Source organism: Saimiri boliviensis, chromosome 15 (genome assembly GCF_048565385.1).
Source record: "Saimiri boliviensis isolate mSaiBol1 chromosome 15, mSaiBol1.pri, whole genome shotgun sequence".
NCBI classification, from domain to species: Eukaryota; Metazoa; Chordata; class Mammalia; order Primates; family Cebidae; genus Saimiri; species Saimiri boliviensis.
In genome coordinates this window covers 75733361-75877539 of record NC_133463.1, presented here as the reverse complement: position 1 = coordinate 75877539, position 144179 = coordinate 75733361, and the positions used below count along the sequence as shown (strand labels likewise).

The 144179-nt window shown below is 39.1% G+C and overlaps 1 long non-coding RNA gene across 1 annotated transcript; it reads left to right on the top strand.

Moving 5' to 3' along the window:
* Positions 1 to 63924: 63924 nt before the first annotated feature.
* LOC141581412 (uncharacterized) lies at positions 63925 to 125692 on the top strand. Its single transcript, XR_012513996.1, has 3 exons — positions 63925 to 64012; positions 95696 to 95795; positions 125444 to 125692. It is a non-coding gene; the product is annotated as an uncharacterized LOC141581412 (long non-coding RNA).
* Positions 125693 to 144179: the final 18487 nt, after the last annotated feature.

Genomic DNA, 144179 nt, shown 5'->3' with positions numbered 1-144179 from the left:
GGCTACTTACTGTGCAAAAGATACCAATTTGTGAGAGCATATTCACCTTAAGGAAATTCTCTGATTTCACTGAATCATTTGTAGAGAGAATTACTATTATCCTCCTTGGGAAGGAAAAGCATATATTTCAGGGAAGGAAGATCATATGTTTAGGAGAACTATCTGGGGACAGATTATCCAAAGTGTTAATTATTATAATTATTATTTTTAAGTTGGTTTTAAAGTCCTGTATGACATAATATCATGTTCTCTTTTTGTTTCTCTGGCTGAGCTGATGATCCTTTAAATAAAAAACTACAACCACCTGTCTTGATCTAGAGACTATTCAGTGGCTGATGTTTCCGAATTTGGAGCCAGGCTGTCTGGGTTCAACTACAGGCTTAGTCTCTTAGACCTGCATGACCTTGGGTTTGTTTCTTAACTGCTGTGTCCCTAACCTACCTACCTACCTTCCTTCCTTCCTTCCTTCCTTCCTTCCTTCCTCCCTCCCTCCCTCCATCCCTTCCTCCCTTCTCTCCTTCCCTCCTTCCCTTCTTCCTTCCTTCTTTCTCTCCCCCATCCCTGCCTTCCCTCCCTTCCTTCCCTCTTTCTTTTCCTTCCTTTCCTTTCTTTTCCTACCTTCCTTCTCTTTCTCTTTCTGTCTTCCCCCTCCCTTCCCTTTCTTTCTCTTCCTTTCTTCTCTTTTTCTTTCTTTCCCTCTTTTTCTTCCTTTCCCCTCCCTCTCTTTTCCTTTCTTCCTTCTTTCCTTCCTTTTCTCTTTCTTTCTTTTTCTTTCTCTTTCTCTTTCTTCCCCCTTCCCTTCCCTCCCTCCCTCTCTTTCTTTCTCTTCCTTTCTCTTTCTCTCTCTCTCTCTCTCTCTCTCTCTCTCTCTCTCTCTCTCTCTGTTAAACAGGAATTATAAGTAGTATATGCCTCATAAATGAATTAATTTGGGTAAAGCACTTAGAACAATGCTTACGTTAGCTAGTATGTGTCTACTTACTTTGACTTCCCATTGGATTATAGAAGCTAGAGCACATGGGTTCTATCTTATCTTGCTGATGTTTTCTTCGGTGCTGGGACTAGGGTGAGGTGAGAAAAGCACCTGACTGGCTGCAAAATGCAGTGAGAGCGTGGGGGAAACAAAAAACATAAACACCCAAGATCAATAATATTTTGGTGCAGTGCTTTTAAAAATAAAAATTCATGCAAACATTCCATTGTAAACATAATATTTTAAATAAGACTGGATTTGTATTAATCATTATGTAAGTCCATTTCATATGGTCAAAAGAAGTTGTCAAACAGCAAATTTCCCAAATGAAAATGATAAGCAAGAAGTTGATTTTGAATATGTCAGTGAGTTGTCTCCTCAGCAAGACAGGAAATTAAATTTATGATAAGTTCATTTTAAGTATAAATAACATATTTAATCTTAAAATAATGTATTGAGTTTTAGCACAATGTTTTTTTTTAAAAAATAGAAACATATTAATAAGACACATGAATGGCCAACAAATAGATGAAAAATATTCTATTTCATCATGAGGGAAAAGCAATAATACCACAATGAGATATTACTTCAAACCTGTTAGAAGGGCTGCTATTAAAAAGACAAATGATAAAAAGTGTTGAGGAGGAGGTGGAGAAAGAAACACCTGTACATTGCCAGGGAGAATGTAAATTACCATAGAAATTTTGGAAATTTGGAGTTTCCTAGAAAAAGAAATAACTAAAAAGAAAATTACCATGTAATCCACACTCCCACTTACGGGTATGTATTCAAAAGAACTGAAATCTGTATTCAAAAACACTGAAATCAGTATGTCAAAGAGATATCTGTATTCTCATGTTAATTTCAACATTTTTCACACTAAGTTATGGAAGTAACCTAAGTATCTACCAACACATTAATGGATTTTCTAAAAGTGTAGTATATATACACAATGGAATACTATACAGGCTTTAAAGATAAGGAAGTTCTTATATTTGTAACAGCATGGATGGAACTGGAGGACATTATGTTAAGGGAAACAAGCAAGGCACAGGTACACAAATATTACATGATTTCACTTGCATGTGCAATCTGAAAACATCAGTCTCCTAGAAACAGAGAATAGATAGGTGGTTACCAAAGGCTGAGCAAAAGGGAAAGGATGGGGAAAAGGAATATGTTGATTGAAGGGTACAAAGGTTTATTTATTGGAGAAATAAATTTTATTTCTTGGAGAAAAGATTTTAATGATCTATTGCACTGCATGATTACCACAGGTAATAACAATGTATTGTATAATTCAAAATTGCTAAAAATGATTTTTAACATTCTTGCAACCAAAAATGATAAATTATATATTAGTATATTTGGAGAGCAAAGCATTTTATCTGTCTATGCACCTAATATGGCCACTGGTTCAGGGAAGGTGTTTAATGAGTCATTTAGTCTGTAGGCTTTGATGCAAAGTACACATATTTGAGGATAGGCCACTAAGTCTGAGTCCTAGCTTTGTCACTAACCAGCTGTATAAATTTGGGCAAATGACTAACGGCCATTCTCTTTCTTTTCAGTTCCAATAATAATGATGACAACAACAATAATCATAACGAAAATTTGTTGAAGGGTTACAATGCACCTGCATCATGGGGATAATTGAAACTTGACACAGGTGCTGTGGGGACCAGATGGGGTCAACGTACAAAGCACCTGCCATGTACAAGAAACTTAAACATTGGTGAGGCAATTTTCCCTGTCATGGGTCTTCTAAGCCATAACTTTCTACTGGGAATCAGAAGCGTGTTGCTTGCTCCTTTGGGTATTTGGCATGCATTGAACTTGGAAGAACGCAATGCTTTGAAGAGCACTGTGGGAGTGCACCACAATCTGCATTCTCAAATGCCCATCTTCTAGCCTTCCTCCTGGCCCATTTGCAACTCTTTGGTCTGCTTTTGTGGTAGTCCAGTCCAGCTGGCCTCCATCCACATTCCAGCCTTTCTAAGGACAGTGGCAGCATTGTTGACGTCTGAGACCCACAGGACAAAGGGCTCATGTCCTCAGGCTACCTGTGGCATTTCTGTCCCAGGACATTGTGCTGTTCTCCTCATTGGTCTCACCAACACATGGGACCAGAGAGGAGAGAGGGCTGGGCAAAATGCACTGTGAATATAAACCACAGGGGACAGATGAATTATTTGAATGTCTATTCTTATTGGCTTGTCTATAAAAGAAGAAGCATTTATGCTTGTTTTAAACAAGGTTCTCAACTTTCCCAGCTGCACTAGGGGACTTTGTTTACATTGACTCAATCATGTCACAGTTTTAGCATCTGAGAAATCATTCATTGTTCAGGAAAAAACTTGTAATAATATCAGTTCTACACTTGATCTTAGCCAAAAGGCTGAGAAGCAATAATAATATCAGTTCTAATGCCAATGCTTTCTAAATGTGTCTATCACCCTACAACTGTACGTAATTACCATTCATCAAAAATATACCATGTTTTATTTGCTTGACAAAGGTCATTTCAAATACTTGTAAGAACAAAGTGTAAAGAGAATTAACATGCCTAGTTCAGAAATTTTATAAAGTATATATTTATTAAGTTGGATTTCCTTCACATCATCCAGCTCATATTTATGTTATGAAGTTTGAATCAGAGCTTAAGTGTGTCTGATTCTGGGGCAAAGTTCTATTTTCTTTCTATAGCACCTGTCCACAAACAGGTGATATTGGATTACTAATGTTCTCATTAATAATCATAGTTTACATTACATTTACTGAATGTTTTCTGTGTGTCTGGCTCTGTTGTAAACACTTCACATGTACTGCTGGCATCACTTACTGCCAAGAACTCTATGAGAAAGACATCTCATCCCATTTTTTCAGATGATCACACTGTGATAAAGGTACTCTTAGCAAGATTACGTGCTGCTGTAAGTAGAGGATCTGGATTTGAATCAGGCAGTCTATCATTGACCACTAATCTGTGTTGTTTCATGTCCCTTTTTTTTGGATCTCATACTACCTATGAAAGAGAGCAAACATTATCAGTCCTTTCCAAGTCAGGACACTGAAGGAATTTACTTCCTCCATATTACCGAGCTTCTAAGTGAATGAGGGATCGCATCTGGGTCTCCTGGCTCCTGGTTCAGTGCTTGCTTCATTAGATCAGAATATGTCATTGAAGATGCTTCTTACCTGCCCTGTGCTTGGCACCTGGGTATGCTCAGTAGGTGCATAATAACATCCATGAGCTTTAGGACTTGGATGGGCCATGTAGCTTGGGCTCAGATGGAGGCTTCCTCTCCTGCTGGTGTGCTTTACTGCTTCCTTTCACTCGACTCTTATAGCCTGGCTCCCTGCACTGCCTTGGCCTTCAGCATGTGCCTGGTTCTTCCTTCTGCCTCCTTGCGGTCCATTAAGGGTCCCTGGGGGCTTCCTATGTTCAAGGTATCTTTTCAGTATAACAATAATTTGACATCTGACTTACTTTTGGCTAATTGGAGACCTTGTCTCCAGTAATTGCTGGCCATAGTCTAGTAGGAAAAACCTTGGGAATATCTCAATCAGCATTTTTCAGAATTTCCACTGTCTACTTTCTGCATACAAAGCATGAAAGACACAAGAAAATGTCTGCCTATATCCTCTTATATGTATCTTGCGGTCCTTCCAAAGAGAATAACATATGGCTAGATTCATAATAAATACCAACAGAGGCAAGAAAAGCGGGGAGATAAGCAAACTTCACTGTATGCCACTTGTGTGCCAGGCATTTTCATGTATACTATCTCATTTATTCAGACTACTCCTTGAGCTAGAAACAGTCATGCCTACCCCCATGTTTAAAGAGGAGAAAACTAAAGTTCAGAAATAGAAAGTAAATTCACCTAGAACTGATAGAACAGGGACCCATATCTAAGACTATATCACTTTAAAACTAATGCTTTCATCATAAAATTGCTGTTTCTGGTAGTTCAATATGTTACACGTATTTACCATAAGTGTGTGTATCATAAAAACTCTGAAGTTTTAACTGAAACAATTTTTCTATGCTTTGAGTTTGCATAAAGCTTAGAGTTGTTTTTAATAATTATATTATACCTAGTTGTTCACAGAATGACTGTATTTCTTATTTTGGCAACAGTCTCAATTTCAGATAACTTCATTCAATACATATACCTAAAACCGATGAATTTGTATTGCACTATAGAACATTAATTTAAAGAAACTCATAAACTAACAAAATCCCCTGTTGAATTTTTCAGCTTGGTATTGGATTTGGAAAGAAGTTGCACAAAGCTATATACATGAGCATGCATATACTAAATGCAATGATTCTGTATCATATGTCTACATGTAACTAAGCAATAATTGCAAAGAGAGTCTGTTTTAATTGACATCAAATAGTATTGAGCACACTAATCATTAAGAAGTGACAAGATGTGAAATGTGCCTTGTGTTTCCAAAGTAAGTAAAAGTCTGTTTTCAACTTAATACATGATGCATGCACAGCCTTCTCTTCTAATTTGTTTATAATCAATGGAGAAAATCTAATATGTAAAGCTTTGGCTCCATGCACACTTTTCCTTCCTCATATTCTGTATTTCATCTCAGTTCTGTGCACATTATCTAGTACCTCCCTCTATAAATATTTTCTCAGGTTGTCCTCAGATAACCTCATTGCTGACTCAGACTTTTCGATACGTACATTGTATATTAAGAATGAACCTCTTGTTCCAAGACCTTTAAGCCTTATATTTAAAGGAATGAGTAAATACTAGCTATTTAGAATTAGTCTTTTAAATTACGAAAGGAATTCTCACTGATTTTCTAGTTCTGATCATCTAAACTGAAAGGGACATCTACTATATCATCCAGAATCCTGTGAAAATTCTAACTTCAAGAGTGAACACTCATAAGTATCTATTATATGCCAGGTACCATGTTCTAAGTTGTGCAGTTACATTTTATCTATGGAGGCAACAATGACTATATGCTTTCTATATGTATTGCATCATACTAGATGCTATGGAGTATTAGAAAACTATAGAAAAATATTATTTCATCTGAAAAAAACTTTTCAGTTAATTACTTGGGGGTGAAGAGATTTAACATAGATTAAAAAGTGATTGTCAACTACTGGGAAATTCTTCCAAAAGGGAAATTTAAATTGGCTCTTTGTGGACAGAAGGTTGAAGGGGAAACATAAAGTTAAGTTGAATGTGGCCAGTGTGAAAGCGAATGACCAACTGAAACACAAGGTCACTGAGAACTGTCGAGAGACAGTTTTACATAGATTTTTGTGACACTACGATCTTCTCAAACCAGAATGGGCAAGTGAAAATAGAACAGGCTTTAGAAACAAGCCAGTTTAAGCCTTTGCTCTGCTACTCAATATCTAAAGCAGTATCAGGTAAATTATTTAACCTCTTTAGACCTGAAGTGCCTAATCTGTAAAATGGGCATAATAAGATCATCTATACCAACTTATTATTGTAAGAGATTAAATGACACAATCTGTTACAAATCGGTATGTCAGTTTGTCTGTTGATAATTGTCAGATTATTTTGGCAAACAATGGCTGTGACAATAACAGGAAGGTGGGGTTGTGAATTTGCTCTCCAACAATCTTCCTTGTGGAAGGGAATTTTTGATGAAAGCAAGTCTCAGAAAAAAAAATTCTGCCACTTGTGTAAACATTTATTATTAAATAGGCCCCAAATACTCATGCAGCCTATTCCCATAAACTTGGTGATTTCTTCCTCTGTATCCTTTTAGTTGTTTCAATAAGCACCTTGCATGCAATCCTTACTCTGAGGTGTATACAAGTTCAGCAAATTATCCAGTAAGATTAGATGACAGAGTCCTCCATTAACTGGAGGAGAAAGATGATCAAATAGAATCCTAGACCTAATTATGCCAAAGATGTTAGGCTATTGGGCTTTTCAATGTCATCTGCTTTATTCATGAAAGAGTAGAATTGTCTTATAATATTTCTTGTCAACTACACATCTCGAATATCATTTATTTCACCAATGAATTATTTCTGGCATTCTTATGCTAATCAGCAAACCCTATGATGCAGATATGGATAGTGCTACTAAGCACTTCCACAATTATATCTAGAGTGTGGACTCCTGGATACACCCCTACAAATATGAACCGATCACACTATGCTGTGATTTCCTGATCTTTGTTTCTGCACTAAAATATGAGTTCCAGGAAAGCTTTTAAAATGTGTTTCATATACCACTGCAGTCAAAATACAAAAAGCAATGCCAGCAACATAATTGGTGTTCAACAAATATTAGACTAGTGAATGAACAAATTAATAAATGAAGAAATGTATCACCCTCAGGGTTTAAATGAAGGCTAATGTAATGCATTTATATGCATATATTACCAATATATACTAGAGTAATTTAGAAATAATATAGCATGTGAAGCATTTGACACATTGTATGCATTGCTTTTCCCTCCTAATACAAACTCATTAAGTATCTCATTCTTCTTTGCAACTTCTAAAACACAGACTTGAACAAATTAGATACCAGTTATATTATATTAGGATAAATGCACATTTTTATGCATCCATTTTCCTCACAAGTAAATTGGAGATAACACTTCCCATTTTATCTACCTTATTATTAAACTGTTGTGATATTCAAAACACAATGAATATGACAAAATGTATAAAGTGCTATAACAGACAATATTTGCAAAATATAAACCATAAAATATGTACATCACAACTGTCTGGATTACTTTGAAAATACTGAGTCCTGGGACTCTTCTCAAGATTTTCTAATGCATACCATGGCAAATATACCTGGAAATTTGCCTTTTGATAAAATCGCCAGATGATTCTTTTTCACTTTTTAAGATTTTTTTAAATTTTATTTTTATGTTTCTTTTTTTCAGTCCCTAGGTGCTTCACAAGCATATTTAATTGTTTAAATTACACTAAGAGATAGATACGAAGGGAGATAGTAGCGTTGTTTGCAATGAGGATGATGACAAGGTGAACCACAACAATGACTAGACCAGCAGCTCCATGAGGCAACGGAAGAACAATGACTTTTGGCTTGCTATTGTAACCTTGGCACCTGTCCTATAATTGGTGCTCAATAAATGGCTTTTGAATGAATGATTTGATAGGGATGATGCTGTCTTTTAAACTCTCTTTGTGATACCCAACACAGTAAAGTTGACTTGTTCCTTAAGACAACAGATGCAGGTCAAGCACATGAATTTCTGTCTGTGTCTTGCCAAAAGGAAGAGGATTTCCTTCTTGTGTTTTCTTCCTCTTCCATTTGAACAATGTCCACAAACTTGGAGAAGGTATATAAACACATAGATTGTGTTTGCACACCCAGCTCTGGGTTGATAATGGCCACATTTCCTGCCTTACGAAACTGTCAGAATCTCTGTTGTCAAAGTTCTCTTTGTTCCCCAAGTACAATTCATTAACCTTCCTCAGAGCTGAGAAGGATGCCCAAGGGCCTCGCCTTATATTGTTGGCCTTTGGCTGTCTCCTTCCAATCATTTCCCACAGCAGTTCAGAAAAGTCAAGGAGGAGTTCCTTGGAAATCGTGTATGAAGTTGATGGCTTGAAGAGGTAGTTAATTGCCTAAAGAGAGGCTTGATTATTTTTACCAACACAAAATCAAGTGATGCAGAAAACTCTTATCCTGGTTTATAACATAAGCAGGAAACAGCTACAAACTTGTTGATGATTATAAAAAATGATCCCCCAACCTACCTCAACACACACATATAGGCATATATGTTACTGTGTGTCAACTTCCAGTGTGGAGCAGCTGGGAGGATCCCTGGGCTTGGCTTTAGGTAAATGTTCCAACTCATTACCCAAATGAACTGCCTGTGAAGCCACCTGCTCTCTTGTGTTAAGTCTTTCCCAACAGACAGCACTGGACTAGAGGGCAGAAGGGTGATTGGGAACAAAAGGATAAATTCTGGGCCCAGAAGGGCCAATGGACCTCTTGATTGTTATTATCACCTGCCATCTGCACTGTTTTCCTGTTAGGTCAACTGCTTTCCATATCTCTGTCTAGGCAAACTGGCAAGTCAATATGTTTCAAATGAGAGAAGAAAGCATACAAAACACCACCTAAATTGAAGTCCTCACTATTTGACTGCCTATAATTTTCCAGGCATTCCTGCAATGAGTTGTCAGCAGGACCCTGGCCTTGTCTTCCAGGAAGATAGTAATCTCAGCTCAGTCTCATAATCGATGGAAGTCCAAAGTTCTTCCTTGCTTTTTATTTATTTATTTCTAATAAATAATCTCTCACGATTACCTTCTGGCTGAATCTTCTCTCTGTTTACACTAAGTCAAAGTGGTTGCAAGAATAAGCTTTGATGAAAGTTTCCATAAAAAAAATCCACTCATGTTGAGAACATATAAATTTAGATCCAATTCTGGGAGATCTGAAAGTCCCAGGGAAGTTCACATTACAGAATTTGCTGCACTTTGCCATTCGTCTCATCTTTTCTGTTCTTGCCAATCTCTACTGCCCCTTACCTCACCCCAGGATTGAGACCGGTGGCACCAAACTTCTTTCCCTAGAATATATGAAAGGAACCCAGCTTTCCACAGGCCCTGCCACCATGCAGTCCTGTGAATGTCCAGAGCAGAAAAACCCTAGTGTGAGTACCTCCTTGGAAGGCTGCTTCGGTTATCAATTATAACATGACCTTCATTGTTACAATTCCTTTGCCTTCTAATCTTTACAACAATATTCCAAGTAAGCTGAAGAAACAGAACCAGAGAGGTGGAGCTAGTGGTCCCAGTTTACGTTACTGATAAGTGGTGGTATTGGGATTTCAATTTAAGCTGATGTTCTTTCTATTCTGCCGGATCACATCCAGGCACAGGGTTGAAGAGGAGGCTTGAGAGATGATGAAAAAAGATTTAGTGAAGGTAAAATCAATGGTTCCCATTATTTGCGGGACCAAAAACCATTGATAATATGACTTGCAATGCAAAGGGACCTCTATAAGGAGGAGACATCTGCTTAAGACAGCTCTGTCCCTCTCCCATATGCCTTAGTCTCTTATCGCTGTAGCCAATAACCACAAACTTAGTAGCTTAAAATAATAAAAGTTTATTACCTCACAGTTCAAGAGGCCAGACTCCCAAAATGGATTTCACAGTGATATGTTTCTTAAAAAAATTACATTTAGTCTAACATACATACATATGTGTGTGTGTATATATATAATTATAATCACATATATATTTCCATTCTTGTTATAAAAATTTATTATCTCACAGTTCAGGAGGCCAGACTGCCAAAATGGATTTCACTGGCTTGAAAAATTGGTATGTTTCTTAAAATAAAAAAGAATTACATTTAGTATAATACACATATATATTCATGTTGAGAATAATTTTATTTTTAGTTTAATTATCAATTGCCATTATAGTCCACAAACATTTATTGAACATTGACTACACATTGATCACTGTGTTTAGCACAAGGGTACAAAGATAAGAAGACCTTACCTCTGTCCACAAGAATCTCATAAACTAGCATAAAAATTTTTATAACAAGAATATGAATAAAGTGCTATGAAAACCTTGTAATAGAGCTGTGTGTGAATGCCGGATATATGAGTGTATAACAGTGTGTGTTTGCAATTTTGGCACTGGCTGCCTTTCTCTATTATACTTTCATGTAGCAAATGTTCATTCATTGCCAGCCACTTGTACTGGCTCTGGAGATACAACAGTGAGCAAAATAAACAAGGTCCCTTGCCTTCACGTTGCTTACTTTCAAATCAGAGCATAGTCACAAGCCAGAAAGCACATAAACAAAACAATCCCAGACCAGCACTATGAAGGGCCTCTGAAAGGTGGACAACATTAGACTGAGTGATTAAGGGAAGTTCTTCTTTATTCCAATTAAACAGAAGCCTAAAGGATGACAAAATTTAAGGGGAAAGCTTTTCTAGGGACTTTGCTGAGGGAGGTATTTGGGGTCATAAGAATGAATACAGAGGGTCATAAGAATGAATACAGCCATCCTCTGGGGCCACAACATTCTCTGGGTTGTGCTTCCCTTCTTGGGACAGATAAAAAGCAAAAAAATAATCACATGCTCTTACTGTCTACCCTCTTAGCCTCTGATGAGCCAGGCAAATGATGTACAACTTTGAATCATTAACAGTGCATTCATTTTCTACTGCTGCATAATAATAAATAACCACAAACGTGGTGGTTTAAAGCAATGCCAGTTGGTTATCTCATAGTTCTGTAGGTCAGGAGTCCAGGCAGACCTACGTAGGTTCTCTGCTCAGTGTGACACAAGGATGAAATCAAGGTATCACCAGGCATATGGTCTCCTCTCGAGCTAAGAGTCCCTTGTAGCTCTCATAGCTGTTGGAAGAATTCAGTTCCTTGTGGTTGTAGGAATGAGGCTCCCATTTTGTGGCAGGGACTGTTCTCAGTTTCTGAAGACTACTTCAGTTCCTTGTCATGCAGCTTCCTCTAAGTGCAGTTTCTCACATTTCAAATCTCTCTAATTCCAGGAAGGGCCCAGTCCTTTATAAAGCTCTCTTGGTTATGTCAAGCCCCCCTTGATAATCTCATTTTTGGTTAACACAAAATCAACTGATTAGTAACCTAACCATGAGAGTAATACCGTATCACATGAAATATTCTTCCTGTGTTCATGGGGAAGAGGTCATAAAGGCTCTGAAGAAGAGGGACAGGGATCTTAAGGGCATGTTATTACTCTGCCCACCACAACCAATGAATATCCAGGCTGACCCGGGAGACCAGCCTCACGTTTATCTGGCTGGTGAGATCAGGTTTCTCTGTATTAGTTTTCCTCAAGGTGAAGACATTCATGGCACAAACTGCCTAATTATATCAGTTTCACTAGACTTATATGCTAATAAAGAGTAATGCTGAGAGTTTCCCATATGCCAGAAATCATCTTAAGAGTTTTAAATCCGTCTAATTTTTACAACAGTTCCTTAAAATACTATATATATTTTCATTCTACAGTTGAGAAAACTAAGGAAGTCATCTGAAAAAAGATGAGTAATTTGTTGGAGGTCACATCTATACAGGAGCAGGTTGGAGTTCAACAATTTACCCTCAGCATGCAGTTGTATGATAGTACATTCCTCAGTTTCCCTGTCTGGGCCTAAGAAAAACTGCATGACCTCAAATTTTACTAAAACCCACCCAACCTGGCATTTCTAATAAACCATGACTCTAGTAACTAGTTGATGCTGTTTTCACTGACCTAAAATAGTCCAAACAAAATGAAAAGGTTTGAGTAGCTAAATTGCTCACTCTATATATGAGGAAAAGATAACTTCCTCAGATTCTTATAAATAAATCATTATATTTTGGTATACCAATTCCCAGCCTCTGGAGTGTTTCTTAAATACTTCAGCAACTATGTCACAAATCACAAATGAAGTTTTAAAAACTCTGCTTTACTCAAACCTTAGAGATGAAAGAAAAAATAATATAAAAAGGGCTCATATGGGTCACCAAGAATAATACAAAATAATTATTTTTAAATTATTTATCCTTAACCAACATTTCAGGATTATTTCTTCTTTTAACCAGGATTTATGAATTATTGTTACTGGTGGAGGGTGTCCAGGTGGAGGGTGTCCAGGTTCTTGGGACTTTGAAAAAAGAATTGGACAAAAACGCATAAACAAAGCAAGAAAAGGATGAAGCAATGAAAGCAGAGATTGATGAAAACAAAAACATACTCCATAAAGTGAGAATAGCCCAAGCAAGAGCCTCAAGGGCCCAGTTACAATTTTCTGGAGCTTAAATTACTCTCTAGAGGTGTTCTATTGGTTAATTTGTGTATACCTTATGTAAATAAAATAGTGGCCCATAATCAGTCTGACTGGTTGAAGGAGGGTAACAATCAGAACCTGAAGCAAAGTCACAAAGTTACACCATATGCAAGCATCTGATTGGTTGAGAAGAGTGACCCATCAGAGGCTAAAGTGAAGTTACAAAGTTATAATCCTATACAAAGGAAGAATTGGTCCATGGTCAGCCTGATTGGTTGTGGGAAGGGACCAATCAGAGGTACTTTCAGTTTTTCATCTGACACACAGAAAAGGGGAGGTTGCAAAGGGAGTAGCCTCTGGTCCTTTTGTTATTTGGAAATGGAAAATTGGGGTTTTCCTTTTATTTCTAGGAAGTAAGCTTGAATTAGCATGAGGTTCCCTGCCTCCAGACCTTATTCTCCTGCCTCATTATTACAAGTACTGCTTCCATTTCATCAACCAGAAGGATAAAAACGTTTCTGTATTAAGTTGATTTCCAAGATTTTAATCAGACACGTTTCTATAAAATACTTCTTAAACTTTGGAAAGGGGTTATGTAATGATCTTTAGATAAGAGACAAAAAGAAAATAATGCTCTTTGAAATTTTAGTTTAAAATCTGTTCATTTAACCACAAAATTGTTTCTCTTTTTTATTCAGTGGAAAAAGAATGAAGGCAGTATGGTTTGTGGATTTAGCAGATCTCTAAAGATAATTTTATTTAAGCTAAGAATAAATGATTCATTTGTTGTTTATATGTTCATACAAATTTTCTACTTTCCCGTCTCTTTGACCAGTTATGTACATTGGGTTAGTCTTCTTACCTCCATAGATCATGATGTTTTACAAGTTTACATGGCGAATCGTCTACCATGTGTCCTAAATTTTATAATGTGTCCCAAATTTTGATCTGTCTGTTGAATTTCTTTTACTTTGCCATAAAGATAGACCCTGGAACAGTGATGTCTGTCAAAGAAACTTGAGGTTTCAGAGTAATGCATCATAGTGTAAAGCTGTGTAGAATTGAAATAAGAGGTAAGATAAATGGCATAATGTAAAGCCAGCTCCTCCCTAGGAAAAGTGTATTTTTATTAGAACATACCAGAAATTTCTGTGTCAAGTTTATAAGTATAGCCAAAGTAGCAAAGAGTACCTTAATGAAATTTTTAAGTGTGACCAAATATCTAAAGAGCAATAATTGTTAATACTTTTTAAGACATGGTGAAACATGCTTACACTACATAAGTGGATTCTATTGTAATTACTGATGACTTTTTTCTTGTTATTTTGAATCCTGCATTATTGTGATTTCTCTAGATAAAATAGTTCCAGTTTTTAAGCACTAACTATTTATCCTGTTTAATTTTCTGATATCTGCTTTTTTAGAAAACAAACATGTAACCATGTTTGTATTCCTTTTTATGTATTGCCAATATTTAATATTCTACGTTGAATCATGGTTTTCCCATTTTTAAAATAAAAGAATTAAACTATATGGTAAAGCTCATCTGCACCACATTTTAGAAATTGAAAGTACATTGTGGGTGAGACTCTAATTTTCCTACCCTCACCTTAACTGGTAGAATCTGGTTTTATCTATTTCTTACTATGGGGTTTTAGATTCTTTAAAAATGCTTTCATTTGCAACTAATAGAAAATCCCACTCAAACTGGATGAAGCATAGAAGATAATCTATTTATTTACTTAACTAAGAAGGCTAGAGGCAACTGGCTTGGGAAACAGCTTGATCCAGCAGGTTAACTGTATTTACATTAGAGGCTCATTTCTTTATATTTCTCATGGATCTGCCTCTGTGCTGGCTTTGGCCTAAGGCTAGAACTGCTAATGGTAGCAGCTCCTGGCAGTTCCAGACTTCACATCCTCATCCTCTCAATCAGTGAAGTTTTTCTAGCCCAAGAGTCCCAGGCAATTCTTTAAGAATCAGTCTGATTGAATCAGCAGAGATCACCTGCCTACCCTAACGCAGTCATAGTACCAGAGAAATATAAGATGCATGGCTTACACCAATCACCAACCCAAATTAGGGCTGGGTTGGGGTCAGTCGTATGTAATATATGTGAAAAGGATATTTTCTCAAGTAAAATTTAGGTACCTTGTATCAAAGAGACACAATACCAAGGAATAGGTGCCTACCTATGGTACATTTAAAATACTGTCTGAAAAAAGATTTTCATTACTAAAGAGAAGTTTGGAAGCTCTAGAGAAGACCATCCCTAAGCTTTTCCAACTCTATGTTTCTGATTCCACTTTCCTTTCATTTGACCCTAAAATATTCTAGGCCTACAGATGATCTCATTAAAACTCAGAATGGGTTAATAGCTTGAGGCAGCAAGCATTGCTACAAATAATGTCTCATATGTTCTCGGCAAGAAACTCCCGGTGGTGCATCCCACAATTTGCATTAACACAGAGGCCAACAGGTAGTTATTTAAATGAGATTTTTTTTTTTTTTAAAGAGGAATGAGTCCCTGAGGGTTGACACCCACCCCCTATTGTCATTTGGTCAGTGGAGCTAGTTATAGCCTCCAAACGACAACAATGAAAAAAAATTTTCCAATTGTTATGAAAGATTCCACTAAAGAAAAGTAATATTTTCATTTGTTATGAAAGGATCAGAGAGCACTCTGTATTCCATTCAAGTTTCTCTCATGAAATAAACCCCTTAGGTGCCTGCTGGGAGATTAGCTGATGCCATTCCTATCCCCATGACAATCAAGCGGGCTTTAACAGCTAACCCTGTATTTGGAACTTGGAGGCCCATTTTCAGATGCAAGCTCAGAAAAGTCAAACATTGAATCACAAAGAAAGCACTCAATCAATACACACAGGTATCTTCTCTGTATAAGGGTATAATGAAGAGAGTCTGGCTGGAAAGTCAGCTGAGCCACCTTTAAGAAGTATTGCCAATCCAGCATCTTCTTTCAAGGCCTCTGTCTTTTCTTGATGTTGTTCCCTTAATCTGTAAAGCTTTCTTCTCCTTTATCCTCAAAGCCAAGCTCTGAAGTCATCCCCTGTGATAGACCACCATCCATCAACCAGAATTACAACTTTTTAAAGGTTCCTAATAAAATCCCAAGATCAGCCCTTACCACTGACAGTGTCTTTGGTCTTCTGTTTCCCTATTGGGACAAATACTTAGCTCTCAATTTCTACATTTGTAAAATAGTGATAATAATGCTTCTTTAGAGTGACTGTAAGAATACATGAGTAATAGCACTGGAAATGCTCACACATGCACATTCTATCCCTATAAGAAGATTAAAATGAAAATAAGTTTGTAACATGAGCAAGGATGAGGTCTTGACTCAGCATTTGAACCAGACACATGCATAACTGCTACGGAAGAAACAAATTCCTGAACACTTCAATATACCACAGTTGAGCCATGCCACTGATCACTAACCACCTGGGATTAACAGTGCCTTGCAGATAGATCCCAGCATTCCCTGGGCCTGTTCAGTGCGGGCCACACATCTGCATTGCTCATGTGGAATATTTTCTTTGACATATGGGTTCCCACTGAGAGGAAAAACATCTTCCCTTTATTGGATGTGCAGAAGCAGGATTGGATGGCTATCCCCTAAGGATGTACTAGGAGGAACCTTGTGATGACCACAATGTTATGGCAACATTAGATGTGACTATTATTCCAGGCCCCTAAGTGAGTAGGTTTTTCTTTTTCTTTTCTTATCTTTTAAAAAATACCTTTTATTTTTCCAGGCTTTGGAGAGTTACTTAATTCTAGTTCCTCAGTTTTCCCACCTGTAAAGAGAAAATTCTGGTCTCCATTTTACTTTTCCATTAAGAGATGATAACATATGAAGTAATAATAGAAGATTTGTGTTATGAAATACTTGGAAGTAAAATTGAAAATAAATCTATGATTTTACCTTAGTACATGAATAATTCATATGCCTAAGCAGCACATATATTCCAAATATATTTGAACCTTTCTCCATAAAACACCCAACCCTCACAGGGGCCACATTAAATCATTTCAGGCTTCTTTGACTAGGATCACAATTTGATCCAGTTAAAAATGAAAAATAAAAACAAATGTAAAATGAGAAAAAAAGTGCAAAATGAAAAATGAGAACAAAACACCTTTTTTATTTCCTCTCTGCACTTTTTACAATCAAGGCAGAAGCTGCTGATTTGAAGAATACTTATGTAACGTTTTGAATGCTGCCTCTGATAGTAACCTGCGGTGGGTCCCGTCCAACTACGGAACCTTCAGCACTACTGTTTCCCTGATGATACAAGTTCACACTTGTTGACTGAGAGGGCTTAGTTGGACCTGATTGAGTACAGGTCCAACTCCTACCTTGGTACCCAAGTAGAAACAAAGGAAAATGACGGTGCTTATAGGCAGTTTTACGGATGAGATTTAAAGTTGGTGAACTCTCTCTTTTTCCTGCTTGGTTCAGAATGCCAGGATGCTAAGCTCGCACAAACTTGCATCTTAGGAATGAGACCTGTTCGGATCCTTTCTGCTTAAATAAGGAAGAAAAGTTAGAGCCAAGATGTAAAGAGGGCAGGGCTTAAATTATTGCTCTGTTTCTTTTCTAGCTGTATGACCAAGCATGGCTGTATCTCAGTTTTATCATTTGTGGGAAGGGGATAATCACATAGAACTGCTGGGTGCCTGTGTGACATTCCAATGATATTATTATTTAAAAGTGTTTGTTTATGGTAGGTACTCAATAATCATTGGCTTCTGTTCTTGTTTGCTTCCCTATTCTAGGTTTATTCTGTTGATGGAAGAGGAAATGATCAACCACAGTTAAGTGAATAGGAGCCTGACTCAAATGTAATTTTACAAGTGCAGAGCCAATGCTGGATGAAATTGAGGAGGCACTGACATTGTTTTTGAACTGACCACATCATTCCTGTGTCCTGTGTTACCCTGGTGGTGTCTGTTCTGATTTTTTCTCTGGGGCACCTGGACCTTTTATGTCCTTTTTCTTCCTCTTAACATCCTGCCTCCAGAAAATATGCAAGAAACTAATTCCAAACTAAGATGTGAAAGACCGGTAAGGATGGATGGATAGATAGATAGATAGATAGACAGACAGACAGACAGACAAAAATGTAACTCAAATTAAGGAACTATTTACTGTGGAATATTGAGCTTAACCAAATCAATGTTTGATTTCCCCATTCGCATATCTTATTTATTCAGCAAATATGCACAGAGCTCCTCTCAGTGCCAGGCTGAGTGGGGTGGAGCACGTGAGTGAGGCATGGTCTCCCAGTCTTATGGGGCAGAGCCGTATAAATATAAATACTAGCAAAAATAGAGCACTTAGTATGTGCCAAGCACTATCCTATGTGCTTCACGTACATTAATTCATTTACTGTTTGCCACAGCCCTGTGAGTTGGTTACTATGATCACTTATGGTTTGGAGCAAAGAAACTAAACCAGAAAGGTTAAATGTCCTACTTAAGATTAGACAGATAGTTAATGTGGTTTAGCTCCTGAGTTATTGCTTATTACCTCTATGCCTTACTGCCTCACTACACACAAGATAGTACAGTTACTTCCAGGAGTCTATTGTTAGGAAGTAATCATTGATGCAGACAAAGACTATGAGTAGTACATTTGATAAAGCAAAAGGAAAAGGGAAAATCATAAAAATCAATCAGTAGCAGAATGCCAAAGTTAATTATAATACATTTATATGAGGAAATATTCATAAGCATTAAAAGAAACAAGGCCATTACTCTAAACTTCAGGTGAAAAACAGAAAGTACAAAATACAATTTATATGCATTAGTTTAAATTTTTAAAGTATGTATAATATATAAATATATCTGTATTTTCAAAGTGCTTGTTGGCCAGGCTTGGTGGCTCACACCTGTAATCCCAGCACTTTGGGGGCCAGTGTGAGATCAGATCACAAGGTCAGGATATTGAGACCATCGTGACCAACATGGTGGAAACCCATCTCTACTAAAAATACAAAAATCAGCTGGCTGTGGTGGTGCATGCCTGTAATCCCAGCTACTTGTGATGCTGAGGCAGGAGAATGCCTTGAATCCATGAGTCGGAGGTTGCAGTGAGCCAAGATCATGCCACTGAACTCCAGCCTGCTGACAGAGCAAGAGTCCATCTCAAAATAAAAAAGTGATTGTTGTACAGTAGGCACTTAATTATTGGCCTTTGTCCTTGTCAGATAGTGTGTAAGGCAATTAATATCAACATACATACAATATACTTGAAGCTAGGTATTTTAATAATTAAGCTTCAGGCACATTAGAGGGTTGTTTACAGGGCAGGGGTGCCCAAGGGATTTGAGCTTTGCTGGGAGTGGTGGGGAGAGATCAAGGAAACTTTCACAGAGTAAGACAGCCTTGCTCTTTCCATCTGGCGCTTCTTCTTCAAAGGACAAACTGATATTCTCTGTTTATGTTTGTCTCTCTAAGAAGGAATCAGAGAATGTCAAAGAACATCTGCCTTTCTCCAAACCTCCAGTGACCTTCCAGCAAGTCTGTCTTTGACTACTTCCATTATGCCAGCTGAGAGGTCCAATCTGTTTTAATCCTTTCCCAGTGTCCACAGAGATGTGTCATTTTAATCCAGGAGCTCCTCTAATCTCTGGAATGGAAAGAGAGCTGAAGCTCAAATCCTGGCTGCTGACCTGAAACTTTCTCTATCTGGGATGCTCTCCAGAGTTGCAGCTGGGTGTTTGACCCTCTTAAGAGTGGCTTCCCTTCTCCAAGATACTCTGCCTCTAGTGCTTCCCAATGAGTGAGAAGGAATCAGCACACTCCTGTTGACTGCATGCTGACTGTGCACCAGGCATTACCCCTGCATTTTTCTCCTCTATGTATAATAATTACATGATGTTGGTTTTATTATTTACAGTTTAAAGGTGAAAAGGTCTAACTCAGCACAGGTGATGGTCATGCCAGCTGAGGTCTTATGGACATTTATAACTAGAGTGCCTAATTTCATTCTTGGCATATAGAGGGAACTTTATCCGTAGTTGTATTTTTGATTCTCACAGATTCTAAGTGGCAGATTTGAGACTGGAATCCAGGTGTACACGATCCCCAAAACTTTTCTTTTTCTGCTGTGGCAAGCTGCTTCTCGGCCTGGATTCTCACCTGCCACAGTGTTCTTTTTGTGGGTATTTTTCCTCCCTGGCAGCTCTTACTTTTTAAGAAGAGATAGGTTCATCCACTCTGGCCACCTCTGAAACTATCAGTAATTCGTGATGGTTTCTAGATCAAAGAGCTGGGGAGCGTTTCTGGGTGGAGTGTGGGAACCCTCTGGATGTTTGCTGGAACGCTGTTCCACACTGTGTACCTGGGAGGGTAATCTTTCATCCTTTCTGAGCCTTCTTTAGAAGCCTATCAAACAACTCCAGGCCTTTTCCTTGTCCCTTTTATCACCCTAGGGAACGAAGTTGGGACTTGTGTAACTGCAGGGCTCTTTTCTGTGGGAACAATAATCTCATTTCAATATGTGTGGGTGGGTAGATTATACCTTATGGGCTTGGAGCTCATTTGTAGGACTAGGGAGGGTCTGGGTTAAATAGTTGTATGATTAACAAGCTGCTGTGTTTTTATGGTCTGGAAAGAAAAGGTTTCTTCAAGGATTATCAGTTCAGATTGGGAATGATTCACCCAAAAGTATCCAATAGTTTGGGTGGTAGGTGTGGGGTGTGGCAAAGAATTTGCCACCCCCCTACCACCTCCAGGAAAAGAATAGTATGTAATATACTTGGAAAAGTTTAATCTCTCTTTTTAAAAAAAATTCTTTCCTTATGAAAAAGTCTCTAAAATTATGGAGAGAGTTTGGCATATAATAAATATGGCTTTGTGTTCTATCTTGGCATATTATTAGCAATATATATCAGATGGAGCAGGGATTTGGGGATCAGTTGTCAATATAGGTGATTTTGAGTGGTCAGAACATTGCTTTAGATTGTACTTATCTTGCTGGAAGGGCTGGTTTTAATAGATAATCTTTCAGGTTTTTTACAGGTACATTCCTTCACTGAGTGCTTACTGAGCACATCTTACAACTGAACAAACTGCTGTTGGGCTACAGGGTCTATCAACATGGCTCTTGTTCCTTGCCTGAATTCAGAAACAATTGAGAGAAAGATACTGAAATGAGATAGATGAGGATCAGAATATCACCACCACTATAGATAAACAGTATTGTGAGTTTACAGCTAAAGGAAACAGCAGTAATGGCTTTCTTAACCCCAAATCCCAGAATAAAATAAATTTATTCATCCAATCTCAGGTCATTTTAGGGTTTCCCCATCCTTGTATTGATGGGGGAATTCTTCTCCAGAAAAGCTTGAGGCATGGAGGAGAAGAGCAGAATCTACTCTCTATTGTCAGATACACTTTCAAAGAATGAAAGAAAGGGAGAGGCTATACCAACAAGCTTAGATCCTTCTTCCAAAGGCACCCAGTAGCTAAGTCACTCTCCCTCTCAATGGAAGGTAAACTTCTAATACTTAAGAGTTTTGAGTAAATTCCTCCTGATATGGTTTGAATGGGTCCCCACCCAAATCTCATGTCAAATTGTAATCCCCAGTGCTAGAGGAGGGGCCATGCAGGAGGTGACTGGATCATCAGTGTGAATTTTTCTTTTGCTGTTATCATGATAATGAGTGAGTTATCATGACATCTGGTTATTTAAAAGTGTGTAGCACCTTCCTTTTGCCCTCTTCCTCACGCTCCAGACATGTAGGACACGCTTTGCTTCCCCTTTGTCTGTGGCCATGATTGTAAGTTTCCTGAGGCCTCCCCAGCCATGCTTCCTGTATAGCCTGCAGAACTGTGAACAAATTGAACCTCTTTTCTTTATAAATTACCTGATCTCAGGTAGTTCTTTATAGCAATTCAAGAACTGACTAATATACCTCCTTATGAAAATCAGAAAAGATAGAAATAACAGTTGTCGTATAACCAGTAGACACTCTCCAAAGAGCCACTGCTCACTTATACTTTTCAGCTTCCCTTATTGTTAGATTGAAGCCATGTGACTAAAGCAGGCCAGTGGACTTGAGTGGAAGTAATATGTGTAAGCTAATTAATTACAACCCTACTCTGTCCCTCTTAGCCTCTGCCTTGGTGACCCTGGAGGCCATATGTTCAAGATAGTATGACTATAAGGAAAGGGAGGATGTCCGACCTGAAATGAATTTTAAGTGGCAAATCCATCTGTGGTTTGAAGCAGCTCTTTTCTCTTCAGCAAGAGTATCTTTGTCTGGTTCCAGATCTTAGGACTGTAGCCATTAGCATTCATCTTACCTTTCAATGCAGCTAACATTGCCACTCTCATCAACTTCCTCTTGGCCCCTAAACAATTTGAGTTGGTTTTTTTATGGCTTACAATAACATTTAATTGATATAGAGGCTAAAAATCACATTAAAGAAAAAGAAATATACCAATGGACCAATTGTTGACCATTTTGCTGATCTAAAGCCTCTTCACTGTTTTCTCCAAAAATCTGGGATGCTTATAGTGGGTCTAATAATTGCCTGAGGAAAAAACTCACAGTTAAATCATTTACCGTCCTTAGTAGAAAACATTTATTGAGAATAAAGGAAAACTGCTTCTATTTAATGAAAACGTGTTACTCAAGTTACAAAATGGGAAAAACTTTAACATTGCAAAAAAGGAACATAAAATTCATTTAAAACCAGGTAGTAAAAAACCCCATAATTATATTAACAGGATGAAAGATAAAAAGCATTTGATCATCTCATTAGATGCAGAAAAAACATTGTCAAAATTTTACATCCTTTCATGATAAAAATTCTCACGAAATTAGGTATAGAAGAAATGTATCATAACACAATAAAAGCCACATATTAGAAGCCAACAGCTAACATTATACTCAGTGGTGAAAAATTGAAACCCTTTTCCTTAAGATCTAGAATCAGACAAGGATGCCCACTCTTGCCACTTCTAATTAGTGTAATATGGGAAGGCCTAGCCAGAGTAATTAGGCAAAAATATCTATATAAACAAATAAATAAAAATAAAAGGTATCCAAATAGGAAAGGAAAAGGAAAGACGTCAATGTTTGCTGATTACATAATCTTCTATATATAAAATCCAAAAACTTTACCAAAAAAAAATGTTAGAATGAATAATGAATATAGTAAAGCTGCAGGATACAAAAATCTCACACAAAAATGTATAGCATTTCTATACACTAACAATGAACTATCTGAAAAAGAAATGAACAATGTTATTTAAAATAGCTACAAAAATATAGAAATACTTAGAAATAAATTTATCCAAGGAGGTGAAAGACTTGTATCCCAAAACTAGAAATGTTGATAAAAAAATTAAAGAAGAAAAAATAAATGAAAATACAGCTCATGTTTATGGATTGAAAAAAATATTAAGATGTCCATATTATCCAAATTGGTCTATAGCATCAATGCACTCCTTATCAAAATCCCAACATCTTTTTTCATAGTAATATAACAAACAATTTAAAACTGATATGAAACCTCAAAATACTCTGAATAGCTAAGACACTACTGAGCAAAAACAAAAAAGCTGAATTTACCACACTACCTGACTTCAAATTATACTACATAGCTGTAGTAATTAAAACAGCATGGCATTCACACACAAAAAATAAATAAAATACCAACAACAGAACAGAATAGAGAGCCCATAAATGGACGCATGTGCGTATGGTTAACCAATTTTAAACAAAGTACCAAAAATATGCGATGGAAAGAGACAAATCCCTTTAATAAATGTTGTGAAAAAGTATTGGGAAAACTGGATTTCCACATGCAGAAGTATAAAATTTGATCCTTATCTCACAACCTCTACAAAAATCAACTCATAAGCATTACAGATTTTGATGTAATACCAGAAACTCTAAAACTACTAGAAGAAAAACTGTATGACATTGATCTGGGCAATGATTATTTTATGGACTAGACTTCAAAAATTCAGGCAACAACAGCAAAAATGGACAAATGCAATTACATAAAATTAAAAATCTTCTGCACAAAAACAAACTAAAACAAAAAAGCAATTATCAGTGCGTACAGACAACTTATGGACTGGGAGAAAATATTTGCAAGACATGCATCTGATAATAGATTAATATATCAAAAATATATAAGAAGTTCAAAAAACTCAGTAGCCAGAAAAATAATTTTTAAATGGGTAAGGGATGTGAATAGACATTTCTCAACAAAAGACATACAAATGGTGAACAGACGTATGAGAAAATGCTCAGCATGACTAATTATTAGGGAAATGCAAATTAAAACTACAATGAGATATCATCTGTCAGAAAGGCTTTTATCAAAAAGACAGAAGTTAACAAGTGTTGACAAAGACGTGGATTAAAGGAAACTTGTGCACGCTTTTGATGGGAATGCCAATTAGCAGAGCCGGTATAAAAACCTGTATAGAGGTTTCTCAGAAAACAAAATAATGGAATTACCACATGATCCAGCAATCCTTCTTCTGGGTCTTTACTCAAAAGATTTGAAATGTTTATTATAGAGATGTCTGCACTCTGATGTTCACTGTAGCATTATTCACAATAGACAAGGTGTGGGACCCACCTAAGCATTCATCAACAGGTAAATGGATAAAGAAGATGTGATATAAACATACATTGTTTATAATTCCCTTTAAAAAGAGGGAAATTCTCTTACTTGCAATAACGTAGACGGAATTAGAGAACATTATGGTGAGTAAAATAAGTCAGGCACTGCATGAGAAGAAATACTGCACACTGTTATTTATATGCGGAATTTACAACAATCAAACTCATAGACATAGACAATAGAATGGTTGTTACAGAGGCTAGGGTGAGGGAAATGGGGAGATGCTTGAATGTTATAGAATGACAGGAGGAATATATTCTTTGCATTTTTTGAATTCTACTGCATGTTGTGGTAAACATAGTAATAAAGCATTGTACATTTCAAGATGGCTAAGAGAGTAAATTTCAAATGTTTTCACCATAGAAAATTATTAAAGGTGATGAATACGTTAACTAGCTTGATTGTATTTATACACTATTAACATTACTTCGTACTTTTTTATACATTAATTTATTTTTTGAGACCCTCTCTGTCACCCAGGCTGGAGTGCAGCAGCATAATCTCGACTCACTGCCACCTCCCAGGCTCAAGCGATCCTCCCACCTCAGCCTCTTGAGTAGCTGGGATCACAAGTGTGCACTACCAGGCCCAATATTTTTAGTCAAGACAAGGTTTTGCCACATTGTCCAGTCTGGTCTTGAACTCCTGAGCTCAAGTGATCTGCCCACCTTGGCCTCCTGAAGTGCTGGGATTACAGGCATAAGCCACCTTACCTGGCCAACATCACTTTTTACTTCATAAATTTCTATAAATTATCAATTTAAAATTAAAAAAAAAAAACAGTAACAGAAAATCTAGTTGAAAGTTCTTTACTCAGTAGAAACTTACGTAAATGTTAACTGCTTGACTCAGTAAACTTGGTTTAGTTAACCTGCATAGCTGTTTTCTGTCTCTCCCTGGGCAAGGCATTTTTCTTGGAGTATAGTTCTAATTCTAGCTGTCCCAAAGGAGATGAAACGCTTTAAAATTGGTAAGTAGGTCAAGTTTGCCTTAGGTGGTCCTCAGATTCCTGTCATTACCATTTCCTTCTTTCCTCATTTTGGGAGAAGGGAAGCAGGAAAGGAAGGAAGGAAGAAAAGAAGGAAGGAAGTGAATTATCAAATGCATTGTTAAAATTATGAGGTAAATGTTTTCACTTCAAGTCTATAAATGGAAACTGAGGCTCAGAGAGAGTGATCATTATGACTAATCTTTATTCAGTGTTTCATATATCATAGGTACTTCTCTAAACACCTAATATGAATTAATCCATTTAATTCTCACAACCCCATGAAGTAAGCAACATTATTCTCACTTCATGGAGGAGAGAAAACAGGTACCCCAGGAGACAACTTACTCTAGCTTACACAACTTGTGTCAGAGCCAGGATTCAAACCTAAATGGTCTTGCTCACAACTTTATGCCCATAACTAATAGGCTGGCTTCCCCCTGTAAGCCAAGGGACCTGTGCAGGTTGATTTATTCATGGTTTCAAAGCTTATTAGTAGTTGTTATAGTCGTGTTTCTTTAACGTAGGGAACATAACTCAGTGTAGCTATTTTTAGCAGGTTGAGTTCTATTAGAGGTGGCAGATGGCTATCACAATGATAAAATGGCTTTTGTGATATACAGACTAAAATTTCAGGATGGATTTCCAGAGCCACACCTTGGAACTAACACACTCAGAGAGCAGCTGCCCATGCCATGATTAGGGTGCTGTGAACCAGGAGCTGCCACTCCAACTGGGGACTAGAGAACCAGGATACAGCTGTATTAGTCTGCAACAGCTGAATAAATTCTTTGCATCCTGCCCCTCTTTCCGTGAATATCACTGACCCCTCAAAATGTATCTCCCAGAACTTGTCTGATTAGAAGGGCCTGTGCCATCTGTCAGCCCTAACGTAAAGAAGGGAAAATGGATTCTGTGTTTGAATGGAGAGATTTACATCGTAGAGAACTTCCACAATGTGGAGAGGATATTCACAGAGGCTAGATGGCAGTTGCCCACCACAACTGCAGAGCTTAAATCTGAGCCCGGATCTAGCCAACGCCAGGGTCCCTGCTCTTAACCGTGTTATTCAATGCTGCCTTCTAAGCCCTTTGTCTCAGACGACCCAGGGTTCACCAGGGTTAGGATCTCTGGATACACGGTACCTCACATGCTGTATTCAGGATTTCAAAAGGGATAGCTCCTTCTAGACCCATGCTCATTATCTAGAAGAGCATGACACGCCCAAATGCCAGGGACTGTTTCTTCCTGAAGAACCGACATGGATTATTCTTGAGGTGGAAACTTGAAGGTGACCTTGACACTCACTCTGAAGTACAGAGCAGACCCAAAACTCAGTAACTTGTTTTCTCTGCTCTTGAGCTTCTCATTTGCTTTTAAACTGAGAGCTCCATGAAAGAAAAACTTGTGTTTTCTGTATTTCCAGCTCCTAGGACTGGGCCAGGTACATTTAAGTGCTCAAATAAATTTCTTCTAAGAGGAGGAGCAGAGGGATGTAGGGGTGGTGGAGGGGTTCTCATGATTCTGAGTTGCTTCCCAGGGAGGGACGTGTTTAGTCAGATTTAGGAGATAGTTTATGGAAAGACTGGGAGCAAAAATCAGGCCAGAAATAACTCAGGATACCACGTCGCACTCCAAAATCAGCCATCATCCTCCCACCGCCATATCTACTTAAAACTCCACAGTCAGCCTTAATCCCTCTCGCCACCATGTCACACTTCATCATAAACACAAATCCTCCTTGGATGCAACCAATTCGCTTTCCACATCAAGCAAAAACTGTCCCTCCTTGCAATCTCTGCATATTCTGCAGTAAATCCAGTCATCCAATCATCTGACGCAACAGCCATTTTCCAGTCCACAGCAAACCACAATCTTACCCTTCTCAGACCTTCTCACCTCCGGTGGGAAGCCCTAACCTCATGCCTCACACTAACTCACCTTGCCATGTGAGGCACAACACTTCCCTCCCCTATAACCGCTTCACACCCCATAAGAAAATTCTCACCCTGACAGCCAGTTCACACTTGCTAGCAATTTTCAGTGATCCCTGCCCACACAGCCTCAGGTTCCAAGAAGAACCTGGTCCTCCCTCCAGCAACTGCTTCACATGTCACATGGAACCCAAATCCTCCCTCACCATAAACCTGACCTTCTAGAGTAAATCCAACCCTCCCATCACAGAGCCCCACTCACTGCTCTATGGCAATTTCCAATGCCCCACCCTATAACCACTTCACACTCCACAAAAAGGCCCTCCCACCTCCACCACACTTCACACTCCATGGATGGCACCAGTGCTTCCACCACAACCACCCGCTTCACGCCCATGGAAAGCTTCAGTCATCACTACATGAAACCCGTTTATATTTGGAATCAAGTACTGAACATCCCTCTTAACAACACTTCACACTCCATGATACACCCCAATTCAGGCCTCAAATACCTTAGACTCACAGGACAGCTGCTCTGCTTTTACCTTCACATGAATCACCCACCTTTCTACTCTACAAATGCTGCACCCTCCACAGGAAACCTCCAACCTCCTCCTCCACACTGCTTCACACCTCACAACAGACTGCAGCCCCCCCTACCCTCACATCCCCTTCTGACTCCGCGGCAGCCCCATCCCCCTTCCTCAAGGTCAATTCACACTCCCCAGTAAGTTTCAATCTTTCCTCTCCCAAATGCTTCACACTCCACAGTAAACGCCAATCCTCCCCTCTCTAAGCCCTTTTGCAGTTCACATGAATCCCGAATCCTTCTTCTCTATAAACAATTCACATTCCCAGGTAAACCCCGGTCCACTCATCTTCATTATCCCTTTCTCATTCCAGAGCAAATCCTCATTCTATAAGCTAACATCCACTTTTAACCCCTTTAGTTATTTTCAGTTCTTCCACCCCGACAAACCACTCTACAATAAACTCTTATCCATGCTCCCTAAATGACTACACTCCACAGCAAATCCTAATCCTCTCCTGCCCACGGCCCAATTACATGCCAGAGTAACACCGATCCTCAAATAAGACACATTCTTCACACGCAGTGATAAACTCCAATCCTTCCAGCCAACAGCCACTTCTTACTCCTTAATAATCCCCAGTAATCTCCCCTACAACCACTTGACACAGTCATTCCCGATGCTCCCTCCCCAAAAATGTCTCATTTCACACTAAATCCTTGTTCTCTCTCCACATAATCACTTCACACTCCACAAGAAGCCCCATTCCTCCAATCGCCCTAGATCCTCCAAAGGATTTTGGTAATTGAAAAAATATTTTAGAATCAAATCCTGGAGAGATATTAATACAAATTAAGTCTACCATCCCAAGGGTCTGTACTAAGGATTTACTGTGAAAGAAGTGTCACCTTTTCTGCATAAGGATATACTTTGTCATGCTATTCATACTGCTGAAAACGGGATGAATGTCAGTGTGCACTTAAAAATAACGTCTAAATAATGTCTTAGAGCTATAACAAATGTAGTATGTCAACATAAACTGTTTTCACGCTATATTCAGAGAAGAAAATGATGAATTTAGAAATGGTCGCTCTACACTGATCAAAGCTCAAATGTCATGTGTGTTTGCAGTCTCAGGAAGAAAGAGGACATGGGCAGATGGAAGGAGTATTTTTCGGAGGTGTTGAAATTATGAATGAGTTATACATGTACAGCGCCTTGGCCCTGCTTGCATAATTATGAAATAGACATTTCTAGGCTGGGCGTGGTGGCTCACACCTGTAATCCCAGGACTTTGGGAGGCTAAGGCAGGTGGCGGATTACCTGAGCTCAGGAGTTTGTGACCAGCCTGGGAAACAAGGTGAAACCTGTCTCCACTAAAATAATAAATAAATAAATAAATAAATAAATAAATAAATAAATAAATAAATAACAGATTAATTAGCCAGGCGTGGTGGTGTGTTCCCATAGTTCCAGCTACTCAGGAGGCTGAGGGAGGAGAATTGCTTGAACCCGGGAGGTGGAGGTTGCAGTGAGCCAAAATCATGCCACTGCACTCCAGCCTGAGCAACAGAGTGAGAATCCTTCTCAAAAAGAAAAAGAAAGAAAGAAAGAAAGAAAGAAAGAAAGAAACAGACATTTCTGAGAAAAGCCAGCGGACTCCTTCCGTCCTCCTCTGTTTAGAATCCTTTCCCTCACTGAGCACTTGGGAGTACCAGGTACATTACATAATATGCCTCATCTTCCTGGATCTTCCCAGCAACCTTGGAAGGTAAGTCCCACTAGAGGCTTAGAAATGTTGAGTAAGCTATATGACCAAGGCTAATTTAAGTGGCTTTAAGGGTTTTGTCCCAAATGTATCCCTTTTACTTTGATCAGATTTTGGCGTTTTCATTTGAGATAGATGAAGGAGATGAAAGGCAATCGCCTGCCACTCTCTGTAGCCCTGAGTGGAATCAACCTGCCTTGCTTGGTCTGTGCATTTTCCTATCTGTGAAGCCAATGGTTTTGGCTGTCTGATTCACTACTATAGTCCGAGGGCCTATCATAGAAGGCATCAAGAAATATTTTTTGATAGCTACATCTTTTTGCCTATGGAATGAAATCTCTCTCCTTACGAATACATCTTTCCAAACTCTGTCCTTTCTGCTTTGGCTACACGGTCAACAGTCTATGACATAGCTGAAAGATGTAGAGAGGTGTTTGTAGATAAAGTAAAATATTAGCTGTGTAAGTATTTTGAAGACTCTGAAGTGCTCTTTAAAAATATAAAGTAGGTTGGACATGGTGGCTCACACCTGTAATCCCAGCACTTTGAGAGGCCAAGGCGAGAGGATTGCTTGAGCCCAGGAGTTTAAGACTAGCCTTGGCAATACAGTGAGACTCCCAACTCTACAACAATAACAACAACAAGAACGTTTTAAAGTTAGCCAGGCATGGTGGTGTGTGCCAATAGTCTCAGAACTCAGGAGGACTGCAGTGGGAGAAACACATAAAGCCCAAGAGTTTGAGGCCACAGTGAGCCGTGATTGTACCACTGCACTCCAGTCTGGGCAACAGAACAAGCAAGACCCTATCTCACAAAAAAAAGAAAAGAATAAAATAAGTAAGTCATGATCTTATTTTCTTCAGGCCAAATAAAAGCATGTGTAGAAAATCGAGTTCACGATCTCTCCAGAATGTCTAATTTATTGAGCATCATCTTTGTGTTAGAAGATTTATTGAGCATCAACTTTGTGTTACAAGATTTACTGAGCATCAACTTTGCGTTAGAAGATTGCAGATGCTGTTTTATTTCACCTAATACCTTCAGGTGTAATTTGAACTGCACTGATACCCTGCAAGAAGAGTGTCAGTAACTTTTTCAAGTAGTAAATGACTGAAGCCGATTTCGAACAGGTTTTGGGAAAAAGGGGAATCATAATGGCCAATGAAAGATATGCTGGATTCTAGTATATCAGGCTTTCAGAACCCGTCTCTGTCTCACTTTCTCTTTCACTTGCTCACTTTCTCTCTCTCTCTCTCTCTGTGCAAGAAACAGAGTAAGAGTAAATTTAATAAGGGCCATTGGTAAAGTTAAATAGGTATACATCCTCTGTTTAAGGGTATAACCTATGCTAGAAAGACTTTAAGTGGTAAAATAATTTTAACTTTTAAAATTTCAATTTTAATTTTTAAAATAAATTTCTAAAGAGGAAACATTCTCTGATGATGTTGGTTACATGAGTCATTTGCAGTAGGAGCTTTGCAACATTTTAACACATGTGATATTCAACACTCAGGGCAGTCCTGACTTAGAGACCTCAGTAATTACTGGTAACAGACAGGGTTTATTTTTCTAAATAACCCAATTTTAGTAAACCTTGAAGAACTCTCATAATAGGTTAACATAAAGTAGTATAAAAGCTCAAGTCCATGGAATGGAAAATCATTTGCACGTAAGAAGCAAAAGTACAGCTTGAATATCTGAACAAATGCACAGCCCATCACTCCTCATTCATATCAAACTTTGAGAACTAAAGCAAAGGTACTGTGGAGTTGGGAGAAGCAACATCATGAGCAGTTCTCAATATTTTTAAAAGCCCAAGGAAATTACATATGAATTTGTTAATACTGGTTTTTTTTTTTTTTTTTTTTTTGAGACAGTCTAGCTTTGTCAACTAGGTTGGAGTGCAGTGGTGCGATCCCCACTCCCTGCAGCCTCTGCCTTTGAGGTTCAAGTGATTCTCCTGCCGCAGCCTCCCAAGAAGCTGGCATTACAGGCCTGCTACACCACACTCAGCTAATTTTAATTTTTTTAGTAGAGGCAGGGTTTCACCATGTTGGCCAGGCTGGTCTTGAACTCCCGACCTCAAGTGACCCACCCACCTCGTCCTCCCAAAGTGCTGGGATTACAGGGGTAAGCCACTATGCTTGGCTTCATTTGTTAATACTTTCTAAACTACATAAATGTTAAATAAACTGTGTTTCAAGTTAGAATTACTTTCTGATTCCTGTTGATCAGAAGTTTTTATTAGTGTCTTGTAAATCTTCGATCAATAAAAAACTGAGACAATGAATTAAAGACCCATGAAAACTGCTATCCTTTATTTTTGGATCAGATTCTTTCCAAACGTTGGATCCTTGGGCAAAAGCAACAAAAGACATTCCTTGTACTAAAAAGGCCAGATACTAGCACTTCCGTCGGACTTCCTATTTTAATCGCAAACATGGAGAGCTAGGTTCCTTCTTTAAGCTCACACATGGGTGAGTCCAGTGCCCAACCAGCCCATAAGCACAGCAAGGACAGGCTCCCTGTCTTCTTCATTGCTTATATTCGCTCAGGTCCTCTTTATTGAAGAGTGGTGAATTAACATCTTCTGATTTAGTCTATTGTCCCAAATAGCATCTTATTTCTAGCTGTGCAATTGCTGATGCTTCTGTTTTCTTTTTGCTTTTTCCCTGGCAGCTTAACTAACATTGCCTACTGTGTTAGGATTGGTCATTTGCTAACTGTGCCAGCCTGCAGCCTCATAGGGGAGAGCCCTGTCACCAAGCATGGCTGCCCCAGTGGCTGGAATGGAAATGAAAACAAAGCAAGTGTTATTTTCCTCATCTCGAAGCACGAGAGAACTGCGTCAGGCTTACCAATGTGAACATGGTTAAGAAGGAGTTTTGAAGTCCAGCAAAGACTTTATAGCTAGTGAGGCTGGCTGGAAGCAGGGTAGATCTGGTCTGATGTGTTGCAAGAGATGAACTTATTAAGGCATCACAGAGGCAACTCCCAGTGTGGGTGGAGGAGAGCACCAGGGATAGAAAGGAAGAAGACTATTGTGATAGGATGTTCCAAAGGATGATTGGAAGAGAAGGGTGATGTCTGGAAGTGATAAGCCTCAGGTGTTTGTTTGCACCTTACTGGAAAGCCATGTAAATTAACGGAAACTTCCCGACAAAATAGCTTGACTTGTAGCAACTTCACAATGATAAAAATCCAGAGGTGAGGTTTGCCCACATCCTATTCATTTTCATCATGAAGGCAATTTCCCCTCTGGCCAGGGAGAAGCTCAAGATTGTGAATGAAAACAAGAAAGATGGCATCAGTTAGGCACCATAAAGAGAGTCGTGGTTGGCATAAGTTGCTTCACAGTGCCTTCATGTAGCACTCCAAGATTTCAATTCAAGCCAAGCCATCTCCGTCAGGACATTCACCAGGAGCCCCAGAAGTGTCAAACTGTCATATTTACTAAGACCAAGACAGCAAGCAGTGATGCAGCAAACTGTCATATTTACTAAGACCAAGACAGCAAGCAGTGATGCAGGGTCACCCGTGTGCTCACCATGGTGCTTGGCATTCTTTTTTCTTTTTATTTTTTTGAGATGAACTCTCTCTTTCTCTCTCTCTCTCTCTCTCTCTCTCTCTCTCTCTCTCTCTCTCTCTCTCTCTTTCCCCCTCCCTCTCTCTCTCTGTCTCTGTCTCTAGGCTGGAGTGCAGTGGTGCAATCTTGGCTCACTGCAGCCTCTGCCTCCTGGGTTCAAGCAATTCTCTTGCCTCAGCCTCTCTAGTAGCTGGGATTATAGGCATGTGCCACCACACCAGCCTAATTTTTGTATTCTTAGTACAGACAGGGTTTTACCTTGTTACCAGGCTGGTTTCAAACTCTTGACCTCATGATCTGCCTGCCTCAGCCTCCCAAAGTCCTGGGATTACAGGTGTGAGCCACCACGCCTATATGGCATTCTTATACTAATTCAGGAAGCATTCATTTTATTCAATAAATCCTGAGAGCCAGCAGTGTACAGGGACTATACTGATCCTTGCAGGTAAGATAAAGAGCAAAGCCCCGGGTTCTGTCCTCAATATGCTCCTAGTTTGGGAGAGAGAGAGAGAGACATGTATGTAAAGAGAGTTGCACCACAGCATTATGGTTCCGCTTGTGAGCTCCTCACCTAGCCCCAGAGGATAAAGAGAGAGGAAGACTGCCTTAGGATTAAGCAGCAAGTGGGGAGGAGAAGGGAAGATAGGTGAGCAAAGTACAGTGGACGCTCCTTATCTGTGCATTCCACATTCATGAATTCAAACAACCACGGTCAAAATATTTGAGGGAAAAATCGTGGTTGCATTCATGCTGAATATGCACAGACTTCTTTTTCTTATCATTATTCTCTAAACAATACAGTATAACAAGTATTAACGTAACATTTACATTGCATTAGGTATTATAAATAATCAAGAGATGATCTGAAGTATACAGGAGGATAAGCATAAGTTATATGCAGACATACACCATATTATATGAGGGACGTAAGCATTTTGGTATTCATGGGGGAGTTCTGGCACCAAACCCCGACAGATACCAAGGGACCACTGTACATACCCAGGGGAGAAACCCTACATGCAGGGTTTGTTCGGTGCTGCTGGCAGATAGGAAAGAAGGAAGGAGTCAGGGCCTTTAACCTTTCTATTCTGGTTGAAGGGCTTGGGACTGATGAGGACTGAAAATGTTTAAGAAAGTTGCAGTCTTCATAAGGAGATAAATAAGGTAATGATGATGATGATGATGATGATGTGTGTGTGTGTGTGTGTGTGTGTGTGTGTGTGTGTGAAAGTAGTTAATAACACAAGCTTTGAATCCAGGCAACTCTGGGTATGACTCCACATTTCTTTCCTTCCTGTGTAATCTTGAGCAAGTCACTGACGTCTCTGAGCCACCATTTTTTCACCTGTATAATGGTTATAAAAATATCCACCTTGGGCTGGATGCAGTGGCTCATGCCTGTAATCTCAATGCTTTAAAAAACTGAGGAGGGAGGATTGCTTGAGGGCAAGAGTTCAAGAGTTTAAGACCAGCCACACACACACACACACACACGAGAGAGAAAGAGAGAGAGAGAGAGAGAGAAAGATTAGTCTCAGAGATAGTGAGTGCTTGTCACAGGAGAACTGGAGTTGTGGAGGAATTCCAAGGGTGGGCTTAGTGAAACAGGATAGATTTTAGGGTTTCTTTCAACTCTGATCTACTATAATTCTACTAAAACTCACCGAGCTTCAGGTTTCTCTTCTGTAAATGGAAATTATAGTAGTGCCTTCCACATAGGGCAATGGTGTTTATTGCTACCTTCTACGCCATTTTTTTGGCAAATTTTAAGGGCCATAAATGGTGGCTATTATTATTATTAAATGAGGAATTAGAGGCTTCAAATAGTCATTTATTGTGTGAAAGAGGCACATTAGGCTGGGAAATGACATCATGAGGCTACTTGCTGTACAATACACTAAGGCTCCCAGAGAATTAAACACATCATTGAGATCATGGTATGACTGGTCAGGGTATTTTCATGTGTGAGAAAAAAGTGAGACGAGCCTTAAAGAACACTTAGGCAGAAAGGAATAGATAGGGGTTCCTGGCAGATGCAATACAAAGACACGAATGATAAAAGCTCGAGTGACTGTGCTGCTACTTGCTGCATAAATTATCCATTTAATTCTCACAGTGACTACACAGACTTGATATTCTTGTACCCATTTTATAGATAAATACACAGTGGCTCTGAAAATCAGTGACTTGCTCAAGGTTATGCAGTAAGAAGAAAAAACGATGAGTCATATCTAGAGTTGCCTGGGTCCAAAGCTTATGTTTTTAGCTACTCAGATACCTGTCACCTGCATGAGGGTAGCAGACATAGGTGAGCACAGCACATGTGGGAGACGAGCTGAAAACTCCTCTGCCAGGAACAGCCAGCCTGCCTGGGGCACACAGAAGATGCCAATGGGTGGGGTGAATTGCTTGAGAGCCTGCAGTGTCAGATTGGAGTTCAGCAAGATTCTGATAGAACAGGAAGCGCTGTTGAGGGCAGTGAGCAGAGCTGTGTGAAGTGGTTAGAGGCAGGACCTAAAACAGACTACACAAGTTCAAATCTCAACTTTCCCACTCATCAGATGTGTGATGTTGCAGAGAGAAAGTATGGAGGAGAAAGGTTGAAGCAACCTGCAAAGCCTATGACCCACCTTATGTTTATTTCTCTGTTCCTGAGAAGAAAGGGTCAGTAATCAATGAATCTCAAAGAATTAGTGTTAGGAAGTTAACCTTAGCATATACAAAACTTTACATTTGGACAATCAGAGGGAACAGAGAGCAAAGAACTCTGATGAACTACACTGACAAGCCCTTTACGAAGATTGGAAGCGTGAGGAGAAACACTACCACCGCCTCGATGATGCACGTAGTAGTACACATACGATATGAAACAACCCTGTGTGTTGTCTTAATTTGAAGTGATTTTCAGAGTACCACCCACATATTTCACATCAAAATTCAGGTTCAAACAGCTATAAAGTAGCTGCTGGGTGGCGGATTACACTGGTTCCAGAATAAAAGGGTGGGAATTTGCCACAGGGCTTCTACCATCAGCTGGTAATGATATGTCTCAAGGTACTGTACACCTCTTAGCTAGTTTCCTGGGTAAAACGGAGCCACAGTAACCAACTTATCCCTGGTTCAAAAGTTACATTAGGCCGGGTGCAGGGGTTAATGCTTGTAATCCCAGCACTTTGGGAGGCTGAGGCGGGTGGATCACGAGGTCAAGAGATCAAGATCATCCTGGCCAACATGGTGAAATCCCGTCTCTACTAAAAAGACAAAAATTAGCTGAGCGTGGTGGCAGGTGCCTGTAGTCCCAGATACTGGGAAGCTGAGGCAGGAGAATTGCTTGAACCTCTGAGGCAGAGGTTGAGGTTGCAGTGAGCTGAAATCATGCCACTGCACTCCAGCCCGGGTGACAGAGCAAAACTCCATTTCAAAAACAACCAAACAAAGTTACATTAAATAGAATACGGGAAGATGCCTTGCAACTTGTAATGGGATACAAAGAGTAATTATCAGTATTATGGTAATGACCTCAGCACAACAGTCCTGCATCTTATAGGGTTCTTTCCACATACCTAGTCATCAACCACACACAGGAAACAGAGACAGATGACTGACATAACTATCAACTTTTCTCTAAGTGCAAAGTTGGAGAAATTAGATTTCTGGAAGTCAAAGTGTTGTCTGGGACTAGCAACATCAACACAAACATCATTTGGGAATTTTTAAAAAGTGCAACTTTTGAGGCCACATCCTTGAACGACAAAATCAGAAACCCTGGGCTTAGAATCAACATCTGTTTTAATGATGATGACTCCTTACCTACAGAAACCGATCACCTGGCAAGAGACATGTGACCAAGTGACTCTACAAGTAGATTAAAAACATTCCCAACAAGAAGGAAATGGACTTTTGCTGATGAGCTCAAATTAAATGATTAAAAAAAAAAAAAAAAAAAACACCTGGAACTTACTGGTGCATGATCAACATGGAATGACACATGGTTTTGTTATGGTTTTATCTTTTTATCCTGTAGTAGGGCCTATAGTACCACCGCAAAATTCATGTCCACCCAGAGCCTGGGAATGTGACCCATTCAGAAATACGGTCTTTGCAGGCCAGGTACGGTGGCTCGTGCCTGTAATCCCAGAACTTTGGGAAGCCAAGGTGGGCGGATCTCCTGAAGTCGAGACCAGCCTGGCCAACTTGGTGAAACCCCGTCTCTACTAAAAATACAAAAATTAGCTGGGTGTGGTGGCACACGCCTGCCATCCAGCTATTTAGGAGTCGAAGGCAGGAGAATCGGTTGAACCTGGAAGATGGAGGTTGCAGCGAGCTGAGATTGCACACTGCAGTCCAGCCTGGGTGACAGAGACGCCATCCAAAATATATATATATAATAATAAATATGATCTTTGCAGATGTAATCAGTTTAAGATGAGGTTATACCGGGATAAATTGGGCCCTAAATCCAAACCTGGTGTCCTTATAAGGGGAGGGAGATTTGAAGATGCAGGTTCATAGAGAAGAATGTCGTGTGAAGATAGTGGCAGAGACTGAAGTGACGCATCTATAAGCCAAAGGAATCAAAGGACTGCTGGCAACCACCAGAGGCTAGGAGAGAGACAGGGAACAGGTTCCGCTTGAGAGCTCTCTAAAGAAATGGATGCTGCTGACCCCTTGATTTCAGACTTCAAGCCTCCTGAACTGTGAGAGGATAAATGTGATAAGCTATCACTTTGTGGTCTTTTTTTATGCCATCCCTAGAAAACTAACACACTCCCTTTTCCAAAAGCAAGCACTTCTGAATCTTTAATTTTCTGGAACCACTCCAATTACCCCCAATTTCTCAGACTCCTGAAAGTCCTTCTCTTCTGAGTGCAGACTCTATCCTTAGGTTATATTGTACTTGATTATGGCTCAGGTTTGTATTTCCAGCCCAGATCCCTTCTCTGAGGTCACAGATACTCAGATTTGAATAATTAAGCATCCGCTGAAGAGGTGGTATAGAATGATGAATAAGCCTTGGGCTTTGGGATGAAGTTTTCTCTAATACTCTGAAGGCTACATGAAAGAAGAAACTGACATTTTTCTCACAATTATCTTCTAGTATTCAAGTTTACTAGGCCCTCAAAAGGTATTTGTTTAGTGAATGAAGAAAGCAAAAACATTGGCTAGAATGAGGAGGGGGCTCAGGCTTAATTGTTTATAGTAACACTATTTCTTCCTTGTTTTTCATACTGCCATTGGCAGGAAAGAGAAGAGAGTGCTTTAGAGCTCTGGGTGCTCCAAGAAAGACTCCACACCCTACCTCCCCTGACATTCACAGTCTCACCACTGGTGTCTTGCAGAAGACCCTCCCTTGATCTCCATGTCCATCAAATACTGCAAAGAGCCCAAGACACCCAGCTCATCATTTATCTCCCATATACTTCCCCAATACCACGCTGCATACCACTTCATCTGACCCCATCTTCACCTTTTTCTAATTCCCACACCCTCCCTTGTACAATTCCAGATCAGTCATCAGCAAAATCCCCTTTATCCTGCACTGCTTCTTTATAAACCCCTTTTTGTCTTTTTGCTCTAATGGAAACTCAGATACTCCTGGGATCTCTGTCTGCTCACAAAGTCCTTCTGATTTGTCACTTTTTTTTCCCTGCCTGCTTCTATCACTGGCCTGGAGGTCGGATAGGTGTCATCCTATTTCCTCATGCCAGCCCCCAGATTCTACTCCCTGCCTTCTCTCTGAAAATCCGCTTTGAAGATTATTTCGTCCATCGATACCATGACTTGCTCCTCTTTATTGCAGGCATCTACAAAACCATGATCCATAGAATTCCCTTGTGTTCTTTGAAGTTTTTAACTCATGACCTGTTCTTATAGTCATAATCATACTGTTCATATCATAAACTGGTGACTTCACTGACTTCATTATATCACTAGCAGTCAAGGTAATCTTTCCAGTAACTTGACCTTAACCCTTTTACCTCCTCTCTTCTTTCTAAGGTCTTGGCATTAAAATAACTGCCACTCCATAATCTCAGTTTCAAGTGTTTCACTTTCTTACCACCACACTCTCCAACTCACTCATTCTAGGATCTTGAATCCAAAAAATTTGATTGCACCATAACCTATAGTGTCTGGATCTTGTTTCCTATTTCACTGGGAGAAGAGAAGGGAGAAGGAGGCGATGTTCTCCCAATCCCACAACCACGTCTACCTTGCCTGTATCTGTCCTGCATATTCGCCTCTTTCTCAGTTAGTGTGAATTAACAATCCATGTTTGTGTGAAGGCCAGTCTCTGCATTTTTGCACCAGGACCCATTCCCTCTTACCTACTCAAGGACAGTGCTTCAGGAAGCACCCTTTACCTCCCTACCAGTGTTTTTATTTGCAAATGAAGCATGTGTGTAATTCCTCCTAGCTTCAAAACTTCTCCTTTCCTTGATACCACATTTCCCTGCTCCCCTTCTTAGCAAAACTTCTCCGAAGAGATGCTTTTCCTCATTATCTCTTAAACCTTTCTCCCTTTCTCTCTGCAGCTCACTCTGTTTAGGCTTATATCCTTCCGTCTTCATAAAAATGTCTCTTGCTAATGTTTCCAAAGGACTGCATGTTGCAGATCTCATTCCTATTTTTAATTGACCTACTGGCAACATTGGACCAAGTGACAGCTCCCTCTGCCTGAAAACATTTTCTCATTTCTTCCAGGATACCATCCTCATATTCCCTACAGGCTGCTCCATCTCAATTACTTCTACTCTTGCTTCCCAGCATCCCAACCAATCGACTTTGGTGTATACTAGAATTCAGTTCTTAAACATCACCTTTATCTGTCTGTACTCACTCTCATGTAGTTGTATGGCTTTGATACCATCACAGATGACTCCCAAATTCATTTCCATATCTGTGTTTCCCCTGCGAATGCAACAAAACTACATATGCAGGTACGCATTTGACATCTACGCTTGAATGTCTTAAAAAGTTTACTCAAAACAAAATCCCAGTTTCCTTCCTCCCCAACTTGCAACTTCTGCAGTCTTGAACTCAAAAAATAGCAACTCCATCCTTTAATTAGACCAAAAGTGCCTAACTCCTTCTTTTGCTCACATTTCACATCTGCTTCACTCCCAAATCCTCCTGGTTCCGTGTTCAACATCTGTCCAGGGTCACCCTACCACTCACCATCTAGAATGCCACCCTGGTCCATGCCACCATCATTTCTATTTGTCTGTCTGTCTGTTTCGATAGCCTGATACTTGATCTCTCTGCTTCTGCCTTTGGCTCACTTACAGTTTAGTTCTAACACAGCAGCTAAGTGATGTTATAGTGTACATCCTATAATGCCACACCCAGCTCCAGGCCTTCAGTTCTTTGCCTTTTACCCATGATAAAAGTCTGAATTCTTACAATGGCCAGCTCCCGCTATGTCTCCAATTTTACCTGCAGGTGCTCCTCCCTGTTGGGCTCTATCCACATTGGCCTCCTTTGCTATCCTTGAAACAAGTCCACAAGCCTGGCCTCAGGAGCTTTGCACTTAATGTTTCCTCTGCTGGGAATAGGTGTCCTTCACTTCCTTCAAGCCATGGTTGACATGCAACTGTCTTGAGATGCCTGCCTTCACCTTATTTTAAACAGCATCCTCCTTCAAAGAGGGCCTTCATTCCTTTTTCACCCGCTTTACGTATTCCCATATCAGTTTTCATCACCTCGCATGCTATCTTTTGATCTACTTATTTTGTTTAATGCCTGTGTTCTCCCATTAGGCCAAGGGACATTTGTCTGCTTTGTTCCCAGTTGTATTCTTAATGCTTTGGAAAATGCATGGCAAATACTATTTGCTGAGTGGCTGAATGATTGAATCTACACATTACTTTTTCCCTGTTGTGGACTTGGAAATGTATGAGAAGAGATGGAAGATCTCATTCAAAATAGGTGATGCTTCTCCACTCTCTCTACCACTCACCGTGCACTGGCTCTGTCTTAGATGCTTATATAACCCCCAGTTTCCAATAGAACAATGAGCAGTCTCAGAAATTAAGGGATTCCATGTCACTGTCTCCACATTCTTTTCCATCTGTCATTTACCTTGTCCTTTCTGCTTTTGGGTGGGCATGGGTCTGTGCCACTTTTATCTCAGAACCTTCAGTCATGTTATGACTTAATTTCGGGTTTAGTCTTCCAGACACTGCTCATTGGTCCATTTTGATTTTCTCTTTTCCCTCCCCTCCCCTCTCCTCTTCTTCCCTTTCCTCCTGTTCTGTGCAGGAAATGAGCAAGGGGAGAAGAAAAGACATACATACATAATACGTTAAGAGTAAACAAACTTTAACCCACATAAATGGCAATGTAGATAAAATAAGCAAATTGATATAATAGGCAAATAATATAAACGGTAAATTGCAACGAAAAGGAGAGAAGAGCCTGGGCACAGTGGTTCCCGCCTGTAATCCCAGCACTTTGGGAGACCGAGGTGGGTGGATCACTAGGTTAAGAGTTCGAGACCAGCCTGGCCAACATGGTGAAATCCTGTCTCTACTAAAAATACAAAATACTAGCCGGGCATGGTGGCAGGTGCCTATAATACCAGCTACTCGGGGGGCTGAGGCAAGAGAATTGCTTGAACCCAGGAGGAAGAGGTTGCAGTGAGCTGAGACAGGACTACTATTGCACTCCAGCTTGGGTGACAGAGCAAGACTCCATCTCAAAAAACAAAAACAATAAAAAAGGAGAAGGGAAGAGATATATATATTTACACTCACCAGACTATGGAGGATTCACCACCAGGCTGGGAAGCAACAGCCTGGGCTCCAGAATCGACCACTCATCCGTGCACAGATGAGGAGAGGCCTCATGAGGCTTTAGCGCAGTCTGAGACCCTGGCCCTTTTTGTAACCAGTTGTTTGGCATGAGGCCCAGTCATGAGGGCCCTTTGCGACTAGGCTGAAGGAACACAAAAGGTCAACTTGTTTTTTGCAATTGTCTGTTGTTTTTCAGTAACTAACATACAGGAATGGTTGGAAATAGAGATTTCTCCAAAACAGTGCTGAACGAACACCTCAAGGGGCTCACACAACCTGTTCCTAGACTTGGTGACCATTATTTGTGTCCATGTTCAGCAGACTTCAAATTTTATATTCAACTTTTCCTCCACACCTCCCCCTCTTGCACCTCCTTTCCCTCTCCCCCCGTCTCTTCCCTCTCATGCCCCTCTCTCTTTCCTCTCCTTCCCTCCCCTCCCACTTCCCCCCTCTCCTCTCCTCTCCCTTTCCTGCCTTTCCCTCCTCTCCTTTCTCTTTCTTTTCTTCCCTTCCTTTCTTCTCTTCTTTTCTCTACTGTTTTCTCTTTTTGTGACTGGATTAGAGTTTGGTTGACCATCCTTTTGTTGTTAGAATTTAGATGATACAGAAAATAAGAGAAAGTAAAGAAATCCCATTAAGCCTTTTGAAAATCTTCAGTCAAGTCACATCATTCTCGCCATGCTGCTTCCTGAATTTTTTGTTTGTCCTTTGGCATGCCAAATCTCTTTGTAAGTTTAAAAGAAATTAAGCATTTAAATGTTTTTTTTTTTAATCATGATAAATCAAACTTCTAGATCTATCATTGAGAGAATAGTATCATGAATCCCCACGTAGACGGAATCTCTAGTTCCCAGAGTCCTTGTTCCTTTTTTTCTACCCCCATGTAATTAATGACCTTTTTTTTTCTTTGTTTAAGAGAAAAACAAATCTGAAAACAGGGCCTCTGCTGCTTTGAGTTCTGAAATACTGTTCTAAGAATATAGTAAGACAATGGTATAAAGGTAAATGCTTTTGATGTGCAGATGGCTGGTTTTGTTGACAGAGAAAAAACAAAGCAAACAAAAAATGTCTTGTGACTTTCATTGAGGCAGAACTTGAGGAAACTTACAGAGCGGATTATAGAAATTGTGAAAACTCTGGAACTGATTGATACAGGCAAGTTCTCACAGCAGGAAAATGATGGTTCTGAGAGCCACCAGAGTGCTAGGGAACAGCTTGGGTGTTAAGGATAGAAGCATAACAGGAGTATTCAAGACGTGCAACATGACTGTTCTAGTTCCAGCTCACCCCTTGGTGTAAAATGTCAAGTGGGAGGGCACAGAAACCTAATCTCATTTAAGAGAATGTAAGAAAAACAGAACTTGAATCCTTGGATCCCCAGGAAAAGCCTAGGGAGTCTGCAAGCCCCTCAAGGAAGTTCCATAGGCAGCATGGAGTTATGATGCACTGTAGTGAGAAAGTCACAGGGAAGCAAAGAGCTGGCTCAGGTTACCTCTCACATGTCACTACCCACTGGAGAGAGATCCACAGTGCATTATTGCCACTGGCCCTCACGGAACATGGAAATCCTGAGCTTGGAGGAAGCTGGAAGTCAACACGAGGGCACATTCAGAATGTGGACTTCAAGACTGGAGGCCACAGAAACATCTAATGTCATTGTAGAGGATAACAATAAGTGCATCAACATCCTCAACATCTGGATCTAATGAGAGCATCAACATGCTGAGGAAGTCTGCAGCAGAAAACAGCATGGGAGCCAGACAATTCCCCCTGACACCACAGGGCCACACAGTCTTCTTTCTCAAGTGTCCTCTTGAGATGTTGAAGAAAGGTATAGGAGAAACCCTGAAAAATAGGGAAAATGTGGTACATATACACCATGGAATATTACGCAGCCATCAAAAACGATGAGTTCACGTCCTTTGTAGGGACATGGATGAACCTGGAAACCATCATTCTCAGCAAACTGACACAAGAGCAGAAAATCAAACACCGCATATTCTCACTCATAGGCGGGTGTTGAACAATGAGAACACATGGGCACAGGGAGGGGAGCACTACTCACTGGGGTCCATTGGGGGGAAATGGGGGAGGGACGGGGGGGTGGGAAGATGGGAAGAGATAGCATGGGGAGAAATGACCGATACAGGTGAGGGGATGGAAGGCAGAAAACCACACTGCCATGTGTGTACCTATGCAACAATCTTGCATGTTCTTCACATGTACCCCAAAACCTAAAATGCAATAAAAAAACAAAAAATAAAAAAAAAAAAATAAATAAATAAATAAGCACGCTTCTAAAATAGTGTGCGGTTACCTGAAAGAGACTGCTTTAAACCACAGGCTCACCCAGGAGACTGAAAGCTCTTCAAGGACTAGTGCTGGGTTTACTCAGTTTTGTGTCCCAAGCAGCTATTACAAACCAAGGTACTGAAGAGTATCTCAGTAAAGGACCATTGGGTAATGAATAAACAGTCTATATAAAAGCATCAAGGTTTATAGAAACTGACTAGAAGGAAAAGACTGACCTCACAGAGGAAATGAGAAGGGGAGAAAGCAGATACCTCTCATTTGGTTCAAAAACAAATTGTACAAAAATGGGGCTCTTAGCCCTGTTCCAAATTACTTACTGTGAATGAGACCAAATTCGATTTAATGTAATAAGAATGAGCTGTAATTACAAAAAGAAGAAGAGGTAGAGGAGGGGGAAAAAAAGCAATTTGGGTCTGTTTTACTCAGAGTATGTAGATGTCTCTGGGTACCATATAAAGATAAACATCGACAACTTGTGACATACAGTAAAGTGATTTTGTGTCGATCTCATTAGAGGAGCAGTTGAATAATTAAATCTGGAAAGACCTGAAGAATTGATGAAGAAATTGATAAATGTCTTTGGATATAAAATGGTTGTCATATGGGAGAAGCCACAGATCTGTTCTAGTCTGCTCTTGGGAGCAAGAAAAAGAACAGAGACAAGGAATTGCTAGGAGGAAGATGTCAGTTTATAGAAGGAAGACCATTGGAACAGGATGCCTGAAAATGAAATGGCACAACTATCGAGGTGAGAGCCCTGTTCCAAATCACTTACTGTGAAAGAGAAACAGAAGTCAATGTAACCTAATAAAGTTGAGCTCCCCATCACCGGAAGTAGCTTGGCAGGTGCCGAATGCCTGTTTGTGGAGGTTTGATTGTAGGAGACAAGTACAAGACCAGAAAGTCTCTTTCAAAATTGGCAATTAATGGGTTCTCTCTCTTAGATGTTCATTCAGGCAAAACCAGGGTGAAGAACACCGGCAGGTATGCTTTGCCAGAGAGGTGCGGGGATGCAAGGAAGGACACAGGGATAGAAACATAGGCATCCATGGTGGATCAACTACAATCCTGCATGTCCCCCTATGTGTTTGCAACATTGCTGTTGCTCCTCCCATGAAGAAACAGGATCTTTTTCCCTGCCTTTCCAATTTGGGTTGGCCACACGGCTTACTTCGGCCAATATAATGTCATACAAATGATTCTGTGTCTGTTTGGGGCCTAGACATCAAAAGACCATATGCATCTTTTCTTACACTCTTGGGACCATACCACTGCCATGAAAACAAGCCTAGGCTAGCCACTTGGAGGGTGAGAGACCAGCTAGAGAAAAGCCCACTTATTTCAACTGCAGACATCCTAGATTTGCCAGTTGTCAGTTGACCTCCAAACAGGTGAGTGGGTCCAAATAGCAGCAGCTGCCTACCCAACTGAGGGCTGATTGTAGATTTATAAATAAACCCAGCTAAGACCAGAAAAAACTTCCCAACTGACCAGTAGACTTGTGAGCAATATAAGTGCTTGTCATATTAAGCATTAAATTTTGGAGTGATTTGTTACACAGTAGATACTAGCTCATATATCTTTGGAGACAGAGAGACTTGCACCTCACTGTTGTGTGAACTTCTTTAGCCTCTCAGCTTTGGTTACTTAATCTGTCAAATGTGGACAGCTTAAAAGGGACCCATTACATTTCTCGGGAGGATTAAATGCATAATTTATATTAAGTCATTTTCGTAGTGCCCAATACATAGTTAACATTCAACGAATTTTGTCCATTGTTAGTATTTTTATGAGTGAGCTGGAAAAAATTACCACTGGGGAAGTAAAATCATCACTGGGGAATAAATTTCATATGACATTGCTTTCTTTCACACATCAAAAAGGTGAAATAGCTATATTCTGTATCTTTTTTTGATCGACGTGTTTATTTAGAGAGAAATCACTTCCTTTACACTTCTGTGTCCTAGGCACATGTCCAAACCAACACAAAGACCTTTAGATGATGACACACTGTCACCTCCTTTTGAATGTATGTGGCAGCCATGTACGTTCTTCATTGGAGCTTCTCTTGGGAAGGCTCTTTCTCTGCTTGGATGATGGTGTGTGTCAAAATTTAAAACTAGTCAGAGCCAAGGAAGTGACATGTTCTTGTAATCTTGAGGCCCTCCCAAGCAGAGGAACTACAGAGTACTCAAAAAGATCTTTTTATAAGAACACATTGTAAGAAGGGAGGAAGAAGAAAATTATGGTCCATACACACAGTGGAATACTATGCAGCCTTAAAACATAAGGAAATTCTACAATATAGATAAGATGGATGAACCTTGAGAACATTATGCTAAATGAAATGAGCTAGTCACAGAAAGACAAATACTGCATGATTCCATTTTTATGAGATATCTAAAATAGTTACATTTATAAAATCAAAAACTGGAATGGTAGTTGGTCAGGAGCTAAGGGGAAGGAGGAAATGAGAAGTTATTCATCAATGGGTATAAAGCTACGACTAAGCAAGCTGAATAAACTCTAGATATCTGCTCTATGACATTGTACGTGTAGTCAACAGTGACTATATACTTAAAAATTGCTGAAGGCTGATCTCATGTTGAATGTTCTTATTACAACAAAGTTGAAAAAGTGACAATAAAATAGTGAAGAATAAACACTGAAGGTAACATGACAATATAAACAAAATAAAAATAAAGGTTTTAAATTCTGAAAAACCTGGATTTGAAATATGGCTCAGATGTTTACTAGCTCTGTGGCCTAGAATAAGATATTTAAAACACTGTAAGTCTTATTTTTCTCATCCATAAAATGGAGAGGAGGAGTGCCTGTTCTGCATAGTTCTTGATTTTTGAATGGTAAATGTCCGGTGAATTTGGCGATATCTAAAGAAAAAAAAATAGCAGAATTAAAGATATGAAAAAAATGAATGTTTTATTGAGGTATGATTTGTACACATTTAATGTACACATGTGGTAAGTTTCAATATATGCATACACTCATGAGACCATCGTCACAATCCAAGACCAAGTGCTAAACATACCCATTACCTCTAAAAAGTTCCGTTTGTTATTTTGTCTTTGTTCTGTAGTAACAACACTTAACATAAGATCTGCCTTCCTAAACGTATTTTAAAGTCCATAATACCTATTGTCAACTATAGGTACTACACTGTACAGTAGATCACTAGAACTTACCTATGTTACATAACTAATACTTTATACAGATTGAGCAACAACTCCCCATGCAGGTCTGGCATAGAATAACATAGAGTAACAACCCCATAAAGGGAGCTACAATTCTTATGTCTTCCCTGAAACTTCTCTTCTCTAGAGTGAACCTCTTTGACATTAGTAGATATACATTGTTTATATTTTTCCATATAGTCTCACCATAACTGTGACAATCAGGTATGATATTGGAAACTATGGGTATCAGGACTAATAAGGAATGTGCGATGGCTGAATGGTTATGTGGCATAATTTTTGATTTCTGCTTATATCATTGACTACTCTTATCTGAGTATAGTCCTAATTAAAAATATGTATGTTTAAAATCTTGACTGGCATTGCACAGTAGTGGCTTATTTCACTGAGAAAAGTGGTTTATCTTTTTCTTAAAGTGGAGACTGCCGCTAGATAAACAATTCCAGTAAGAGATGAGTTTGACTTTGTAGAGTGGCTGGTGCCCAAGACCTCTGCCTCTCTAACCATAGGGCACACTTAAAAAACTTGCCTGATGCTGTGGTAGAGTTCCATGCAAAACAGAGGCTTACAAAACTTACATGACCTAGACCAAGTCACAGAGTGAACAGGTGGAGTTCTGAGGCTCGAGGGCTGATCGTTCACTGCAAAGCAGGTCTAATTTCCAATTATATAATCCATGGTACTTTCTTGGCCAGAGAGAGCATTTGGAAGGGCATGCATCCTATCTGAACCATGCATTCTATCCTTAAACCATGACTAAAATGTTGCTTGCATTTTTTCACTCTGATTAGTAATTTGTAGTCGTGGACTTCTCATTGTCATATCTATGGTTGAGTTTTTTTGAGAAACAGAGTCTCAAATGGAGACTTGCATGAAGAAAGTTCACTGGGTAGTATGTTCAGGAACAACACTTATAAGAGAGTGAAGGAAACAGGATTGGCAGAGGGAGAAGTTGAACTGTGAGGCAGATGCAGTTGATGATTAGCCTATTCCACAGGGAACTCTAGACCTCGGGTGGCCCTGCAGAGTTTTCCTGAATTAGGGCAAAGGGCACCTCTACACTAACATTGGATTAGCCTGACCCTGAGAAGGGAGTGTAACTGTGGGCAAACTAGTGGTCTTCAAATGAGGGCAATGCAATTAGCATCCAAGACTCCCAGCAACTGGGGAAATTAGTGTCTTGGCTCTGAAGAGGCTTCTGAATGACACACCAGAGCATTTGCTGGTCTCTGCTCAAAGAAAATTAAAAACGCATTTGACACGCGGCTAATTTAAACAAAGAAAATCTGAAAGCATGAAACCAGTGCTATTCCCTAGAAGTAAGGAAAGGAGCATGATGACATGGAAATGACTTGAGATTAGAAGTTAGACAGACATGGGATTCCATTCGGAATACTCCAGCATTGGAATTGTATTCCAAAATGAATACAATTTATCTTGGTATGGTCATGGAATAATTCTAAATTTCTTAGGTTCTCTGAGCACAAGGTTTTTCACTTATAAAATGATGATGTTAGCAATAATATCAGTTTCACAGCATATTTGCAACGATGTAATGAGAAAAATCACTTGCAGTACCAAGCACAGTGCCTGGCACATTGAAGGCACTTGATAGCTATTAGTTTTCTATCACCTAAACAACATTGAACAGCTTGCATGTATGTCATTCTTTATTCAAAACTCATGGAGTAGAATGCGCCAAATGTTTAAAGAATTCACAACTGGTTGAATGCAGAAAAATACAGGCAAATAATGGGAAGAGAAATGCTGAGATGAAAGAAAAGGTGGTGTGTGATGTGAGTGCAGACGTGAGAACTTGCAGAATAGTTCAAGGAATAAGGGAGAAGAAAGAATCTGACCTGTGTCCTGAACCATAAAGACGGATGAGTGTAGTGACGGAGTCATGAGGGAGAAAATTCAGGGAGGGGCCTCTCAGGCTCAAAAGCATGAAGACAACAGAAAGCATAGCATGTGTGGGCATCTGTAGGTATTCAGTACATTTGCAGCATAATATGGGCAAAGAGTAGGCAGCTAAGGGAAAGCTTCATTTCAATACACTTGGTATTGGCAGCTCCTAAGCCATCACTGTGGCTTGGGATCACTTGCTTTAAACTCACCAAGAAACAGTTAAGAATGGAGGTGGTGGAAAGCGTTCACAACCTGTTTAAATAGAGTCTACCTGGGGCTGAAAACCAGTTGGCGTGGAGCTCACTTGTTCCACCTTGTTAACAGTCCTGGATTTCGGGTTTAATGGCTTTAGCCAGTTTAGTACAGTCTTGGTAAGGAGACCATGTTTCCTTTGGATGATTGGAGGAGTCACCCTTTCACAATGTGCAGTGAAGTAGAATCAAACTCCAGATGGGAATTCTGAGTTCACTGCAAGCCCAGGATGCTCACAGCAGAGTTAGCAGGAGCAGCCTCACAGAGGGGGATGGGTCTATCCTGAAAGACTCATGCCTGAGGCCAGATTCCATCCTTCCCTTACCCAGCTCTGGCTGATTGGCTAGGGAGAAAGGTGCCCCATGGCCTGGCTATGACATGCTTTCCACTGTAAACTTTGTTTTTATTCTCTGTGAAAGAGTACTTTATGCCTTGAACTTCATGAATGTTTAAAAAAAAAAAAAAAAAAAAAAACCAAAACATTCATTTTCCGATGAATTTTTTCAACCTTGGACTTAATCCAAGAGGATTTTAAAGAATTGGCAATTGGAAGTAAAACGTTCCAGGAGGCTTTCAGAAATGCAATGCTAACCAAAAAATGATTAAACTTTCAGAGTGCCTGGTTTGTAGGGTTCAATGAGGGTGGTGGGTTTACTTGTACACATACCTAATTCTGGTCCACTTCCATATTTCCTGAAACAACATAATATTCTAGGCTTATACAGAACTTTATTTTTTCCAGAATTCCTTTTCTTAAGTAGCTTCATTTTTTAACATATTTTCACTGTGAAGTTGAGTGAAGAGACAAAGAAATTGACACACATGCAAGTGAAGTGAATTGGCCAACGTGGCCAATATTTAGTGGGAAAAGTATAATCAGTGGACACAAGACACAGCTGGGGCTCACAGGCACTGCTGCTGTTGATTAGATGAATATCTGTGTCTTGATTACTTATGAATTCTTTGGCTTGACTTGCTCATCTGTAAAATGGGATAGTCATAATACACAGAATGATGTGTGAATCAAATAATCATGATTTAATCACCACTTTAATGGTGGTAGAAATATTTATTTACGAATTACTGTGTCACTTAAATGTTAAATAGTATTTAAATGCAATTAAACATCTAGTTAGGAATGTAAGTGTGAATTCAACCTCTCTTTTGAGTCTTGAAAAGGCATTACTGTTTCAAATGAATCATTAGCTATCATCAGTTTATCAGGGACTTGGTAGGTTCAATACATCTTTCAAGTTCTAGGATGATTATAAGATCCATTCCAGAATTCCCCATGAACTCCTCAGTCACTTTTGCCCCTTGTCGAGTGGGGTGGAACAAGATCCCTGTGGAATGTGTTGTTTTTTCTTACACTAACCCCCTCTGCTTCCTGTGGAATGGCCTCTTAGGTAATTGGAGTGACATTGTTTAACGCTCATGAACTGCACAGCTATTAGTTAGAGAATACAACTACAGAAAGACATCCAAGCCCTCGAGGACTCTGTATTCTCAAAGACATCAAAAGCAAAGCACACCTACTGCTCTAAACATCTGCCAAATCATGTCCACTTTAAAAACTGTAGCAAATATAAAACCCACCAAAAATCAAAACAATGGCTAACCATGCACACACAAAAAATAAAATTCCCAGATGTACCATATCAAGGAACCGAGCACATAAACATAATGAACTTCCTATAAATAGACTGTAGCTCTTTATCATTGTATGTCTCTAATACAAGGATTTTAAAGAGGAAGCAATGAAATTTGTATGTCTGTTTCCTATGTTCTCAAGTAGACTATGGAAACTGGGGATTCTTACTCGTTCCTGTGCCTCCAAAACAGATGGATGAGGGAGCAATGCACTTAGTAAGCCCCTATTCAGTGCCAGGTGCTATACCAGATTCTTTACATTGATTACTTCCATTCATTCTTTGAAATAATCCTTAAATGGTAGATACTACCATCATACTTGTTGACAGATAGGGAAATAGGCTGGAGATGAGAAAAGGAACTCGCTTAAGGCCACATATATAGTAAATGGTAGAACCATAATTCATGTTTGAATCTGTTTCCTATTATACTTCTTTGCCTTTCATATAGTAATAATACAGTATTTAGTACATAATATTTATTTATGCCTGATAAATAGTATGTGCTTACAATATGTTAAATTGTCATATTACTATGCCTAAAACAATGCTTGTATAAGATATAGCATCCTGAATACAAATAGTATTTAAATGCAATTGAACACCTAACAGAATTCTAAAGAATTAATTCTTAATTAGGTACTAAGTCTTAGATATTGATAGTAATAGCCATGTACCACCTACCCATTCTAGAAGGGCCAGATGTAGCATAGTCGTAAATTTAACTATAATAAGGGCTTTACACAAATTGATTTATTTGGCCTTTTGAGATAAACACTACTGTTATTTCTATTACCCTTATTTACAAATTAGGAAAATGGGGCACGGAAAGTTTGTCAAAGCAGAGCTGAGATTCAACCTCAGACTCAGGGAGCTCTAGTTTCTTTATGCGTGTGGCTCTCAAATTTGACTGCACTTTAGAATAACCTGCAAATTTTCCGAACTCTAGAAAGCCTGGACCTGACTCTCAGAGATTCCAATTCAATTGATCGGGGGTAAGGTAATGGCATTCATGTCTTTTGCAAGATGTCCATGTGATTTCACTGTACAGCCAAGGCTGGGGAGCCCTGCACTAGAGTAGACCTGTGAATTCTGAAGCCTTGTTCCCTGTGCAAGCCAGAACTGAGTGTCTATCAATAAGCCCACTCTTCTCATTGACTTATACAAACCAGGCTTTCTGAAGTTTTAATATAAATTGAATTTATAAGACTACTAATAAGAATGATTGAACCCATGATTTGGAATGGAGAATGTATGTGGTTTAGATGCTAGGCACTTTGCTAGGAGCGCCATGTGGCTTATTTCAATTAACCCTCAGAGCAGTTCTATGAGGTAGGTAGCTTAACTATAGATTGGGTATGTCAAATAGGTTCCATCCCTCATCTCCAGTAATCAGCCTCCCAACCTGGTTGAATACTAGAGCTCACAGCCTTGCCCCTCACAGTGTGGTCTGTGGGCATTATCTGGAAGCTTGTTAGAAATGCAAAATCTCAGTTTCCCAGCCAACATTCACCTAATCAAGAGGTCAAATCTGCATTTCAACAAGGTGATTCCAACAAGGTGATTCCAATACACTTTAAAGTGTGAGAAGCACTGGTCTAGAGCCATTTCTTGAGCACATTCTATGCTCCCATTGGAACAGGAATCAACAGGAAAATGTGCTCTGGTGAATGTTCTGTGTCTGCCTGGGCAAAGAATGGACTCGTGCCATGGGAATCAGGCATTTATCAATTCAGCTTCATATACAAACCCAGAGGACATTATAGGGAACATGTAATGTGTTCTCAATTTAGGCACTGGTCCTTCCTTGATAACACTTGCTGATATTCTATACCAGCATGGGTAAGGAGTCCATCTCATTTTGGTCCTGTTATTTATTTTCAGTAGGTCCCGTACTTCTCTTGACTTGCATTGTCCGTATTGGTGAGGTGCTGCTAGCTCTCAAGGCTTGGGTTACCAATTACAAACCTTCTTGTCTTTGCTTGTTACAGAATGGAAGCATGATGCTGCAGCTTAGGTGACCAACTGAACTGGTTTACCTACAATGAAGGGGTTTCTGGAGATGTGGGAGGAGGTCTGGACAGTCTTGGAGAAACCGGAATGGATGGTCATCTTCATTACAGCCCCTGTCTCTTTCATACACATTGGGTCTGTGTTTGCTGTTTCTTGTAGGGCTACTTGCTTCTTTGTTAGATCTATATCCTGCTTTCTGTCAGTAAGCGATTATTCCCAGCCTTTTTTTTTTAAATCAAGAAATATTACTTCCAATGTATAGTCCACATGAAAAATAAACACTCTCTATCCTATAAAAATGAATCTATACATCCTGTAGAGTATCTTTAAACGTCTTCTTTTCTCATCTCACTCACATTACTTTCTAAGTTTCCACCCATTAGTTAAGACACATTTCTAAACTGGGTTTATATCCTCAGTTACAAAGGATTCTAACTGCTAGTGTGTGACAGTGATCACACATACCATCAAGGGATGTGGCAGGCAGTTTTGGAATGTGCTGATCCTAGCATTTTTATAAGCCCATGGCTTTTATAAATTGTTCTTATTTCTATCAATGCTTCAATTTTTGACAAACCTACAACCATAGAAACAAATAATAAATTGGTTTTTTGGGAATTATCCAGGATTCTTGGTTAAGTGGGGAATTCAGGCTTTGATAGCATAAAGGATCACGGATAAGTATTTTTCATGGTGGCTCTAATTATAATGCTGAGCATGTGGTAGGCACAGAAATATTTACTCATTGACTGAATATAGCGCGTCACAATGTTGATTTTTTTCCAACATAATTTTAGAGCTAGGCATATTGTATTCTATTACATTAGACTATATATCATTCTTGAATAGAACCAGCCTTGCTAGGTAACACATGTTGGAGGAGAGGCCCTTTTTCTTAGCCCTCAGTGTTTCCATCTATGGAAAAGAAGTTCCACCATACTAACATTACTATCCTCTCTCCACCCCCTCCCTCACTTCTCCCCAAGGGAGAGGGGTTTAATATGGTTTCTGAGCTTGCAAGGAAAACTCAAGCGTGTGTAACACCGTTCCTTAGGTCCCATGACCCACCATCCACGAATGGCCTGCTCACAGGGTGCATGTCTTCACCATTGTTCCTGGCCATGCAGAACATTGTACGAAACAGTTCTAGCTAAAGCCTCTGAAGCCTGAGATTTTCCTGCATTGCCTAGTCCTGGTGGGTATCTGTCTGCTTCTGGGGTTTAGATTAGCATGTCCACATGCCAGAAGGTATAGCCCTCTTCTACAAAGGGATGTTTCCTAGAATGAATGTAATATTTTTATCTTACATTTGCAGAAAGAGACAGAAAAATGTTATAGGTGAGTGATGGACAATTACCTTAAACAGCTAAGATTCAAATTCCTGCTGCGTTACCTACCAAACTAGAGTTGAAGTGATTAAATGAGCTAATGTACAGAAAGCATTCATAATGTTGCCTGGCACAGGTAAATGCTCTACAAGTGTCTGATATTAATGTCAGCCCATTGTCTCCCTGTTCAGTTGGTTCAGAACATGTGCTGGCTCTGCCTCAGATCTTAATAATTGAGAGTTTTCCCCTTTTTTTTTTTTTGAGACAGAGTCTTGCTCTGTCACCCAGGCTGGAGTGCAATAGCATGATCTCGGCTCACTACAACCTCCACCTCCCAGGTTCAATCAATTCCCCTGCCTCAGCCTCCTGAGTAGCTAGGATTATAGGCATACGCCACCACACCTGGTGAATTTTTGTATTTTTAGTAGAGACAAGGTTTCATCATGTTGGTCAGGCTGGTCTTGAACACCTGACCTTGTGATCTGCCCACCTCAGCCTCCCAAACTGCTGGGATTACAGGGGTGAGCCACCACACTTGGCAACTGAGATTTTTTTAAAGAATAATGTATAAACTCTTTTCAGCTTCAAATCACTCTGTGATTAGGCTTATCTTATACTTTGACAGTTCTTAGCACCAGAATTCTTTTTCCAATTGTAGAACTAACCACGTTCCTCTGAAATTCTTAACGAGTACAGACATCTCAGTGGGGCTTCAAACTCCCACAGTCAGACTTCAGCATATGTTTCCAACCTTGTCTTTTATACACACTGTGCTTTGGCATGAGTCTACCATTGCTTATGGTTCCTGAGTCACATGCAGTCTTCATAGTACACGGCTCTGCTCTTGCTGCTTAGAAGGCTTTCCCCCTTCTCTGCTTGTTAGATAAGAACCCATCCTTCATGGCCCAGCTCACAGGCCTACTCCTTTGTGAAACCTTTCCTTCTTTCTACCCATTCATGGAGGCCTCACTCTATTGTGAAAGCAAAAGAACATTTTATTGCTGTTGTAACCCCTGCTTGCTTGAATTTTATGAAAATTACATGAACTCTGAGCTTCTCAAGGTCTTGGCAAAAAGTCACATTCTCTTTACTTTTGTATACTCATCTCACCCAGCCCCTGACACAGTGACTTGCTCTTCAATGATTATATGTCCATCAAGGAATTCTATCAAAGCCTTTTCCAAAATACCAAACACATCTACCTCTTTCCATCTTCGCTTGATCACCATTATCTCTGATTGGGTCTACTGTGAAGACCTAAATTTTCTCTTTGCCTCTGTGATGGTCCCAACTTGGGTTATTCCCCAGATGGCCACTGGAATAGTGGAGTTAAAATATAAATCCAATTAGGTTACCTCCCTACCTAACAATACTGAAACCTCATTTTTTTTCTTTCTTTTTTTGAGACAGAGTTTTGCTCTTGTTACCCAGACTGGAATGCAATGGTGCAATCTCAGCTCACCACAACCTCTGCTTCCTGGGTTCAAGCAATTCTCCTGCCTCAGCCTCCCGAGTAGCTGGGACTACAGGCATGTGCCACCACGCCCAGTTAATTTTTTGTATTTTTAGTAGAGACAGGTTTTCACCATGTTGACCAGATGGTCTCTATCTCTTGACCTCACGATCCACCTGCCTTGGCCTCCCAAAGTGCTGGGATGAAACCTCAATTTTGACCTTTCTGCACCAGCCCCTCTGTTGTCACACCTCATATTTTGCAATCCTGCATCTGCACCCTCACTCACTGAGTGGCTACCATTGCTCATGAACTCTACTGACACTTATTTCCTTTTTCCCTTTTAGCTTCTCAGACAGGCCAAACTTTTCTCCACCTCAGTCTCTTGCACACTCTGTTCCTTCTCCCCAAAATGCTCAAGCCTTAACTTTTTTTTTTTTTTTTTTTTTTTTAAAGATAGGGTCTTGCTGTGTCTCCCAGGCTGGAGTGGGATGGCATGACCAAGGTTCACTGAAGCCTTGACCTCCTGGGTTCAAGGACTCCTCCTTCCTCAGCCTCCTTGCTAGATAGGAGAGACCTCCCTGCGGTCCCCGTTGCTGGGACCACAGGCATGCACCACCACACTGAGCTAATTTTCATTATTTTTTTAGTAAAGACAGAGGTCTCACCATCTTCCCCAGGCTTGTCTAGAATCCCTCCCAAAGTGCTGGGATCACAGGCCATGAGCCACTGTACCTGGCCTTTTTTTTTTTTTTTTTTTTTTTTTTTTTATGACTAGATTTTATTGTCCTTTGAGTTTCAGCTCACAAACCTCCTCCTAAGAAAAGACACCTTGACCTTCAATCTAAATTGAACACCTATTCTGTGTAATTCATTATACTGTGTAGTTGTACCCCTGAGAGCCTCGTTGTTTTTATCACTGCATTCATAACAATTGGTAACAATCTTTCTTCAATGTGGGTTTTCTGATGGTATTATCTGTTTTCTCCACTAGGCAAAAACTCCATGATGGCAGGAATGAAGCCCGTCTTGTTATCATTGTGTCTTGAGACATGCACATAGGATGCATGAGACAACTGTGCCCAGTAAAAAACAGTTCATAGCTAGACTCTGAGGTCTTAAAAATTCTCCGAGCAGAAACAGGACCCAGAGAGCACCTGGTGAAAGTCCTTCATTTTAAAAAAGGGAAAATCAAGATCCAGAATTTGTAATGAGTTCTCCTAATGCCCCAAGTTAATGTCTGCCCAAAGCTCTCTGGTTTTGGGATATCCTTCATTAACAGGTTCTCTTGCCTTAGGCTTCTTGAAACTGGGCAATAACTACAGATTGTTAACAAAGTAATATAGTAGGAAAATCAAATGCTTCCTACACAATCTTTCACTGAGAAATGAAACCAAAGCCTAAGGAAATGCCATCTGACTAATTTCTAACCAATGCAAATCTTCTCTTAGTCATCCCTAACAAAAATATCAGTGTTCTATAAGCACAGTGAGAACTGCCAAAACCCAAGTCAGCTTTTGAGATCTGCTCTACCTAAGGGTCTAGGATCTACTGCAGAGTGGAGCTGCACCTGTTTCTTGGGCAAATAGGGAAAACCCACCACCTTCACAAACACTCTCTTTCTTCTATGCAGTGGAAGGTTTTCTACCATTATCTGTGGTATATATGTTTATTGGTGGCCTTTATTCATGTTCCTGGTTCTTTTCTTCTCCAAGCATCAATTCTGTCATCTCTAAAATAGAGTAATTGATATTCGTGATCTTTTTAGCCTTGACATTCTTTGAACAGGATCCTCCAAACAGAAACAAGATCTAGAGAGTATACCTGGTCCTGTTTCTGCTGTATAGAGTTAGTTCTCAACTTTAAAGGATAAATATGATTTGCTGAGCATGTTACTCAGGATCTATCATATATAGGAAACTAGATATTCATTTCAGCTCCTAATTGCACCCTCTGTTGTCCTGAGTAAGTATGAGATGCTGGTGAATCCTGGAGCTAACACTTTATGTTTTCTATTCCTTAGGACTTTGTTGTCTGCTAGACCATTTATTCAAAGGGGGAGGAGGATGTTCTCAAAGCCAGTAATAAGGCTCATGGCAATGCAGGGTTTATTTGATGGCATGGAACTCTTTAGGATGACCAGGATTGTCCATCAAATGCCAAGGTACCAAAAGCACTCATTTATTCTAAAAATATACACAAAGCAGCCCTTTCTCATATGCATTGTTCAAGGCTCTGGGAAACAAGAAATTGTTAGAAAAAGATTACTGCCTTCTAGAAGGCATTGTTCTAAATTCTGAGAAATAAGAAATCATTAGAAAACGATTCCTGACTTCTACAAATAAACAGTCTAATGGTGAGATAGGCAGGTAAGCTATTTCAACAAAGTGAGATATGCACACGAGTAAAGCTGTTTTCCCTGAGTGTGCTCAGAGTAAAGGGTATAACTAACTCCATCTGTGGGCTTCAGAAAGGGCTTCTCAGAAGAGGATATTTGAACTAGCTCTTGAAGGATGAGAGAGTTTGCTTCATAGAGAGAAAGGAGAGGATAACAGCAGGTAGTAAAGCAGCAATCCACAAAGGCACTGAGTCTAGGCCTTCTTTGGACATGATGAGAAATAAAAGAGAATTTTGTGGTGACATCAGTAAGGCAAAAGATAAAGGAGGGGAGAGTAGAGATGAGGCTGATGGGCAATTTGGAGGCAGATTGAGGAGGGTCTTAGATACTGTGTTAACAGTCCTGGACTTCATTCTATATGCAAACAGGGAGATCCAGACTTATGACGGGTGCGTGTGTCTTTGTATGTGCATGTGCACAGAGATGACATAATCAGGTATGATTTTTAGATGATCCCTGGTGGCAAGGGAAGGGTGGAGAATGTGAACTAGAGAAGCCTGAGAGAATATGGCTGCTTGGGAACAGTGAGCAATCTGGCAGCTGCCTTGCTGATGAGTTATGCGAAGGCAAGCTTTGAAAGTGTTAAGGGTCGATCAGTAAAAGGCCATACATTCATACTAAAGGGTTTGTATCAATAAATAGAGCTAAAGAATCCTACTCATAGCTTTTCTCCTGTGGTTTACATGACAGTTATTAATGACTCTCCTACTAGAAGCCTGCCATCATGGTGAGCATTAAGAAAGGAATAATCTAAGCTGAAGACACGCTTTTTCTACAGGAGGCCAAGTTCCACATTCTGTGCATGCTTTTGGCTAAAGTCAGGTCATGCCTCCGGAAGTACATGGTTGATTCTCTCAGACTTTATGGCTGTGACCAATCTCTGGCTTCTTGGAGCCTCCATTAGCCACCCAGAGAAAGGTAAGTGGCTTCATGTTTGGCCCCATCGCTGCTGGGGACAAGCTCAACTGCATTCTCAAGCAGTAGATTAAATGCAGCTGTGCTCGTGAATGCAACAAAGGACAAGAGAACCCGACTGGACCAGTGTAAAATCAGGACCTTTGGAGGCAAGAACTCATACATTTATAAAGGAATACACATACTTTTTCTCTCCTCTTCCCATCGGCAGCATATCTGAAGGCCCTGACACAGCAGTAGGGGGTCTTAATGCTTATGCTTGTCCGCCCCTCTCAGCAGTGATTGATTTCATTGTTGGCTTGTTTTCACAACTTGAATGTGGGATCTTCAGAGGCCCTAATTCCTTGCAAGTTCCATTTGAGGGTGGAAGAGCTAGAACAAGCCATAACCAGTAGACAGCTCAGTGACTCAGGAGCTTAAGCATTTAACTAATTAGTAAGAAAAAATATGGTGAAGATTTGTAGTTAATAAGAAGGAAAGAAGAATCACTGGGGCTAGAATTATGCAAGCTTTTCTTTTAGGGACTATAACAGAATTATGGGAGAAGAAAGGCTACCTTTTACCTCTGAGGAATTTTCAAAGCTTTTTTTTTTTTTGCTTTGTTTGTGACTGACAATGGGAACAATTTCAACACCTCAGAAAAATGCCTCATCATTTCCTCTTGTGAAATCTGCATGCTTCTGAATGAATCCATGTTAGGAATGTGGACTTCCATCCATGAAAGTCAATGGGCTGTTACTAAGTTGTAGTACTGGTGAGAAAAATGGCGAGCATCCTGTGACCTCCATGTGTCCTTGCAAGTCAGGGAAATGGTATAATTAAGGACATAGCCTTTCATCAGATGGGCTCAGATCCTAACACAGACTCTTTCTGGTTACAGGTTAGTCCTCTCTGAACTTCAATTTTCACATCTCTAAGATGAGGCTAATTGTACCTACTTCCTAGGGGGGTACCAAGGATAAAGTAACAACACATGAAAGTTTTGTAGCCTTGATTTTCTTATGTAGAAAATTAGGCTAGAAATACCTCTATCCTTGGGATATTTGAAACAAAAGGACAAACATATGATGAGTCTGAGTGACCAATACATTGTGGCTTTTGTAATCACTATTCTGAAACATGGGCGTGGCCTAAATACTTTTCTATCCTCTCCACCTAGCAAAATGACAACCAGACTTACAGATATGCCGACAAGCTAGTGTTTAATAAGGGTGCTTGATGGTAAATGGTATTTTTTCTGACATCTGCATTTTTTTTTAACTTGATGCTTTTAAATGCATCACTGGTTACGTGTTGACTGTTCCCATTCACAAGAAGAGGCTTGGAATCTAAGCATGAAGGACCTGTCCTGATGTTGAGAAGTGTGGCTAAATTTATTTGTAAACTTAGCTTCTTACTCGTCTTATGGTTCCTTTTATTATTATTATTTTTTTTTGAGATGGAGTCTTGCTCTGTTTCCCAGGCTAGAGTGCAGTGGCACAATCTCGGCTTACTGCAAACTCTGCTTCCCAGGTTCAAGCGATTCTCCTGCCTCAGCCTCCCAAGTGGCTATAGGTGGGACTATAGGTGTGTGCCACCATGCCTGGCTAATTTTTTTTTTTTTTTGTATTTTTAGTACAGACGGGTTTTCCCCATATTGGCCAGGCTGGTCTTGAACTCTTGACCTCATGATCCACCTGCCTCAGCTTCCCAAAATGCTGGGATTACAGGTGTGCGCCACTGCACCCGCCTTATGGTTGCTTTTTCTTTTTCTTCCCTTCCTCCCTCACCCCTTTGTTCCTTTTATTCTACCTTGCCTACTCCAAAGAATAAACAATAGACTAGATCTACTCTCAAACAAGATGCATGAGGAAGAAAACCATCATTTATTAAATGGCATCTGTACCCCAGGCTTTATATCAGGCACACCCTCCACTGTTCCCAGTTAGCCCTTACTACACCCCTAGAGGTATGTATTTTCCCAGAAAAGATAAACAAGTCGCCTAAAGTCACACATCACATTACTAGCAAGCAAATGTGGGACTCAAACAAAACACTGCCCACTTCTGAAATCGATATGCCTATTTCTTCATGTTTCCCAAGAAACTGGTGAAGGTGAGGAGTGGGGCGTGTGTGTGTGCCTCTGTGTGTGTGTGTGTGTGTGTATGTGTGTGTTTGCACATGGAAAATTCCAAGTATCACAACTTCTCTATAGACACTAGACTCATTCTTTAGCTATGGCCTCGTCCTTTATCCCAAACTCTATCTTGACCCTCAGTTCTTACATTTGCAAAAGTAAAGAAACTTTAAGGTCCACCAGCTTTTACTAACCTTCCCCTTGCTCTGATAGCAGTGTAATAATTTTTGTATCCTTCCCAGTAGGGTTCCAGTCTTTTCATCTGCTAAGACCATCTGCTAATTCATCACCAAACATGGTGCCTGACAGCATCACTGGTGCCCTGCAAACGTTTACGTGATGAATGAATGAATGAATGAATGAGAAAATAAATGATACTGGCTGCCCCAGGCCAACTATATCTTGGCTTTGGCTTGTCATTCTAGATTTGTGATACTGGCTTCTAGCAAAAGCTCAAATTCCCTTTTTTTGTTCTTTTGTTTCTTTAATTTACTCCCCCTGGCCCTCCACCAAGATGGGGAGAAGGCTTTATCTGAGCATTCAGGTTTGAGGGTGCTAACTGGATAGCAGCCAATTAGAGTTAGAGCCACAAGGATTTAATTAGACTTTCTGTTGTAGATTTGGATATTGCTTTCAAACTGTAAAGGCCCAAAATCCAAGGGAAATATAATAGTTTTACAGCTCTGCCCTGCTTTAATTTGAGGCAAGCTGGCAATACCCTGTCTAGGAAAAAGGAATCTTCCATGTAGTCCTGTCTGTTTTACTGAGTTCTACTTAGGGTTTTAGCAAACAATTCAGATAATATATATTATTTTTATTTGTTCTCAATGATTTAAGGGTAAGATGTCATTATGGACAAGAGCAGGATTCAGATACTTACATGTTCTTGGCCAAATATTATATCTCTCGGCACTGGCATCCCAAGCTCAACAACACCTTTAGCAGAAACTTCTTCTATCAATAGCATTACTCAATGTTCTAACTGATTGCTTGGAATCCATGAGGTAGCCATGTGCTTCATATCTAGATCCCCATCTTATATTTGTTGACGTGGTGTGAAGACTATGTGTGAGGCTTGTGGGGACGGGGAGTAAGGTACTGATCCAATTGACTGGATAATTTGGGTCTCAAATTGAGTAATAAATAAGCGTTACATATTTTGACCACTTCCTAGGAGGAGAACTTCTTAGAATTTGCACCATGTCCACTGCACTTTTTTTGCACAGATATCTAGGTTGGAGAAACATACTACTAAAGAAATCAATTTGTTCTCTTAGTACTTATGATGTGGTTCCTGGGAATTGCTGATGGATCGAATTAATCTTGGCCAGGTACATACCTGGCAGGAATTCAAAAATTCCCCAAGCCTCCTTGAGGTTTAAGATCATCATTCTTAATAAATACACTAAGGGAGAAACCATGGTGAGTTTACACCAAATGCTGTGGATCTGGCCCAGGGTACATGAAGAAGTCCTTCACGAAGTCATGTACATGGCAGATTCTCTATAATCATTTAATTTGCTATAGGTCTATGATTTTTAGTCCCACTTCCCTAAATGATTGAACATATATGATTCCCATTTCAATCATATTAACTGGATGAGCAAAAGTAGCTCTAGGCTGATTAATGCATTCTAGTTGCCAAGAAAAAGGAAAAAAAAGTCAGCAGGATGCTTAAACTATTTCAGGGCAACTTCAAGCCACAGTCATTGAAGTTCTCGCAGACTGAGATATTTTACGTTCTGATAAGGGATAAAAATTCTTGCCTCAAATGGCTCCCATCACACTAAGATCTTGCAACAATAACACTACTGATTCAGACATTAATCTTAAGTATCCAGGGAGCCCTAAAACATTGTATTCCACTAGCAAGGACCATGGTAATTGCCACGTAAATCCCCTCCATAATGTGGCCCTTATTATGACCAGCCAGCCAAGGCTCGCCTTTAAATCATACCAATTGAATTGAGCCTTGTAGAAACCCTATCACCTACACATACCTCTGCTTCTTTTCATTAACCTGTTATCCTCTTTATAAATGGGATTCTTCACCCACTCCCTTCTTATAGATTAGCAATGCCCTGTTAAGTAAACGAACATGAAATTCAAAGGGAAACAGGAGCAATAATCATTACCAGCTGCCGTGTTAAGCATTGCGAAAACGCTCACGATTCACAGAGAAAAATCCATGCTGTTCTTTGAAGGCATTCAAGCCTTAATAGCTAGCTGGATGAATGTTTAACTTCTAGGCCAGGCACTACTCTGTCCCAACAATAAGTCCTGTACGTTGGGAAAGGTGCCGAGACATGCACTTTGGTCTTCTCTGCAATCCATCTGGAACATTCAGTGACAACATCAACTTTGAAGTTGCATTGACCTGGCCGGCCCTGCCACTCACCAGGTTGGGTAAGTTTTTCATTCTTTATTCATTCATTCAATTCATGGGTATTTCGTGTAATACACTTGCTAGAGACAACCTACATATACATTAAAAAATCAGTAAAATAATGGAAACTGAGAGAAAGAGAAATTTAACCAGAATTGGAAGGTCAAGGAGAGCCTCCTGGAGAAAACAGTATCTAAGATAAACATAGAAAATTAGGAATATCAGGCCAGATTTTTTTATCTGTGAAATGGGCCTGATGCTCTCTTGAAAAGTAGTTGTGATGTTCACTCAGATGATTTTCTTAAAATGGACAATGGCTTTGGACTTAGATTTGGCATTTGACAAATATTAAAGTTTTTGTCTGGTTATAAAATTTATGTTTGTGCCCCATAACCTAAAGTACAACAAATAAATTTTTAAAAAAAGAAAAAAATTATGTTTTTTATTTTATACAACTAGAAAAGATTATAAAATATACAGAAGGAAAAAAAGTAAAAAAAAAAAACACTCATATCTCATATCCTAAAAATCTTTACTTTCTGTTAAAACTTTAACTCACATATTTTCAAACATCATGTTTCTTTCTTACATTTTGGGGTTACCCTTTTAATATAGTTGGACCCTTATTTTTTAAAGTTAATTGTGCATCTAAAGTTTCCTCCCACTTCATAGGTAATTGTAAATATTGTTTTCAATGGCTATGTGTTACATCATATAGATTTATTACAATTTAGTTAAACATTCACATATTTCTAGTAATTAAGGCTGTTTTCAATTTGTAGCTATTATACATCCAATTTTTTGCTATTATAAATCATGCTTAAATGAATATCTTTGTGCCTATTTTTTTGATTGTTTCCTTAGGCTAGCTTCCCAAAATTGGAATGACTGGGTCATAGGCTATGAATATTTTTGAGGTTCTGCAGTCATATTGCCAAGTTGTCTTCTGAAGGGGTTATAACAATTTACATTCTGACGGGGAGTGAATGAGTGGGCCTGTCTCTCCATATGCTACCAGCTAAATTGAAGTTACTATTATGGTTATTCTTATTACCATGTGCCATTCAGTCCTCAGGGACATATCAGGTTTTAAAAATTCAACTTAGATTCTTTTTTTCTTTTTCTGAATTTAAAAGCAGGACAGTACATTATAGCTACTTGGAAAACAGAGAATAAAGCAAAACAAAAGCATGAATAATCTCAGTGATCAGAAACAACTGCTCAATATTTTGATATGTTTATGATATAGAGATGTATTCTTTTTATGTTTCATGTTATATGTTTTAAATTTTACATGTCTGCATGTCATTAACATTCTTTTTTAAATGCCACTATAAACAATTGCCTACATAACCATTGTTCTGTTAGATCAATTTCCATTTTTTCTCCCCAGCTACAGGGATGTTAGGAATTAAACATCTGTATCAAACTGTTTAGAATAGGATTTCTCAACCTTGGCATGTTTTGGGTTGGGTAACTCCTTGCAGTGAGGGCGCTGTTCTGTCTGTTGTTGGATATTTAGAAACATATCAGACTTGTAATCATTAGATGCCAAAAGCACCCTCCCACCTACCCACAAAATTGTGACAATCAAACATATTTGCAGACATTATCAAATGTCCCCTGGGAGACAAACTCACCCCCAGTAGACAACCAGTGTCCTAGACCTACCACCTTGTGCTGCTCGAGTTGTCTGTTAACTTGAACTTCAACAACCCTGGCAATGGCACACTGCAACCAGCTGACATAGCACAAGCAAACTTTGGACAGCTCCATTTAAAGAACTCCTCCTTACATGGATCTGAATCTTTTTTGAACTTCTTAGCCACTATTACTACTACTGTCACTTGTATGAACTACTTAGTCATATATTGCATTAAATATATGTACATATCTATATAGAGAGAAATATTTTGTCTTTTATACCTATCTTTTAAAGAGTAAAAGACTGCTAACACCTGCAAGTTAATGAGCCTCTTTATGTTTTCCCCCATTAACCAGATATGCCTTAAAGTCCCCTCCCAGCTTGGTTGTTATCTACTGAATATCTGTGTCTCTTTTTGTCCACTACCCTCTTTTTTTGTTTGGTATGAAGAAATGAATTATTTCTTAAAGTATGAACTAAGTAGAGCAGAACAGAACAAAGTCAGGTTTTTCTGCTTCTATCTCACTCTACAGACTATGACCCTTATGAAATGGCCTTTATTCAACATTTTTTATCTACCAAAATGGAAATTTTATGTTCCTAAAACCTAATATCTTTTAGACACCAAATTTAGTTTTCTGAAGACTGTATCACATCAAGTCATATTCATTTCATACTCTTATTTTCAACTAGACTGTAAGACTTTGTACACATCTCCCCCAATTTTGGCTTGTCTGATTAATCTAAGGAGAGTCATGGGACACATTATTAATGACCTTGTACTCCATGGAAACTAGATAGAAATTTATAGAAATATAGAGTGAATAAGTAGGAGAGAACCTGCAACTTCATTTGTTTTCACATCTTCTTTTCATAGATGGGGAAGTGAGGGGTAAAATACTTGCCCAAGTTTCACAGCTAGTTACTTCTGGTAAGACTCTATCAGAAGTCTGATTTTCAGACTGCTGATGTGTCCAAGGACATTAAGAGGAACAATGGACTGGATTAAGAAAAGAAAATGTGTACCCACCCGTGTATATTCTGTTAATACAGAGAGAGAGCTAGACAGAGCAAGGAAATTCAGATTGGATAACAGTGACATCTGCAAAGGCAGAGAATGAATGAAAACTTCAGACAATTAGCTAACACAGTTATAATGACAGTAGCCAAAGTCAATAAAATATATTTGACTGAGTGAATCTGAATGGCAAAAGGAATGGGTCAACTGCACACTGCTATATCCAAGTGTTTGGGTTTTCCCTTTCAATGCTGCCACTTTAAATGGATCTCATTAATTGACTGTGGTGGAGGGTGGGGGGTTGGAAAGACACTAGTTGTTGCTACTCCAGATCTCTAAGTAAATTAATCCCAGTCACATGAGCCTCATTTATTTTCCCTTCTCTTCTACTTCTCCTTTTATCTTTCTCAAGCCAGTCAAAACTCTATTCTATTAGAAACAGAGAATCATTTCTAAAATATTGAATAAATTGAACCCAAAAGTCACCACCAGCAGCAAATTTAGAAATTAATACTTTTAAAAATTCTTCCTGGTTATTTTTAGTTTCCCAAGCCCCTACTGAACCTGATAAATGAACAATATAAATAAACAGTGTGTATATTTCTCAAGACACTTGTGATTACCCAGGCACACTTATCTCTACTTCCCTGCAGCCTTTTCCCTGTCAACTCATAAACTTCGTATTTGTTTTGTGACTCAGCATACCTGCGACAGTAACTATATGGCTCTTTATAGATATCAACAGGATGTTTGATTTAGGTTAGCCATGAATAAATACTGATACCACTAATCCTAAAAATCACTAGTATGATAAAAATAAATATCTGACCTTGCGGTGAGTGAGTAATTAGACATGAATTACCTTTGTCTTTTTGATAACGATGCAAAGCAGAATGGCAGAGTGAGGGGACATCCTGTATTTATGTGCCTCCACCACAATGGGTAATTAAGTGCAGTTGAATAGTTTAAGGTCAAGCTGTGGTCCCTGCCCTTGATTTGCTGCTTTTGATAGTACAGCTGAAACTGAAAGGGTAAACAGCAATGCCCTCCAATGGTGAAGAGGTTTAGGAGCTTGGTTGGGTTTTAGAGTCAGTGAGAAAAACTGGGATCAAATCTCGGCTCTAACTAGCCCGGTTGGTTGTCTGGAATGAAAATGAGATGAATTGTGAACATGGAATAAACAGTAAGAGATACATACAGTAGAAATTAATATTATTGCTTTTCTATAGTGATATTTCTGATTTCATTTAAAGTAAATGGTTCCTAACTGTTTAAAGGGTTGGGCACCTTTTTAAAAATGTGACAGAGACTGTGGTGCTTTCCAGAGGAGAAAGCACAGACACCCACACACCCCACATATACACACACATACACACATCCCCCCCACCCCCAACATGAACATACCCACATATGAGATTCCAGAATCTTGTTAGAACTTGGGCAAACCTATCTACAGCAGGGCTCCATGAAACCAAGATAAAAAAAAAAACTCTTCCTGAAAGATGTGTTGGAGGTAAAAATGCCCTTTGTATTATCTAACACTGTACCTAGAGGAAAAAGCTTCAGATTCATTTTCTCTTATCAAATGTTTCGGTATTTTCAAGTCCTTTCCCAATTAAAAACTGAGGCTGAGGAAAAGCAAACAACTCGCTCAAGTTCAGGATCCGCTTCACAGCTGTCTTCTCTGTGCGGCTGCACGGGTCTTGCATTTACTTAGAAGGACTTGTGTTTGGTTCAATTTTCTGCAGTCATCAACTCACAATTCTGAACAGTGGGTGCTACATTTTCATTTTGCACTGCGTTTTACAAATCGTGGCGTCGTGGAGGGCATCCTGCCTATGGCCACGCATCTTAGGAATTTCAAAGCAGAACTTCGATCTCCCCCCACAGCATACCCTTGCCTCTTTCCCTTTTCCATTTCCCCCCATCATCCTCATTCTTACTTCATATAATATAAATTCAGTATAAATTGTATACATTTATTGCTTGAATGTCTTCTGTCAGCAGAATGCCAACTTCATGACGGCTAAGATTTGATTTCTGCTGCACCCCACACCTGGGACAGTGTCTAGCACATGATCAGCCCTCTATAAATATGTGTTGAATACATGAATGAATTCAATCCAGGCATACTTAACACTGGCTCGTTAACACTCATAACCACTGTCCTGTAGTTCCTTATCATGACATCATACTGCACAGTAAGATAATTCAGAATTCTCTGGGGGTCAACCAATAGACATGACTCTCCTAAAATAAGAATCTGTGGTTTTGATTGGAGAAAAAATAGGAGACACTTTTATTAAAGAAGAATTTTGATTTTTGCTGTCACACTAGATTATTGGAATAATAATGAAGAGGAAGAAAATCTACAACTTCTTAAATACCTACTCTCTACTAGGAGTAAAACATACCCCTAGTAAAACATACTAGGGCTACTAGGGGTATATTTTAGTACTAGGTACCTAGTACTAGTACCTATAGGGATATGTTTTAGTACTAGGTACCTACCTAGTACTGAAGATACCTAGTACTAAGACATACCCCTAGTATTTAATTAAATTGTTCTTCAACACTCTAGATAGATATGCTTTCATGTCTCTATCTTTGCAAAAGAAAACTGAGATTCCGAGGAGCTCACTCCTCACTCAAGCTTCCTCAGCCAACAAGTGGTGAATATGTGAACCAGCCATCAGCAGTGATGATGATGATTAATTATAGCTAAAACACACCAATCTTGATAACCTGCAAAACTCCTATTTTTATGAAAATAAGAGTATTTCTCATTTATAGTGATATTCCGGTTTAGAAACCAGTTTCCCCACCATCTGCTGGCTGCTTTTTTGCTGGATTTGGTTTTCTTTGGCGATATTGTGGGGAAAGGAGTCAAGAGGTAAACGAAAGCTGGTCACTCATTTCCTCACATACTCATTGACTTGGCACGGGTTCTGTGCTAGCGACTTGTAGGGGATACAGGAGTGAATCAGACACCATCTTGTCCTCAAGGATGTTTCTGCTTCCTGTTGGCAACACAGCTTTTAGTCATTCCATAAACATCCTCATAGCACCTACCCTGTGCCTGGCAGAGGCCTTAGTGATGAATGGAACACCAACCTTGTCCTCAGGGGGCTCCCAGTCCGGCAGTGGGGAGCCCCTGGCTTCCAAGCAATAGAAAGGTCAATCTGCAGAAGCTATTTATAAGTTGCATGAGAATGGTATAATATGTCTTACTCCAGCTGTATTCCCATTACCCAGCACAGGTATTGGCATATACTAGATGCCCAATAATTACTTGTTAGAAGACTGATATGCCCCAGTGGGTGGACGTTTGGAAGAGAGGTACTATCAGAGCAGTGATTTTGAGCCTTTATGGATAAAAACTATAGAAGAGGAATGAGTATTTGAGGGGAAAAGGATCATCATGAGCAAAAGACAAGACAGGCTGAAATGTGTGTTAGAACAGTGCAGTTTTAGTTGCTTATGGGTTACCCATGCAGTCAGGGGGGTCTGGGGTATGGAGGAGGAAGTAGTGTAAGGTTGGGTAGGGCAGGTTGTGAAGGTTTTGTGTGCTTGGCTAGTGAAAGACAAAAGGTAAGAGAAACTAATTATCTAGAGCCAAGAATGCAAATGAAAGAACTTAGAGGCCTGATCTAATCAATAGACTTATCTTTTTTTTTTTTTTTCCCCCGAACATTGTTGAAAATGTTTGCATTTGACTCTGTATACCACACACTTCACTACTCCCTATTGCTTATAGGACCTCTTCATATATTTTTGTGAACTGCCTGCCTTAGTGACAGCAATTGACAAAGAATGACCAAATGGAGACTCTTAAATAGACAAAGATCACTAAAACTCATTTTGAGAAAATACAACAATGTCACTAAAGGGTTTGTGCTGGGTGTGGTGGCTCACACCTGTAATCCCAGCACTTTGGGAGGCTGAAGAGGGAGGATTGCTTGAGTCCAGGAGTTCCAGACAAGCCTGGGTAACATGGTGAGACCCCATCTCTACAAAAAATATAAAAAATTAGCAGGGCTTGGTGATGTAAGCCTTTAGTCCCAGATACTTGGGAGGCTAAGGCAGGAGGACTGCTTGAGCCTGAGAGATCAAGGTTACAGTGAGCTGTGATGACACCACCGCACTCCAGCCTGGGCAACAGAGTGAGACCCTGTCTCAAAAAAAAGAGTTTGGGGTTGAAGTGAGAGAAGCAAAAGCAAAAAAAGGGTTAATTTGAAATTGACATTTGGGACCTATTGTAGGGAGAGAAACAGGAAGTCAGGGGATTTGTATTCCATCCAGATGTGAGGTGGACAGGAAGAGGGAAGGAACGCTCAGAAAGATAATAGGTTCCATTCTCTGCCCTCTGTCTGAGGCCATGGTTGGGGTTGGTGGCTGGAGTGGGGTGGGTCATCTGGCCTGCTGAGTAAAGGATGAGGAGACTTAGTGACCTGAGCATCGTGTTTGCTCAGTTCCTCACTTGCCTGAGACATCCTCATGCTTATCAAATGAGCAATGCTTTGTAAAGTCTAATATTCTGTGTTGGTCTGGTTAGGGATAAATGAGCAACTTCATCCACAGCTCTGGGAGTAGCTTTTGAGACTTCTAAGAGTACTTTCTAAGAGTATTTTTTAAAATTCAACTTCCAAAAATATGCTCTATAAAAATCACCTGAAATGAAGACAAAAATCTAAGCTATACCCATGTTTATCACAATATGCAAAATAGTAAGAAAACTGGAAAATATCTAAATGTCAATGGTCCTGCAAATATTGCTTCATTCATAAAATGAGATAATAAAAACCATTTTGAGCAAAATACTATATAAAGATTATTCAATAATCCAAGAAATTTTTTATGCTATGGGGGAAGTGAAAAGAACATATACACAGTTGCATATCTGATGTGATACACCTAGGAAAAATATTCTCAATTCTATATGCCAGGTGGTGGCAAACTATGGCCCACAGGCCAAACCCATCCTGCCACCTGTTTTTGTAAAAAACTGGAACATGGCCACACTCATTCTTTATGTATTGTTTAGGGTTGTTTTGCATTACAGCAGCAGAATTGAGCACGTGCAATAGATGCCCTAGGTCCTCAAAGTGCAAAATATCTGCCATCTAGCTCTTTAGAGAAAAAGTTTGCTGTCCTGTGCTATGTACCAAAATACTAATGGTAATTTTCGTAATTGCAGAATGATATTTTTAAAAAAGCATTGTCACATTTATCTTTTATTTTCTTAATGGGTGTGTATTATTTTTATACTGCATAAGAAAAGGCTATTTAAAAATATCTGGCTACAAACGAAAACAAAATGCCCAGTATGATTTTGTTCAGTTTCGAGTTCAGGTATGCAAAGTGGGGCCGTTGTGCTTATGTTTCTCTGAGATTTAGGAAGTCCCAAAGCTAAGCCCCAGGGGTGATGATCTGCCACACGTTTATAGTAGGTTCAAAACTGGGTGTGGAAAGAGGGAACCCTGTGTTTTCCATAGCTATAGGCTTGGCTACAATGCAGATTTTATGTCCATGCTGATTAGCTGGGGAGGCATGTGTGATAATAGAAAGAGAATTATCCTCTATTGTCAGAGACCTCAGCCTGGTCCCTGGAGCTGATCTTTGGACCAGAAGAAGATGAACATCTCTGGGCCTTAGTTGCCAGGTTTCCAAATTGACATCAGAACTCATCACCTGCTACTAGGCAGAAGCTGACTCAGATATCCTCTTGACCTTTTTTCCAGCTCCTAACTCTAGAATTCCATGATTCATCAATATCATCTAATCAGATTTCAGCAGTGAGGATCTTGCTCACTGGCCGTTCAGAATTAATGAAATGCAGGGACACAGCCAATAGGAACAAAAGGAAAGCCCCTCTCTCCTTTAGGAAACTCACACAGCACATCACGCTAGCTGGTGATCGGTGAGAACTCTATTCCCATGTGAGACAGCACCTACCATTTCCTCTCTCTCCCCCAACCCTTATTTCCTCCATGGCTTTGTTTTTTTGTGTGGTAAATGGTCTGTGATGTGCACCATTCTATGTGCTGTTAGAAGAAATTTGGTATCTGTGGGAAAGAAACACAACCCTATTTGCTATGCTTCAGTCACCAAGAAAAAGTACTAAAATAGCTAAACTGTCCGTTCACAAGAAAAAATATTCAAATGGATATTTTTCTTTTAGATCATAGTTCTGGTTTCTGTTTTCAATGGGGATTTCATAGGGGAAAATATTTCACCCTGAGAGCTGGACATTTTGAGACATAAAAGGTAAGGACGCCCACATATCTCTTCATTGTCATAATTTCCCAGTTAGGTTCAGAAAGGATCCCTTGCATGCAAAGATGATTTTTTAAAAGTGTCATGTGCAGGTTATTCCTTTCTAAGTACAGGATGTGGTGAATAAGAAAGCTGATTCTAAATAACCTTCTTAGAGAGAAGGAAAAAGAATGCTATCTGAAATAACTCCTCTATTTGACTGTTTAAATTTTCCTTTTCTTACATAAATATGTTTTGATAGGTGATTTTCTTGTCCAGAGCTCTGTATGTCTCAGAGTTTTCTCCTAAAATCCCCTGAAAACTGGGAGAAGACCATAAGAAGACCGTATTTTTAATTCTGTTTCACAAGTCACACAATATTCCAGTCAAATGAAGATGGTTGAGGAAGGTCATCCGTCTTCCCTCCCACCCTCTTACTGCCTTGAGACTTGTATGTTGTTACCTGCAGCTCCATCTGGGGCATTGCAGCTATTGTCAACTGTGACCGCTGTTTCTGAAAAAACACTGGATGGACATCAGAACTATTTGCTTAAGGACGTTCCCAAGCCGCACAGGAAAACTTGCCTTATGATTATGGTTGCACAGATCTGATTTGACTAAACGTGTTAACCAGAGAATCGCCCGATTTATTCCCATTTTCAACTCAAAACATCACATTGTCTCAAATCCAAAGCACACAACAGACCAGCCTGGCCAACATGGTGAAATCCTGCCTCTACTAACAATACAAAAATTAGTCGGTGTGGTGGCGGGCACCTGTAATCCAAGCTACTTAGGAGGCTGAGGCAGGTGAATCCCTTGAGCCTCGGAGGTGGAGGTTACAGTGAGCAGCGATCACGCCGCTGCACTCCAGGCTGGGCCACAAACAAACAAAAAACAAAGCGCACACAGAGACTGGGGTCCTCTTTGGCAGTTGAGAAGATGACTATGCAAGTCCCAACCGGCAAGTGCTAACTCTTTTCATCCTTACTTCTGCCAATGTCCCAATTGCACTGGGGGGCAGGAGGGTGCCTGACAATAACGTTGGCGTCACACTGCCAGGATGTAACAGGAACTGTTACAATTCTGAGATTCTGTATAAGCACTGTTAGAATACCTTCTGCCTAGAATGCCTTCTCCTCTCTTCTTTAACTGCATGCTCCATCAAACACAGATGGTTGAGAACTGCTACCACAGAAGTGCTCTGAGATTGTGGAGTCAGACTACTTGAAATTGAATCCTGGCTCTCCCATCAAAGACTGGACTTATTTTAGGCAAGTAATAGAACCAATTTTGCTCTCAGTTCCTTACCATAAAATGGGTCTAATGAGAGTATCTACCACACAGAATTTTGATGAAAACTAAATGAGATAAAGACCTTTAAGGCAGGTGTCCCTAATTCTGGGGACACAGACAGGTAGCTGTTTGTGCCCTGTTAGAAACTGGGCCACACAGCAGGAGATGAGCAGTGGGTGAGTGAGTGAAGCTTCATCTGTATTCACAGCTGCTCCCCATCACTCACATTACTGCCTGAGCTCTGTCTCCTGTCAGATCAGCAGTGGCATTAGATTTTCATAGGAGCATAAAGCCTATTTTGAACTGCACATGCAAGGGACCTAGGTTGTGGGCTCCTTATGAGAATCTAATGCCTGATGATCTGTCATTGTCTCCCGTCATCCCTAGATGGGAGTGTCTAGTTGCAGGAAAACAGGCTCAAGGCTCCCACTGATTCCACATTATGAGGAGTTGTATAATTATTTCATTATATATTACAATGTAATAATAATAGAAATAAAGTGCATGGTAAATGTACTGTGCTTAAATCATTCCCAAACCATCCCAGTCCATGGAAAAATTGTCTTCCACAAAACTGGTCCCTGGTGCCAAAAAGGTTTGGGACCACTGCTTTAAAGCCTTTACATAGTGCTTAGAATTGAGGGAAAAAACAACGCAGCTAATTGTTACAATCACTGTATTGGTGAGTTTCAAAAGGAAAAGAATTATGTTCCATTTATGCTTGAGCCTTGAGTTGCTAACCAAGCCTGACACAAAATGACTGTTGAAGGGATGTGAGCCCTAATTGAAATGAGGCCACTTAAGGGAATTATGGACCAGCCCCTAAGCAAGAAGAAAGCTGTATCTTAATGATTGCAAGTATTACAGGCAAGGTGTGGATGGCAGTTTGAATTCAAGCAGAATAGGACCTAGGATGAGAAAGAAGGTGTGTACGTGACTTGATTTTTTTAACTTTAGCTCATCATCTGGAAGAAGGCTGAGTATTCTGTGCACTCACATGGTAGCTAATGCCTACGCGCTATCCACCCATGATTCTTTCTGTAGGAAATCTCCCTAGAACACTTTGTGATATTGGATATTACTTTCATATTCTGCTGTGTATCGTAATTCAACCAAATTGTAATAATCTGATATTGATTTCTTTTAATATAAATATAATTATATTCATACTTAGTCTTGGCATGCTTGCTCAGTGTCTCTCTCTCCTTCCTACTCCCCTCTCTCTTTCCCAACAGGCTTGGAGAGCAGGCATCACCATGCCTATTTAACAGTTGGGGGTCCCCTGGCTACCAGGTCCTGGGGTAGGAATCTGATGTGTTTTCCCCACTGTGCTGGGCAGATCACATCAGTGCCAAGTTTATAGGAGGGGCACCCCCTGTTGGTCAATTGAGGAATTGGTGTTTGAGGTAGATCTCAAGACAGGCTGTGTGAGGAACTTAGCCTAGGAGGGGGGCAGAAATAAGCTCTCGCTCCCCAAGTCCCAACAACCTCAGTCCTTCCTGCTGACTCCAGCCTCCAGCTCTCACCCAGACTACTGCATCCTTCTCTCCACCACAGTCCCTTGGAATCTGCACAAAATATAAATTAAAGGAATTCCTCCCTACCTCTCTTTCCACATTATGACCAAATGGTTTTATACTATCATTGAACAGTTCAGCACAAAACATGCCATCTTTTAATCCATTCATATATTTAGCAAATATTTTGGAGTGTTTACCACGTGTCAAGTGCAGTTCTAATAGACATGCTGTGAGGTTATGTTTATCTGATTCTCACAGCAATTGCCTTTGTGGTATGAATTGGTATACTCATTTGACAGATGAGGAAATTGAATTCATTTAGTGAGAAAGGAAAAGCTTGAATTCAAGGTTACTTGCTTCTCCTGCACTAAGCACTGGGTCACACTAGAAGAAAAGGCATGAGGAAGACAAAAGTGAGCAGGTAGGGGAGAAGATATTAAGTATAGGTCTATCAGTTCCTCTTAAAACTATTTATAAAAGAGGCGGATGGGTAGTGGATGCGAAAGACAGATGGATTTATGCCCTTCACTCCAGTTTTCCCCCATCCCCTTCCGTTTGAAATGGCTGCTCTTTTTGGCTACCTTTCAAGCTCTAGGAAACACTCTGGAATTCCAGGCTGGGAGGGGTTTCCTTTGCAGATCTGGCTATTGTAACTTTACAAGAAACTGCTCAAAACTTCCTCTCACCAGTTACAAACCACAATTTTCTGAATGAACTTCATATTCATTAAATAGTTAACCCTTCACCTTTCTGACTCACATTTTTCATATTATTAGTCAGCTTTTAGAGTAAGGTAAAATCTAGAACAGCCTTTATGCACACCCTCCACCACCCACATACATACATAATACAAACAGACGACACATGTCCACATCCTTATGCACAAACACTAAGAAACACATGCATACACAAACATACATGCACACAGAATTAAAAACATAGCTATATACATTCACTATACATGTAAATACCCTTCCTTACACACACATATGCATGCACACATGCACACACACCTATGGAATTGGCTTTTTCTCTTTGTGGCAGGAGGGAAATGAAAAGACCCAAACCATTCAGACACTGGAATGGACACATAAGGACCCTGTCATGGAAATAGGTCTCGGTTTTTTTCTTCTTCTGAGGGAAGCAGGGTGTTTCTGGTTACTTTTGCCATTGCCATTATGCCCTGCTTACCATCCCCACACCACCAGTACTAGGGTTTACAGGTCATCCCTGGATCAAATAAGTAGTATTTTTTTTTTCTTTGACTCAAAGTAAAATTATAATTAATATTGAATAATGTAAAAATGAAGCCCTGCATTCCAGTCCCTTATGTAACACACATGGTTTATGGCAGGCACTCGGGAAATATTAGTTGCATGAATGAAAGCTGTTTATATTTCCATTAGAACAACACCCAGTCCACCCCTTTGCATTTCAATGAAGGTTCAGAGACCCAGAGGGCTATGCCATCAGCCTGGAGTCCACTCTGCTAATTGTTAGCAGAATAAAACTGAAGCCTTAATTTCCAGAATCTAGTGAAGTTGATGAGTCAAGATAACTGCAACTGGAAATCTGTTCTCCTCTGCTGCTGCATCTCCCTCTTAATAATCAAGCCAGAAACCAGGAAAGGATGTGACACAAAGCTAAGTAAGATTCCAGACAATCGCCCATCAAGACTTTGTTGCAGATAGCCTAAGCATGCCATTCAAGTCCCAGCTTGACTTTACCGTCTCCATTTTGGTGGTTAATAGAGACAACCTGAATTCAAATTTGCCCACATGGATTTCCTTTGTTTCTCTGAGGTTTGACTTATCCGCCAAAAGAGAGAAACACCAAGAGATGGGAAAGAGAAGAGAGAGGAAAGAGAGAAGAGACAGAGCCCAAGGAAATGTGACTGTAATAATTGTTTAAGAAATATTTTTTCAATTTTTTAAATTGAGGTATAAAATACATGTAGTAAAGTATCAAATCTTAAGTGATTTTTTTATGTATGTATATACCTGAATAGACTTACATAACCACTACCTAAGTCAAGACAGAGAACATTTTAATCACCTTAAAAGGTTTCCTGTGTCTCTTCCCACCAATACCTCCTGATGTGACCACTATCCTTACTGCTATCAGATTTACCTGTCCTTGAACTTAATAGCAATGTAATTATAGTGTAGACACTCGTTTGTGTCTGACTTCTTTCAACTAACATACTTGTTGTTGTGGATATCAGCAGTTTGTTCTTATCATTAAGTAGCAGTGTTCCATTGTATAAACGAACTACATTTTATCCTTCTTCATGTTAATAAACATTTGAATTGTTTTCATTTTCTTGTTATGAATCAATGTGGTTAATAGTTTGGTTATAAAGAGTTTTACATATATTTTTAGTATATTTTGTTTCTCATATATTTAGTAATGGTATTACTGGTCATACAATATAGACATATGTTCAGTTTTAATTGATACAAACAACTGTTTTTGAAAGAGATTGAAGCAATTCACTCACAATAAATAACTAACAATGTATAACAGCTCCAATTACTCCTAATATTCACAAGTATTTGATTGTATTAGACTTTTAAAAATTTTAGCCATTCTGGTGAGTATATAATGGTAACTCACTGTAGTTCAATTTGCATTTTCTTGATGAGTGATCTGTGTGAAGTGCGTGATCGAAGTTTGTGTGTGTGTGTGTGTGTGTGTGTGTGTGTGTGCGCGCCATAAAGTGGTTAATGTCCTTTTGTTATTAATTTGTAAGAGCTCTTAATGTATTCTGGGTATGAGTTCTTTGTCAGATATAAACATATACATATATCATAATAAAATTATTATTGCAGGCTGTGGTTTGCCTTTTCACTTCTTGTGACTTATTTAAGAAATATCTGCTATCCCAGGGTAAGATACTATCATTTTTTATATATGTTATTTGTTTTACCTTTCACATTGGGTGTACACTATGTTTGTAATTAATTTGTGCACATTATATGACATATAGCCAAGATTTATTTTTTACCGTACAGATACCCAACATTGCCATTTACGAACATTCTCTTCCCACTCAATTGCCTTGGTAATTTGGCATAACTCAGATGATCATGTATGTGTAGTTCAGTTTCTGGACTCCGTCTTCTGTTTCTTTAGTGCCTTTGGCCTATCCGTGTACCAATATGTACTGTGTTAATAATTGTAGCTGTGTAGTAGGTCTCAAAATCTGACAGTGTAATTCTTCCAGTTTCTTTCTTCTGCAAATTTTCTTTAGCTCTTTTAGGTCCTTTGCATTTGTATATCAACTTCAGAATCAGGTTGTCTATTCCAACAACAACAAAAAAGGAAAGTTTCGGAAAGTTTAATTGAAATTGTATTGAATCCACAGACAATTTTGGAGTAAATTGCATCTTAGCAATACTGAGTCCAACCATTACCATGATAAGTCTCTCCATTTACTTAAATTTTAAATTTCTTTTAACAATGGCTTCTGGTCAGGCACGTGGCTTACACCTGTAATCCCAGTACTTTGGGAGGACAAGGCGGGCAGATCACCAGGTCGGGAGTTCATGACCAGCCTGACCAACATGGTAAAACCCTGTCTCTACTAAAAAAAAATACAAAAAATTAGCCAGGTGTGGTGGCACTTTCCTGTAGTCCCAGCTATGCAGGAGGCTGAGGCAGGAGAATCACTTGAACCTGGGAGGCAGAGGTTGCAGTGAGCCAAGGTCATGTCACTGCACTCCAGCCTAGGAGATAGAGTGAGACTCCATCTAAAAATAAAATAAAATAAAATAAAATAAAATAAAGGCTTCTAATTTCCAGTATGGAGGTCTTGGAAACTATAATTTACATGAACTTCTAATGTGACATTTTCTGGTGTCATTATAAACATTGCTGTTTTAAAAGTTGTCTTCAATTTTTTGTTGTCAGTGCATAGAAATACAGTTATTAATAACTTCTATGTATAAACTATATCCAGTGATCTTGCCAGATTCCCTGACAAGTCTGATAATTTGTAGATTCTTTGGGATTTTCTTCATACAAAATCATATCCTTTCTGAATAAGATAGTTTTACTTTTTCATTTTTAATATCTGTGCCTTTTATTTTGCTTGCCTAATTTCACTAGCTAGGACTTCTGTAATATTGGCTGCAAGTAGTGATGGGGAGGAAAAATAAGATAGGTATAGTTTGAATGTGAGAAAAATATGGTATGAAATATAGAAACTGAAGGGACTAAATCCAATATCTCAAGTCCTATATGAGGCTCTAGGAGAAAGAACGCTGTCTCTGGAGCAACTTTGGTGAGGCGGATTTTGTGGTTGTATTAACAAACCTCTGTTACCCAGAACTGAGTTAATGATTCTTGTGGGTTTTGTTCCCTAGTGCCCTACTTGACTCCATGATGCAGCCTGCGAAGGAGTGACCTGTTGATAGGCTATCTCAGAATCACTTTTCCTACAACCCTCTACTGCCCAAGCAATTTTCAGGAACACCTTTCTTTTTGTTGTTGTTCACTCATTAGACAGCTGTTTATTAAATGGCTGTTATGTGCTAAGCACTTTAGTAGGCACTGGGAAATAAATTGACAAAATAGATGCAACTCTATCTTCGCTGAGCTTATCTTCTGATTTTCAGTAGAAACTCATAGAAAACCTTCATTCGTAGATTTGAAGGAAAAGCTATTTAATTTTTTGATATCATTGGAGGTCTGGAGTTTTTATATCACTGGAGGTCTGGAGTTATTTGATGTTAGGATTAGGGCACAAAATGTCATTAAAGACACACAATTTCTATCTGCCCTCTCTACCATCCTCAAGCTGTTGGCTTTGAATGTCTTAAGACTGCTATGGCTACTGTATTTCTAAACATTGTAACTTCCTACCAAAATATTCAAATAAAAAAGAAAGTGAAATGGCAGCTTTGTCTTTTTATATTTGCCTTTGTTCTCTAAATGCAAAATCATTTCTAGAGGTTCTCTTGAAGAACTTCTCTATGTTTCAATGGTAGGAATTTTGCCACACGGCCACCCTTAGCTATGTGAAGGGCAGAAAACATGAGTGTCTGGCATAGAGATGTGGATTTACCATGGTCAACTTAGAATAGCCACAGTGAGTCCACTAGAGGTATTTATATTGTTACCCCAAACCAAACTGGAGTGCTATTAGCAATGAAAAAAAAAAAAAAAAAAAAAAGGAAGGCCAGGCGCAATGGCTTATGCACGTAATCCCAGCACTTTGGGAGGCCGAGGTGGGTGGATCACTTGAGGTCAGAAGTTTGCAACCAGTCTGGCCAACATGGTAAAATCCCGTCTCTACAAAAATGCAAAAATTAGCTGTGCATGATGGCAGTGCCTGTGATCCCAGTTACTTGGGAGTCTGAAGCAGAAGAATCTTTGAATCCGAGAGGTAGAGGTTGCAGTGAGCTGAGATCGTGCCATTGCACTCCAGCCTGGGTGACAGAGTGAGATTCGTCTCAAAAAGTAAAAATTAAAAAAAAAAAAAAAAAAAAAAAAAGGAATGACCAATAGAATAAGCAGTGAGTTCCATAACTGTAGAAATCACCCTTGTTTTGTTCAATGCTCTATGCCCAGGTCATAGCCTAACACCTGGGGCACAACAAGTACTTAAAAAATTATTGAATAGCTGGTTATTGATAAATATATATCTAATATGTAAATGATAAATGTATGACTAATAAATGAATTAAATAGTATAACCTGTTACTCGATGTTCATGATTCAAACTGGGGGATATTCAAAGGTTTAAGAAGCACGTTGAGATTTAAACAAGAGCTTGTATCAATCACTTAAAAAAATTATCCTAGAATAACACAAATACAACAAAACTGCTTTTTTGGATGTGTAAGTTTCTTTCAGATTTTCCACGGTTTATAAATTTACTGGTATCTTCTTTACATCTTACACATTCTAGAAACAATGAATTCCTTATGCTTACAAATATATGTATGTATGTATGTATGTATGTATGTATGTATGTATGTATGATGTCACCCAGGCTGGAGGGTAGTGGTGCGATCTCAACTCACTGCAATGTTCGCCTCGCAGGCTCAAGTGATTCTCATGCCTCAGCCTCCTGACTAGCTGGGATTACAGGAACCCACCACCACACCTGATTAATTTTTGTATTGTTAGTAGAGACAGGGTTTCACCACGTTGGCCAGGCTCGTCTCAAACTCCTGACCTCAAGTGATCCACCTGACTTGGCCTCCCAAAGTGCTGGAATTATAGGTGTGAGCCACCATGCCTGGCCCATTATGCTTATTCAAATGCTTATTTATTCATTCATACATTTATCCATTCATAAAACAAATTATCTAATGTGGCTATTCTGGGCTAGGAAGTATGCTATTGCATGACTTGGTGTCTGAGGACATTCTCCTATCTTGTACACATTTCTCTTCCTAGTTTATGCCACAAATTCCAACGTATATTTTAAGACTCACTCAAGTATCTCTACCTCAATGAAAACTACTTTCGTGAACAGAGAGTGGTTTTTCCTTTCTTCTGTAGTCATAATACACTTTATATAAACCTCCGTAAGAGTTATTGAACTTTTTTTCTAACTTCATTATTCACTCTCATGTTTTTCTCCTTCATTAGACTACGACTCCTTGATGGTAGGAATTTGTAGTCATCACATTTTTGTATTCTGTTTTAGTATCTGGCATCGTTCTTGACATAGACAGCAGTTGCTTATTGACAGCTGGCTTCTTCAGTGAATGAATAAATTAATAAAGGGACATGTGATGTTCAGTGACCCATTTTGCAGGTAAGAAAACTGAGGCAGACAGTGACGTTAGCAAGCCAGAGGCCTTGGGTGACAATTGAGATCATTTGACTCTTACTCTAGATGCCATCTCCAGAACCCACACACTTTTAGTGAGTCCCTTTTCCTATGTTCTGCCACTGTCACTTCTAAGGAAGGTGTATCATCCCAAATGGGGTACTATCTTATTGGTGGAGCCAAATCCGTGGTGTTCGCCACCTCACCTAGATGAGTATCTGTGTGTAGCGATCTGCACATTCATCTTTTCCACTTTCTGGAGGTGTCGTCTTTTTATAGGCAGCACCTACATAACAACGGGGCCATCCTGGGGAGCAGAAGAGGGCGTTTCCACATTCTGAACGTAGATAAGTATCACTAGCTTTTCCCTTCTAGCAGCAACGGCCTCAAAAGTTCCAACGTAAGAGAAAAAGGCAAAACAGTTTGCCAAAGTGAGAGAAAAGTTAGAGCGAACCTTGCTTTTACCAAGACCCTGTGTCTCCCTTCTGGAAATTCACACTTTCACACTTGTAGACAAATAGTCAATGTCTGCCATTCTATTACACACAGTGCCTGGACCATCTAGAAACGCAGCACAATTTAGTCCCTTCTTTCTTCTTCTAACTCCAGGTTCTAAACTAGAAAAAGCCCCACCTGAGTCTGAGATTTGCTTCTTATACTAGTTTATTTCAGATAGTAATCATGCTATCTAGGATTGTGACAGTGTTATGCTATTTAAAGGGCACTTTGACCTGATTCTTTTTGCACAGGAACTGTGTCTTACCCTTTGCCCACTTCACAGAAGTGAGGACAGAGATAGAGGAAGATTAAGTAACCTTTTATTTAACAAATATTTGTTCCACATTCCCAAAACATTTATTAAATACTAATACGTAATGATAGAATAAATTTTACCATAAGGATAAACCAGTATTCTGGACTCAGCCAACTTGGGAGACCCTAGGAGGCCTGTTTGAGAAAGTGACATTTAAACTGAGGCTTGGCTGTGGGTACATATCCAGCAAGTGACTGAATTGGGATTTGAACTCATGCCTGCTTGACTCTGAAGATGATGCTTTTGGCTTGGTACTCTGCTCTCTCTCTCTAGACAAACTCTGGTCCAAAATCATTAAAGCTAATTTCTATCCCTGCCCAACTGCAATTGTCATGTTATGACAAATGGCTCTGTGGTCTCAGATACCCAGCAGACCCATTAGTGGAATTCTATGTGCTAGACCTGGGCGAAATGCCAGAGCCTTACACACCCATCATATTTGGTCTGGCAAAGGTCTTCAACAAAGAGAAGTAGTTATAGCAATGAAAAGCAACAGGTCCAGCAACACCATAAGAACAAAATAATGAATTTCCCTAAAAGAGAATAAACAATTTATAGAGTATGAGCCTACACAATCCATGATTGGATGAAATGGAAGAGATTTTAGTATTCTAGCCTTCTTTATTTGTAGATGTTGAGCCTCAGAGAAGTTACATATCTCATTAGTGTCACCCAGGTAGATAACAACAGAATTAGGATTAGAACTTAGTACTTATGACTCCCAGAGTCATAAGGGAAAAGACATGATGAAGTCCCAAAACATTGCTTGTGAACTCACATCTGACACTGAATTGAGAGTCTATTCACTCCCTGTGTGACCAGAGCCCTTCAGAGCCCACAAGGTTACCAATCACAGACCCTTGACCCACATGAGGCATTTTTACCTCTTGCTCTTTGACTTGGTGCCCCATGTTTATTCAGGAATATTCCAAAGAGGCTACATCTATTCATTTTACATGTTGAGCACAGATCATTATAAGATGAATTAAAATAAAAACATCATCAAGTCTCATTTATTGTTTAACTTACACTGAGCAGTATTTAATAACCAGACTATCAAGAGAGTCCAAAGTGTTTGTCCATCCCCCCAAGACCAATGTCATGGAATTTTATTCTTATTGCCTGCTCAGGGTAGTGGCAATTCAGGATACAGAGGGAAGAAATAAAGAGGTAAGACAGAGGATGCACAGAAATCACAGATGCCAAACACCTACCCTTCTTTGTCACCACACATTTGACTCACATGGTGGACACAGACAATGTAAGCCTTTCCTGTGTTTTTCAACGTCCTATGAGAAAAAGGTATCTTGATTGAAATCCCAGCTTAGCCAACATAGAGTTTGGTAACACTGGGCAAGTCTACCAAGCTCTCTGTACTCCAGTTTCCTCCTTATTAAAATGGGGAAAATGATAGAGCCTACATCGGAGGATTGTTGTGAGAACTAAGCAAAATAATTTACCTGAGCTTTAAAACCCACACTATATTAGTTAAAAATGCATGCTCTTGCTTTTTATTATTTTTCTCTACCTTAGACTAGAAACTCTAAGAGTACAGGCTGGACTGCTTTCTTCATAAACAAGCATTACAGGAACAGTAATTAGAACTAGGAGCTTTTCAATGGCCTGCCTGAAATCTGAAAAAATAGGGTACCTTTTTCTGAAATGTGAAAAAAAAATCAAATAATTAAAAATTAATAGATGTTAATAAAGTATCTGTAATATGTAATATCAAGGTCAACTTAACTCTTAATTGTTTATATATAAATATAGTGAAGTCTAAATTGCAAAATCTTATAGAAAATGTGGTATTAAAACTCAAAAGTATAATTCTTTCATACATATTCTTAAAAGTATATGTTTTTTAGGGGCCCATGTGCAGGTTTGTTACATAGGGACACTCATGTCACAGGGCTTTGTTGTACAGATACTTTCATCACCCAGGTATTAAACCCAGTACCCATTAGTAATTTTTCCTGATCCTCTCCCTCCTCCCACCCTCCACCCTCAGGTAGGCCTCAGTGTCTCTTGTTTCCCTCTGTGTGTTCATGAATTCTCATCGTCTAGCTCCCACTTACAAGTGAGAACACGTGGTATTTGGTTTTCTGTTCCCGCCTTAGTTTGCTAAGGAAAGCAGCGTAATTTCTCAAAGGCCTGAAAACAACTACCATTCAACCCAGCAATCCCATCACTGGTTAAGTACTCAGGTATTTCTAAGGCAAAACAAAGCTCCAACCAGGACACCGAGTTTCCCTGAAACTGCTGCTGATTTGTTGTTTTTTCTTTTACCCCAGTTGTTCAGGCCAAAATCCTGGACCATCCTGGGCACTGCTCTCTCCTGCCCACCCTTTCCCATGTTCAGAGTTTCATCACTTCTCTCTGCTTCCACCATTAACTCCCTGGTCCAAACCACTGTACCTCTTTTCAGGATTATTGTCACAGTACCCTCCCTGGTTCCCTGCCGCGAGTCTTGCTCTGAACTATCCAGTTAAAACCTAAGTCAGATCATCTCATCCTCATCTCAAAGTTTTCTCGTGGCTCCTCTGCTCTCTCAGGAAAAATCTAAATTCTAGATGACCTAAAAAGCCCTTGTCTCAGCCGGGTGCAGTGGCTCACGCCTGTAATCCCAGCACTTTGGGAGGCTGAGGCGGGCAGATCATGAGGTCAGGAGTTCGAGACCAGTCTGACTAACATGGTGAAACCCTGTCTCTACTGAAAATACAAAACTAAGCCAGGCATGGTGACAGGTAACTGTAATCCGAACTACTCAGGAAGCTGAGGCAGGAGAGTCTCTTGAACCTGGGAGGCGGAGGTTGCAGTGAACCAAGATCGTGCCACTGCACTTTAGCATGGGCGACAGAGCAAGACTCCATCTCAAAAAAAAAAAAAAAAAAAAAAAAAAGCCCTCGTCTCTTACTGTTCATCTGACCTAATTTACTACTACCTTTTCCTTTGATCATTCTGTTCCTGCCACACTGGGCTCCTTACCACTCCACAACTCCCTCACCCACCAGGACTTTGAACTGGCTGGTCCCCCTTCCTGGAATGCGGAATGCCTTTCCGCAGATATCAGCTTGGCCAGCTCCCTCCTCTCCTCCGTGTCTGCTCAAACGTGACCTGAGTAGGAGCTATCTTAATAGCCTATTGGTATTGTAATCCCTCTCATGATACTTTCCACCCCTTCCCTGATATGTCTTTCCACGTACCATGCAATATCTGCTGAGATAATACATAATTCATTTATTTTCTTTATTATTACTTCAAAGAAAGCAGTGTGCTTTGTGTTTGTTTTGTTTTGTTTTTTTTGAGATGGAGTCTTGCTCTGTTACCAGGCTGGAGTGCAGGGGCTCAATCTCGGCTTACCATAACCTCCGCCTCCTGGGTTCAAGCAATTCTCCTGCCTCAGCCTCCCGAGTAGCTGGGACTACAGGCACGTGCCACCACACCCAGCTAAGTTTTGTGTTTTTAGTAGAGAAGGGGTTTCACCATGTTGGCCAGGCTGGTCTCAAACTCTTGACCTTGTGATCTACCCACCTCGGCCTCCCAAAGTGCTGCGATTATAGGTGTGAGCCCCTATGCCTGGCCTTGTGTTTTATTTAGTGCCAGAATATTTGATGACTAAGAGAGTGCCTAGCACATAGTAGGTGCTCAATATATTCTTGTTGAATAAATGTGTTAATGTTCGATGTCTATACATTTTATTATGTTTGGCTTGCTGCCAGCGCTTCCTCCAAATACAGCAGTGCTTCATGAAACGTCCACTAAAGGTCGTAAAATATTCCACAAAAATCGTAAAATATTTTGAGTTTTCTTACCTGTATTTTTATAGCAGCACCTGGAATTTAGCCTGCATCAGACCCTTTGTAAGTTGACCCTGTTTATTATCTATTCAGCTTTATCCCCCTCTCTCTACTTTGTATTTTATTCTCTAGTACTTCCAACTGATTGCAATTTGACCAGACTCCAGACTATATTACGCTTCTTTGCTTTTGTTCATCTGTTACTTCTCTCTGTAATTCTCTGCCCCTCCTTAATTTTTCTGGCCAATTCTCACTCTTTAGGACTCAAGGCTTTCTCCCCAGGAGACTTCCATGAGCCGTAGGTTGATTTAGGTGGCCCCAATGCTCTGTTCTTCATAGTCATTCATGCATTTATCTACTTCAGTATTTGCCGTACTACATGGACGTTGCTTCCTTATGTGCCCATCTCTCCCCCTAGACTGCAAACTTCTAGAGAAGGGCCCAACCATGAGTTCTGAGGCTACACGGGGGAGGAAGGCAGAGCAGTGATGGAAGGCTTCCTAAGGAGGTATCTTCCAAGAGGAAACCCCACTCCCTTTCACGGAAGACGCATGCCCTTACACCCAGACTATCTAGGGATACATCTAATGTAGTCATGGGAAGAGCAGGGGACCTGAGTACCAGGCTGACATGAGCTTGAATCCTGGCTCCCTATCGACCAGATGTGTGTCTTGCAAAGCTCTCTGAGCTTCAGTGCCCTCATCTGCATAGTGGGAATGACAACATTGCACTACATATAGAAGGTATCCAATATAGTAAGTGTCCAATATATGCTGATTTATTCACCCTCTTTCATCCCTGGGAAAGAAGGAAAATCATCTACTTTTGGTGCCCATTCATTCCCCCTCAGTTGGAAGCATGAGGTGTACAGCTGCCTGAGCTGGGGGAAGGGCTGCAAGCAGTAGGTGTTGTTAGATGTGGTGGGGCTTGTTGACTTCCTCCAAGGGGCCCAGTTAACAACTGCCTGTTCCTTGATAGTCAAGTTCAACTTTTACTTCTTAGCATCACAGGAAGTTGCCTGAACATTAACTGAAGTCTCTCTCAAACAGGAGACATCTTTGCCAGGTCCCTGTCCTTCCTAGCCTCATTCCTGCTCTCCCCTGTGAGCAGGCTGCCCTCCCTTCTCCCCTCAGCACTACTGATGGGCAAGAGTACTCACAACTACTACGTCATGGGCCGTGTCATGTGCCAGGAGCTGCACCCAGGACTTTAATACAGCAGTTAGTTCCCATGGAATGTTCATAGTCACCCCAGGATAAAGAAGGGATGCTATGATGATTTTCTATTTTGCTGTGATCAGGCTCTGTGAACTAAAGTCACCCCTTCCCAGTCTCCACTAGTAGAAGTCATATATCAGTCCTATTGGTCTGTTACAAGGATTCAGAATTCATAATCATGGCGCTTCACTTATAGCCACAAGGTTTTTTTCACAGTTTTCTAAGTATTTCTTTTAGCAACAGTGGAGAAAATCAAAGAGGGCAAAGGTGAGGAAAGAATATGCCATTTCCTTTTATGTCCTTCACTCTTACAACCTTTGGCTTTAGTTTCCTTACTGTGTCTGTGAAGATGAAACTAGTGATCAGAGTGGTCCAAAATGGATTTGATGAATCTGATTCCAGTGACACAAGATGAATTGGGTATATTTTTCCATAAAGATAGAGAGACAATATAACACAGTCTTTACATTAATGGACTCAGGAGCCAATTTCCTTAGGTTCATTCTCTTTCCTTTCACATGTGTTGATTTTCAATAAACAACTTGCACCCAAATTCCATCTCAGTGTTTTATTTTCAAAAAATTTAATTTGAGAACGTTAGCTGTATAAATTTGTTCTTTTTAAAAAGATTCTTAACTAATTGCAATTATTTCCATCTATGCCATTCCATTGAAGCCATCCTTAATATGGGCTTAATAACTTCATCATATGTTAATGTTTAATTTTCAGTTTTTACCTTCTTTGTTTTCCAGCTGCATTTAATGTGGTTGACCACTCATTCTTTGAAATTCTCTTCCACTGGCTACTACAATATCACACACTTTGTCTCTTTCTTCCATCTCTGTCTTCTCCACAGTCTTCTCTTCCTTCTATACGCCTTTGAAAGTTAATGTTTCCTAGAGGTATTTTCTTAACTCACTTGTCTACTGATTCTATGTATTTTCCTTGTTCCAACTCTTCGAATTTTACCCATCTCAATGATTCTATAATTTGCATTTTCCGTTTTGATCTCTTTTCAATCTCCGAGACCTAAATATCCAAATGCCTGATGCATAGTGCTTTCTTTTTTACTCCAAAGGTCTCAAAGGCAATATGTTCAAGAGGAGTCTCTCATCAGCCTCACTACATGTAAGCTTCCCCTTGTGTTCAAGCTAGAGACTTAAGAGTCTTCTTGATCTCTTCTTCTCCCTATTTTCTCCGTAATCAATCACCAAGTCCTGTGGATTTTGTTTCTAAATATGTTAACTTCTTTCCTCTCTCACTTTATCTCCCTTACCTCTAGGTATCTCAGACCCTCAGCCTCTCTCACATAGACTTTGGCAATAACCTTCTAATACCAGTCAACCTGACCAATAGGCCACCTGTGCTCCATGTAGAATCCGGACAATGTAGAGCACTGAGATGCTCACACTGGTCATGCATGTATGAGTTGGTATGACTTCTAGGGAAATTGAAGATTTATATAGCCTTTGGCCCAGTAATATACACCAGAACACATTAAAGAAACTCTAGCATGTGTACACAATGATATACACACACGAATGTTCACAATGGCACTATTTTTTAGTAGCAAAATTATGGAAACAGCACAAGTGTTTATCCACAACAGAATGGACAAATGAGCCATGGCATATTCATTCAATGAAAATATGATAGTCAAAATGAATGATCTAAAGAGATATTATTGGCAATCTTATAAAAGACTGAGTTTAAAAAAGCAGTTTGTGAAAAAGTTTAATCATTTGATATTATTTAATAAGAAGTTTCAAAACATGCAGTCAATTGTATGTATTATTTATGCATAGATGCAAATTCAGCAATAGTATTAAACCATGCCTGGGAATAAAAAGTATCAAAGTCAGAAAGTGGTGACCCTTGGAAAGAGAGGTATGCATCAGCAGTGGGGCATATAGAATGTTTCCACTATATCTGTAATGTTTCTTTAAAAAATTCGAATCAAGCATGGCAAAGTATGACATTTGATTAAGCAGGATAGTGAGTGCATATATATTACTTATATTGTTCTTTATAATTTTCTCTATGCTAAAGCACTTTGTAATTGAAAAAAATCTGACAGTATTACTCCCATATTTAAAATATGCCAATGACCTCCAGTTGCCCACCAGGGAGCATCCACATTCTTTAACGGAAAGCCCTTCCTCACTCGGAACTTGACAACTTGGATTGGACATTTGTAGTTTTATTTCTAAGAACTATTCCCTGTTGTTAATGGAGCCTGATTTCTACCTGGGTATTTATGTGGTTTAGGAAAACTGACCCCAAAATCCAATTTTAGATTTGGAGCATGTGACTTTGGCTTAATCAATTAGCACATTTCTTTCCCCTCACCTCAGGGGATGATCATATGAACTAAGCCAGTTTCAACAGAGTAAACCTCATGTTTCTAATGAGAAACCCAGAACAAAATGCTGTATTTTTCTTCAGTTTTTTATTAGTCCAGCTCCTGTATCGATTAAAAAAAATTAAACTAAAAAATATGAAAAGGCTGAAACACAAAAGCTCTGCCCATTGCAGTATGTAGCTGCTAAGGTTGCTGTATTTATCGGCATTGAGCAGGTGTTCCAGGAAAGAGCACAGAAGATGTATCTGGGAGCCCTTATGTGTAGGGTTGTAAGTGGTAGATATCACTACTACTCACATGCCATTGTCTAGAACAGAGTTGCATGGATACACCTAATTGTAAAAGGGGCTGGGAAATATAGAGTATTGTGCCCAGGAAGAAGAGAAAATACATTTATGGAAGAGGTAGGTAATCTCTCACAGGCATGAAAAGAGAAGTGTTTAGCTAAATCAAGCTAATAGCAGCCACCTTGTGCCCCTAAGACAGGTTAAACTAATACTGAAATAGAAGGCACAAGGAAGAGGGTGATACTGACACTAACCACATCTTTGAGGACATGTATTCATGGTACACAACATGAATTTATTGAGGACCTACCCTAATACAGGCAGTGTACTAGACACCAAGAGAACTGATACTCTCTTCCTTCTTGCCTGCCTGGAGCCTATACTCTGGGAGGGGATAGAGCTAGCAGACCAGACCAAACTGGAAATCTGCTGTTTCTCTATATATTTTAGTGATGTGAGCCAATATACCCCCTTGATTGCCCAAAGTAGTTTGTTCTATATATTTTGTTGCTTTAAATTGAACACATTCTTATGTACAGTCTGTGTCTCCTCATCTGCAACCAAGCAAAATAGCTTGTTCTCTCTATGCAGGGACATATGACATTTTCCACTTGGCTTTGTGCATATCTTCATCTCAATTTAAAATACCTTCTGATCTCTGCTCAAAGTCACACAGCTTAATAATGGCAGACATAGAATTTGAATTACTGTCATAATAAGTCTTTGTAAAAATGCCTTCGTCTCTTCATTCTTTCCTGCTTAGAGTGGGTATTCTTTCTGGTGTATCATGTAAAGGAATGTAACTACATGCGTGTAATAATGAGAATATTTATGTGTATTTGTGAATATTACAAAAAAGAAAGATTCTAACATTCTAGAGGAGGATTTGTTTTATTTTTTATATGAGAAAAATATAATTTTATTTATGTATGCAAATTTATGGGGTACTTGAGAAAATGTGTTACATGTATTTAATGTGTAGTGATCCAGTCAGGATATTGAGGGTGTCCATCAGCCAAGTATATTACATTTGTGTTAAGTATAATCATCCTACTTCAGGGGAACATTTTAAAAACTGTTCTGTAGAGCTACTACTTGAATTACGTTCTCAATCCTGAAACATCAGATCAGCTAGGAATTTGGCAAAAATGCAAGTTCTCAGATGGTAAATGAGACCTCTTGAATCAGAATTTCTGGAGTGGAGCCCACACATTTGTATTTTAAAACCTTTCCAATGATACCTATGTACATGCTCAAGCTTGACACCCACTTTCCTAGGACAACTAGATTTAGGAGTAACCTTGTTTCATGAAACTGTTTAGGAAACACTGATTTAATGGCAACAACAACAAAAAAAGCCAATATAGACAAATGGGATCTAGTTAAAATTCAGAGCTTCTGTACAGCAAAGGAAACAATCATTAGAGTGAACTGGCAACCAACAGAATGGGAAAAAGTTTTTGCAATCTACCCATCTGACAAAGGGCTAATATCTGGAATCTATAAAGAACTAAAACAGATTTACGAGAAAAAAACAAGCCTATTCAAATTTGAGTGAAGGATATGAACTTTTCAAAAGAAAACATATAGGAGGCCAACAAACATACGAAAAAATGCTCATCATCACTGGTCATTAGAGAAATGCAAATCAAAACCACATTGAGATACCACCTCAAACCAGTTAGAATGGTGATCATTAAAAAATCGAGACAACAGACCCTGGAGAGGATTTGGAGAAATAGAAACACTTTTACACTGTTGGTGGGAGTGCAAATTAGTGCAACCATTGTGGAAGACAGTGTGGCGATTCCTCAAGGACCGAGAAATAGAAATTCCATTTGACCCAGCAATCCCATTACTCGGTATACACCCAAAGAATTATAAATTGTTCTATTATAAAGACACATGCACAAGTATGTTCATTGTGGCACTGTTTACAATAGCAAAGACCTGAAACCAACCCAAATGTCCATCAACAATAGACTGGATAACGAAAATGTGGCACATATACACCATGGAATATTATGCAGCCATCAAAAACAATGAGTTCATGTCCTTCATAGGGATATGGATGAATCTGGAAACCATCATTCTCAACAAACTGACACAAGAACAGAAAATCAAACACCGCATGGTATCACTCATAGGCAGGTGTTAAACAGTGAGAACGCATGGACACAGGGAGGGGAGCATCACACACTGTGGTCAGGTGGTGGGGACTAGGGGAGGGACAGCAGGGGGTGGGGAGGGACAGCAGGGGGTGGGGAGGGTGGGGAGGGATAACGTGGGGAGAAATACCAGATATAGGTGATGGGAGGAGGAAGGCAGCAAACCACCTTGCCATGTATGTACTTACGAAACAATCCTGCATGATCTGTACATGTACCCCAGAACCTAAAGTACAATAATAAAATAAAATAAAAATAAAAACCTAATTAGGTTTTTATTGTTTGCAGGGCTTTCAAAATGCAATAGACTACTGTGCATTGTTAATTTCTAGGAGGAAGATACTTATATCCCCACTGAATATCTTCCCACCATGAAGTACTCTGCTTCCCCTACTTTTTAAAAGTAAAACAATTATTAACACCTGGCAGAAGTAGGAAGACAGCTTACAGCTTAGAAAAAGTTGGCTAAAAATAATGAACAATTTTCATACATTATTCACTTGTCATCATGCTTATCTTTCTCTCTCTAAATTGTATGTTTCATCTCCGTGATCACAGATTGAGCTTCATATTTCATATCTGCCTGTGGCCTAATGTTCATTTATAGAATGAACTCAATGAATATTGTTAAGTGAGTAGGATTTAATTTATTTGATAAATAGATAAACAAGTTTAAAACTGTGGATTTCACATGAGGACATTTACTTAATATTGTTAAACTGTAATTAATTTGTAATACTGTTTGCATACTCATAATAAAGAACAGGATATTTGGAGAAGGAAGGCATTATCATCCCTGGTTCTTAGTCTTACCAACTTATTATCATGAGTAAATGACCTCTCTGTGGCTCAGTACCTTCCTCTGTAAAATGGGAACATAGTGATGTTCACTTCAGACAACTGATTTGTAAAAGGGCTGGATGAGGTTATGAGAATGTTTTGCAAAATGACATACAAAGGTCAATTGCAAACTTCATTTGAATCTTCAATTGTTTGAGATAGGCCATGCTGTGAATCAACTATGAAGTGCAGAAACTGTCAAGATTAAATATTTCTTTCCAAAGATCAGAGAGAAAGGGCTGCTTATTTGTTTCTTTCTAGAAAGATGACAGGATGGGCTCATTTTGGGGTTCCGCTTTCATTTGCTCCTTTTACTTTTCCTTTAGTTTCTCCATTCATTAGGATACAGTACTGCAAAACTTTATGGCATTTTTACTTTGTGGGAGATGAATCTGAATAAAGAATTACAGTTAAATCATTGCTAAGTTTGATGAATGAGCACCAAAGAACTCTTCGAGATGTCATTTTTAAAGTTTTTTAAAAATGATTGGCTTTCAATGGTTGCCTCTAAGGAATTTTAATTCTGAATAATGCACAGACAAATGTACACACACAAATCATTCAGTGTCCACCTCTAAGGGAAATAAAAGTGCCTATGAAGTGAAACTTTACCTTTCTACATCACCAGCTTCCTGGTAGAGCAGAGTTTTTCTTTGTTCAAAGTCTAAGCATTGAATAATTTCTTTTTAGTAGGTAGTTTTAAGACTAGGGAGTATACACTTAAAATGCTGAAACTCAGCTAAGGAATAATCTAATACTGTGTTCAACTGAAACTCAGTTGAGAAATTTCTTTCCAATGATGCATAAAAGAAAACCAACTGCAGTAATGAGGGAGATGATTTTGCTGATAATTATAACAAATATTTACTACCAACCTGCTATGAACCATGAACTGTGCTAAATGTTTTATACATACAACTTTATTTTGTGCTCCAACAACCTATTACATAGAAATTGTTATTATTCCCATTTTCTAGATTAATAAATTGGTTTAGAGGGGGTCATGTAGGTGAAACAACTCACTCAATGTCACAGGCTGTTATGTGGTGAAACTTGCATGATCAGTTCAGGGTCCTGGCCTTCCACTTATTGAGTGCTACTAGTCAAGATCTGTAAGTTCTTCTGGTCTTAGTTCCTCTAGCTGTGAAGTGAGAATGATTAGGACTAGTCATGGAATATCAGAGTACATGTGAAAAAGAAACATTGCCTATTTAAAGAGCATGAAAAGCTTGGGTTTTAAAATTTTCTTGTGTATAATTTATTCCCATTCTTTTAGATAACACTAACAAAGTTGATCTGAGAACTGGAGTGCCTGGGACAGAACCTTGTCGGTACCACCTGTTTACTGTATGACGTCGGTCAAGTTATTAACTTTTTTGTTCCTCATTTGTGAAATGTAGTTAATGGATGTGTGTGTGTGGATGTGTGTGTGCATGTGTGTGTATCCCAACTTAAAAGAGTTCAACTTTTCAACTTACAATTTTTCAACTTTATGATAGGTTTATCAGGATGTAACCCCATTGTGCTGACAATTGAGTTGTAAGTTGAGGAACATCTGTGTATATATACATATTTGTGTGTGTGTGTGTGTGTGTGTGTGTGTGTCTGCCTGTCTGAGAACAGTACTGGCACAAAAGTGCTTATTACACTTCACTCATTGTTATTAATATTACTACTGTTGCATTTTTCCCTTGAAGGCATACTTCAGAAGTGAGCTCAGAAGAAGAAACTGGCAAGGACAGCAAAGAACAGGAGAACACTCCAGCTTCCCTGACAGCATTCAAGGTGCTGTCCAAAGTGAGTTGTCCTCAAGCAGAGAGACGCACTGCCTCTTTCATGCTTTGATTTTCCTACTTGCCTACTCTATTTACACCTTCCAAGCAATGACCAATCAGCAAAACCCCAAGAGAGTCACTGTCATGAGGATGACTATGACCTGGTCGAGTCCTTGAAATGTTTATTATTTGGTTTTTAAGAACAGATAATTAAAGGCCCATGAGCATCTAGTGTCTCCCAATTGTAAAAGTGGGGTCTTGACAGAAATCCACACAGCTCTTGGGGTTGTGCACTTGCTTCTAAAGGTTGTCTTAATAAATCACTGCCTTGGTGCACTTCCTGGGGTATTTCATGACCATGTGAAATCTCTTACTGTCTCAAATTTGCATTTTCCCGAGTTTGCATATTTTTGTTGCATCTGCCTTGTTACCAGTGTACCACGTCCTTATGCATTTGGACTGCACTTACTGCAGCTTGGAATGGTTTCTCAGAAATGGAACATTAAAATCCCGGGGTATGACGCTGAGATGTGGAAAGAGCTTCCCTTGTAAGCTCTTCAGGCATGCTGAGAATTAATCCAGAAAATGATTTTTTCCTCAATTTTCAAGGAGAGCAACCTATATACAATCTGATAACTACGTGTAAGAACTCATTAAAGAAACTATCTTGATTGCTAGAAATCCAATCTGGTAGTGAGGAGAGAGCTGCAGTGATTTGCTGCAGCAGAAGTACTACGGAAATATTTACTAAATACCTTCGACGTACTGACCATTGAGTGAAACACTTTCATATCGCTTGTAACATGTGGCTTAGTCCAATATAATACTTTAATGTAATTCTACCAAATGGATAACAGTGGAATTATCATCATTTTTCAGAGGAAACACCAGAGACCGTAAGAAACTAGGCCCAGAACAGTTAAACTGGTCTACTCTGTTAAACAGATCTACCCTGTTTAACTGTTCTGGGCCCAGTTTCTTACGGTCTCTGGTGTTTCCTCTGAAATGACGTAAAATGACGATAATTCCTAATCTGCTACTATGCAACAAATCACCCCAAACTTTAGTGGTTTAAAACAACAAACATTTATTATCTCACTGCTTCTGGCACATAGGAAGAACTGCGTAAGTGATTGCTATTCTTGCTGATTATGTTCCTTTCATTGAAATTGTGTATTGCTAAGTTGGGATGCGTATTAGATAGAATTATGGAAGGTAAAGTTATAGAACAGTAATTCGGCCATGTTCATTATTCAAGTGTTTTACATATATGAAGTCAACTACATTTCACAAGCCCAATGATGTTGATATTAGTATTATCCCCATTTTAGAGACAGAGAAATTTAGAGAGACATTAAGTTTGCTCAAGGTTAGAAAACAATAAACAAAGCAGGAAGTCAAACCCAGGCAGTCTGGTTGCAGATACTGTGTTCTTAACCTCCATTTCATACAGCCTCAGGGCTGGATTAGGAAAGAGGCTGTGTACCATGCCTCGTATTTCTTTATCTAGAGAGTAACTCGGAGTGATTGAAGAATATATAATTAGAAAAACAGTGGTTCTTACCACTCTGCAGAGCAAAGATTGCAGAGATGGGAGAACATGAGATAGACTGGAATAACACGGCATTTTGAAACCAGCATGAAAGCTGTTCTAGCAGGAAGTTAAGCATCACATTAGAAAGTGAAAAGAAATACTGAAGAATAATGTTATCTTATTGAAAGTTTGCTGGGCGCGGTGGCTAGTGCCTATAGTCCCAGCACTTTAGGAGGATCATGAGGTCAGGAGTTCAAGACCAGCCTGACCAATGTGGTGAAACCTCATCTCTACTAAAAATATAAAAATTAGCTGGGCATGGTGGCTCACATCTGTAATCCCACATACTCAGGAGGCTGAGGCAGGAGAATTGCTTGAATCCAGGAAGTGGAGGTTGCAGTGTGCCGAGATCGTACCACTACCCTCCAGCCTAGGCAACAGAGTGAGACTCTCTCAAAAAAGAAAAAAAAAAAAAAAAAAAAAAAAGAGAAAGTTTTAATTTTTCTTACCATTTACGGAAGTTCACCTTCCACTTCTTTCTTTGTATATATAGACATCATTTCCTAGCTTCTCTTGCAGTTAACTGTGGCCATGAGCTTTGGGCAGTGGAATGAGAATGGATGTGATGTGACCAGTCCATGTGGGTTTCTCTGTGTCCTTTCCCCTTCTAGCTGACTGTGATGGCACCCTCCAGACAGACAGTTATGCCATATGTTCAAGATGGCAGAATCACTATCAGCTTCAATTCCTGAATGACTGCAAAGCAAAATTTCTTACCTGCAACATATACTCTATTTGCATCCTCCCTGGACTGTTAAATAATGATACATAAAAATATTTGTTGTGTCAAGCCATCCCAAGTTTGATCTATTTGTCATCACAGTCTATCCTACTAATATATTTCTGATCCAAATAATGCTAGAATCATGGGATTATAGTCCAGAGATTTTTTTCTTTCTTGTTTTTTTTTCTTTTTTTTGAGACAGAATCTTACTGTCTCCCAGGCTGGGGTGCAGTGGCATAATATCAGCTCACTGCAACCTTCAACTTCTGGGCTCATAATATCAGTTAACTGCAACCTTCACCTCCTGGGCTCATAATATCAGCTCACTGCAAACTTCACCTCCTGGGCTCATAATATCAGCTCACTACAGCCTTCACCTCCTGTAGGTGATCCTTCCTCCATAGCCTCCCTGAATAGCTTGGACCACAGTTGTGTGCCACCACACTCAGCTAATTATTTTCTATTTTTTGCAGAGATGGGGTTTTACCACATTGCCCAAGCTGTTTGCAAACTCCTCGACTTAAGGGATCTACCCACCTTGGCATCCCAAAATGCTGAAATTATACATGTGAGCCAAAGTAATAGTTCCTAGCCATAGTCCAGAGATATTTAAAACACTTTAGTGTGGGTTACTTCTCTTTGCTAAAACTCTCATGCTTTTTGAAACCCTTTTCTGCCACATCGTGCTTTCTGGGAAGTCATGTTGGACAGACATATCACAGGATGGAGAAATTACAAAGAGAGAGAATGCATTAAAAAGAAGTAGCATTTTGTATTTCAGAAATTATAAAAGGTGTCTGCCCCAGTGGGAATAGCAGGGCGGGCGGTCATTTGTAACCCACTGAACATTGAGTTTTTAAAATTTGAGTGTTTTTAACTTACTAAGACCAACTTTACTGATGAAGTTAGCCCAGTGATTACCCCAAATATGTGAAATCCATATTTCAAACACAATAGCAGGAAATCAGAAATGGGCAGGTATATTTCTGACTGTCAAAGAGTACAAAGAGGGGCCCCTGAAGAGTGACACCACTGGAAAAACAGAAGAAAAAAAAAACTGTTCTTTTAAAGAGCAGTCAACCTCAAACTTACTATTAATAACTAAATTTCATTTCAGTCTACTCCAGTGGTTTTGTTTCCCGTAGACTGTAGAATGTAAGCCTTTTTGGACACTGACAGATTTTCCAGCACGAAAAATATCAGGGGATTAACTGACAAATCATGGGTATTTTTGACAAAATAGTAGATTAGCCCTAGAAGTTTTCTCCACCTGAGAAAAAAGGATACGTGCCACCTAAGGGTTACAAAGACTGTTAGCAGCTGGCCACAGGCTCCTGTCTTTCTTTACCACTGTTTGCCCCTGTCTTTATTAAGTTTTGGGATACATGTGCAAAATGTGCAGGTTTGTCACATAGGTATACACGTGCCATGGTGGACTGCTGAACTTACCAACCCATCATCTAGGTTTTAAGCCCTGCATGCATTAGGTGTTTGTCCTAATGCCCTCCTTCCCCTTGGTCAGGTCCCAGTATATGAGCTCCCCTCCCTGTGTCCATGTGTTCTCATTGTTCAACTCCCACTTATGAGTGAGGACATGCAGTGTTTGGTTTTCTGTTCCTGTGTTAGTTTGCTGAGAATTATGGCTTACGGTGTCTGTCATCCAACTCCCTGCAAAGGACATGAAACCATTGTTTTTTTATGGCTGCATAGTATTCTATGGTGTATATGTGCCACATTTTCTTTATCCAGTCCATCACTGATTTGGCATTTGGGTTGGTTCCAAGTCTTTGCTATTGTAATTAGTGATGCAATAAACATATATGTGCATGTGTCTTTGTAGCAGAATGATTTATAATCCTATGGGTATGAATCCAGCAATGGAATTGCTGGGTCAAATAGTATTTCTGGTTCTAGATGCTTGAAGAATTGCCACACTGCCTTCCACAATGATTGAACTAATTTACACTCTCACCGAAGTGTAAAAGCATTCCTGTTTCTCCACAGCCTCATTAGCATCTGTTTCCTGACTTCTTAATAATTACCATTCTAACTGGCATGAGGTGGTATCTTGTTGTGGTTTTGATTTGCATTTCTCTAATGACCAGTGATGATGAGCTTTTTTTCATATGTTTGTTGGCCATATACATGTCTTCTTTTGAGAAGTGTCTGTTTATATACTTTGCCCACTTTTTGAGTTTTTTTTTTTTCTTGTAAATTTGTTTAAGTTCCTTGTAGATTCTGGATATTAGACCTTTGTCAGATGAGCAGATTGCAAAATTTTTCTCCCGATCTATAGATTGCCTGTTCATTCTGATGTTAGTTTCTTTTTCGGAGCAGAAGCTGTTTAATTAGATCACATTTGTCAATTTTGGCTTTTGTTTCAATCACTTTTGGTGTTTTTGTCATGAAGTCTTTTCCCATGTCTATGTCCTGAATGGTATTGCCTAGATTTTCTTCTGGGATTTTTATGGTTTTGGGTTTTACATTTAAGTCTTTAATTCATCTTGAGTTAATTTTTGTATAAGGAATAAGGAAGGGGTCCAGTTTCAGTTTTTGGTATATGGCTAGCCAATTTTCCTGGCACCATTTATTAAATAGAAAGTCTGTTCCCTATTTCTTGTTTTTGTCAGGTTTGTCAAAGATGATATGGTTGTAGATGTGTGGTGTAATTTCTGAGGTCTCTGTTCTGTTCCATTGGTCTATATATCTGTTTTGTTACCAGTAACATGCTGTTTTGTCTACTGTAGCCTTGCAGTATAGTTTGAAGTCAGATAGCATGATGCCTGTAGCTTTGTTCCTTTTGCTTAGGATTGCCTTGGACTCTTTTTTGGTTCCACATGAAATTTAAAGTAGTTTTTTCTAATCTGTGGAGAAAGTCAATGGTAACTTGATGGAAATAGCATTGAATTTATAAATTACGTTGATCTGTCCCTGTTTATACATACATGACTGATATGGTTTGGCTGTGTGCCCACCCAAATCTCATCTTGAATTCCCACATGTTGTGGGAGAAACCCAGTGGGGGACAACTGAATCATGGGGCAAGTCTTTTTCCATGCTGTTCTCATGACAGTAAGTCTCATGAGATCTGATGGGTTAAAAAAAAAGAGGGTTTCCCTTGCACAAGTTCTCTCTCTTTGTCTTCTGCCATCCATGTAAGATGTGACTTACTCCTTTTTGCCTTCTGCCATGATTGTGAGGCTTCCCCAACCACACGGAACTGTAAGTCCAATTACATAAATTGCCCAGTCTCAGGTATGTCTTTATCAGCAGTATGAAAATAGACTAATACAGTAAATTGGTACTGGGAGTAGGGTGCTGCTAACTAGCTAACAGGCAGAGGTTGAAAGAGTTTAGAGAGCTCAAAATAAGACAGAAAAATGTAGAAAAGTTTGGAACTTCCTACATTTCCTAGAAACTTGTTGAATGGCTTTGACAAAAATGCTGATAGTGATATGAACAATAAGGTTCAGGCTGAAATGATCTAAGATGGAGATGAGGAACTTGTTGAGAACTGGAGTAAAGGTGACTCTTGTTATGTTTTAGCAAAGAGACTGCCACCATTTTTCCCTTGCCCTAGAAATCTGTGGAACTTTGAACTTGAGAGAGATTATTTAGGGTATACGGTGGAAGGAATTTCTAAGCAGCAAAGCATTCAAGATGTGACTTGGGTGCTGTTAAAAGTATTCAGTTTTACAAGGGAAGTGTAGCATAAAAGTTTGGAAAATTTACAGCCTGACAATGTGATAGAAAAGAAAATCTTATTTTCTGAGGAGAAATTCAAGCTGGCTGTAGAAATTTGCATCAGTAACAAGGATCCAAATGTTAATCCCCAAGACAATGGGGAAAATGTTTCCAGAGCATGTTAGAGGTCTTCATGGCGGCCCCTCCTATCACAGACCTGGAGGCCTCAGAGGAACAAGTGGTTTTGTGACCCAGAACCAGGTTACCCATGCTGTGTGCAGGCTAGGGACTTGGTGCCTGCATTCCACCCATTCCAGACATGGCTGAAAGGGACCAATATAGAGCTTGACCTGTGGCTTTAGAGGGTGCAAGCCTCAAGTCTTGGCAGCTTCCACTTGGTGTTGAGCCTTCCAGTACACAGAAGTCAAGAATTGGGGTTTGGGAACCCCTGTGTAGATTTCACCAGATGTATGGAAATGCCTGGTTTTCCAAGCAAAAGTTTACTGCAGGGGCAGGGGTCTCATGGAGAACCTCTGCCAGGGCAGTGCAGAAGGGAAATGTGAGGTCGGAGCGCCCACACAGAGTTCCTACTGGGGCACTGCCTATGGAGCTGTAAGAAGAGGGCCACCAGATTCCAAACCCCAGAATGGCAGATCCACTGACAGCTTGCACTATGCACCTGGACAAGCTGCAGACACGCAACACAAGTCCATGAAGGCAGCTGGAAGGGAGGTGGTACTCTGCAAAGCCACAAGGGTAGAGACCAAGACCAAAGGAATCCACCTCTTGCATCACTGTGACCTGGATGTGAGACACGGAGTCAAATGAGATCATTTTGGAGTTTTAACATTTGACTCCCCTGCTGGATTTTGGACATGTGTGGGGACTGTAGCCCCTTTTCTTGGCCCATTTCTCCCATTTGGAATGGGTGTTTTTACACAATGCCTGTACCCACATTGTGTCTAGGAATTAACGTCCTTTTGATTTTACAGGCTCATAGGTGAAAGGGACTTGCCTTGCCTGAGATGATACTTTGGACTGTGGACTTTTGAGTTAATTCTGAAATGAATTAAGACTTTGGGGGACTGTTGGGAAGGCATGATTGATTTCAAAATGTGAGGACATGAGATTTGGGGAGGGGCTATGGGTGGAATCATACTGTTTGGCTGTGTCCCCATCCAAATTTCATCTTGAATTCCGACGTGTTGTGGGAGAGACCCAATCGGTAGTCATTGAATCATGGGGGCAAGTCTTTCCCATGCTGTTCTTATGATAGTGAATAAGTTCCATGAGATCCAATGGTTTTAAAAAGAGGAGTTCTCCTCCACAAATTCTCTCTCTTTTCCTGCTGCTATCCACGGAAGACGTGTCCAATTAAACTTTGAACTCCTTTCTTTTATAAATTGCCCCATCTCAGGTATGTCTTTATCAGCAGTGTGAAATGGACTAATACAATGACACAGAGTAGTTAGAACGGTGTTTATAAATGTGCCAATGTTAATCAACATAGGAGTTCACGATTTCCTGTTTTTTTTTTTTCTGTGATTTCTCATGTACTAAAAATATATGAAGATAAAATCCACAATTTTCAATCAAAATTAAGTGATTAACCTCATATTGCTTCCAAGGGCATTTGTTGGCACCTACTATGTGTGAATACCTCCTATTTCACTTGCTTATGTAAAAGCTGATCAGTAAAGTGGTTATGTAACTTCATGTATGTCTCGCACTAGGAAGTTATAGATTAACTTTCTAAACTGCTTTACTTCCAGCTTAGTTTCACATTTATGTGTTCAGTCAACAAGCACTTACAGAATCCTGATGTTGGGCCCAACTTTGTGATAAACGCTGAAGATACAGACCTTGTCCCTGCCCTCATGGAGCTCACAGTTCAGGAAGGAAACCAGATTGAATCAAATAACCACACAAAAATTTCCTTATAAAATGAAATCAGTGCTACAAAGAAAATAAACAGGGTGATTTGAGAGCATATAATAGGATTTTATCATATCTAGTGATTTAGAGTAATGCCCTCCTATAGAAGAGATGTGGAAACTGCCATGTGAAGTAGCAGCATTAGATAGCCAGGTGTGGCTGATAAAAGCTCACCAAATTATCCAGCAAGAGGTAGGATTGCTTTCCCCATGCATGCATTAAATCTGGACTGGCCTTTGACTTTCAGTGTCCAAGAGATAAAATGGAAGTTTCTGCTCTTGCTTCTTGGGACTTTGCTCTGAGACTACCAATTGAAAAAGTCTAGTCTAGTCTACTAAACTACGAGAGGCTGGTAGAAAAGAGAAAAACTGTACCAGCTGTCTCCTGAGTCCAACCAGTTGACAGCCTGCAGCAACTGTGTGCAAGGCCATCTTAGATTACGCAGGCCCAGTACAGATTCCAAATACCTGTAGCCGTAAAAGTGATTCCAGGCAATAACAGAAGAACCATCCTGGGATCCCAGCCCAAATTGCTGGCCATAGAACCACGAGTTAATAAGACAGCTATGGTTATAAGATGCTTACTTTGGGGTAGCATGTTACAGGGCAGTCAGTTACTGATATCCTGAGAGAAGTATGGAACATGGGATTAAATTCCTAGAAGTAAAGATATATGCAAAGGTCCTGAGGAGGGAAGAATAAACTTTTAGGGACCTAAAAGAAGGATGATGAGATAGAAGACTTCAGAGTGCTAGACAAGGCCCAAGTCTAAAAGCAGTGTCTAAGAATCTGTCAAAAACCTCATTTTTTTTGTTGTTGTTTGCTTGGAACAAAATCTTCCTCTATTGCCTAGGTTGCAGTAGTGCAGTGGCACAATCATAGCTCACTTCAACCTTGACCTCCTGGGCTCAGGCAATCAGCCTCCTGAGTAGCTGGGACTACAGGTGTGCACCACCATGCCCAGCAAATTTTTAAATTTTTTTTTGTAGAGACAGGGTCTTACCATGTTGCCCAGGCTGGTCTCAAACTTCTGGGCTCAAGCAGTCCTCCTGCTTCAGCCTCCCAAACTGTGGGGATTATAGGCGTGAGCTAGCATGCTTGGCTCTGAGCTCAATTTTATCTTTAAAAGAAAGAGAAAGTCATTGTAGAGATTTTGAACTCAGAAGTGGCATGACTAGACCTGCACATGTGCATATTTTGTTTTTTCATCAGACGTAAACTCATTGTGGAAGGTACCTACATTAAGCACATAGAAGTAGAAGCTCAGTAAATCCTATTTTAGTCTTTGACTAATTCGATCATGAAGATACCCAGAAGGTAAAACTGAAACAGCTCAGGTGTCTGGGGGAAGTTCAAAAGCAGAGAACACTGTGAACCAGACACCATGACTGACCTCAGTTTGAAACTACTTGGGTAGTCTGTTTTGCGGCTGAAAAAGTCACTCTTTCTACCAAAATTTTCCATTGAGAATTGGTCTTTGACTCATTTAACTTCTAATCAGCTGACCTTCTGCCTTTTTTGCATTTGAAGTAGGGTTTCTTTTACTAGGCTGGCTGGTAAACAGGGAGAAAACACAGGGAAAGTCAAATGAATCACTGAGTGGAGTTTCCGCCTCTAAACCTGTCAAGTATTCGTGAAAATACTGCTGCTGAATCAATGGCAACTGCAAGCTTAAAATCTAGGCAGAAGTGCAACTGTTAAGGCTTTGGCCCTTGGCCTTAGAGGTTTGTAAGGTTTGAAAAGAAGTCAAGTTCTCTACTCCAGTTCTTGAATCCAGTTCATGAATCAAGGGAGATCCTTGGATGTCTGATGGCTGCTATTCTTAAACAATCTGAATGCAGCAAGGCATCACTGAAGATTTGAAGTTATACAGTCAAGTTTAAATCCATGCTATGTTATTTAAAACTTGCATGATCTTGTGCTAATTGATTAGTTTTTGCTTCAGTTTCTGAAACGGTAAGGGGCACTGGGATAATACAGTCTGCTTACCATATGGGTGAAGATGTGAGGGAAGATTAAATACAATGTGTTTACATGAAATGGAAATAGAAAGCTCCTCCACAGTCAGCTGTCCACTAAAACTAATTTACTTTCCATTACTCTCCAATAATGGAAAGAGTAAATTTTCATTACTGAAGGATAGATGCTGATGGCATTTTTTTTGTTTTGTGTATTATATATATGCTTGGATTTTATATCGATCTTTGCTGCAAATTTGCTTAATTTTAAATAGGAAATTATCTTTCCCTGGCCTATATTTCAACCTCCTCTTTACTCCAGTTCAATGATTTCAACACTGACTGGACTTTGGAACGTAAACAAAAATAACAATGCCTATTTTCATTCTCAAAGATTCTAGTGCAATTGCTCTGACTTATGGGCTGGGTGTTGGGATTAATTTAATAATCTTTTGTAAATAATTTTGTACACAAATCCATTGAAATATAGATAATTTTGAGAAGGATAGATATCCCTAGAACACATTGCTGATCTAGATTGAAAACCAATGCTATTTTCACTACATTCTGCCCACAGAATGACATAATAAAACTTTTTAAAAAACCTTTTTAGTCAATATGGCAACTGAATAGGCTTCTGGCCATCTTATGGGTAAAATGGCTTTGCTGCTTATTAAATGAACATATTTGGGTATTGCCTATGGGAAACCAGCCTTGAACCAAAGTATGCCCTGTGGTGACCAGAGAGTTGTGGAAAATGAAAACAGAAGTAATGTATTCAAATTACTATGGGTGGTGACCCTCTGGTGTCTCATGTGTGTCATATTATCTCACGTGATGTGACTCTTGTCACTTTATATGTTTAGGATTCTCCATTTCACATAAAAACTAATTCTTCAATTAGGGTATGCTGCCACCAGGTGGCAATGAGGGCCTCATTGTGGTCACTATCTTTGAATAATAATTATACATTTATACATTCATTCATTCATGGCAACTTGAAAAGGTTTATATGCCTTTTTACTTGCTATCTCTTAAAATTTAAAATGTAAATTTTTATACTGAAACTGAACTTCTATAGCTAATTATAGTTTTAATAATTGTAAAGATTGCATACACAGGGTGTGCAAGGATAGTTGCACATGAATGTGAAAGTCTGCATGTCTACATGTATGAATGGTTTCAGAGAAATTAAAGTTGAAGATAAAAAATACGTATCTTTTCACTATCCCTTATTAATTACTAGTCATAGCAAAACCATACATGCTTATTTCTATTCTTCTATAGCCAAATTTTGCTGTTAGTATCTTTATGAGATTGAGTATTATTGTGTAATTTCAACCAACTTGGTGGTTGTTGGTCTAAAATTATGAGATTGAATACTACTGTACTAATGAGTGCTATTGTACTATTGTCTTTATGAGATTGAGTACTATTGTATAATTTCAGACCAACTTGATGTTAAAATTCAACCACAGGATTAGCAAACTCTCTAGCAATGTGTATTTCTAATTAAGAACTTATTAATATATTTGCTTTCCCATATCTTGTTAATGAAATGATTTTATCAACATTAGCTCCTAATAAGTTATCTTTTATTTCTTTCACACTGAAGAACCGAGAGGACAATAACACAGCTTTGTTCTATTACTGTGTTTGTCAAGTCCTCATGACCAATTTCTCCTAACCAGAAGAAAGAAATTTTCTTTTGTCCATAGAACAGGGAAACATAAGGATGATATAGTCATCAGCTACGTATGACTTGAAAGTTATGCACAATGATTCTACTTTATCAAATGAACATGACTTTAATATCATCTTAAGTTTTAACAGATTGTTTTTAGCATAAAGGATTTAGTAAGAAGCAACTAAGAAGTTATTTTTAAAATATGTTGTTGTTCATAAAGAGAAATTGATAATGCCTTTGTGCTTCCCCTGTGCCTTTTTAAAGAAAAAGTCCCAGTAATTACCCCCGTCTTCCCTGTTGATATCACCCATGCCAGGAGACACTGTAGGGAGCCACAACAAATTAAATTTTGTGTGATCAAAGAAAGCCCTCATCTCTGGGTTGAGCATGAGACATTTTCTCTGCCTCTGAGGTGACTGATTAAACTTCTGACCAACTGAGCCACTTTCTGCCAATTACTGCTTACAAAAACTAACCACACCCTCTCTTTTATAAATGTAAAACAAAAATGTGGAAGGGTCACTTAGCCCAGGGTATCTACACAGACCAAAGCTGATGTCTACACAGCCAAAAGTAAGGAAACCTGGGCTCAGAGACATAGTGCTGCTGAGATACCATTTCTCTTTCTATCTTGAGCGTCTTTGTATCTTGGAAGAGTTTGCCATGACTTTAAAGAATCTATAAACCTCAGGAATCTCTTCAGCTAGGCTGGCCCAGTCATACTTCTTTTAAGATAACCTTTTTGAAGGCATTTTCATGCGAATTTTAAATAAAGGTTGATAGCATTATCAGACAGTAAATATTTGTGGTTTTAATCTTCATGATTTTGACGCTTTGGAAAAGATCTTGAAGATCCATGAAAATTTTTAAAAAGTATTCTCAAACCTCATCTCTAAAAAACGTGGTGGTTGCGGCTCAACATGTGCCCGTCCTTTCTTTTCCTACATTCATCTCCCAGTCAAATGACATGACCTAAGATGTCAAAACTGTTTATCATTTTCTGAAATTATTATTTGGCTAGTTAATTCTCATATCTTTATTTTACCTTTCTTATGTTTCTGCCATGTTTTCTCAATGATTTGTAACCTCTTCTGAAGCCGGACTTCAGATCTTGATACTCTGCATCATGGTTCCTGATTCAAAGTTAGGTACTCTAAGCCTTCCACAAAGCTTCTGTTTATTCATTCATGCATTCATTAATTTTTCTACTTCATTCACTTATTCATGCAATAGATATTTATTGAGTATGTATTCTGTTCCACTCCTCTTTTTGTTGATACATGACTATGCATATTTATGACATTCATGTGATATTTTGATGCATGCATATAATATATAATGATCAAATAGGCATAACTAGGATATCCACCATCTCAAATGTTTATCATTTCTTTGTGTGGAAAACATTCTATATCTTATCTTCTAGCTATTTTGAAATACACAATATATTATTAACTATAATCACCATATTATTAACTATAATTCAATAGGAATTATGCTATCGAGCCCTAAAACTTATTCTTCCTAACAATATTTTTGTACTCATCAACCAACCACTTTATTGCCTCCCCTATCAGCTTTGGTAAGTACTATTTTACTTTCTACTTCCATGAGATCAGCTTTTTTAGCTCCCATATGTAAGTGAGAACACGCAATAGTTGTTTTGGTATGCCTGGCTTATTTCACTTAACATAATGTCTCCCTACCTTACCCATGTAACTATAGGAGTTCATTCTTTTTTGTGGCTGTATAATATTCCATAGCCAGGTACTTTTTTTGATGTTGGTATAATTGAAGAGGCATTCTTGACCTCATGGAGTCTATGTTCTAGTGGATCAAGGAGCTAAAATATATAGGAAACCTAGATAGAAAGTGACAGGGGAGAAAATTAACAGCTCCAGGTCTATCTGACAAGGTTAAGCAGTCTGCATGCAATGGCTGAATCAAGAATGGTTTCCTGCCAATGGCTAGTTCCTGTTGTATCTGGTGTCTGCACTGAACAGTGAAATGCTGACTGCTCTATAGGTTTTCCTTGATGCCCTTCAAATTGGCCTGGCCAAAATAATTGGACTCCTCTCTTACTTCTTGTCCCAAATTTTATTTCACCAAGATTAAAGTTTTGCCTTAAATGTTCATGTTTTACTTGAAAACTTGCTCTCTGATCTGTTCTTTCCAGGTCCCACTGCTAGAGATTGTTCCTTGTCTTTCCCCGCCAATCCTGGCTAAAATACTTCTTTAAGATAGAATTATCATCATAGTATTTCCATTTCTCTGTTTTTTTCCCCCAACAATTGATTTATATATATTAAAATACAAATAAACTACATACTGCATATGAGACATTTTCCTGAGAAGCAGGGATATAGAAGTAAATGATACTTTTGATCTAACATGATATATCATGTTTGACATGATATTTCTTATGTGGCAGCTGTTCAATCCTCTTTTGTCCTATTTGTCAATATAAAATTGTTTTCAAAAACTTTAAATTTCTTACCAGTTTGTCAAGGATTTCTTTGGCTGTAGATATTCTTTTATGTGTGTGGGGTGTATGTGTGTATGCATGTGGTATATGTGTGTGTGTATGTATGCGGTGTATGTGTGTACATGTGTATGTGTGTGGGGTGTGTGTGTGTATGTGTGTTTGTATGTAAATGTGAATGTGTGGTTTGTATGTCCTTCTAGGATGCGAAGCACAGCATCATGTGAAAATAAGGGATTTTTGAATAAAAAGATATACATGCTAAGTAAATGATTTCTGTAGTAGTATACGTTTTTGTGCTTAATGTTATGGACACTTTTGAAAATGGTAGCTAAACGAATGCTGAGTCACTTTATTTGCACCCATAAGATACTGGGAATTAAGCAGAGTTGATGCATATGCAAAGGTGCCTGCTGTAGTTTGGAAGTTTGTCCCCCCAAACCTCGTGTTGAAATTGGATCCTGATTTTGGAGATGGGGGTCTAATAAGAGGTGTTCAGGTCATGGGGGCAGATTCTTCATAAATAGATTAATGCCTTTCCTGGAGTGGGAGGATAAGCGATTGAGCTCTCACTCTTAGTAGTTTTCATGTGAACTGGTTGTTAAAAAGAGCCTGGCACCTGCCCCCTCTCCCTTTTGCTTCCTTTCTCACTATGTGATCAGTTCCTGCCAGCTTTTTCTTGCCTTGTACTGAGTGGAAGCAGCCTGAGGCTGTCATCAGAAGCAGATGTTATTGCCAGGCTTCTTACAGTCTGTAGAACTGTAAGCCGAATACATATCTTTTCTTTATGAATTCTTCAGCTTCAGGTCTTCCTTTCTCACAACACAAAATGATCCAAGACAGTACCTAAAAACTTCAGTTTGCCATTTGAGTCTTTCTTTGAGATGACTAGATTTTTCTCGAGGACGGGATAGACAGACCTGGAAGGAAGCCTTCCGGAATGGAAGCAGTATGAAACAAACATAATTGTCTTGGTTTAAGCCAACCTTATTTAAAGCCTCTGAGTGTTACAACTTCATTACATTTCTGTAAATATCCAAATATTCACTCAGGCTCTTGAGTTTCTGCTTTGAGGTGACCTTCAGAAATGCCCCATTCACTGCTGAGGTTCTGTTTCTCCTCGCTTTGTTCTGGCTTTACGGCAGAACTAAGTTAATGAGTTAATTACTGTGGGTTGTCACCTGGGTTTGAAGAATCATCATTTCTAGGCATTGGTACTCAGAGCGGTAAGTGGACCATGACAAATTAACATTATTTGGAAGCTTATTAGAGATTTAGAAACTTAGGCCCTACCCAAGACCTGCTGAATCAGAATATTATTTAACAAGATTCCCAGATGCAGTATAGTTTGAGAAGGACGAAGAGTCTAGAGGAATGGTAGGTGCAAGGCAACAGGAAGGCCCATGCTTAGGATCGTGGGGAGGTACAGGTTCCCATATCACTTCTCACCTAGATCCTCAAGAGCAGAACTTACTGATAACTTGGGTTGATTTTGGTATACTGACTATAGACCTGGGACTATGATAATGCAAGTGGGGCTCACGGGGTGCAACACTTCCAGGAGTACCCACTCTCAGATGCTGACCCTGCAGGTGTTATGAATCTCAGAATCCATGCCCCCCTAAAGTTTGTACCTGAGGGGCCATGCTCACCTCACCCTAGTCTTGCCCTGTGGTGTGCTCAGTTTGACTATTAAATGGGAGCAACAGTTGTTGAAACATTACCTACTTGTGAAAATCTCTCTTCTCTCCTTCTACTCTTTATGGCAAAAGCCCGTCTAGAAGTCTCTCTCTCTTTCTCTCTCTCTGTGTGTGTGTGTGTGTGTGTGTGTGTGTGTGTGTGTGTGTGTGTTTCTACTCTTGCAACTCTCTTCTGTGGTTTGGTGAGAAAATTGAGAATTGGAGAGCCCCTCTAGTCTATTAGTTGGACTGTTTATGTTCAGTTTACTAAGATTTCAGAGCATCAGTCTAGCTCAGAAATCCAGACCTCTGTTTACCTTTTCTTCTTCATCTTCGTGCATGCATTTTCCCAGATAACCTCATAGAGGGGTTGTTCAGAAATGGGGTAGGATTCTGACACTCCTGCAATCCCAGTGTCTTACTAGAGAGTCCCAAATTTAAAGATACTTGGGGTTTCTCTGGTTATTTATGGTGTTAATTTATTTTCCATATAGTTAATGCTCCCTGGGCATGGTTTCCATAGTAGAAAACTCTGAGAGGAAGACAGTTGAGTAGCTGGATAGTCACACCACCACCAAAGCTGGGGTAGGCTCTTGCAACTTTTAAGTCTTGACTTTCCTCCTCCATAAAGTGAGAATAACACTAATTCCTACCCTGTAGTATGAATAAGAAAATTACATTAACAAATTCATGTATTTCAAAAAATATTATGGAAATATTGTTAACCTCTTGATTGAGTTTTAAGAAGCATGTAGGAAACAATGTTTTTTTGAATCAAAAAAGCTCCGAAATCTTGAGCGCCACCTCAGAGCCCCACATTCTGTAGGTCCTGGAGTAAGGCTTGATCTGGAGTGCCCAACTTGATTTCTTTCCTTTCCATCATACTGCCTCTCAGATACATAGCACAGATAATTCATTGCTTATGTTCTTTTAAGTTTGAATGGCATCTCCTCCACCCTCCATTTGCTTTTCCTCTTTATATCAAGACATCTTTTCAGATTCAGTCCCTTGGAACCTAGTGTCTTAAGTAAAATTATTATTGATCGGCTTCTTGCAGAGTAGGAGAGGAGGCAGCAGCTGAAGTGAAGCAGGCTCTTCCTATTTGCATTTCAGGTGAGTCAGCAAAATGTGGCACTGCAGTTGTGCCTGCACTGGAATAAAACATGTTGGAAGGCACGATGCCTCTCTAGACAATTTGGATCCACATTCAGTTCAGGCCAAGAAACTCTCCATCTATTAATAGTCCCCTTGACCACCCAAGTACAAATTTCCCTGAGAAAACAAAAACCCACCTTAGAAATGGCTCACGTACATCACAGACACTGCCCTTTCCATTCTCTGCACTGCTCAGCTTCTCCAGCTGCATGGCAACCCTTGACATTCCAATGGAGACTGCTTTCTACCTGTTTCGACTGTTAATCCTCAACAGAGGCCAGAGAAGGTTCATAGGCTCTAATGTCCTGGGATAAAGCATCAAGTGCTCACTACTGGAGGCCCAACTTGTGCCCCACTTCAGACTTCCAGGATTTTTCCTCAACCTGGTGTCTATCCTCCAGCCCAGAATCTAATCTTGGGCCTCTGAAAATGGGATATTGACTTATTCTTCCCAACCTTCGTAGGTAGTAGATCACGCTACCTCACATTTCTAGACCCTTTCACTGCCTGTTTTCAGATCCTTATCTCATAGTCAATTAGCTACCCTAATTGTTTGTTCACTCTTCTGTTAATATTTTCAGTGTCTTTTATGAGCCAGACTCCGCCATGCATTGGAGACTAATAGAGAATAACACTGGTCTTACGAAGCTGTAGTTTCTTAAAGTCGACAGATGTTCATTTATCAATAACAAATATTTATTAAGCATCCCCTATAAAACAGGGATTATTCTTAAAATGAAGGATACAGTAGAGAATGAGCAGATACAGTCCCTGAATTCTACAGCTTACATCATACTGGGGTAGGTTGGGGAGGTATATAACCGACACAAAATAATAATGTGCCAGGTGGTAGGATAGGATAAGGAGGAAACTAAAGTAGAAACATGGGGAAAGGAGCAATGAGTAGTTCTATTTGAGGTGGTGTGATCAGGGATGTTTTCTTTGATAAAGTGACATTTGAACTGAGACTTGAATGAAACTAGAAAGACAGTCATATAGATAGCTGGGAACGGGATATTCTGAGAAGGAATAGTAAAGATATAAGTGTGAGGGGAGGAATATGTTCAAAGTTTTTGAAGAGCAAGAGTGGAAGCAGCAGGCTGGACTGGAGAGAAAAAGACAGGTGAGATCAGACAAGGTATGGGAGCAGGGAGCAGTGGGCAGCTTTGAGTATAACCCCATGTGCCCTGGTGAAGACTTTAGATTTTACTCTTAGTGAAATGATAATGTTTCAGAAAGATCTGGGCAGTGGAGTCACGTGGCCTGACTTAGGTGTTAAAAATTTTCTTTTCTTTAGAATATGGAGACCAGACTGTATGAGGCCAGGGGGAAGCAGCAATATCATTAGCGAGGCCTCTGTGATGATTTTCGATGTCAGAAGTAGGTGATTTGGACCAGGCTGCTGACAGCAATGTTGGTTAAGATATTTTGAAGGTTAAGCAGTAACATGTACAGAAAGATCAAATTCTGAGTGTAAGAGGAAGAGAGAATTCAAAGATGATTCCAAAGCTTTCATATGAACCTCAGAATGAATGAGGTTATCTTTTACTGACATGAATCAAAGAATTTCTCAATGGAGGATGAATGTACAAATCTGGATTAGTGCTAATGTTGAAAGATGCTGGACCCTGTCACTTTCCAATCTCATATCCTCCACTGTCCCTTTTGTTTTCTACTCTCTTGCTAGCCACATCCCTTCTCACTGCAAAGACTTTACACAAGATGCTTTTTGTTAAGGATTTGGATGTTATCTAAGAATGATGAAAAGCAGGCATTAAACAATGCAGTGAGGTAAACAGATTTACGCTTTGGAAGCTTACTTTGTCTATAGGTTGGAAAATAGATTGGGGAGGACTAGTGTAAACAAAGGGGAACTAGTTTGGAAATGACTATAGAGATCAGGAATGAGAAGACAGTGGTTTGGACCAGGGTGATATCACATTAGATAGCTTGACTATCGCAGGGCCTTTCTGGAAACACTAATTTCCATGATCTTCCTAAGTTCCTAGTTGTCATGTAGGCATGGCTGTAGTTGGTAAATCAGAAAAGGCTAAATTGTGCTGTGGTAGGAGAAAGACAGGAGGCAACTGCAGGTATAGATTAAGTAGAGGAAGTTAAATGTGGTTTTCTAGGGTGGGGCCCTCAGGAAGCTATGAACTATTTCCAGGAAGAGCTGACACATTTCTTTGATGCCCTAGTGGTTTTATATTTTTCTGCCTGAAGTTTACCACTTTCTACCCATGTACTCCTCTCCTGTTTCCATAACCCTCCTCCTTTCAGGACCACTTGAAACACTTCATTTATGCCCAACTTCTGGATGTTCTTTCCTATACTCTATTAGACCTCCCAACAGCTCGAAAAGGAGGTATTGTTGCGTAATGGCTAAGAGCCCTTGCTTTTGAGTTGGACTGGCTTAGATTTGAAACTCAGTTCTATCACCTACTAACTTCGAGGCTTTGGGCTGATTATTTAATTTCTTGGTACCCAATTTGTCATGCCTGTAAATGGGTAGAAATTATAATAACATCTATTTCATAGGCTGGTTATCATGATTAAAATTTATGCCAGGGGACTTATTGTTTCTGGTCTGACGTAGAAGAAGCTTGGCAGTTCCCCCTCCATCCTAAAAATAAGTAAAAATTTGAAGAAATGAAAAAATCAATACCTTTGCTTAGATATATAAGAGAAGGAAGGTCACAGGGCAAATTGCTGCCCCCAGAATTGGAGAGACAGATAGGCAGATAAAGAGAATCACAACTTACTGGAGTAGAAACCTATGAGCTCAAACATCCGTTGGAACCAGTGCCAGGATAGGAAAACCTGGACTATAAATTGACTTATTTCTGGAGACTCGGTGTGAATAAGTCTGAGAGATAAAAATGCCTGGAGAGCTCAGACATAGGGGGTACCATGCTTTTATGAGTTTTACCTCCGGGAGCTCTAACACATTCTCACATTGAGTATCTGAGACAAATTTCCTCAGGCTTTGGCAAGAGGAGAGAAAAAGGAAGCATTTTGAAATAGAGCAATGCATTTTTTTTTAACAGGGTCTGCCCTCAGGAGAAACTATCTAACCAGAGCCTAACCCACTAGAGTTTTTATCAGAGCCTAATTGACCTGAGGAAAAGAAATATTCAATTCCAGCAAGCTCCAGTCTTCCACATGGAGGAAGAGAAATACCCAGTTCCAGCCTACTTCAGCTGTCCATCCCACTTCCATCCCACCTAAAGTGGGGTGGAAGAAACCGGAGAAGAAGGCATGACATTCAGTTCAGAGACACAGACACATCAGAGTTCAGTATCTCTAATGAATTTGATGCAAAATCCTCAGTAAAGTATTATTAATTAAATCCAACAATGTATGAAAATTATTATATGCCATGACTATTTGGAATTTATCTCAGGCACACAAGCCATATTGAACATCTGAAAATCAATTCATGTGATCCATCACATTAACAGACTCAAGAAAAAGAAAACACATTATAATATCTGTAGATGTAGAAATTTTTTTTTAACAAAATGACACCTATTCACAATGAAAATGCCCAGTAAATTAGAAATAGAAGGTAATTTCCTCAACTTGATAAGATACAAAAACCTACAACTAAAATCATACTTAGTGGTGAAAAATTAAAAGCCTTCCAAGTAAGACTAAGAATAAGGCAAGGATTTATGCTCTCACCAATCCTTTTCAACATCATATTGGAAGCCCTAGCTAGTGCAAGAAGAAAAAAAAAAGTTATATTAATAAGAAAAAGAAAGTTTTGTTTGCAGATGACATGATTATCTGTAGAAATCTCAAATAATCAACAACAAAAAATCCTGAAACTAGTAAATAATTATAGCAAAATTTCAGGATATGAGATTTATATACAAAGGCCAATTACTTTCATATATACAAGCAAAGAACAAAAGGGATTTGAAATTAAAAATAAAATTGTTTACATTAGTACCTCCAAAATGAAATACTTATGTATAAACCTAATAAAATATGTACTATATATATACACATATATATATATACAACACATATATATATACATATATATACATATATATACATATATATATATATACATATATATATATATATATATGAAAAACCACAAAACTCTAATGAAAGAAATCAAAGAAGAACTAAATAAATGGAGAGATATTCCATGTTCATGGATAAGAAAAGTCAATATTGTTGAGATATCAGTTCTTCTCAACTTGATCTATAGATGCAATGTTATCCCAATCAAAATCTCAAAAAAATTATTCTGCAAATATCCACAAACTAATGCTAAAGTTTATATGGAATGGCAAAATACACAGAGAATAGCCATATTGAAGAAGAACAAAATTGCATGATTATTACTACTGAACTTCAAAACTTACTATAAAGCTGCAATAATCAAGACAGCATGGTATTATTAAAAGAATAGGCAAATCGATACATGAAACAGAATAGAAGGCCTAGAAATAGACCTATATAAATATAGTCAACTGATAATCAACAAGTGAGCAAAGGCACTACAATGGAGCAAAGACAGTCTTTTCAACAAATGGTGCTGGAACAACTGAACATTCACATGCAAAAAACTCAATCTAGACATAGACCTTATACCTTTCACAAAAATAACTCAAATGCAACATAAACCTAAATTAAAATATAAAAGTATAAATGCCTAGAAGATAACATAAAGAAAACTTAGATGACCTTGGGTATAGTGATAATTTGTTATATGCAACACCAAAGGTACAAACTGTGAAATAATTAATAAGCTGGACTTCATTAACATTAACAATGTCTGCTCCATGAAAGGAAATATCAAGGGAAGCTGCAGAAAAGCCAGACTGGAAGAAAATATTTGCAAAAGACATATCTGACAAAGAACTATTATTCACAATATACAAAGAAATCAACAATAAGACAACCAACAATCCTACTTATAAATTGACCCACAACTTTAATAGACACTGCACCAAAAAAGGTATAAGATAGTAAATGAGCATGTGAAATGATGCACTATATCATATGTCATCAGATAAATGCAAATTAAAACAACAATTACCACTACATACCTATTAGAATGGCCAAAATGCAGAACACTGACAACACCAATGCCGGCAAGGATGTGGAGCATCAGGAACCCTCATTTGTTGCTGGTGGGGATAAAAAATGGTACAGCCAGTTTAGAGGACAGTTTGGCAGTGTCTTATAAAACTAAACATACACTTGCTATACAATCCACCAATCATGCTCCTTGGTATTTACTCAAAGGAATTGAAAAGTTATGTGTACACAGAAACCTGCACATGGATGTTTATAGCAGTTTTAGCCATAATTGCCAAAAGTTGAAAGTAACCAAAGTGTCCCTTAGTGAGTGAATGGATAAATTGTGGTATGGTAGACAATGGAATACTATTCAGCACTAAAAAGAAATGAGCTATAAAGCCTCATAAAAAAAAGCATGGAGGAACCTTAAATGTAAGTAGCCAATCCGAATAGGAAAAGGCTATGTACTGTATGATTCCAACTATGTTACAATCTTAAAAAGGCAAAACCATAGAGATAGTAAAAAAGATCAGGGATTGCTAGTGGTTGATGAGAGAGAGGGATAAATCGGTAGAAAACAGAGGATTTTCATGACAGTGAAACTATTCTCGTATGATACTGTAATGGTGGATATGCATCATTATACATTTGTCCAAACTCATAGAATGTACAACAAGAAGAGTGAACCCTAACAGAAACCATAAACTTTGGGTGATAATGATGTTTCAATATAGATTTATCAATGGTAACCAATGCACCAATCTGGTAGGGGATGTTGAGAATGGGGGAGGCTATGCATGAATGGAGGCAGGGAGTATTTTGGAATATTGTAATTTCTGATCAATTGTGCTGGGAACATAAAACTGCTCTAAAAATAAGTTTATTCTTTAAAAGCCACATGATACTCAGTGTTAAAAAAGAGATAATGTCTACTAAGTACATGATACAAAGCCTGGAAAATAATAATAGCTGACATTATGAAATTCTTAATTTGTATCAAGCAGTAAAGAGCTTCATGTACATTAACGTGTTTTATCTTCCAAAGTATACTATTATTCCCATCTAACAGATGAGGAAACTGAAGTACAGAGTGCTTTAGTAGCTCACACAAAAAGACAAGGCTGTTTAGTGTTAGAGCCAGGGTTTGAACTGAAGCAGCTGCTCTCAGTGAGCAGACTGTACAGCCTCTCTCAAGTAGTAAGCATCTAACAAAGATGGCTATCAGTGTCCTCAGTGGGGCATTTTTTAAAAATGGGCATTCTAGGATCTCAGGGGAGATCCTCATTACCTGATTTGATACCCTTCTTCCATTATCTTTTTTAAAAAATGATTGCTGAGACTCTTTAAAAAATAAACGAATCTACTTTCTTAGAAATCTAAGGGGAGAGCCAGGCGTGGTAGTTCACACCAGCTTTTTGGGAGGCCGAGGCAGGTAGATCACCTGAGGTCAGAAATTTGAGACTAGCCTGGCTGACATGGCAAAACTCTGTCTCTATCAAACATGTAAAAATTAGTGAGCATAGTGGTGCACTGGTAGTTCTAGCTGCTCTGGATGCCGAGGCAGGAGAAGCGCTTGAGGAGGGTTCCATGAGCCAAGATCATGCCATTGCACTCCACCCTGGGTGACAGAGTGAGAGTCCATCTCAGGAAAAAAAAAAAAAAAAAAAAAAAAAGAAAAGAAAGAAAAAGAAAAAGAAAAGAAAAAGAAACCTAAGGAGAAATAATAGGTGATCAGATTTTAAATGAGTAAATGAATGATTGGATTGCCTGCATTCGCTGCAGACCCTTAGGAAATATTTGCTGAGCAAATGAGTATCAGGATTAGGAATGTTTAATAGGATCAGGGAAGGCCCCAATGCAACCTTGTTTAAAAATAGAAGAGACAAGTGTAGTGTTGGTTGTGTTGAGTATGGCAGCAGAGTTGAGTGCTGCTGTTTTATCATTTCTGTAGAAGAGCAATGCCTCTGCTAAGCTTTCCAGCCTTTTTACAGGTAACATTTTGTGGCTAAAACATAGAATATACAGGTCTTAAATATTTCTACATTTAAGTGTCATAGGCTATGAGCCCCTGGCATGATGAGAGGCAGTGTGTGTGTGGTAGTTTAGCAAATAGGAGCTTAAATCAAACTGCCTGATGTTTGAATTCTGATTCCACTACTTTCCAGCTTTGTGGTCTTGGGCAAGTATTTGAACCTTCTGGTGCCTCCATTTCCACATCTATAAAATGTAGATCAAAATAGGACCTATGCCATTTGACTGATAGGATAATTGAATGAAATAATACATACGAAGGGTCCAGCAGAGAGGCAATAAATATTGGTTGTGACAACAGAGTGCCAGTTGTGGGCCATGGCAGGTGACCACTTGTGCTAATGTTAAAGCAGAATAACTCAAGAAAAGCACCAGACTTTTAGGTCTCTGTGTAGCTAAGTCATCTGGTCTGGAAATATAATGACAATTTCCTGAGTTTGCTAATTACTTTCAAGCCAATTAAACACATCTTCTCTATATGTCTCAAAGCATTTAATGAAAAAGTCCATCTAATTCTATTGCATTCTGTATTTCATTTCATAATTTTGATACAATAATCTGTTTTGTGTCCTGGTCTGTTCTGGTCCATTTCATTTGATTTTATTCTGTTTGCATTCCTATAGCATATTCCACACCATTTCATATTCCACTGCCTTCCATTCTACCCAATTCCACATCTCCCTGGCCTCATCAGCCTGAGAGTAATAAATGGATAGCAATTGACATATTTCTTTCACTCTATCCCTACCTATTTTCTATGAATATATTCCCTTTAAATTCTTCCTGAAAAACTCTAAGTGTCCTGGAAGATCATGGCCTAAACTAATAATCTGGTCTTTTTGGTGATCTACAACCTATCTCTCTCCTGTACCAGCTTGCTGTGGAGAATCCTCTGGTATGAGCCAATTATACCAGTGGCAACTGGTTGGGATAGTACAAGCACTAAGGCTTGGACTTTCTAAATGGAGCAACAAGGCTCCTCCAATAAAGCTGCCTTTTGCAAATGGAAACAGTTATAGTTTCTTCTTCCCAGTTGCCTCCTTTTCTGGGTAGTAGGGTCTCCAGTTGCATCCAGAAATTAGATCATTAAGACAAATATATACTGGTACTCATTGGACGTCTGTTCAGGCAACTGACTCAGTGACTACAGATTTCACTCACTTGATAACATCAGGACTGAACAGAGGGTGGGTCTTGTAACCAGCTAGGGTTTTCAGCACCAAAAAGATGGGGCATTGGGGGGCATATTTGTATTGCTCAACAGTGACACCTGTTGACCCAGATAGAAACATTTTTTCAGGTGGGGTGGGGAAGGCTTTAGGACTAAACAAACATAAACAGCAAGATTGTGAACTGATAACAGAGCAAATAACATATTCGAAAGCCATCTGTTCCTATCTGAGTTGGTTTCCTTGATGCCAGAGTTGAGTTAACTTTGGCCAGGATACAATAAAATGTTAGCAGAATTGATGAGTACAAGGTTTTGCAGGGTATTTAATGAACATCTGGAGACAAGCAATGTAATCTGGTCAGTGGAGGGAAAGTGAGGCCCATACATACATATATGCCCTGTATGAGCTATTATAGAGTGGTGGAGCCCAGACAAGGAATCAATCTGTTGAATCAAAATCTAAAAGACTTCTCACTTCAGAGTAATGATTCTTATTTGTCTCTTTTGCTTATGAAAATGAAATCATATCTCTATGCCTGCTGCCTCTCTCCCTCCCTCCCTTTCTTTCATTTTTCCTTCCTTCCTTCCTTTCACAAACACATACAAAATAGGTTTGTTAACACCATGAGTCAGGCACTGGACCGGATATTGATGATGAGCATGACTTGATAACGAGGTTCATCAAATTTCAGAGAGCTATTCCTGCCCATTATTTGGTATAATCACTGATACACCTGAGCCCTATAGTGTAGGCTGTGATATCTCAGAAATGACAAAGATGGTATCTGGATGAGGGAATGGTAGATCAGTGAAACCTTCACCGAGGACAGGGTTTTTGAGTTAGGTCTTAAAAGGACAGAAGTTTCACAGCAGAATTAAACTCACAGGCATGGAGGGAAATGACGGAAACAACCATTTGGAGAATGGTTAAGTCTTGTGTGCAAAAACTCCTTGTTTATCATGTAATTCTTTTGAAGATCGCATGGGGGCCGTAAAAAGAGCATAGGCTTTTGAAGAAGTCAGACCTAACTGAAATCGCACTCAGTAGCTTTGTAGCTATGACAAGTTGGTAGACTTTTATGGGCCTGTTTCTCTATCTATCATGTAGAATTAATACCTACTTCCAAAAACTGGCATGTGGTAGTGGTAAGGACATTAATACTGAGCCTACAGCATGAAAACAACTGGAGAAGTGGTGTTATCCACATTCCACAGATCTGAGTCCTGTTCTTCAGTCTCCAAAGAGGCACATTGGTTTGTCACAGAGTAAATGTCTGCGGGAAAGACGGTGCCATGCAATTAGTAGGCTGCCTCAGGCTTGTGAACTTTCATGTAAATGTATTATGTGCGTACACACACACACACACACACACACACCCCATAACATGACCTGAAAGCAGAAAATCTTCCTGTGGAATGTCACAGAAATAGATCTGCAAACAGGAGACTCTTTCATAAAAGTTTCCAGAGACACCCCAGTTGGTACATTCTACAACACTGGATCAGACCAACATTTCCATCTCTCTTTTGGCCTCTCCTTGCCAACTAGGGCAGCAAACCTTTTGCCACCTCCATTTTAAATTTAGATTTTGACATCATCTCCTGGCCTAAACGTGGGTCATGGTGGAGGGCCAAGTTCACATGGCTGTTTTCTCCAACTTCAGCTTTCCTCTCATCTGTGCTCTCCTGGCAGTTTTCATTCGCTCCTTACAGAGTGCTTACCACCTACCCTGCCTTTTTTTCCCCCCTCAATTCATGGAAATGAATCAGATCTGTGATGGCGTCATTCAAAAGAGAAAGCTAATTAAAAAGGTCCCCTTTCCTTCCTCTTACAGACCTTGCCATCGTTTCCCCTTTTGGAGACACAAGCCAGGAAGGAAGCTCTTCAGTGCAGCTGTGAATAGAGAAATGCTGGCTGAGGTTTAGGGGACACTGGGTGATCATTCCCAGTGAAATTTTTAGAACCCTAGGGACACGCTGCTTTGTCTTTTCCAAGGTCAGGATAAACAGAATAACTTCAGGCTCAGAAAGAACATGTGGTGTAAACATTAACTACAGAATAAATATGATTAAGCTGGTACATGGAGAAAGATGTTTTCTAGGAGATGCTTATCCAGGGATGAGAGCTTTAGTAAGTGTTGATATTTACATGATTCTTACGGTGTGTCAGGAACTGTTCTAAGTGTTTTACATATGTCAATTTATATGATAGTCACAACCACTGAAAGGGATAAGTATTCTTATTACTTTCATTTTACAGATAGGGAAACTGAGGTATAGAGAAGTCAAGTGACTTGCCCAAGATTACTAAACTACTTAATGTCAACAGTAGAATTTGAACCCAGATCATATGTTTACAAAGTTCATGCTCACAATCACTGCATTACAGATACACCATTTGTCTTTGCATACTTAAGTAGTCATAACTTAATCTGAAGCAGTTATCAGGAAGCAAACAGTCCCCTTATTATGTGGACCAGCATAGTGATAATTTAAAAATGTGGTGCTATTAATTTACTTGCTAATATCTTCTAACTGAGGCAATCTTGAACAAGAATATACATATCTAGCCTCTATTTTTCTAGCTGGAAGTTCTAAAAATCCCTGGGCTTAATATTGAATGGCAACAATTGGCTGGAGTTGAGTGCTGCCACTCTCTTTTAACTGAGACATATTCTCTCCAGTTTGCTACAGGCCCCACCACTCCCTATTGCCACTCCAACACCAGGTCATTTGGCATCTTATTTGGCTCATTTTGTGCACGTGTGTTCCACACCTGCTAACATAACCCTAAAACTATTTGAGTCTGTGGCTCCTGCTCTTTTGACAGAAGACTTTTCTCCAATTCCAAGGTCAATATATACCATATTGACTTTGGGCAAATTTTTTTAACGTGATCAAGCTCAGTTTTTCTCCTTAAAAAAAATGAGGAGTTAAAAACAACAGTCTGTAGTTGCCTCATCTATGGACTGGGAAGAATTAATGCCTGTCATTTCTGGAGTTGTTGTAAGGGTCAATTGGGACAACATCTGTGAACACACTGAAGCAATCTCAGGGTTTTAGACAATGCTGGGGCTTAGAAAGCACTTTGTATTTTAAAGCCACTTTTATTTACAAAGTCTAATTGACCGCTCTGAAAAACTGTCAAGTAAAGTGGACAATGAAGGCTTTATACTCTCTCCAACTATACCTTCCATTGTATGGATTTGGAAGCTGCGGTCCAAATATGTTAAATGCCTTGTCTAATGTGGTCCATTAATGTAAGTACAGAAATGGAATGAGACCCAAATCTGCTTCATGGAGGGGGATTCTTCAAGATACTGTGAAGCTTCTTCGCAAGTAGTTCTATCTTCAGACTCCAAGGTCCCAATTTGAATCCTAATTCAATACAGGACTTTCAAAATCTTAAAAGCAACCTGACAGTCACTACAGAGGACTGTGAAAAATACTAGTGCAGAGCCACATACTCTGGGCTTCACACTAGATTCTGCCACTCACTTCCTTTGTGGCCTTGGACCAGTGACTCAAACCATTAAACCTCAGTTTCTTCACTTATACAATAGGGATAATGTCACCTGTTCAGACTACCTTACAAATTTGCTGTGAGACTCCATCAAGATGATATCAGTGAAAGCAAGATGTCACCATCCATTAATATCAGTATGTGTGTGTCTCTTAGTCTCCTGACTAAACACTGAGCTTCTGGGGGTATGTTGTAGACTATCCTCTCTATTCTGGGTGCTTTTGTACTTCTCACATAAGAATGAATGAAATGTCTAAACAGTAAGACCTTAGCCATCAGGTGGTTCCAGCCAGGGAAGCAGGAGATGCAGCCATAAAATGATTCTTTTTGGGGGATTGCTATAAAAAATGAGAAATGATGTTCAAGTTGAGGGCTGTTTGCTTTCTACCTGATACGATAGGGTATCACTCTATGAGAATCCAAGGCATTCTCGATCATTGGTCTGCAGTTCGCACTGTCAAAATGCAAAAATTAGTGTTAGGGTAAAGAAACATTGGACTTTAAGTCAGAAGATGTAGCTTTAAATTTTGACTCAGTCCTTTAGAAACTGTGTGACCTCAACTAAATTACATGACTTCTCTGGACCTCAACTGGGCTGTCATGATTAAAGGCGTTCTTAGACATAGTAAGCATTTATGTTGGTGCTCTTCATTCTTACATGCTTTATTACAACTCACGAATTTCCACTGGAAACTTGTACTAGGTTTGTATTGTCTTTGTCTTTTTCTTAATTTTTGTCTTTCCTTCTCTTTCTTCCTGTTTTTAAATCCACTTGTGAGCCAAGTTGACTCTTCTTTATTTTATCCCAAGTCCCCAAACACCCTACCCAAGTTAAGAGATTTCTTCTCCTCAGGCTGAAAATACTCAGTGGGTAAACCCAAGCTCTTTAAATGCAAGATAGTCAGATCCACTTAATGTAATTTGGTTCCTGCCTCCGAGTTAATGTCGCAAGAAGTATTTGAATGAGGTTTGCTATGTTTTTTGTTGGTTTGTTTGTTTTTACAGAGTCGTAAACTGGATCCCAGAAAAATTCTGGTCAAACTAAATGAATGATTCACTGAAGAATGGGGGCCAAAAACAAAAAAACAAAACAAAACAAAACAAACGCAAAACAACAACAACAACAACAACAACAACAAAAACCCGCTGGCTGCTTGTTCTCTCTTTCTAGTTAATGAATCGAATTGATACAGGAACTTCATCGTGTTCTCAGGGAAATCCTGTTGGCTGGGGCTCACTCTTCAGCACCGCTAAATTTAGGTCATGGCTCAGTGAAGAACAATTAAAGATTCTTAATAAAAGATAATTTACCCAGTGACATCCAGCAGGACAGCTGGGCAGGCGTTCTCATTTTCTTGTTAATGTTGTGGGGGTGGGGATGGATGTTGACAGAAAGTCATTTTCTGACCTGCTTTGTGGCATATGTCGGTATACGCTTTTCCAGCAAGTGAAAGCTGAACCTAATGGGACCCCCACAAAATAGTTTCCTAAATTGGGCCAGGATTTTAAAAAATGCTGTGAGAGAACCATAGTAGTGAGAAGGCAGAATTCATAAATTCAGCCTCTGAATCCTGGTTGCTCATGCCCTCTCCAGATTAATCTTTTTCTACCTTACCTTCTGCTCTCTACTCACTCCTCTCTCTACTCTTCAGCTATGCTGAATTATTTTATGGCTTTTCATAAACTGTGCTTTATCTGTACCCCCATTCCACTTCTTTTTTTTTTTTTTTTGAGACAGGGTCTTGCTTTGTTGCCCAGGCTGTAGTGCAGTGGCACAATCTTAGCTTATAACAACCTATTTCTGCTGGGCTCAAGCCGTTCTCCTGTCTCAGCCTCTAGGGTGCCTGGATTCACAGGTGTGTACCATCACCCTGGCTAGTTTTTGTATTTTTTGTAGAGACAGTGTTTTACCATGTTGACTAGGCTGGTCTCGAACTCTTGAGCTCAAGCAATCTGCCTGCCTTGGCCTCCCAAAGTGCTGGGATTACGGGTGTGACCCAACATGCCTGAATTCTCTGTCTGTTTTGTCTTTGACCACCCTGTTCCTCTGGGCTGGTATGCTTCCCCTCCCTTTTGAATGACTTATTTTTGCTTTAAAACCTATTTCCATTGTCATCTCTGCCAGACAGCTTTCTATGACCCTTGAAGCCAAAGCACGATGCCTTCCTCTAACTCTTTGCTTGGTTTCTTCATTAGATTGAGCTCTGTCAAGTACAGACTGTGTCATTGTGTTCTCGGTGCTCCAGAAGTAACCTACTCCATTGAAATCAGTTTTCTTAAAGTCCTAATGACCCCACTGTTGCCAAACAAAATAGACATTTTCCAGTCCTTACATACTGCCATTTTAATGGAATATTACACTATTTATAAGTTCTTCTATCTTGATGCCTTCTACTGTGGATTGAATTGTGCCTTCAATTGAATTGTGAGAATTCTTTTTTGTTGTTTAGGCTTTTTATTTTTATTTCAATAGTTTTGGGGGAACAGGTGGTGTTTGGTGGCATGGAAAAGTTCTTTAGTGATGATCCCTGAGATTTTGGTGCACCTATCACCTGAGCAGCGCACACTGTACTCAATGTGTAGTCTTATCCCACTGCCACCCTCCTCCCCCAAGTCCTCAAAGTCCATATCATTGTTGTGCCTTTGCATCCTCGTAGCTTAGCTCTCACTTATAAGTGAGAATATATGATGTTTGGTTTTCCATTCTTGAGTTATTTCACTTAGAAAAAATAGTCTCCAACTCCATCCCGTTTGCTGTGAATGCCATTATTTCATTCCTTTTTATGGCTGTGTAGTATTCCATGATATGTATAGGAATACTATATATATATAGGATTGCTGGATCAAATAGTAGTTCTACTTGGGATCTCCATACTGTTTCCCATAGTGGTTGTACTAGTTCAAATTTCCGTCAGCCATGTAAAAGTGTTCCCTTTTCATCACATCCATTCCAACATCTGTTATTTTTCAATTTTTAAATTATGGCCATTCTTGCAGGAGTAAGATGCTGTTTCATTGTTGTTTTATTTTACATTTCCCTAACAATTATTGATGTTAAGTATTTTTTCATACACTTGTCTATCTTCTTTTGAGAATTGTCTCTTCATGTCCTTTGCCCACTTTTTATGGGATTATTATTATTTTTCTTCCTGATTTGTATGAGTTCTTTGTAGATTCTGGATATTAGTCTTTTGTCAGATGCATAGCTTGTGAATATTTTCTCCCATTCTGTGTGTTGTCTTTTCACTCTGCTGTTTATTTCTTCTACTGTGCAGAGGTTTTCAGTTTAATTAGGTCCTATCTATTTATTTTTGTTTTTGGTGCATTTGCTTTTGGGTTCTTGGTAAGGTGCTCTTTGCCAATGTCACTTACACCATATTCTTCCATGCTTACTAGCATTTTTATGCAATATTCCCAACACCTGAATCCTCTTTCCCACCTGCCTAACTCTTACATAACCTTCAATATTTGATTCAGTTATGATATTCTCCAAGAAGCCATTTCTGATCTCCCCTCCTTTCCAAATTAAATAAAGGGCCCTTTCTTTATGCATCTATAGGACTCCATGTCTACTTCTAACATTATGCTTACCACACTATGTGCACATGTGTTCACATTAAACTTTGAACACCTTCAAAGTAGAAATTAAGTCTCACTTATTGCTACATAACCTGGGTCCCAAGAATATCAGTTAAAGGAAAGAATATATAAATGATTTTACTGAGTGCTGTGGAAGTAGAGAGGAAATGATAACCAAAATACAAATGACCTCATAAATCTGCGCATATATGCTCAGAGACTATTTTGGTAGGTATACTATGCAGAGTTATACCCAGGCACATGGTTGGAAAAGGAGAGGGCTGTATTTTTTTGTGTGTGAACTAACTTGCATATTATAAAACTTTGATGGACATTGAGGAGAAGAGGTGAAGGGAAGGTGAAATTCTACCTAATTCTTAAATAATAGTCTTTCGAGAAATTGGAAAATACACCTAGAGACCAAAGCTCAATTCTAGATCTGTTGCTTACTAGTTTTATAATCTTGGACAAGTCCTTTTGCCTTTTGAGATTGTTTTCCAACCTAACAACCTAAAGTGAATTCAAAGTACTTTGCAGAAGTATTTTGAAAATTGGATAAAATAAAGGAAATGAATAAGAATACAGTGCTAGATCCATAGTGGTAAATATTAACTTCCTTCTTCATCTCACCATAAAACAGATTCGAATGAAAGAAAAATAAAAGAACAAGTTTTAAACAAATGACCAACACAGCTCAGAGAGACAAAGGTGTTAAGAAAAACTTTAAGCAGAAACTCGCAGGCATTGCTACAATTTGGGGAAATTATTGGGAGCAATTAGGAAATACCTTGGATAACATTTTTTTAGTCTGAGATAGAGAGAAATTTGGCTTAAGTAAAATAGCAATGATTGATCTTAGAATGCTTAAATAGTGCCATTAAGTTTTCTAGTAGGATAGCTCTGATTCTGATTGACATCACTCAACTCTAATGATGAATATAGATGGCACATTTTAGTAATAATTATGCTTTTAAGGACTGTATATTTTGTCATTTAATTTTTCCTGAAGCTCTCTTTTTCATATTATCTAAGCAATGTAGGTTTCCTATCAGAAACAAAAAGAAAAAATGCCAACAATCTTACCCACCTAGAAACTGCTATTCACATTTTAAAATTGATAAATAATAGTTGTACCTATTATGGAGTACATGTGATATTTTGATAGTGTGTAGTGATCAAATCATGGTAATTGGGATATCAAGCACCTCAAACATTTTATGTCTCTATGTTCAGATCCATTCAATAGAATATTTACAGATTTTTCCATAATATGCATAAAATATATATATTGCATTAAAATGTGATTTTTTTTCACTTAAAAACACCACAAACATTGTTACATCTTAGGAGAATGTCTGTTGTTAGCAGCATACTTTCCATCACAAATGACTAGAAAATGGAATGAAATATTTGATAACCATTTTCCAATACAGAATGGCAGACAGCGCGTGAGTGAGATCCTCAAAGAAAGCAAGCAAATGAGACAAGCCCCCTCCCCCCCCAGTTATTCTGGCTTTTTGCCCAGAGACAATCTATGAACTGTGGGGCAAATGACAAAGATCAAAACAGCTTGGCAACCTGAGTTGAGGATGAAGATACCATAGGGCAGAAGCAGAGGTAGCTCAAATTTGTGGAGCAGGGTACCAGAGAAAATAAACTGCTCCAAACTCCAGGAGGCTGGGCAAGGAACAACTTTGTGAAAAGAAGAATTACCAGGGAGCCCTAAGCTGAAAAATTGCCAGGGCTCACACAAACCTGGGGTACACAGACCTGGTTGAGTTTATGCCACCTAGAAGACAGAAAACTTGTTGAACATTCAAGGATTTTGTTACAGATGCCAGAAAGATTACACCTTAATGGAGGCAAAACTATCATCCCTGGATTAGTCTTAATAAAGTTTAAAAATAAGCTTAGATTAAGTCAAACAGATCCACAGTTCTCCTTGCGTGACTTTGGGCATGTTAATAAACTTTCTGAGTCTCAGTGTCTTTATCTGCAAAATTGGAGTAATAGCTACATTTATCATCCGTGTTGCTTGGATAATAAAGCTCCACAGTGGTAGGTGACATTCATTGAGCACAGACTTTCTACTAGAATAACTCTAACATCTGACACATAATAAATATCCAATAAATGCCGGTATTATTATTAATAGTTATATGCCATTCTTTCCTCAGGAAAGAACTGTGACCAGTATCAAAGCTAACATGAGGCATTTCTATATAGATGCCAAACAAAATTACATGCAATGCACAAAAAATAGCTACACATGAAAAAGACTCTATTATTTAAAAATCAGCTAATTTAGGACTTACTGATAGGTCTCAATGACATCTAAGGTGAACAAAAATCACCTTTATTAGATCTCCTATCCATGGAATGCTACTCACTTACTGACTTTTCTCAAATAAATTGAGATACCTTAAAGGCAGAGACTGTGAGTTACTCATTTTTGTATCTCCTAGCAGAGCACAGGTCTGTTGCAGAGAAGACTCTTCACAAAATTATTGAATTAAATTCAGAAAGTATTCATTCATTTGCAGAATAAATTAGCTGGTAATGAAATACTACGTAGTGCTTCATTCTGCAGAGGAACAAGTTACCTGTTAAACATTCCTGTTTAATGTTTGACAAGCAAATTATTCCCTTACTGAAGGAAACTAGTGCTAACCTTTCCTCTACCACACTGAGCATTTAAGCCCTCAAGAGACACTCCTGGGACAGATGGGTGATGGGCAAGCTGGAATGCTGTAATGTGCTCAGAATGAAAAGCCCCTGCACTCAGAAATTAAAATAAGATCAGGAGCCAAGTGGAGAGAAAGGTTATTAGAACATGGTCTAGAGAAAAAGCTGGAGGATGATCCAGATTCCATCCTGAGGGAAGAGGAAACACTGCCTTTAGGTAAACTCTGTGACATGTTAAGTCTTTCTTCCCCCAACACTTTCATTTAAAACAAGGAAGTACATTTCATTCCCAGTCTTTGCCATGCTCTCAGAGCACAGAGCAGCTCATTCTGACCATTTAGCAACCACAGCTTGTGTTTTGGACTCAGATCATCTTCTGTGTGATTTTTTGCTCTGCTTCAGGTTAACTTGGAAATTCTGAACAAATCCTTCACTTGTTCAGAGCCCTGATTTCCTCATAGGTAAGGCAGAGATTGGTATGCATTTTGAGAATGGCTATGGGGATTAAACCATAAATTATTGTGTGTTTTGTGAAAAGTGGTGCCCTTATTTCATGTTGCTTGAAAGAATAGCAAATAAAATATCATTTTGAAAGGCAGGTGGAGAAAATATGTCTACCTTTGTCTTACTCTTTATCTTTGCCCTGAATCACTGGTCAAAGTATTTTCCTCCTTTCACGAATGGATGAGAAGACTCTGTGCACCTTTTCACATCAACAGAGATAAGCTTTCCTTCTGGCTCTTTGCAACTAAGTGTGGGCTTGCCTTAGTGACTCATTTAATGCAAGTCCACCTTTACAGTCTTTCTGAGGTCAAATCAGCCTGTTGTTCAGTGTTCTAGATGCTCCACTCTGTCTTTCTTCAGCTCATTGATGGCCATTTTGTAAAAAAGTATCAGGAATCAGAGAGTGACTCCGGAGATACAATCATACCCAATAAGCCAATGTGAAGGTCAAAAGATTCTTTAATGATAAATAATTTGGCTTTTGATCTCTAGATCATTCTTGACGGGTAAGGAATATGTTATAGTTTATTTTTTATAATTTCATATTCCTTTGCTTTTTAGCCTCCCTCTTCTCAAATGTAACTTGGAAAAATCTTACTTTTTTTTTTTTTAACCTTTGACTTCACATATTATTTTACCCATGGAAACTTCTCTTTGCTGCATCACTATTTATTGAGTTCATATTATAAGTCTTTTCCTATAAAGTTAGTCATACAACCAATGTGTTCTTTTTTATCCTAAGAACTCAAAAATTCAGGGCTGCTGTTTCCTCTTGATTTGACTACAGTAGCTAAAGAACCAGCAGATCAAATTTCCTCAACCTTTTCTTGATTTCTTTGCTAAGGATTCCGGGGTCTCCAGGTGACTTGTAGGTGGTTCATCTGGCTTAGTCTTACCTCATTGACTCTCTATGGCATAGGAATGCTGGTGTATGAACAGAAGCTGGTCAAATAAGGTTGTGCCAAAGCCCAGTTGCAAGGAAGTTTACAGCTCCAGTGATAGCCACAGACAGTTTGATGGCTTGGGGTCCCAAGGAGAAGCTCCAGCTTAATTAGACAAGATCCTTGAAATCAAAGACCTCTCATTTTCCTGTTGCAATACTGGCATATTGCAGTGGAGATCCAAGCCTTGACAAAACAGTACCCAGATTTAATACTGTATATACCTGATTCATACCAGATCAAGAATACACAGTATTAAAGTTGCATTTGCAGAAAATAGAAAAGGGTTCAGAGCATTGTAGCAACAGATTGGAAAAATGTTTGAGAAAAGTATGCATTACAGGGGAGTATGGCGGGTCAAATGCTTTGTGGCCCCACACTGTTTTCTCATCTTGGAAATACAGGAAGACATTTCCCAACCTCTAATGCAGATTGTGAAGATTCTAGAGCTGAAATTTACCTAATAGTTGTCAGTACTGTATCTAGAAACCAATCTTGGAAATGAATAATGATGCCCTTTTAAAATAGCAGAAAAATTACTCTGTGCTTGTTTTTACTTTGGCCTTGTTTCATTGCATAGTATTTAATTGAAAGGAGATTATCATCATACTGAATTTCCAGAACTGATATTTACCATTTACTATTTTCTGAAATGATAGAGAGAAAAGTTAATTGTCTTACTCTGATACGTTTGGCATTAGACCTATCACATTTTTAATGCTTTGGGTCACAGTTCTGTCACTAGAATGTTAGCAATTAGATATATGCATGGAATAATCTAACCACTTTAATACAGTGCTTTAAAGTGCTGGAGGCAGTAAGTATCAGCCACCAATTCACAGTGTTTTAATTTGTCACATATTAGGGAGAATGACTTTTTACAATATAAATGTTCTATTAACTAATCTTTGTACTATTAAGTTATAGGGCTTTGACTCCTGGTTCTAAAAAAGGTACAGATTCCTGCCAAATCTTGAACATAGACACGAGTCAAAGCCTTGTTTCCAGATCCAGGAGAAAGTGACAATCAAAATGAACAACTTTTATGAGACACAGTCTAGAAATTAAAACTATCCAATCCCTCTAGGCCCAGGGACTATTGTGGAAGATGTGGGCATGTGAGATCATAAGGGCTAATTTTGAGGGACAAATTAGTTCAAGGTTTTTCTATAAATTAAATGTTAATATTGAAAGCACACTGATGTAATACCAGTATCTGGGCCACTGTGTTGGAATAACACAGTTTTCATAAAGCAATGATATTACCTTTAATTAAAACGTTTTAAAAGTTTATAAAAGGCTTCTTACCTTATGATCAAACTAATTAAAATTAGACAGATTTGTTTATAAGGTTTTATTAAAATTAACTTTAACATTAATGCATGAGATTCCTAAAATTCTGATATGTCTTAATATATGTTGTCAGTAATAATTATGGTTATGGTAAATGTTTGTATGTCACAAAAATAACCAAATTTTCTTGTCAGTTGTGTCTGTTGAGATTTTTCTCATTCATAATTGTTTTGCTTTAATTTTTTAAAAAACAGACATTATCAGCTATAGTCTGGAACTTGCTTCTTTTGGGGAATTCATTAAAAGGGTCCTTAAATGCGGGTTTCTGATAACTTTGGAGATTGTACCATTAGACTAGAGAGAAAACTTCTGGGACACTAACTGAAAAGCTGATGTATTCATAAAGATTGCTAACCCAATATGAAGCAGAGTGGGAGCTGATTGCATGAACTGAACTAATGGAGGACAGAAATAATTTTTATGGCTTTTTTTTATTGTTTGAAACATTGCTGATTCTTGCTGTTTTGTTTTTCAGAGTCTAGAGAACATTTTTTCTCTTGAGCTATTTATAGCCTTAACAATTGATTAGAGTACACCCTCGTAAACAGAATTTGAAGCACATTTCTCTCTCTGCCTGATTTCTCTAGAGTTTGTAAACTATTTGTGAATATTCTTGATTTATGGCAATATGGTTACTTACATAAGTTCAATAAGAATCTTTTTTCTTTTATAATGAGACACAGTTGGAGGAACTGGTTATTTTCACAGGGCTTTGACTGAAATGCCCTTGTGAATGGTTCCAGGAAAGCCAATTTAGTAGAGCCTGTGTGAATGTTGATTCTTGCTGTACTTTCTGTGGGTAATTGGGCCTAGTATATGGGACTGAAGCTAATTTTGCAGGTAGATTGGTCTTGCTATTATTTGTCTTTGGTGAAATTGGGGGATCAGAGAGAGAAAGATTGTGTTACAGAAGGAGACTGTAGTATTAGACTAACATTTGATTCATCACCCTTGGTATGGAGCTGCTTGTAATGCCCTCCTCAGCATGAAGCAGCCAGAAAGATCAATGACCAGATTCCCCATGATCAAGGAACTGATCAATAAAGAGGGGAGACTGAAACTTGTTCAAGTATCCTACAGAACTAATGTTTATCATTTCTTTTGAATAAACATAGAAATTGGCCCTCCCAGTCTTAAAACTCATGAAAGTTACATTTGTCTTACCTGAGTTTCTTTCTCAGGAAACCAAACATTATTCCTCCCAGATAGTACCAAGGAGGTGAAACTTACCAGATTACCACATCTGGACAATGAGATGGCAGACCCCTTACCCTCCAGGATTGTCTAACTCTCCACCTCCTTTTTGTTGGCCAATTTCTCTTCCTCACTCCTCCCTAATTTCTATTTTCGTAGACATGATTAAATTTCTTCCCTGCTATATAAACCCCTAATTTCAGCTAGTTAGAAAGATAGATTTGAGACTGACCTCCTCATTTCTCAGCTGCGACATCCAATTAAAGCCTTCTTCCATGGCAGTACTCATTGTCTCTTTGATTGGCTTTCTGTGCAGTGAGCAGCAAGACCTAGACCAAATTTCTAGCATTTTGGTGACAACAAGTTGGTATCATATGACTAAATTTTGTGCAATGCAATGTGGGTGGAAATGATGTAAGCCAGTCTAGGCATGGTCCTTAAAAACCTGATCCTGCAGCTCTCTTTTCCCTTCCAAGACAACAAAGAGAGAATTGAGATCCAGGGGGGAAGGTTTTAGGATGGAGGAGAGCAGCCCTCACTGGGCTGTGATGTGGATGAGAAACCTGTGTTAAGTCCCTGGGATATGGGTGTTTATTATTACACCGGCACAGCTTAGCTGATTTAAGAGGAGGTAAGAAGCTTCCCTTGCCTTTGAAGTACTCTGTAGGTAAATCCAGGAATACAAAAGCACTTCCAGAAAGCTTCAGGGAGCTGTAGTTTGCAGAATAGAAGGTCCAACAGACTAGAGCCAAAAGTAATACAGTTCTAGCAATTAAGCCTTTCACTTTGTGCACACAGCTGGGGCATAAATTAGCCCCAGGGCACCTGAGCAAGGATTATTTCTAGCAACTCTCACATTACCAACTCAGAAACAATTCAATACTTTTTCTCCCTTGTGATAATCCTTCTCCTTGTGATGCTCCTTCTAGGTTTTGACTCTCTTTCCCTCTAACACTATCAAGTTTCCTCCCCTGTATCTGCCTTTCAGAGGTGGTCACCACTGGTGGAACCAATATACCTTCAATTATACTCTTCTATGGAAGATCTTACTTAGCAATTCTAAAAAATTCATCATTCCCACCTATTCTAAAGTACCTGACAATTTATCTTGCTAGAACCATTGTTTTAATCTCTAGATGAATGTGCAAGACATACATTATTGTTTATATCTTGACTGCCTTAGTTACTGAAAGCCTGTCCTAGAAAACTGTGATCTCCTGAAAAACAAGGACCACATTTTGCATCTTCGTCATGTCTTTGTGTCCAGCACCCAGCATGATGTCTGCCACAAAGTGATGTATGCTTCAGAAAGGCAGGACTAAGGTCTTCACCTCCACCCTACGACACTCAACAGCTCTTTTCTGCTTTTCATCATGCTTGTGATGATGGTTTGACTGGAGCCGGAGGCTGTGTTTTACCGTATGTATCTGTCAGTATTTCTCTTCAGAGAACTTTTATCTAGGATGACCTCTTCAAGGTGGCACAAGAGAATGCCTGAGGGACATGTCTCTCAACCCCGTGTCCATTAACTGTAAGAAAATAGTTGCCTCATAACTGCAACACTCCTTTAACCCTGCTGGCAGCACCCATTCGCTCTGCTGGGCCAGTAGAGTGAAGTCATAATTGGAGCACACTTTGTTTTAGAGTTCAGTTATAAAAGCCAAGTGCAAGGGAGACTGGCCACTGCACCCAAAACAAACCTGGGAAGCAGCCCTTCTAATAATTTTCTCTCAACTGAGGGAAATAGTCAAGGAAAGAGAATTCTGGGGACTCGGATATAAAGAGAGCATAGAATCATAGATATTCAAAGATGAAAGGGACTTAAGATCATTTTCCAATTTCCTTACTTTACAGGTGAGAAAATGGAGGTGCAGAGAGAAAAGTGACTCACCCAAGATGAAAACAATTGCAGGGAGAAAAGCCAGGAGAGAACTAGGCTGCTAGGAAGCTTGGTAGTACACTTTTCATTTCACTCTTAAAATGCTCAAATGTCATTTTCTGACAACTTATATAGGTAGACGTGAGGTTGGACATAAAGATTTTAGATGTAATATCCACCATATATCATATTCAGTGCTTCACACAAGTTAATCTAAATTTACCTCAAAAACCCAATACCATATTTTGTCCAGTAGGCAACCGAGGCTTGGAGCAGGATGCCAGCTTGCCCAAGGACACTCAGTGACTCAAAGCTTATCTCATTCAGTGCTTTATCTGCTGTTCCTAGGCCCCAGGTTTCGGACAACATTCCATGTGAAAGGGTAAGTTGGAACCATTGAGAAACAAATGAGGATCTTGTAAACCCAAAGCACAAGACCTTGCTAAACACCAGAGCTTGCCCTCAGCCAAGTTATAAGACTTAAACTTTGTCTTTAGTGTACAGCTACATCCACTCACGCTGCTACACACACCAAGACTTCTGGAATATTTCTTTTTGCTTTTGATGTCTGTTTCTAAGTGGTTAAAAAAAATTACTGGCTGAGGATCAGAATCTCTAAACTTTGGGTTTTTCTCTGCTACTAACATCTTGCATGTTCTCTGTAGAGTTATTTTCCATTATTTCCTTTAACTTCTGTATATCTGCAAAAATGATGAAGGAGTGCACCAAAGAAGAGGAACTGAGTCACCCCAATGCCAAATGTAACAAACTGTGAGTCAAAACTTGGATGTCTGTCTTGGAAATTACTCTGAAGCCACGGACAGGGCTAAAAGGTAAGTATGAATAATTAGTGAGGCTTACCATAGACAGGTTAAAGTATTGACATCACATAGGACAAGAATTTGCCACTAACAGATGAGGGGATCGTTCATGTCCTCGAATTGGCAATGAACAAGCTAGTTGGTTAGTTACTTATTCACTCTAACCCAGAAAGCTGCAGCTTGTGAAAAAAGTTTTTGCTGGAAACACACAGGATATAGAAAATTTAATATTTTTCTTAGAGGAAAAGCATTCTTGTACCACCAACCTAAAGAGAACATGATGTCTCCTCTTTTGATGTAATTTAGGGTGATTCTTCATAGCAGGGAAGCTGATGGAAAACTGACAGACCCCTAGACTCAAGAGATGCCGTTTCTAAGTTTAAAAAGGTAACAGCTTGTAGTCAAATTTATTTGAATCCTACAACCTTCCCATATCTGTGTCATTAGCGGAAAGGCAAGCTGCAACCAGCAAGGTAAAGAATCAATTTATGTCACACTTACTTATTGAGAACCTCCTCTGAGCTGTGCGCTATGTTAGGCAGAGAAAACAAACAATAAACAAGACACAGTCCCTGATTCCATGTGATTATAGAGAGGCTAGGAAAAGTTATCTCTGCTTGGACAACCCCTTTCCAGAAATACCTTTCTTCTATAAGGGATACATATGTGTGTATATTCTAATATATAAATCTAGAAAATATACATAATTATATATAACATATATAATATATATAACATTCTCTATTTTATAAAAATATTCTACCATTTTATGTGTAATATATATAAATATGTATAATATGCAGATACTGTAGATGTATATCTCATATAATATATAAATATATTAATATGGACTATATAACATTTTATATGTTATATATAAAATATTATATTATACTTATAAAATACATATCTATACATTATATATATATATAAATATAAAACTTATATAAAGCCACCGAAGTTTCAGAGTTTATTTGTTCCTTTGGTTGAATTTCTTTCACAACTACATCCTACAATATGCCGGGCAGTTGGGTAAAACAGAAAATGCAACTCGATTTTGTGTCATGATAGGATTGAGTTCTGCATGTTATGAGAACATAGGTCTGGAAACCAGGGAAGACTTCTTGCTGAAATTGTCAATAGGAGCTGCTAGCTACTCAAAAGGGTGTGGATAAGGTGGGTTTGGGAGAAAATTAGAGTAAATCACAGGTGCAAAGTCCCAGAGGAAAGGGGAAACATGGCACCTTCTCCAAAAAGCAGAGATGAGTGCGTACAGCTGAGATTCAAACAGGGAATGGAAGGTAGAGAGGATGGAGTGATAAATCAGGGCCATATCACGGCACAGTGAATGTTTTGACTTTGACATGAAGGCCTTGGGGATCATAGGGTGATGACAGTGTCTGATCACTTTGGATTAGGGGACATAAGACCAGAAGGAGGAGAACATCCCATCCATTAATACTTCCCACTGTCAGGTTCAAAGTAAGAAGTGAGTATTTACTTGTTGTATGATGGATGAAAAAACGAGTGAACAATTTCAGAGCCTGTTAGGCTATTTAGGTTAAAGATAATCACATTTAAACACAGGTAATGAAAGTAGAGATACACTGATGTGGATGTATGTAAAAGATTTAGAAAAGAAATGACCAGGCCAGGCATCGTGGCTCATGCCTGGAATCCCAGCATTTTGGGAGGCTGAGGCAGGCAGATCACTTGAGGTCAGGAGTTCAAGACCAGAGTGGCCAGCATGGTGAAGCCCTTTCTCTACTAAAAATACAAAAATTAGCCAAGCATGGTGGCATGCCCTTGTAACCCTAGCTACTCAGGAGACTGAGGCAGGAGAATCACTTGAACCTGGGAGGCAGAGGTTGCAGTGAGCCAATATTGCACCACTGCCCTCAGGTCTGGGTAACACAGTGAGACTCCATCTAAATTTTTTTTTTAAGTGACCAAATGAATGTAGGAGTTCAGAGATGCTTTCAGGTTAGTTTTTCTTGGTGAGCTGCCTCTTGTATATATAACAATTGCTATGTTTTTGGAACTGTTCTGAGTGTTTACACATAATAATTTATTTAACCCTAATAAAGACCCTATGAGTTAAGTAGTATCAATATCCCATGAGAAAAAGAAGGCACAGAGGGTTTAATAATTTATTCCAAGTCACACAGCAAGTGACCATTAGATCCAGGAGTTAAATTCAGACAATCTGGCTTTGGTGTGTAATATCCTGGGTATGAAGTTTGTGTCTGCTATACATAGGAGGAGACTTTGCATTAGGAAGAAGGAAATGAGTTGAAACTGAGACTTGTGAAATTTAAGTTTTCTGTGGAATATCCCAGTGGGAAATAGCAATTAGTCAAGTGAATATTTATAATAAAATTAATAAAAACTGCACCAAAAGTGTAAACTCTGAGAAAATGATTACAAGCAAACTGAGAGTTAATTGCAATTAGAATAAAACTACTAATAAAGGAAGGGACTACATGAGTGTAAACATTCTGAGATGAAAGTGTTGAGGGTATACAAGACAGGAGTGGACTTTTAGGAAGTGCATGAAGAAAGTAGGAAGTTTAAAAACGAGGCCAGTCAGAAGCATTTCATGAAGGTGGGCCTGGAATTTAACAGCATTGCTATGGTACATTGTGCCTGTGGATTGTTCTTTATGTAATTTGTTTAGCAATTAATGTGACAGTAACTATTTAACACCAAAGTAACTATTTATAATTTTCATCCCACAGGGTGTGTTTAGCCATTTAAACTTATTTTTTTTTTTGGTAATAAATCTATAAAGGAACCTCACTACACATAGAAGAGGAAAGGTGTTTGAGCCAAATAAATACTAATTCTACACACATTTTTGTTGTTACAACCTCTTGAAGAATAGCTGGAACAGAGCTGAGTCCTACCTGAGTGTTTTATATATTTCATTATAAACAATGGTAAACATTTATTGAACACTTACTCTGTTCTGGGCACCTTGAAAACATTCCATATACATTCTCTTTTTTAATCCTCTTAACAAACTCATGAATTTGGCAAAATGTGTATTTTGCATTCCATTTTGCATATGGGCATACAGAGATTTAGAGAAGTGAAGGCAATTATCCAAGGACCCAGGAGTGGTGAGGTTAGCAGAGACACCCCCACCCAAGCCTCTGACCCTTTCTTCTGCCCAGGGCTCTCTCTCGCCTAACCTGGCAAACTCAGTCTGAGCCAGAATGTGTGCTTCGTAACCAGAAAGTTTTCCAATGATCACAATTGTTCCTTATGTTTGTCGTTTAAGACAGACCATTTCCCCGTAGCTGCCCTTTTCCTCACTGGCTTATCTTTGGACTGCCTGGGAGGTGAAGGACACTGTCCTATCGCACGTGCAATTCTCAATTGGCTACTTCCTGGTGAACTTGATTTCTCATTTTGGGGCCCAGGAGGGTGAACATTGCCTAAGAACATTCCAGAGTTTACTTACGGCAAACTATGAAGACAGTAAATTCTGTGCTTGCTTTTTTTCATTCCACTTCAGTAACTGCCTTTTTACTGGCATTATTCAAATTCTCCAGCTTTCTTACTGTTTAAATAATTTTATTGAACCGCTACTCTGCATCTGGATTTGTGTTCTATGTTGGACATATAACGATAAACAGGACAAATTTTATTCAGGTATATAAACAAGTTAGCATGGTACAGCATGATAAATTTGATAAAAAAAAAAAAATTCAAATCAGAGAGAAGCACCAGGAAGGGAGCAATTAACCAGTCTTAAGAGCGAGGGTTTGATAGTTAAGGGTAAACTTCCCAGGGCTAGTAAAAGTTTAGGCTAGCTTTTGAAGGATAAAAGATTCCCTAGACTGGGTTTGGAGGTCATGTTAAATAGTAGGTAGAAGAATCAGTCTATGTAGTGGTGCAAGGTCTGTATTAATAGGGCACATGCTGGAAACTCTGAGTGGTTTATTCTGGCTGGGGCAGCGAGATGGACAGAAATAGGAAGTGAAGTTGAACAGGCAGCAGCTGTCAGAGTAAGGAGGGTTGTGTGTACCATGCTGAAGAGTTTGAACTTTCTCCCATTTCTCTGACTGCAAAAAGTCAAAGAAGGTTTTAATCAGGGCAGCAGCAGTATGCAATTTTTGGTTCTGAGAGTTTATTCTGGGGGCTTTTGTGATCCAGCAGGACAGATGCTGGAGACATGGTTTGAACATGGGTCCAGTATATTAGATAGTGAGGGCCTAAATTAATGTGGAGGCAGTGGGAAGAAAGACAAGGGTTTTGAGAACTATTGATGAGACAGCCATGGTACTGGATGGGAATGTTGCTGGCCTTAGAGTTGTTAGGTTTATGACATTAAAAAAAAAAATCATGAGGCTGTGTGGGAGGCTCATGCCTATATCCCAGCACTTTGAGAGGCTGAGGAGGGCAGATCAAGAGGTCAGGAAATCAAGACCATTCTGGCTAACACAATGAAACCCTGTCTTTACTAAAAATACAAAAAATATTTAGCCAGGCATGCTGGTACACACCTCCCAGCTACTCGGGAGGCTCAGGCAACAGAATTGCTTGAACCAAGGAGGCAGAGGTTGCAGTGAGCCGAGATCGCACCATCGCACTCCAGCCTGGGTGACAGAGAGAGACTCCATCTCGGAAAAAAAAAAATCATGAATGGAACTATTCACTGAGACAGGGATGCCAGCTCTACCAGGTTTGAGAGGTGTGAAAATAAATAAAAAGTATAACTTCAAACATGTCTTCATTTGAAGTTCCAATAACACATCCAGGTAGGGGTAATGAATTGGGGGTTAAAAATATAGATTTGAAGTCTAGGAGAAAAATCTGGGCTGGAGATAGGAATTCAAAAGTTATAAGCTCATACATAGTAAGCAAAACCAATTTTTTTAAAAAAGGATAAACTTTATTCTACAGAGTGAGAAGACAGCTGGAGAGAGGGTGGACGTTTATGGCACATCAACATTAAAGGGCAAATAAAGGAAAAAGAGACAAATAGTTTCCTGGAGATATAAGGGAAACCAGGAGAGGAAAGTTTTATGGAAGGCAAGGAAAGAACGAATTGTAAAGAGTTAAATGTCAACAGGACAGCAGGGAGTGAGATACAGAGTGAAAAGGATCAGTGGGCTGTGCCAGTTAGTGGGTCGCTAGAGACGGTGGAAGACCAGTTTCTCTGAAGGGATGAGGCCCAAAGCCAATTAGCAGTAGGTTAGGGAATAAATAAAGGTTGAGCAAGGGGAAGGAGGAAATGCAGACTACCAATTGAAGAGGCTGAGGTTAGAGAGCATAAGTGATTTCATGGAGGGTAATAAGGCTCCTCAGTGGTATTATCTGGGACTTTATGTCAAGTGGCCTGACTCATTAAAATGTCTTTTGGGGCTTTCTTTAATTTGTTTATTTATTCATTTATTTATTTATTCAAGTATGTGTTAGCCACTTACTCTGTTCTAGATAGCTTGGAGTTAGGCACCTTAGATATTACAGCATACAAAGCGAGTTATGTCAAGAACTGTGATGGGTCTGAAACTTTATTTTACTTGCAAGCTAAAAGGTCGCCTGTCGCAGTGTCATAGACATTGGCACGTGATATGAGATTTTGGAGTCAGAGGCAAAAGACACCTGATTACTCACAACAACGACAGTAGCCAATAACATCATGTTCTCAAGTCAGTCCCCTGGGCCTCAATACCCATAGGGTGACATGAACAGGGACATGTGATGCCTGCACACGTGATATGTAGTGTTACAGGAAAGAAATACTGGGTTTAGCAAATTTCAATCTTTCATAGTTGTGCACATGCAGAACCTTTGCCCCTGAGAGAGAGACATTACCTTTATTATCTTGGACAGTAAAGTAACTTCTCTCTGCTTTGAAGGGACACGGTGATCTCTAGCTTCCAAGGCCTATACACAGCCTTGGAAAACCACTTCAGAACCAAGAGAGGCAGTGCCTCTGTCTACAAGACATGCAGAAATTCTGGAGACCTATGTAATATTATCTCTTAATAATGATGAGGTAGGGATAACAAGTTGCCTACCCAATATTTTTTTCCACCTAGCAACAAAACTGAATAGGTGTCAAGCAGCAGTGTACCTAATTGAAGACAATGTGGTAGCTGGAGCTCAAGCAGCCTTCTGGTGGCCTTAAAGATTATAGCTACATAACAAAAAGAGTAAAGCAAAATGACAGCAGTCTGGGTCCCCGATGACTTTGTGGCACTGTTATAGCAGCTGTGGACTGCTTAGCTGTGGATTTGATGTCGGTAGATAAATATGTGTTTAAGCCATCATAGTTGGGTTCTGTTATTCACAACCATATACAAATAGTTACTATTAGTAAATAAATGCAATTACTGATTTGGGAGAAGGAAAGAGGACTAGATAGTGAAATACCTGAGACCAGAATTATATTTGCGGTAATTATTAACTTACTGTGTTAACTTGTATAAGTCAATTGACTTCTGTGAACTTTATATTTTTCAGCTTAATATTATGAACTTCATAGCTCTAACTTTTTAAATCCTAAATTCTTAAAAAACCTTTTATATAATATTTATTTTTAATAATTAATAACCTTTAGATGCAATAAAAAATGATCAAGGGAATATTACCACCAATTCCACAGAAATACAAACTACCATCAGAGATCACTACAAACACGTCTATGCACATAAACCAGTAAATCTAGAAGAAATGGATACATTTCTGGACACTTATACCCTTCCAAGACTAAACCAGGAAGAAGCTGAATCCCTGAATAGACTAATAACAAGGTTTCAGATTGAGGTAGC